General features: G+C 43.6%; 1 protein-coding gene across 1 annotated transcript; it reads left to right on the forward strand.

Annotated features, from left to right (window-relative positions):
* The first annotated feature begins 12277 nt into the window (after positions 1-12277).
* On the forward strand, positions 12278-94756 carry RCOR1 (REST corepressor 1). The gene is made up of 12 exons (XM_054400295.1): positions 12278-12464; positions 12574-12633; positions 57307-57390; positions 75069-75121; positions 79131-79292; positions 81915-82033; positions 85505-85583; positions 89289-89483; positions 90462-90539; positions 91239-91296; positions 91837-92066; positions 94609-94756. The coding sequence occupies exons 1-12, from the start codon at positions 12278-12280 to the stop codon at positions 94648-94650; spliced, it is 1347 nt and encodes a 448-aa protein (XP_054256270.1). The 3' UTR covers positions 94651-94756.
* Positions 94757-144179: the final 49423 nt, after the last annotated feature.

The following is a 144179-nucleotide window of genomic DNA, read 5'->3' on the forward strand; positions in this document are numbered from 1 at the left end:
TTTCACACTACCTGCTGCAAGTACATTGCACAAAATGAGGGCAAGATCTATTATTTCCAGGTTTGATTATTTGACCCTTTTGTTTTTGCAGTTGCTGAGCTTTGCTACTTTGAGATTTATTAAATAGCTTATTAGTGACAGAAGCAACAACAATACCATCTGTGTGTGTAATTTAAAGCAAACAATTTTGGCTGTTAATTTGGCCTTCAAGGCCTGAAGTAAACAACTGCATTTCTAGGGAATGCTGCTAAGGAAAGAAAAGTCTGTCAGGTGTTACTTTTGTTTTTTTAAATGATGAGACAAAATGTGTCTAAAATCTCTAAGCCCTAAGTTGTTATGGGGAAATAAGAGCTCTGCTAATTAGATGATAACATACGACTTTATTAGTAAATTCTTGCATTGGTCTGGCATGGCTTAGGCTTGCTGATGAGACAGATGACTCTCTTCTTTTGAGAATTTCCAATATTCCAGTTATTTAATCTAATTGCTGTAGATCTCCAATGTGTATTTTTGTATCAGTGTTGTGCATTGATTATGACCTGGTTCAGGGTATTTATCTGTGCTAATTTTCAAGAGCTTACACCAAAAAAAAAAAAAAAAGGTCTTTTTATGGTGTGCAAGTTTGTCACCATTTCAGACCTTGTTTTCTGTCGGTCACCAGGAGAGGTGAGGTGGGTAGGTCTGTGTACTTGAGCTCATCCTGAATTAACAACATGCCAGCATGTGGGCAGGGAGAAGAGTAAGGGGGAAGAAGCTGGATAAAGCCATTAGGGCAGCTGACAGGAACTGACCTAACTCCTGACTCCTGACTAGGGGCTGTTTCTATGGGGAGAGACAACATCTCCTCCTGTGTCTGCTTGCCTGGCTGCATGGATGGTTAAACTGCCTGTGCGCTGCTGATGGCTGGAGCTTATAGCCTGATGGTTTAATGTAAACTAAAATCACTGCTGATCCACCTTGAAACATGGGCTGTAGGCAGAGCACTCAAGGATGTGGCAAGAGCTGGCATTGGGAGCTGGGGAGATGGCAGGAGAGTTCTGTCAAGGGGCACCAGACCATCTTACAGGGCTATGGTCTAGCCCAGATTGAAATTACTGATGTATTTAAATCAGACCTAGCATTTTGCAACACCATCTCTGCCTGTGGTTCCCTATGCAGGGCTCACATACATCTGTATATCATACAGCTCTTTCACAGCCTGCAGTACTTTTAACATGTGACATACATGTTTATCTCAATGCGAGATAGACAACAAGTAACACAGTGCATTAATGAGGGCACAATCAGCTTGCATAACCTTGAACCACCAAGTGCACACAGTGCTGTATGAATGAAAAGTTAACTGCAGATGACAGCTCATTTCTTTTTGTTCTTCTGTCCAGAATATTCTGCCAATACACACATTATAAATAACATGTTCTTGTGATGGGAACTGGAGAGATGGGGGCTGGGGTGCATTTCAGAAGTAACTGTTCCTTCCTTGACAAGGAGTGATTCCATGACATTCAGGGTTTCAGCCTTAACACCATCTATTACCTTGGTTGCTGGCATCAGCTGTTTATCCCCAGGATGTCCACTGCTGGTAGCCATGACCACAGCCCAGTTCTGCTTTCTGAATTGGAAAGTTGAATGTGAAGCAGATTAACTGAAAAAAAAAAAACTACAGAAAAAGGCAAGTGGCATTTTTTGATGTGCCTGGGATGCCTGTGCTCATCTGACTCACAGTTCATGCCTCATGGAGAAGTGTCATTCATAATTTGTGTAAATGCTCACTTGCTCACCCACCCACAGCCATGCTGTATGCTGCTTTTCCATGTAAAACACTCAGCCAGCAATAAAGCCCAGTTAGCATCATGCTATCCCCATGCTTTCACAGGGATTATGCCACGTCAGTGTTCTTTTTGTGGGCAATATATTTGCTTGCTGTAAGGAGCCATCTAGTGAGGGTTTACTGTACAAGAAATCAAAGTAACTGTTTCTTTTCTGTTTCCAGGCAATATTGAAAGAAAAAGTGCCATTTTTTTTTCTTTTTCCTGCCTTCCACATGCTCTTGATGAACTTGAGCCACAGCTAAATCAAGCAGTTTCAGCAGGTGAGGCTGTGGGAGACTGAATGCTTATTCCTCTGGCCATCCCTTTACAAAAGACAGAGAGCACACACACCCTCACTCAGCTCTACTCTTCGGTACCAACACAGAGTAAGGAAGAGTCCCAAAGGACCTGCACTATGCCCTGGCAAGAGTGAAAGCAAAGGGAATGGGTGGAGAACACAGGGAGGGACCATGCTAAGCAGAAGTGAAAGGCCTTAAAGTGAGTCCTGGTTTAGTGTATGAGGAATGGAAGAGCAGAGCCAGTTGATGAAGTGCCCCTTGTCAGGAAGGCAGCAATGGCATAGCTGGAAACTGAATTCAATTTACAGAAGGCTAAGCCAGAGCCTCAGTCATTAGATAAGGAGAGTAGCATTTGAATGGTGGGCACTTTGGGACTGGTTTTCTTTTTTTTCTTGCTCTTCTTTAAAGGATGATGAACTTCAGCACATGAAAATATGAGAGTATAATTGAGAATGTCCATGCACCACAGAAATGAGAAGTTCCTGCTCCAGGAGCAAATCCACGTTGTTATGAATTCTACCAATTGCAGAAGGTACTGAACACACCAAGTTAAATATTAAGCACTCAGTTAAGGAAATTACTTGCAGCAGGAGATGCTGCAGGAAATGCAGCTTTTCTACAGTTTAGAAGTAAGATTTTGTGTACTGGCCTGAATCTATACCCAGTGAGTGTGGCTGGGTGGAGGGAGGGGGTGCAGGGGCAGTATCATTCATTTTGCGTCTACTGAAACAGTTTCTGGGCTAAATCCGAGTGGTCACAGGCACTGAAGTTTCTGCCTGGATGTGCCTGGGGTGCTCCTCAGCAGGCAATATGCTGAGTTGCCATTGTGACATTCCTTGTAGAACCTCCTGCAGTCCCTTCAAGCCTCTTGAAGAGGGGGAGTTTGCAAGCAAGCAGCTGCTCATCACTTTGAGCAGCCTTATGCTGTGCTGGTACTAGGGTACTCCTCCCCATCTCCTGCCTGCCTACTTCCAGGCAGCTTTTCCATCCCTTGATAGCCCAGCTTCTGTGCTCTCCCGCATTGTCCTTGGCTCACTTCCCCTAAGCAAAACTGGGCAGCCCTTGATGGTAGAGCGTTGAGTGTCAGCTTCTCTGTAGGGTTGAAAAAAATGGCTGGCACACTGGAGAGAGGGAGAAACTCTGAGACATTTGACACTGTAATACACAATAAACAGGACAGTAATTTTTCATAGTTATGCTGCATATCAGGATAGGGAAAGTAATCCAATTTTTATAAACAATCTTTTATTCTACAAAACCCAGACACTCTCTCATGCACAAGAAAATGATCTGAAGTATGAATGCCTGTCATTTTACAGTAGCTATTCATTCCTTTTTAAATTTATTTGAAAACACAAACAATGACATATTTATTTCTTTTACAATGAGTAAATCCTTATTTTTAGTCAGTGGGAAGTATTTGACTACATTAATGATTAATAGGTTTAATGCAATAGCTGCAACTGAAATTTAAAAAGCAAACAAGCCAAACAGAACAGAATAGATTTGTTATAATGATTTCATTAGAGATTTTTAAAAGTTTGCTTTATACTTGCAGATTGTTGTCAGAAAGAATTGGCTGGATTCAGCTAAAATGGTCTGTTCTTTGTCTGTGGTCACCATAGCTACCATTTCAATCTGTTAACATATGTGGTATTATTTTGTTCCTTTCTCTTAAACTCTCTTCACAGATGCTGTCAAGATTTTCCTTTGTACATATCTAATAGGTTCATGCCAGGTTTGTCTCCATGCCTTTTCAGAGAGCCTCTATGATGAGGACCAGGTGGTTAGGCACTCAGTGCATCAACTGAGATAGAAGGAGAAGCTGGGGTGGGGATGTCTCCTACTCCACTGTGGTGAGAGATCTCTGAGAAATACTTTGGGAAGATATTGCCAGAGGCGTATCTTTTTTTTTTTTTTTTTTCCTTCCTGGAGAGTCAGTTATTCCCTGGATATGCTGTTTTCTCTGTTGCTAAATGTGAAGCTCATTGAGATGGCTCGATTTTCTTTCCAATGGTGAAGCAGGCAGGTAAATATATTGATATCAGTATGTATATGGTACAGTTTATAGTGGGGAAGCCCATAGAGAAATCAGATAGTCTGGAACACTTTTCTTTCATAACAAAGCTCTCAAAGAGAGAGAGTTAAGGTGAGCCCGTCTCTCTCTCTCCCTTTTTTTTTTTTTTTAATATAATAGCATAAAAGCAGAGCTCTGTGAGTCTGATTTTCAGAGCTGCTGAGCATCCTGCTCTCTGACTTGTTTTAACTGGAGGTGTAAGCGTTCAGCATTTCTGGCAGCCAGAGCCCCTCTACTAAGGCCTGCAGAGAGTAGCTGGAGAAAGTGTGAGAAACATTATTGTAATGAGGGGCTAATTCTACCTCTTCTTCCTGCCTCTCAGCACAGATGAAAGAGTGCCTGCAAGTCATGTTATGTGCACAGAGAAAGGGAATTCTGATTTACTGGCTCTGGTTCTCCAGGGGCAGGGACGCTCTTGTAGCACAACTCACTGTAAGTCATATCTGCATTTCCCGTATAAGGCCCATTTTTAAGGACTCCTCATTTGGCTATAAAAATTCACTTAGCACACATGAATAGAAACCAAATTGTCAAGATAGACCATAACTGCTATGAAAGGGCCATTAGTTCCTGTTGTATGAAAAATCCATGTTTTAAAAAAAGACAGTATTGTTCAGATTTGCACAACAGGCTGTAACTGTTCCTTCTAAGTCATTACAGCCTGTATAGAAATAATAATTTCCAAAATCACTATTGATACCAGAGGCACAGAAACAGCAGGAGGCAGGTGTCTGTGCTTGATATTCATCCAGAGCCTTCCGGTGCCTCTGAGCAGGTTTGGATCAATGTAAATTCTAGATTTACATGGAAGTAACTCAGAAGAGGAAGACCACAGTATAGAGGTTTGGTCTGATGACTGAGGGTTTGGTACAAGGTTCCCAGTGTCCTTGGATGAATCCCAGCTGTGTGGTGGCTACAAGTGGGTATCATCGTTATCCATGGAGAAACACCACTCATCCCCTAAGCTCAGTAATGGTGGAGAGGGAAGAGGAAACGCATTGGTATTCGATGCTTTTGGTGTTTAATAAGGGAAAAGCCCAGGGCAGATAGGAATATATCCATTTTTTTTAAATTATGATTTTAAGAGATATGAGGTCATGGCATTTTCTAAAATTGTTTCTTTTAGTTGGTGATTAATCTGTCACTTGATGCCAGATTGAGGTTTTGTTGATTTCCCCTCTCCCCCCCCCACCCCCCCGCTTTTACATTCCAGGTTTTCATGTATTGCAGACTTTCTTTAGACAAACAGAAGTGAGGAACTAACTTTGATTTCTCTCTTCTCCATGAGATCATTAGCTTTTGAGATTTTCAGATTTTATTTGGAATGAAAAAAGAGAGTGTGTAAAATAAAAGGTTGGCACTAGAATCCTGATAAGTTGTGCTCTGCCTTAGGGAGTGTGTTCACAGAAACAGTGAGCCTGAGCTTTCTTGTGCTGGTTTTACAGCAAAGGGAATTTCCAGGGATTTCAGCAGAGTGATTCCTGTTTGTTAGAAGGATGCGAGTAAGATGACTTTCTCCACTCCCACATGGTATGGTATGGCTGGTATGCCCATGTGTGTATGGTCATACCAACCTATACATTTTAACTCTCGTACAAAAATTTGATCCTGTAGGATACCTCTGGCCGAATTTCCCTAAGATCATCCTATGTCATGGAAAGAGATTGGTCTGAATGGTGGAGTAAAGGGGGCTGTGTTGGCAGAAAGTCAAATTGAGGATTTTTTTGTTAGGATTTCAGGAGCAAGCAGCTGCCTCTCAGCTGGACCTCTCTTCCCCATTGCTGGGATTACCTCTACAGCAGCAAGGCAAATGAACAGGACTCCTAGGGAGCCAGGAGACTGCTTGGCTGGAGGACTTTTTTGCAGAGTTTCTGTCAGAGCCTGGGACGCTGGTGCACCTCCATGGGAGGTTGCAAGCAGGGGCCTGTGTGCAAGGTGGCAAAGGCAGGACATCTTGGCTGCCTTTTCTGCTCCCACCAGTGGACTGCAGCAACATGAGCCATTGCAAAGCTGCCGCCATGGAGTGTCCTGCATATAGGAGTTGCCCTGCCCTTGATCTGGCTGATGATTCTCATAGTCCAAGAACCTTGCCACCAGCAGTATCCTTCTAAGGTAATGCCATAGCTTCTTCCCTCACTGTCTCACAGATTTATTTAAACACTGACATGCAAGGAATTGTCTTCCTTAAACCCCTGGATCTCTTAAGTGTACAACATCAAATCTTTGTCTCATCATTAAGTTATTGAACTCCTGGTCACCCTGAAAGCAATAGCAGATGTCCCCAACAACTCTATTTCCTGCAACAGACTTTACCATTGTGCACTAGCTACACAGATGGTGATGATGGAGAGAAAGTAGAAGAAAGAAGTTTATAAAAAGAATTTGGTATTTCCCTGTGAGAGGGCACCAGTTACAGAGGAGTTAATAGCAAGAGCCTAGCTCCTGTCTCACCTCTCACTGCTGTCCATTTCCACTTCCTCCTCCTGAGCATTTCTTCAGGACTGATCGGGGTGCAGGGTAGGGGCAGAGAAGGGCTGTCTGCTCTGGGTGCTGCCTGCCAAGGGGTGCACCTGAAGCAGAGCCATGATGGGTAGGGAGATGGGAGACCTGGTAGGGAATAGGGCTCCTCAACAGCCTTACATTTAATTAGCTGAGAGAAGCAGGGAGAAAATGAGAGGGGGGAGTTCTGTAGGAGCAACACAGGATGGTGGGGAAGGCCATAAACTTTACCAGACAAATCCCTGCTAAGGGGATGCTCAGAATAACTACTGGGTGACTGGATGACTCCTGTTCCCATCAGCTTCAAGAGCTGTGAAATAGTTCCTAGCACAGACACTGAAACAAACTCACTGGGATCTCCATTCACACTTTGCTGCGATAGTTGGACTTTCTCTACAACTCTGCCTATGCCATGTGTATTTGTCCCACTGCTTTCCCTGGCATCCCTGGCTTCTGGTTGTGCAAGATTTCAGTTCCATCCTCTCCTTCCTCTCTGGGCCATACAGGAGCCCTGCTCCAAGACAAGATGAGGTTTCTCCTGCTGCTGCAGCTCACCATGCTCACCCTGCAGCTGCCAGCAGCCCTTTCCCTGCTTCCCCTCACTGATCCAACCCCAGCTGCCCCTCTGCACTCTTGTACTCTCACCATGGTCTTCCCTGTGTTTTTTTTCTCTGGCTTCCCACTCACTACAGGATATAAGCCATTCTTTCCAATGGGAAATAAAAGTTTGGATTAAAATTTGTTGTATTATTCCTTTTCTAAATGTATCTTTTGGGCTAAAAAGCTCCAAGGACCAATTTGCAAAGAAGCACTAGAAACTAAGGGACAGATTTTTAAGGTCTTTTAGTTACGTTAAAGTGAAATTAAATGCCCCGTGGGATTTTTTCCGCAGAAGGAAGTGTTTTTGAGATTTGCATATGATGTCTGTATAAGCTTGTAGGCATCAAAATACTTTCACAGATTTGGATTTTGACCATCTAAGTCCCCTTGATACCAAAGAGAGCCAAGCATCAACATCTGTACATTCCTTCCAAAACTGTTGTTGAACTTGGAGTATGAAGTTCTAACGTAAGAGATTATAAACCTGATTTCTGCTCTGCTTTTGCAGGCAGTTTAGCACCAGGAAAAAAAACCCAAGCCATTGTGCTGACTGTATAAACATCTTGTTCAAAGGGTAACATTCTCCTGATTAATAGCCTTTCATTATTAAAAACAGTCTAGAGCATGATTAATTGTCCCTTCTACTACTAGTAACATATATGCATACACATATATATACATTTGTGTAAACACACAGGCACACTTTCATTGTGTCTGTTTTCAAGGAAAATACAATATATAGGAGATGAGAGATGGTTTTTATGGCTTGGGCAAACAGGAAGGGGTTTAGCTCTTGTAACCCTTTGTTGCAAGAATTAGGCAGCCTCGGGGATAAGTAGAGAGCATTGCTATCCTGGTGAAAGGCACAAAACACTCACCTGGGCAGGGAGGAGACAAAGAGGTGGAAGGTACCTTTCTGTTTGTCCAGGGAATGAAAGCTTCTCAGTTGTTGGGCACCCTGGCTATGTTTCTAAATCAAGAATTTTTTTAAAATAAGACAGTCCTGCCTGGTCCAACATGTGTGTGGCTACACCAAACACACAACAGTGACACCATCTTTATAAGGGAATTATGGTTTTTTTCTCCCTTTTCCTCTGATCTTTAATCCAGGTTAACAAGGCCACATATACACCAGTGTCTCTCTTGGTGCTCATAGATGTTTCCTCATCATCTGTCCCACCTTGCAGAACTTAAAGATAATGAAGTTTTAAAAACGTGTTTCTCCAGAGCAAGTGGCATGAGCTGGAGGCATTGAATTTACTGGTCTTTTGGCATTTCAAGTGGCCAAAGGCTGCAAAAAAGTGCATTCACTGTTGCTGCTGAAAAATAAAATACTATTCTGTATTTTGTGTACAGTCTTTATGTACACACTGCAAAGAGTTTTCCTTATGGTCATAAAAAGAATTTTTCAAAGTTTCCTTGAAGAGGAACATCAAAATCTGTGGTGCTGTGTTGGGATACTCTCAAAACTTCAGGCTTTTAGTCTAAGCAGAAAGCAAGCCAAAGCCGCTGTTAAGGAAGCAAAATCAAACATGAAACATTTTCTCAGTGGTTAGGAACAAAATGCTCCATTGCTGTCAGAGATATTATTTTCAGGACTCATGAATTTCTTTAGAAAGGTTTGAAAAAGAAAAGCAGCCCTGCTGGGGATGAAGAGGGTGTTAGCCTGAGACAGCAGCAGGTGCAAACTGGCTCTGACCGTGACAACCCCAAGATTTCCTGCTCTGGGGACAGACACATGCACAGTGCACACACACACATGCAACTCTTGGCACCCAAGGGAGAAGACACCAATCCATTCCTCTTTCTGGCCATTTCTTCACCTTCTGTTGCAATTATGGAGCAGCTTGGCGAGTGGGCAGGACTGACAGAGTGTGTGCTGCTGTCCTAGAGGATGTCTTCAGCACAAGTGGCATCATCGATGGCATCCATCATGGTGCTGCCAAGCAGAGGTGGGGACACAGGGGATGTGCTGCTCCTTCAGGACTGTACTTTTCAGCCCCACTCCCAGGAGGGACAGTTTCAGGGCCACCTTAGGGAAGGCAAATGATTGCAGAGGTTGTAAAAGTCACTTCAACAGTTTAAAAGAGTGAATTGCTGTTACAAATATTTTAGATTATTGACTTACATAATAAGTCAATAATCTGGGGCCTAAGTGGGTAATGGCTATGAAAAGAGGAGAGAGGGCCAGTAAGTGAGGGAAGATGAAAACTAGACCCCAATTTTCGAAGCATATACCTGTGTCTTGGAGTAAGCACATAATGTGGTCTCAGGTTCAAGTTGAATCCTTGGGTGTGCTTCAGTCTAACTCTTGGATGAACTTCTGAGGTGTTTCTTTTCAGCAGTAAAACCTGCAAAGCAGATAGAAAATCCTTTCAATGTCACTTAAGCATATTTTTAAATGGAAAATCAGGTATTCAGGTGTTCCCTTCCTGCCCTTGCATTTCTAGAGCAGAAATACCAGAGTACAGAGAAGAATAATGAACACTCTACTACGCTTGCATCCCTGTCTATCATGAAAATTTGTTCTGAGCTAAAGAACTAATACACTGCACACTGGGAAATATTTGTGGCTGTCAGTGCTGGGGTTGAAAAGCATTGCTAATTGTTCCTCTGATTTAGAACTGGTATTTTTAAAAAATGTGGGATCAAGAATTACCACCATAAAATTCCATTTTGTGAGCTAGAAAAAAGTTGTTTTTGTGTAGTGTAAATAAACTTGTGTGTGTGGTGAATAAATATGCACAGGTACCTGCATATGTACATGAAGGAAACTGATTATGCATGTGTCAGTATACAGATGCAACATATATTCTAAGTACAGAGGAGAAAGTAAATACTGTAAAGAGATCAGTATGCTGAAACTATACCAAGCTTTTCTAAAAAGTCTTTATTTCTCTAATTTTAATGGAGAAAGTGCACAAAAATTAAAGAGGACCCTTTCCAAACTACTAATTTGAAGTGAAAGAATTTTGCTAATCTTAAGTACAGCACAGAAAAGGCACGGGGAGCCCAGGACTGAGACCACAGCTCTCGTGCCGCAGCTCCTTCCCCCGTGCCCTGTGCAAATTCTCTTGGATTAAAATGGCAGAGGGAAGAGGGGAGAGGCTGGGGACAGTTTGTCTGATACGAGATAACCGCTGCTAGACAAATTGCACGGGCTTGTAAAAGAAAAAAAAAAAATCGCTGCTGAAGTTAATTTGAATGAAAATAGAAGACACCTCCTGGAAGCTGCTTTCCATGATTATGTATTGTTTTCCCTCACCCTGCTGCACAGTTCTAGTGGCAAATAAAAACGACCAGTTTGTGTACTTTCGTGGCCGACTAGTGTCAGGACGGGCCTGGACCCCCGTCGCCATTCTGCCCTGAGGCAACTCCTGCCCTGAAGCGAACAGAGATTGCCGACAAGAGGCTGGTGCCACACGGAAAGGACCAGTGGTGCCGCTTCCCCTTTTGTCTCCTGTCTTTGCCCCGGCTTCCTCCCAATTTTCGGGTGCGCTGCTGCCGGAGGCTGGCCGTGGGGCGGAGCGCACACGGTGCCGCTGGCGGTGGGGCAGAACACGCACGGTGCCGCACCGAAACGGGGAAAGTGCACAGGCGAAGCATGATGCCTGCCCCGGCTCCCCAAGCCTGATCTCACGGCGGGAGCCACGTGGGGAGGGTTTCTGTGCCGTGCCAAAGCCTTCGTGGGTTGAAGGGGGTCTTCCGTGTCCCGAGAGTCCCGGACACGCCGTCGAAGCCACTTGGGGAGCCTGGCGCCCCGCCAGGCTAGAGCGGGGCATACCTGGATCTGGGCAAATATGAGGCGTGAGGACGGTTGTTCAGGCTGGGCCCAAAAAGCGGATCTAGACTTCGCAGAAGAGACCCCCAAGGGGAAGCGGGGGTTTAGAAGTTACTTAAGAGGACGTCAGGCGAGAACCATCGCAGTCCGGGGCAACGGCCTCGGCAGCTCTTTATGGCCGTTACAACAGCTCGGCGGCTAGCACCCACCAGCGGCGCCTAGTCCTGCTTTGGGCGGCTGCCTGAGATCTCCGGCCGGGTGGTGCCGCCTTCCCGCTGGCTGCTCCCAATCCCTCAGGGCTCCGCTCCGGGGAACCTCCCCCGGTACCGACGCTATCCCCCATCCCCAGCGCCGCTCCCAGCTGGCCGGGCCGCCCGCCCCCGCTCTCTTTAAGGCACTCCCGGCCACTGGGATTCTCCAGCCCCTCGAAAGACTTCTTCCCCCCTTTCCTCGCTTCACAGCCACTCCTGCCACCAGGGCCGTCCCAGCTGGGTCGCACGCAAAGCAACGACACCAACCTACCCTGGGTAACAGGGCTTTGTATGGAATCCCATTCAAACCACGCGGTAACCTTCCGCCGAGGGAGGGGGGGGTGGGGGGGGGAAGAAGGGAAAGTAGTCCCTCGCCACCCTCCTTAGGGACTGAGTTCACAGCGGGACAACGGACCCCCCTGCTGCGCCCTCAGCGGGCCGGACAGAGCCGAGGACAGCCTCTCCAGCGGAGCGTGCGAACCCGCCTCTCGCCCACTCCGCTCCGGCGGAGCCCTCGGAGGCAAGGTATCGCTGGGCGGAGAGATCGCGGAGCCCTCACACGTACAGCCCGACGATACGCCTCCACCTAACCCAGCAAACGGAAGCGCTGGGCCGCCACGATGGACAGAAAGCTCCGTCCAATAGGCAGGCGGGTTGGCCTCCCAAAATGTAGGTTTAGCCAGTAGGAAAGGGCAGGAACGGGGGGGAGGCGGGGTTGGTCGTAGTCAGCAGTGCAGGTTGAACGGAGTCCCAGCGCAGGGCTGGGATGAGCCTCAAAGTTCAGGGCGATCGTGGTGGGGGATGTAGCAGCGCCGCTACCGCCGCGCACCGGCCCGGCCCGCCCCGGCTCCCGCCTTCTTCGGCGCCTCCCCCAGCCCCCCCCCGCAGTTTTTAAACTCTGATTCCCGACCTCCCCCCTTCCCTTCTTCTCCACACCCCCCCTCCCCTTCCTCCCCTAAATGCCAGCCATGATCGAGAAGGGCCCAGAGGTCTCGGGGAAACGGCGGGGCAGGAACCACAACGCTGCCGGCGCGAATAATAACAACAACGGTGGTAGCAAAAGTTTATCTGCCGCCCCCAACGGCAACAGCAGCGGCAACTCCTGGGAGGAGGGTAGCTCGGGGTCCTCCAGCGATGAGGAGCATGGTGAGGAGCGGGGGGTGGCGGTGTGTGGTGGTAACGGGGAGCGGGCGGGGTGGGGGGTAGGGGCCGGGCGGGCCCACGCGGGTAACGCTTCTCCCTCTGTCTCCCGCAGCTGGCGGCGGTATGAGGGTCGGGCCGCAGTACCAGGCGGTGGTCCCTGATTTCGACCCCGGTAAGTCTTTATCATTATCTCTTTTTTTTTTTTTTTTGAGGGGGGCGCGGGGGGTGGACGACGACGACTCCTCCCCTTCATCATTGCTTTGGACCCCCCGCGGTCAGCGGAACTTGAGGGGCGAAGGTACTTCCCCGTCGTTCTGCTCATTGGGGGAATCAAAAAATACCCCCCAACCCCCAGTTCCAGTCCCAAACACCTAGAGCAAGAACAAGGAGTACGTGTCTCCACCCCCCCTCCCCCCCCACGCTTGATAAAAGAAGTCTCGATGCTTTCCAGAGGGCGCTTTGCAGGCAAGGAGAAATAGGGAAGCTGGCAGGGCTAGAGAAGGCAGGAGATGGCAGTTGGGTGGTTTTTTTTTCTTTCTTTCTTTCTCTCTCGCTTTCTCTTTTTTCCCCTTTTCTTCTAATTTTTTTTTTTTTTAAATTTTTCCGCTCTCTCCAGGACTTGTGTGTCTGTGGGCTTGGTGGTAGGGGTGGATCTAGAACAGACAAAGTTGCATATATATATATGTTTTTAGAAGGTATTTAGACGCGTCTTGAGTCTGGATTTTAATTTTCCTAAGAAGGTGGTCGCTTTCCTCTCTCAAAAAAAAAAAAATCACATCTCAGCTATCCTGCTGCGGTTCTTTGCAAGCTAATTTAAAGTGGTATGGAAGCAAATTTTGAGCAAACAAAGGAATTAGGGCTGTGCTGAAAGGCAGGTGCTGGAAGCACGTTAATACTGAATGTATCTCCGTGTACAGAAAGGTTGTTGACCTCCTTAGTTTGAAGGATAAACAGTTTTCTTTTAAATTTTATTGTCCCTTTGTAAGTGAAGGTTGAAGCTAGTGAAAACCCTCCTTACCTGGAGATTCTAGCATTTGGAGTTGTCCCTTTGCCCAGCCCAAACTTAATTGAATCCTCCGCACCTCTTGCCTCAAAACAAAAAGAATGGTTTTGGAAAGGCACGGCGTCTCCTTGTGGAATAATCCTGAGTTACTACTGTGTGAATTTAGGAAAAAGGTTTCTTGCGAATTGTCCTCAGACTGTGCTCTAGTATGTTTGATACCTTTTTATTACTTACTAAATATGTTTATTCTTAACTGCTAAGGTCGTGGGGGGGATGGGGGAGAGTGGTGGAGGATGAAGAGGATTTTTTTTCTTAAGTTCCATATTGCTTGTATTTAGTTAAAGAATCATTTCCTCCACTCATTCCCCCCTTCATTTTCTTGACGAAACAAGATAGCAAGTCTTGGCGCATGGGAACTCCATTTCTTGGTTGACCAGGAGGAGGAAGGGGCGGGGGTGGGGAGGAGGAGAAAAACTAGAGAGGGAGGGAGAGGGAGCTGTTAGTTAGGCAGCGCTTGACACTGTTTTTTAATCTGTAGGTCAAACCCAACATTTCTATAACATGCAATGTGCATCAAGCTGGCTATTAGCCAGGTATCGAAGCAATACTTGGGCGTTTTGGTTACGCTCTTTGTAATTCATTTCCCTAACATAATACATGGAGGGGAAAAAACACTTTGTGCCCCTTCCTCACTATTATTTGCTCAGTTATACATTGTTCTGGTTTTAACTTCTAGATACACAGTGACCTATACAAAGGTTATTGCTTTCTGTGCAGTGTGGGGTGGAAGAGAGGGGGAAGTGTGTGATGTGGAGAAACATTTTAACTTTTTTTTTTCTTTCTGAGTAATGTGTGCCTTAACACAGCATCAGCATGGTTTGACTGACATGGATTGTGTAATATAGCAAGCTCTTAGTAGAATGGCCTGAAGTAAATGATCAGTCTTCTGATGACCTGGATGGGTGTCAGATTCTCCTTTTCTAGACAGTTTTTTTTTTTTTTCCCTCTTAAAAGTACGCTTTTTAGTTAACAAGTTTGTGGTGAGCTTTTGTCTGCTTGTGTATTAAAGAATTGTTTTCTTGTCCTGCAGAATTACCAAGGAAAAGCTTTGCAATGCAATATTTTCCCTGAATTCTGCGATCTCTTCAGGCACATTGTGTTTATTTGTTGTGCTTTTTTCCCTGTTTAGGAATGAAAACTGTAAAGAAGTCTAGCACATTGCACTAAGATATTTTGGTTGAAACTGAAATTGTCTCCCTGATAATTTTAAAATGAAATCGATGGAATACTGTTATCAGGGCACACAGATGCTGTGTCTGTTTCTCGCTAGAAATTTTAGGGACTGAATTGACAAAAGGATCCTAAGGCTTGAAGGTTGTTTGGTGTTGAGTTGCGGAGGCTTTCACCTTCAGATTAGCTGGCTGGTAAAATGCAGAGGGTTCTTGCTGCTCTGGCTGAATCTGAAGGGAGAATGGACGGACTACGCCTTGTGTGTGCTATTATATTTTTAAACTTAATGTTCAGTTCTAGCTTGGTTTTGGTTGAGGTATATCTGTAACTGCTGATTCTTATATCAGCATTCTTATGTGAGTGTTCCTCTGTCCCCTTGCATAGGGGTAGACAAGGCATTTAATTTTATTTTACTTCTCAGCCACGTCTGAGCTCTAGCAGAGAACAATAAAATCTGGGATGCTTTTCTCAATTTTTCTGAAAACCTTTTCTGTAAGACTATGGGAGACAAGAGAGGTAGAGTCAGACAGTGGTGGGATGTTGGTCTGGGCTTTATGAATTAAATAGCCAGAGAAAGTGAAAAACTACCATATGGTGTAGCCTGAAAGCAAAGAGAGTTGCCCTCTCAATGATTGCTTAGGTTTAGGGAGGGAAGGAGCCTTGACATTCTTTGGTTAGCATGAAGGAGTATAGAGAATGCTTGTCTTTCTTGTTTGAGCAGAGTATGAAGAAAATTAAGGGTTACAATTCTTTGTTTTTGCTTCACCCTTAAAACCAGTAAATCATAGAATCAGTCAGGGTTGGAAAGGACCACAAAGATCATCTAGTTCCAACCCCCCTGCCATGGGCAGGGACACCTCACACTAGATCAGGCTGGCCAGAGCCTCATCCAGCCTGGCCTTAAACACCTCCAGGGATGGGGCCTCAACCACCTCCCTGGACAACCCATTCCAGGCTCTCACCACACTCATGGTGAAGAACTTCCTCACGTCCAGTCTGAATCTCCCCATTTCCAGCTTTTTTCCATTCCCCCTAGTCCTATCACTACCTGATATCCTAAAAAGTCCCTCCCCAGCTTTCTTGTAGGCCCCCTTCAGATACTGGAAGGCCATGATAAGGTCACCTCGGAGCCTTCTTTTCTCCAGACTGAACAGTCCCTTTAGTCTGTCCTCATAGGAGAGGTGCTCCAGCCCTCTGATCATCCTTGTGGCCCTCTCTGGACATGTTCCAGCACCTCCATATCCCTCTTGTAATAGGGGCTCCAGAACTGGACACAGTACTCCAGGTGGGGTCTCACCAGAGCTGAGTAGAGGGGGAGAATCACCTCCCTTGACCTGCTGGCCAAACTTCTCTTGATGCAGCCCAGGATCTGGTTGGCTTTCTGGGCTGCAAGTGCACACAATAAATAGCAAGTTCTCATCCTGAATTAAAATATATTGGTGCAAGTTGTGGTTAAAACTTACTCTGGCAGTGGCTAAGGGTGGGCCTGTTGTGATTCTCTGACTGTAAAAATGCTCATGGCTGGAAGCCTCTGTAGGAGGTGGTCCTTGCAACTCCTTTAGTAAATTTCTTTATAGTGGCAAGACCTATTCCCTGTCCTGGCAGAGCCTGTAGGTTCTTTGCTAAAGTTAACATTAGTATCTTTCTTACCTATCCCAATCTCCCCGTACGTTGGGAAGGCAAGTTCTCTGTGCAACGATCCCACTCCTTTTATTTTCTCAAAAACATACACCTCTATTACTATTGGTGTAGTACTTACACCCGGTTATTATTGATATAAGACACTTTGCAGAAGCAAAGTGTTTATTAAACAAGTCGATTCAAATAGGGAGAAGAAAAAGAAAACTTCTGGGACTGAAAATCCCATGCCAAAACTCACTAGAATCGGTAGAACTTGCACTTGAGCTGTGTTTCACTGTTTGGTCTTGATTTCATAGATGTTATGTGAAAAATTGCTATTGTCTTTCCTATTTCCTCTCTTTATTAGAGCTGAGAGTCAAATATATGCCAGCTGAAAAATTCCATGTGTTAAACAAGGGCTGGTATTGGTAGGTCAGCATTTCTTGTGAGTGCTCAGTCTGAGACATTGAAGGTTTTGAAGAGGGAAAACGATTACAGTTCTTTTAATCCGTACAAATGAAACTCACATGTCCTCTTAATGGAAAAAATCAGTGGAAGGAAACATTGCATATCCTAAAGCTAAATAAAAATCTTTCATTTGGGGAAGCATTGATACTGTACTTGACCATTTGTTGCTTATTAATTTGTGCTATTGGAGCATTGAAAGTAGGAAGAAGAAAATATTAGTGAGCACTTCAACACAGACAGTGAAGGTATAGTCTGTCCTAAATTTTGACATGTATTAAAAGCAGGTGAACTTTAGTTCCTTCTCCCTAGCGCTTCAACTTTAGATTCTCACATTCATTGAGATGCCAGTAAAAATGCAGGCCACATCTTGTGCCTTTGTACATCAGTTGTGTTGGTCATCTTTGGAAAGTAACTTCTGGGCTATTTCCAGTGGAAGCATTTAAGCAAAAGCTTGTTTCACTCAATAGTGTCTTGCAGATATCCAAAGTTGGGATGTGTGTCAGTTTTGAGGTTTCAATCCCATGTTTCTGACACTGGTCTCTTCACAGTTTTCTGGTGCTGTATTGTTACAGTTAAAGTAAAAATGGCCAAAGGAAATACTCTGTAGTGCTTTCACCCCTAGGTGCAGAAGTCTACTGGAAGGCTGTCAGTTCCAGCATGTCACTAATTTTTGAGGAACTTATTCTGTGATCCACAGTTAGCTGTGCTCTGCCTGCTCCTACACAAATGCTTGATATTCCATTGCCTTCTTTCATGGCCAGGAGTGTGTTTCAACATTAACAAAAAATGAAGGGTGTGTGTGTGTGGAAACTCCATAGAAACAAGCCTTTTCAGTGTAGTCAAAAACTCTGTCAGTGTAGTTGTCTAAGAAGGGTTAAAAAAAAACCCAAACTTTGCTGTCTCTGATCTGGAATGCCCCATAGGGAGGGGTGTCCTAGCTGTGTCCTAGAGAAGGAAGCTCCTTCTTCCATCCATCCATCCAACTCTGTTAAATGTGCTCACTCTCGTCTATTTCAGAACAAAAGTGAAATAATAATGGGACAGACACTGGGTGGCTGATTTCCCTACAATAGTTGTATTTCTCTAGTAGTTGAAAAGGCCAGATTTCATTAGGTTCTATCTTAAGCTACTTGGAGGGGTTCTCAGTAGAAACACCTATCAGCCTACTCAATAGGAACTGTAACCCTTGTTAAAGGAGAGGTTGTTAAAAGCTGCCTTAACTTGTCAAGTCCAACTCCCAGCCAGCTTACTCTCTTTCTTTGCAAGTAGTCCTTCTCCTAATAGTCCTAATAGTTTGCAAATAGTCTGAATACCCAATGACTATAAGAGAAAATGGAGTTTAGATGAAAGGAGTCATGAGAAAAAGGGGTGTCAGGGAAGAAGTGTGCTCTTCAGGTGAGACTTTGGGATCTCCATCTGAGCAAGTGGAAAAGTCAAAGCCAAGCTCTTGAAACTGGAAATACTGGTATCCTGGAAAGCTATCTCATCTCCTCAAATGACTGCCTTAAACACAACAGACAGGAACTCCTGTAGTGCAGCAGTCTCTTTGGAAAAGAAGAGAGAATTATGAGGATGTTTGATCTAATTAAAAAACGCAAAACCATAATGTACTAATGCCCAAAGTGTTTGGGCTGACAGAGGCTACCTAGTATCTTGATAAACCAGGCATTTCTTGATCCTTTTGCTGGTGTCTGAGGAGATGTGTTGTCCGCAACAAGACTGTTTTCCCAGTTAAGGGGTGGAAAATTCAGGTATTATGGATTTTCTCTTAAACTTGCTGTTGGGAGAAGAGATTTCCTTCTAGTTGTAGTTTGCTCAGCCTCTTTACTCCCTCATGGGCTATATTTGTCTTGTTCCCCGTTCACGAGTCTGTATGTATGTGCTGTACTGCAGAGCAGATGAGAAGGTAAGGTCCTCAAAAGGTGTTTGTTGTTTGTTTTTTGTTTTTTTTTTTTTTTTTTTTTGGTTGTCTCAACCTGGCAGGCATTTAAGGTACAGTCAAAGGGGTTCTTAAGGTCAGGCTGGTTCTCAGCCCTCGGGAAGGGGGAGATGATTTCTGCCGCCTCCTTACTGTGCTGGCAACTCTGGTGGTGTGTGGGTGAGTCTCAGTCTCATCTTGTTCCATCGCTGGCATGTGCTGCTGGTCCACTCACTGCAGTGGGAGAGGGTGCAGTCCCACTCTCCTACATTAGGAGAGTGAAGCTGACTTGTAGATGCTGACACTTTAGTTTATCCTCTGTTTCATAAATCCACCCTGGAGAGAGAGGAGTAGTGGTCAAGTTGGAGACTTTATTATCCATATCTCTGGCACTTCAGCAGGAGTTCAGCTTGATTTGGTACTGTGTTTGGTACTTTGGTACTTTGTTACCTCTTGGCTGCTCACCCAAGGGAAACCGTTGCTTCTGTGGCTCAGTAGCTGACTTTGACCCAATTCGTTCACTCCTTCTGTGAAAGGGTACAGAGGCTGCTGGTGGTGAGCAATTCTTCTGCCCCACCTGAAGCAGGGCATGGTTTCAGAGCTTTCTTGTTATTCAAATAGTACCAGAGCATCCTTCTCAAACCTTAATGGTGCGATAAACAAACATGTCTTGGTGTAGCCAAAGCCCGTGGCTTCCTTCCCTGCCTGGCACATGCATTGTTTCTGTGTGGAGGTAATAGCTGTCTTGTACTGACAAATGTATTAATGGCTGCTCTGGAATTAATACTAGGTAGAGTGACTGTTTTGTTCTTCATAGATGATTCCTGCTGCTTAATGAGTTGCTCTTAAAACTCTTGTTTTCAGCCCTATTTAGGTCTGTGACTTGACCAAGTGAAGGTTTGAGCTCTCTGTGATTAGTTATTATAATTAGCTTGGAAATCTTTGCCTCTGTGATCAAGGCGCTCTGTATAATGCGGCTTATAGTGGGCTCTGCTCCTGTCACATACCTTGAGTATAAATGGCAATGCGTTGTTTGACATAAATATGTATTTTTTTTAAACTGATGTTGTAACTTTATTGTATATATTTTTTTAGTATGCACCAGGCAGGTAAATCTGAAGTAACTAACTCCTCAAACTTGCGGTTAGTGCACTAGTACCCTCAGATATAACAGTGTCTGATTGTGTGTTGCCCATTCCACGTGTAAGGTGGGATTGAGACTCGGTGACTAGTGGCCAATTGACTCTACACACCAAATCAAACAGAGAACTTCGTGATTGTTAGAGCATGCACCCTTCATGTGAAGTCTGTACCTTTTTCTACACTGGGTGACTGCCTTTTGAGGCTTTAACTCGATGCTATAACAAGGTGAGCAATCTCATGTTCTTAAGTGTTTAAACTTGAACAGTTTGTATTTTAAAGAACTGAATTTCAAAGTGGATTTGTAAACTGAACTTGGTCTTCAAAAATGCCCTTGTAGGGAACGTTGGATGACATGTCTGTCTTTAAACTTGACAAGCTTTTAATTTATAGTTCTGTATGAAAGCTTTGACAACTTTGTGCTTTTCGAAAGTGCAAGAGGATGTGCTCAGCCTTGGTGAAGGCAGTGAAAGTTCCTCCAGTATATTCTAGAACTAAGCTGCTTTTGCACTTTTTTCTCTGTTTTGAAATGCAACAGATTGATGTGACTGCCTTTAAGTATTGTAGGCCAAACTCAATAAATTTGCTTCACTTCTCATGTACAGTTTTAAGACAAGTAAGTTTAATTTGCCTTTACAAGTATCTTCAAAAGCTCAGCTCTATGCAGCAGCTACTCTTTGAACTTCTTTAAAGGAAGTATCAGTAAATGTTGCCTCTCTGGGGGGAGGAGGCTGCACAAGTGTGATAAAATTAAAAAAAATCCCCTCTTGGGAGGAAATTGTAGTCTATGCTTCCCCTTCAGCCCTGTCCTTCTATCATGCAGGTACCTTTAGAGGACATCATATGCCCTCTGGGTGTCACTAGGTATATTCTCTAGAATACTATTCCCTTGTCCCTTTAGGGGCAGAGGGATAAGGTGGTGAGTTTTTTTCTTAAAATTATTTCATCTTCCCTGCCACTTTTCTTATATTTGTGCTTTACATCTGAATGTATTTCCCACACAATAATCTGAGCAAGCAAACAACTTGTTTTTATTATGTAGTTGTCTGAACTTCGCAAGGAAAAATTAAAAAGACAGTTTCAAACCATCACATCTAGTTAGAGGAGTCTAACTATGTGACTGTTACAGTTTTTCAGTTCTTCTCTTGGTAGGTATGTGGTAACCTGTCATGATAGCATGTGTGCATACTTTTTAGATGACTCGATGTGTTAACAGGTTAAGATTTAGTTCATACAGAGACTTTGATTTGAAAACTGTGTATTACACATTAGTGTATGTGACCTGGAATTTTTATCTTTCTAGAGTTTATAACCTTGGTGTGAAGGCACAGCATAACAAGTGTGTAACATGGTTGTGGCTTTTGGGTTCAGAAATCCCTAAGGAATACATAAACCAGGCTTGCATACAGGGGCAAGTGATGCAGCATGCATGCCTGCCTCTCTTGACAGGTTGCTGGAGATGACAGAGAGAGATTCTAGTTCCACAGTGAGATTTGGGTTGGATAAAGGCTAAGAGAAACCTTTTGAATAGGAAATGGCCTCCTGGTTTGAGACTTGATGATGTGAATAGGGGTAGGGGAGGCCTTTTCACTTCCTCTCCAGCCTGTGTTCTTAGGTAGCTGCCCCAAGCAGCTGGTGACATTGGCTGGAGTTGTATATGGTTGTATGCTTAGGTTGCTGACAGCTCTATGAGCATCTAAAAGTGCAGAATTTGTAATCCAAGGTTTTTTTTTTTTGTGCCAAACAGTGCAAATGACCTGTGGATACCAGTGTGCAGGTCTATTCTCCCAACTGAAATCTCCCTGCCCTTAGAGGGGGACTGTACTGGGTGCTTTTGGGGGAAGCAAAGGGCTGTAAAGGCAGGCAGGCATACCAGGTGTAGTGCTTATACATTCTTGATACTGTTTCCTGTCTAGGAATCTTAAAGATGTTTCTCCTGGGACCCTTGTGTTCATTTGTGCAGCTGCCAGGGTACTGTTCACGACAGTAGCCATGGGAACACAAGTAGGATGATACGAGTTTAAAACTCTAACTTGTTGCTAGGCAGACCCAGTTCAATGTGTGGATTAAATAGTCTTAAACAGCAAAAACCTCACCCTGGTCTGATATTCTACCTTATTCATGGGGGAGGACTATTTGGCTCATCCCAAATTCTGGCTATTTGTCTTTAGGCAGGCAGAATGAAACTAGCCCCCAAAGGGTCCCCTGACACCAGGCAACATTGGGGGAAACCCCTCTTGTACATCTGAATAAGGAATACTTGGTGGTTGGGTGAGGGGGAGTTCCAGCAGGTAGGTTTCAACATCACCTTTTCTTAAAAACAAAGTGCTGCAAAGTAAAGCCATGAGCCATCTGATGCACAGCTCATACAGTCCGAAAGTTGTAGCCTGCATTAAAATAGATACTGCTAGAAGTGACATACACTCTAAATAAAGGTCACAGGCTTAAAGTATCGCAAGATTGCTTCTAAACCCTGGCTGTAAAAACTTAAAATTAGGACTAAGGCAAGGTAAATGCCTTTGAAACAGGCTGCTCTTAGCATCTTAGCACAGATGCTGGTGTATGCTGTATGAGCTGTGATACAGACCTTTTAACTTGGGCAGTCTCTTGCTGGTAATGTGCTTTGTCTCAAGCTCATGTTGTGGTATTTCTTGTTAATGAAATAAGAGCAGCTCATTCCCTTACGTTATTTTTGTCATGAATGCCTGACAAAGGCTGTATGGGAAATTATGGGGGCCTGAAGGAAGCTGGAGACCCAGACTTTCAGGGAGTGATGGGCCCTGTGTGCTTCTTGAGGGCTGAGTTCCAGCATGCCTTTGTCTCTGCAGCTGTTGGCTTCCTGTATCACAGCAGTAATTGGTTATGCTCTGGCCACTGGTTTAAATGGATTTTTTAATTTCATAAACGTTTGCTGTGCAGTAACTTTCATTTCTGTTCGAATAACGCCATTTATAGAGATGCTCCCAATTACCACCTGCTCTTTTTCTTTCTCCACAAAGTACAGTCTTACCTAATTTAACCTCCCACAGCAACTGCCTTGAAGTAATTTTCTCTTTGCACCTTGGCTCACTGCTATCCTTTCCCCCTCTGACCACCCTAACAAATCATGGTTGTCCTTGCTTGTTCTTCCAGAAATGCCCTACAATGGTGGACAAAATGTTATTGTAGTCAACTCTTAAAAGAAAAGATTGCTCCCCTTTAATATTCCTCAGCCCTTTTTTCATTTCCTAAGTTGCTATTTGTGGTTCTCCCACCTTCATTACAATTTGTGTACAGCTTCTAGATCCTATCTATCCACCCTCTTACTAACCTAGCCCTGCTTGGATTTCTGTACTCTTTTCTATCCTTGCGAACCTTTTTTCTCCTTACTTTGTCCCTTCATGAGAGATACCTTCTCTGTGCCAGAGCTACATTGTAATTGTTCTCCAGAGTTGCCTCTCAGGCTGGAAGAAAGTGAATGTGATTTTTTTACTGTTATAATTTGTCTCTAAAAGAGGGGAAATGAAAATGTAGCAGAACTCTGCTCCGTGACAACTGATTTTAAAACTTGTGCCTCCCTGGATATGGCATCTGCCTGCTTTTCAAGCATTTAAATAGCAATGATGTTTTTGTCTTTTCGGACTCCTTTCTTAAGGCTTTTATGTGTTGCTGAAGAATTGCCACCCCAGCTTCTCTGGCGGAAGCCTCAAGGTGTGGTCCTGGCTCTTGCAGAAGCAAATGCTCCCCCGTACTTTAGTAGAACACTTATCACTTTGGCCGGTAGTGTCACTCTTCTGAACTGTTGCTGCTGTGAACAAACAGGTGTGTGAGAAAGGTGAGAGGCTTGATCTTTCCTGCAGCCAGGGCTGCCCTGGGGACAGGCTCAGTGCTTGGCTGAAGCCTCCAGCTCATCCCTGCTAGCTGGGTGCTGAGGTTGAGTTGCTGTGAGTAGCTCTGAAGCCTATCCTATGAGTTTAGAAAGGAGGGAATGGAGGTCTCCATTTCTGTTTTGTGAATAAAGCAAATATTGGGGTTGCTAGCTGGCGCATTTGCAAGCAGTAAGTGGTGTTGCAGAGGGGATGGGCAAGTGCTCTGAAGAGCTTTTCCTCTTCTTGCTGTAGACTCGACCTTGGGCTCATCCAGTGTGCCAAGTTGGATGGTGCTGAGGGGAGCTGAAGAGGGTACAGCTGGATCTCATCTGAAGTTCTCATCATCTTTCTTCTCCTGTTAGGCTTTGTGCAAGTACTGAATAACTCGGAGGAGAGGCTTGCTGGTGGGAACTTGTGGCAGAAGGAAGATTTGAGTAATGTGTCCAGTTCTGGGCCCCTCAGTTTAGGAAAGATGTTGAATTGCTGGAGCATGTCAGAGAAGGGCAACGAGGCTGGTGAGAGGCCTTGAGCACAAGCCCTATGAGGAGAGGCTGAGGGAGCTGGGACTGTTTAGCCTGGAGAAGAGGAGGCTCAGGGGTGACCTCATTGCTGTCTACAACTACCTGAAGGGAGGTTGTAGCCAGGAGGGGTTTGGTCTCTTCTCCCAGGCAACCAGCACCAGAACAAGAGGACACAGTCTCAAGCTGCGCCAGGGGAGGTTTAGGCTGGAGGTGAGGAGAAAGTTCTTCACAGAGAGAGTGGTTGGCCATTGGAATGTGCTGCCCAGGGAGGTGGTGGAGTCACCATCCCCGGAGGTGTTCAAGAGGGGATTGGATGTGGCACTTGGTGCCATGGTTTAGATAGTCATGAGGTTTAGGGTGACAGGTTGGACTCAATGATCTGTGAGGTCTCTTCCAACCTTCTTGATTAAAATTAAAAAAAAAAAAAAAATTATTTATTTTCCCCCAGAGCTGTCCTCTGTCTTTCAGCTCAAGATGTGAGTTGCTTGGCAAACTCTTTCCTTGTGTGTGTCCTAGCTCTGAGAAGCTGTTCTGCTTGCTGGGAAACTGCTGCGTTGTGTTCTACCTCCTTCTATATTTGGGGTGAAATTTTAGTCCTCTTGATTTGGTTCTTAAGATGGCTCTCCTTCCGATTTGTATGTGAGTGCATGGGATCAATTTCTTTTGTTTCTTGAGGAATTTCAACTGAAATGGCAAGCTGTCCTTCATGCACAGCTCAGATGCTGTCCATGTGGTGTAAACACAAATCCAGCCATCCCACCCAATAGTCTGAAAATTGGCAAGGATCTAGGGGTTATATCTGTGGATTTGGGTGAAATCATGGAGCCAGAGTTTGTGACTGAGAAGTTACATTAGAAAAATTGATATTTTTTTATTGCACCTATCTTGCTAAAGTTATTTGGAGGATGGGGGAGAAATAAAGACAGGACTCTTAAACCTTTAATAATATTTTTAGAGGTCAAAAAACAAATAAATGACATGTTGGAGGAATTAGACTTGGAAGCAGTTCTTAAGCTCTGAAAATGCTGGGAAGGGAACTGTGTTTATGTCCTTTTACCTCAGCCCTTGCAAAGAGACTCTCTGAGCAGGCACTGGTCTCCTCTTGAAACCGTCTCCATCTCAGTTTGGAGGAATGCTGCCGTGTCTGGTTATCACTTGTTCTGCAGTGGCTGCTGCTTTGCCCAGGGCAATACCTCCTGAACAACAGTGTGTCCTTTTGTTTCAGTTCAAGAGAAGGAAACTACTGGGTGCAGTAGCATTACTTGCAAAATCATTTCAGTGTCTGCTGAGGGGGTGGGAGGAGGTGTGATGGGGTCTTTGAAAGAGGTGGGTAGGAGAAGCCTTTCCAGTGACTATTTATACAGGCACTATATAAAGGCAGCAGATTTAATTCATGCTGCCAGAGCTGGGTCAAAGCTTTGAGCAGGTGCATGCTCAGAGCTTGCTTAAGTTGGATAGATGCCTGCCAAAATGTTTATCAAACAGGAGAATAATAGGAAAGGGTTGTATTTAACCTTTTTTTGATGATTAATTTCAACAATAACTTTAGAAATAAAGTGAGTGGCACTTAAAACCACGGTTTGAAAAACTGGCTTGGTGCTTGCAAACCACAGTGGGAAACACCTGTGCTGCAATATGCCCTGCAGCAGGACGGGATAAAATGGTTGGATGCTGCTCACTTACTGTGTTGTTTGTTGGCTGTTACAGTGGGGTTCTCCTTGTATGTTTGGGTTGCCTTAGCACTCTTAGTGCTACTTGGTTTTTGCTCTTTCAGTAGACACAATTTGGCTTGATATCTGCATTTCACTACTGTTCAAACGATTCTGGGCCTCTGGGCTAGGAAAGAATGAATCTAGTTCGTCTTAGCTCAGTTCTACCCTGTAAAACTGGTATGCAGTTGAGGTACTGAAGCTGTCTTCAGACTATGGAAGACACTACTGCACTAATGTGCTAATTTTATACTCCTACTTGGCAGGTTGCCTTTGTAATCAAAGGACTGGAAATTTTTCAGTTTGAACAAAATGTTCTAAGTAGCTGTTCTCTAGGTGCAAATGGATTTGATATGGGATACTGCCTTCAAAGTAAATCCATCCTTCCATGTCTTTCGGGGCATAATTGTGCTAACCAAAACTCTTTCTTAAGTGGAGTGATAGTTAAGACCTAGGTAAGGCTTAACTGTGGAGTTTGCTTAGTGATGTATCTTGTCAATGTTTATGCATCTAATGGGAGTGAGGAGGGGGATGTTTTCAGAAAGTACCTGGAAGTTTTAGGAATGGCAGTTATAATAAATTACTATTGTGATTTTTTTTTTTTTAAATAACTATTGTACAGACTTACATGGTCAAAATACAAAAGATTGCTGTAAGCAACTTTGCAAGAAATATTCTAGTGAGTTTTACAGTACCTGGCATGCAGGGATTATGCAGTGGGAAGTAAATATCTGCTTCTCATCAATAGTATAAAAGTAATTAGAAACATCTTTTGATGCTCTTGGGATTTTTGCCCTTTGTTTTAGGGAATCAGAATATATGTATCCTGACTTTACTTTTTCCAATGGCAGTGTCTGTGGTAACGGAACAATCACAGAGCAATCGTATTGTTCAAGTGGTTTGAAATGAAATGTTAAAGGCCGTATGTTACTAGAAAACTTTAAACAAACGGCAGAATTTCTTCCAGGCTGTATGAAGCTTGTGTCTTTCTGTTGCTTTTATTTATTTTTTTAAGTGGCTTCCAGTGTTCTTGAATCTGTGTAGAATTTTAAACGCTATTTTTTACTGAGCTTAGAATTTCACCTTTTATAATACCATAATGAGAGCCAACTGCTAAACTTTGTTGCTTTGAGTTTAAGATGAAACAAAGCTTTGTGTACCTTACGTTCAAAGAACAAGGTGAATTGACAACAAGAATATGTTTTATCTTCCATGTTTTGGCAAGACTCTATAGTCTTAGAGGGCAACTGTAAGAGGAAAGAAATCAGTGGAGGCACAAGAATGATGTGAGAAGGACTTGTGAGCTCAGCAGAGCTGGAAGCTAACTGTCTTAGATGGGGGTGGGGATAGGAAGTGAACCAATCAAGAAGGGCTGAAAAGTGACAGTGGGAAAAATCTTAAAAAAAAAAAAAAAATCTCCTGATGTTAGTGTCCTAAAGACACTTGGCTATTCTTTCTGCTGTTTTATCATTTGATAGATTAAACACACAGCTGCCAGTTCAGATAAGCGCAAATCTACCCTTCCCGCACTTTGGAGAATATGGTCTTGAATAGAATTTCTGCAATCAGGAGACAACCAGGATGGTGGGGTGGTGGTGAAAGGGAACCTACATTCATGACACCTTACTAGCCAGAATGCTGCTGCCTCTGAAGGCCTGACACATCCACATTGAGCTGAGCTACTGCTTCTGCCTACAGCAGCTGTCCTTGTCTGTTAGGGGCTTACGTACATGGCTGGATACTGCTTTGGCAACCTGGGCAAATATGCAGCTTGTCTGGTGATGGGAGAGCCAGAGTAGGCCTGTCTTTCCTTTCTCTTCTCCCAGGGAAGGAGCTCTGTGGTTTTCTCTGTTCATGTGCCCTTTCCTATCCCCACAGCTGACCATTCATCTAAAACAATCTTTTGCTGTGATTTTTTTTCTACCTTACAGAAAGGCATTTTTCTCAGAAGCTGTGGACTTACATAGTGGAGATGCAAGTTCTTTGGCACCTGCTATTGTTGTGCTGTCATTCATGATTTCCTGTGATCATCAGCAGAGTGTGATGTCCCCACTGCATTCTGTTTACTTGGCCTCATTCTGCTGGGCTTGGTGAAGCTTGGTCACCATAGAGCTTAATGATTTGCTTGCCATGTCCTGCAATAAAGGTGCTAGGGGGATTGCAAGTGTTTTGGTCATTCTGTCAGTATATTTTACTTTCCTGTTGCTTGTTCTGCCTGTCCTTTGAAGCCACGCAACATCCCTTTGTACTACCTTTGTGGCATGTGGGCCTTGAGTGTGATTACCTTCTGCTGGACTAGCAGGCTGCTGGAAGTGTGAGCAAGCCAAATGAGATGCTTGCTCTGGGGACTATGCCTGGGCCAGATGCAGAAAGGGTCAAGCACTAAGTTATCATGCAGGCTGACTCTTGGCACAATATTCTGCTGAATAAAACTACAAGATGTGGTTTGCAGACTCTGGGGTCTGATCTTCTTAAGTCGTCCTACTTCTGTTCAGGCTTGAGTTTTACTGTATAGGTCTTGTTCCTCTATCTCTGTGTTTTACTCTATGTATGTTCTTGACTAAGTATTTGTTTGGGTTTAAGGGCCCCTTGTGGCTTTCTCTCTTTCTACTTCTAACTTCACTTCTTTTCAGACTCCTTGTTTCATCCCTGAGCTGCACAAAGCACCATATCTCTTTCAGAGGTGTCTGCATTCTTAGCTCTCTGAGGTTGGGTCAGGCCTTGTCTAAGTCAGATCTCCCGGGTCATGCCAATTCCTGCTCATTGTGCCATGGAGTAAAGATCATGGACAGGCCTGGGAATGAAATGAATGGGGGAAGCTCTCAGCACACTCAAAATGGCCCTTCTGTGTAGAAGTTTAGTTGGCAGTGATGTGGTAAAGAACATGCAGGACGCTGGAATTTGACACTAGTCTCTGGAGGGCTCTCCTGGGCATATCTGACTGCTGGAGGTGGTTTGTGAAGCTGGCTCATGGGTTCCTTCCAGGATTTAGGTGTGTGCTGATAAGATGGGCAGTGGCAGGGAAAGAAAAGTAAATTGTTCCCTTCCTTCAGTCATTTTGGACTGTAAGAGTACCAGCCTGTGCTGGGATTGAGGAAAATGAATGATACTGCCTGCAGTGTTTTTACAGCTCTTGGTACTTCTCTTCACATAAAGGAGCTTGAGACATTTGTGTGCCACAAGGCAAGTAGCCACTGTTCCCATTTATAGCAGGACAGGCCTTTCAGTGCACACAGTTAATCCAGGTACTAAGATGAGTAATTAGCACCTCTGTTCTGCCTGTACATTCTCCATAGTCAAGCCTTCAAGTTCTTGTTTCTTACTCTGTTAGCCCAGCTGGGTCACCTGACTTTGCACAGTGGAAGCTGGATTTGGATGAGTGGAAAACCAAGTGGGAGGAGAGCCAGGTTGGTATGCAGATGATATGATGATATTTCTTCCCCTTCCCTTCCATTTTGGGCCAATGGCTTAAAAATTTATTCTGAAAAAGCATCTTCCAATTGATTTTCAAATGGGGAAACAGGCAAAGCTTTTTCTAGTAGGGGAAGATAAGCTTGGCTTAGGTTGATGTTCCCTGCAGCAAAAGAACATGTCAAAGTAAGAGGTGGTGGCAGGGGGAAGACTCTGAAAAGAGCTTGATTTCATTAAGCAAAGTCACCTGAAACCTTGATGTGTGAGAATCATTTCCATTTGGTAGAGATTGTGACAGGTGTTTCACCATAGGATGCTCATTGCTTGACTTTCAGTGTGGCCTTGGGCACAAAGCTGAACCTTTTAGCATTCTCTGTTTTCTTGAAAGCCGCTTGTGTTGCTCAACATGCGGATGAGCATTGAGTGGGCAAGTGTGTGTTGTATCTAGAGATGTTAGAGAAGGACACGGCAGCCTCATCAGATCTACTGCTTAGTGGCAGCGCTGGAAGCTCCCCTGTCTGATTTGGTGAAAGTAAGATGGGGGAAGGTGTTAGTGTGGTCCGTCTTATTAACAGAATTGATGCATCTGAAGTCTGGTCTGACCACAACAGTCTAATTCATGTTCTGAAGGTGAAACAGGAAGAAATTTTCCTTTGTAATCTGTATTCCAAAAGTCAAAAGTGTTTCTGGCTGCAGGGTAACTAAGGTGCATTAACTATTCCACTGTGAATTTCTTGCGGAGACAGTGTGCTTGCTCTAGCTGTACTGGAAAGTAAAGCAGGTGTGGCCAGTGTTTGTCTTGCCTTGGCCATCTGAGGGAGGAGTTTGCATTTCTTTGCTGGGGGGGGAAAAGAAACATGCCCCTAGCAGCGAAGGCAGAAACTAATTTTACGTATTTCCCTCTGAGGCTGCTTGGAAGGAAGAGAAATGTGTATATAAGATAGCAAATAAATGTGTGTTTGGGTTAGACTCTTGTGCCAGACCTGTGCTGCGCCTTATGAGCAGTATTGATGTGTCTCAAAAGTTTGATTCCTTCCCTCTGCCTCTAATGGAGCGATGAGGGACCAGGAGGTTTCCTGGACTGCTCATGGCTGCTCATTTAAGGGTGTATTTCTCTGGGTTACCTTAGCTTTTATTTCATGATGCTGCCTCTCTTGCTTGCTTCATGCAAGAAAGACTGCTCCCAGGAACCACTGGAATATTCTGCTCTGACTGCATTGTCCCTGTTTGTGGAATGTTACTTCTGCGGGTGAAGCCGCAGAACACCCACAGCCCTTGAGCAGAGGGATTTCACTGTGTCAGAAGAAATCCTGTTTCCCCCTTAAAGAGTTTGGAGTGTTTCTTGTCAGTTTCTCTTCCATTCTTTTTTCTGTGACATTTTCACAAGAGGATTTCTGAGAATCTGGAGACCTGTCTCCTGAAAATCTGAGAGGAGAGTGCAGGATGTCAAATGAGGAGTGGAAACTCTTGAGGCAGTGTGTTCTGGAATGCTGCATTCAACGAAGTGCCTTAAGCCCAGAATTTCCCACAATCTTAAGGCCTTACCGACTGTGAAAGATAGAGAAGTGAATGCCAAGTGATGCTAATAGAACCATGTTCATTTCTCCTGGGCTCTTCCCTAGCTGCCTGCCTAAATAAGCACCCTCTGCATCAGTCACACCATTGCCTCATGCCTTTGAGCAAAAGTAATTTTCCTCTCAATGGTGTAAAATGGGAAATGCATTCCAAATCTTCTACTAAGCAATGAGAGGACAGCTGGTCTATGGAGACACCGCAGCATTTGTTAAGGTAGTCAGAGTGCTGAGTGCCTGTTGTACCCATCAAAAGTCCTTAGTGAAGCTGAGGTTCAATCCAGCCTGCTGTGTGCAAGGTGTGTCTGTACAATGTGTGAGTGCTGGTTGTTTGAAAATCTTAATGGAACTTGTGCTCTTGGAAGGGAAAGATAAAAAGCAGGTCCTACATGTGTCTGCTGTGGTCTGTGAAAACCACAGTTTATTGGATGTTGAAATTATCTTCCTAGGTTCAGTTATAACGGAGCCTTAGGACACCCTGAGGGGAATAGGCTCTTGTTACTCTGAGGAGGAGGCATAATTTAAGGAGGCCCCTCTCAGGGTTCAAGGTTCTTTGGTGACCTGCTGTACTGTAAAAAGATGCTACCATGACAGTGGACAAGCAGAAGGTGGTTGAAGACAATGACCATGTATGCCTGGCTGTAGTTTGATATGCGTTATGAGAGATGAGTACTTAGGTGAGCTGAGAAGAGAGTAAGAGTTCAGACTAGCCAGAAGAGTTTCTCCTGGATGTAGCAGCTGAAAAGCTGTTGTCTTAATCAGCACATTGGGGGAATGGCTTGTGGAAAGAAGAATGAAACAAACACTGGCCCAAGCTACTCGCTAGTGTACACCAAAGCATCCTGAGAATGTATTTTTTTGAGATGTATTGCCAGCTATGCAGAGCATTTCGTATCTCAGATAATTGATCTGTGGTCATCATAAGAATTTTTTGCAGCATATGACTATCACACTAATATAAATCCATCCATCCATCTTGGGACAAAAATCCTTGCTATTTATTCTTGGAAACTTGATTTTGAATTGCCAAAGCATGAGGACTCTGGTGAGCTGAGCAGTAGTTTGAAGTGTGTTACGCTTGGTGGAACATGGAACAGGTTGCCTAGGGAGGTGGTTGAGGCCTCTTCCCTGGAGATATTCAAGATAAGGCTTGATGAGGCTCTAGGCAGCCCGGTCTAGTTGAGGATGTCCCTGCTGACTGTGGGGAGATCAGACCAGATGACCTTTGGAGGTCCCTTCTGATCTGGACCATTCTATGATCCTTGGTGCAGTATGTACAAAGGACCCATGATGGAGCCCCTGGATTCAGGAGCAGTTGGTGGAAACCTGGCTGCCTGCTGCTTGTCTTCTCAACTCTGAAATTTCATGCTTTTAAGTGAGTGAAACTTTTCAATAACTGGTCCAGGGGCTTGGAAGAAAGAGGCATGCAGCACCATGTTCTGCTGTAGAGCTGCTTCTAGGGGAGCACTGAGCAATGTTGCTGGTATTTTGAAATCAATACTCGACACCCATCACTTTTAAGTGCACTGATTGGCTTTGATGGAAGGCTTGCAGGGTGGCTCTGTTGCTAGTTTGCAAAGCTCTGGTGTGGCTTTATCAATTACAGCTTTAAAAATAAACTTGGAATTACTGGCTGTGTGCAGGCTTGCAATGATAGGATATGCTGTTGGCTCATCTTTTGAGTCAGAGGTGCGGGTCAGCTGCTGGTAGGTGCTGTGGGGCCAGCAAAACCCACTCTTCTACCAGCAGAACTTGCTGGGGCTCAGTCCAGTGTAACTGTACAATGCACAGCTCTGGCCATATAGCAGGACACATGCAGGGACCAATCTGGGATGGTTTTGTACTTTAGTATGGAGTGAATCCATGAACCAGAGCCCAGCTAGGTCAGTGGAACAAGTCCCTTGGTGTCAGAGGGCTGTAGGCTGGGCCTTCTGTTGATATTTCTCCACTCTTTTTTCCAATTTATGATGCAAAAGAGTTGTGGGTGGGGTTCTTTTTTTCCTTTCCTCTTACTTTTATGTAGCTGATTTTAACCCACAGTATAGTCTTATCCTATCACCAGTGATTCTTCAAAACCGTATATTGACAGGAGACTTTATTAAAGCTTAGCAATATGTTAAAACCTATTTTAGTATTCTAGAAGCTTTTATAATAAGAGCAACCAGATTTCTAGAACTTAAATGTCTTGTCCTCAGTTTAGATGTTCTTTTTAATAGCTGTCTCTAGTTACCTTTTTCAGGCAATTCACCTGTTGTGGAAGCAAGAGTTGCTGTTCTGAACTTTGCCTGCCTATGTCCTCAAGGCTCCTGCAGTGCCTGGTTAGAATAAACTGATAGGGCACACAAGAAAGGGTGGACTTCGGGAAGTAGGGAAGAAGAATTTTATCTGAAACTGCAAAGGCATAGATGACCTCCTTTCTCATGGCTAGTAGCTTGCTTTTCTGTCTAGTTTATTAATATATTCTTTCATTTTCTTGTCTTTGTAATACTGCTAGAAAAGGACAGGCATAGATGCAGTTTCTTCTTCTCTGAGGTGTAACAGTGATAGATCATTAGCTTCTCTAGCTTACCCTCCTTAACTGCTGATTTTGTTTTCCTGGGTTTGCTAGAAGATCTTGCTGGCTGCAAAACAGGAAGTTTGCAGTGCTGTAAATAACTGTGTAGTTCAGTCTGATTTCTTTTATTTTTAAGTTTTTTCTCCATCCTAATATTTTTACCATCCAGAGTTAAAATCTCTTTTTGTTGGCATCAGTTGTCCTGAGCTAGGGCTAGACATCATCTCAGCACATAACCTGTCAATTTTCATTGTGGAGAAACATGGGTTTTGAAGGAGAGGGGGGGTGGTACTGCCATGCCCTTCTGTTGTATTTGGGCAATATTTCCTTCAAAGGTACTATATGAAAACACTGCAGAATGTGAGAGCATCCTTGTACTCAATGGGAAGGTTGCGGTAACTGTAGGAAAAGCGGCTTAGGTCAGCAGCCTCTGAGGAGGAGCACACCTGATAGACACAGGATTTCAATTTCCTGGTGAAGTTCTGCTGCTGATTTAACTCCATTATACCCATATAACCATGGAGCAGACTTGTTCCCCTGCAAGACAGTGGACATAGTAGGTGTGACTACTTTTTCACTGATAACTGCTCAGATTAACTTGCTCTCAATTTCCATATCTGTACAGAGATTTGGGTTATGTAATGACTGTCCCTACTTGTGGTAGCAGCTGTAGGTAGGCTGACTGTACTCTGTAGTAATACACCTGGGTGTAAGAACTTCAGGATTGCCTTTTGATAGCTCATGTATATGGGTACCATTATTTTTTTTTTCTTTTAGTAGGTTGCTTTAAGTAAAGTTAAAGTTGTGTAACAACAACTTTGGCTACAGAGCTGTAGAGTTGTAGGGTTCTGACTTGCTCTTTGTACTAAAATATCATCTTGTCTGAGCTGAGCTAGGGTGTAAATTTAATTTGCAGTAGTTAAGGTTGTATAACCATATGGAGGAATCCCAGTCAGTTCTGAAGAGCTTGCTTTCCCTTTCCTTTCTTCTCCTTCCCAGAGGGGCTTTCTATTTAGAAAGGGATTTTGTGAAACCTTAAACAATATTTGAGACTTTGCTAGGTAGGCAGAACATCTCATATCCTATTAGACAACTCTGAGGCCAAGGACACCTTCCTGTTGTCCTACTGGAGTGAATGGTTTCTGCTCTTGCTTTGCCCCCTTCATTCCAGGAACCATTTTATGGAGATCTCTGGTGTCTAGGTCCTCAGAAAGGCTCGTGTTGCAAGCAAAAGGGACAAAGCTACCAAGACGCTTGCTGGGGTAGCTGGCTTGACACTGGTTTCTGCTCCCATTAACACTGGAGCTGGATGTGCAAGTTACTGTCAGTGCTGGAAAAGGTATGAAATAATTGAAGGTGTGACTGGAAAGCACAGTAGCTTTCCTGTGGAACAATTTTTGGTCTGGTATGGAAGCTGTTCTTCAGCAGGTGTGGTAACTTGCGTGTACTGGTAATACTGGGAGATTTGTTCTTGGAATGTGATGGATGGAAGCTTCCTATGGTCACTGTTGTCTTCAGGAAGTAACTTGAATTGATTTTGTGGTCGTCTCACTTTGAAGTGCAGTGTGGTGAAAATTCCCCCAAATATTTGCATGGCTTACACATGCACAGCAATTCTTTCTACTGTGGAGCCTGGAAGGCTGTCCTGATGATGGCCTTTGGGCTTTCTAGCCCTCTGCATAGATGTCTGCAGAGTGCTCAGTATTGCTGTGAATTGAAGGCAGCAGAAAATAGAGGCACAGAGGTGAAATTACTTGCTTCTACTCCAAGGAACAAAGTGTGGCTTCCCAGTAGCATTCCTGTTCCACATTCAGCCATTTTCTGTGGTAGTCCGAAATGAATCCATTTTTGTATAGCTTTTTCTTCAAAATTGCAGTGCATAACCATTCTAGCAGTTGATCTAAGCTTTTGTTGTAACAGTGCTTAAGAAGGAGAAAACGTGGGGCTTCTGGCTGCAAAGTAGCTTAGCAGGGTAAGGTCTTCATGAATCAGTAATGAAATGCAGAATCCCATTCCAAGGATGAGATCTTTTAGATCTGTGAGAAGACAGTAATTCCCTCAGGTTTTTTATTTGTTTTAATAAATGAGTAAGATGGTTTTATGGGCATCTTGTGAACTTTGGGCTCGAAGACAGAAGGTCAGGCTGACACTTTATAACCAGAAGTAAATGATACCTGAGACCAGTTTGTGGATGACAGCATTGTTTAGAATCATAGAATCAACCAGGTTGGAAGAGGCTTCCAAGATCATCCAGTCCAACTGATCACCCAGCCCTAAGCAATCAACTAGACCATGGCACTAAGTGCCTCATCCAGTCTTCTCTTAAATGTCTCCATCGATGGCGATTCCATGAAGGCCATATAGTTTTCTAGAGCAAAATTCAGTGCATGAAACAACACTTAACCTCTATGGAAAGGGTGTGGATGTGATGTACTAGATGTGAGAACGTGGTAGGGGAAGAGTCATTAGCTCTCAGAATCCACTTTTCCCTCTGAAAGTCATGCATGGAAAAATCAGAAGGGATGTTTTTGAGGTATATTTAGGATTAAAAGTGAAAAGCTCTAAATGGAGATTACTGCAGCACTTCAGTTATTAAGAATGTTTTCTGTCAATAATGAATTTGCTTCATAAAAAAATATCTGTCTATAATAATTGAATTAGTGATAACTTGGGATCATATTCACTTTTTGTTCCTTGCTGTTTCCATGTCACAACGAAGGACACTTTTATGTAGATTGGGATGTACTTGTTTCTTTACTTTTGCATTGTGACACTAGGTCCTTATTTGTGTATCATTTCAGAGCTTTCAGGATATAGAACCTTCTGTTGTAGCTAACAATATTGATACTTTCTATTTCTGACACTTTCTCCCTCCTTTGTCTCATTTTACAGATATGTCAGCTGGCAACAAATACACTTAACCATAGTGTGCTGTGACATTCTAGTCTCCCTTCTGAAGGGTGATAAATGTGACTTGTATTAAAAGGCTGTATTTGGAAGCATACTTGGTAGAATTGTATGTGCTAACTTAATTAGGCATGGCATATTTCTCATTCCAGGATGAGCAAATGAAGTTCCAAGTTCCTACAGCTTTCTTTAAAAACTTTTGGAGGTAGAAAAAAAGAGAAATAGTTTTTGCTCCTTGTATTTCCCAACTTAAGAGAACATTGCACTGCTGATGCATGAGGTGAACAAGACTGATCATCTTTACGTTAGGATGTGACAGGATAGTGTCTCACCTATGAGAATATGGGACCTTTTACCCCTGTCCTCTGCATGTGTGCCTTGTTCTAGGAGGATTTAGGCAGCTAGGGGAGTTAACTTTGTAATTCACAGGTGTTTTTTTCAGTGGCAGTGCTGAGAATGAGACTGTTGTAGATGGCCTTGAAATCACCTGAACAAAGAAATGGAAGGAACAAGGGGAACTCACTGTGTTTTTTGAACAAGGGCAGAACTAGTAGGGTTGTGTGGTGGTTTCAACTGAGTTTTCTACAGAAGAGCCAAGTAAGCCAGGGAAGAGATTGTTAGTATAGCTAAATGGCAAATCCAGAGATGATGATGGCTGCTTCTTTTAATTTTTATTTCTTTAATTTTTTTAACCCTCATCACAAGGTTTCTAGTGGCCAAAATCGGTGGTTTTGTAGGAAGAGGAGAGGAACAGCTTCTGAAAGCAGAAAAATGTGCTTTCCTAGCAGTCTTGGTAGCATGTCCTTGGCCTATACATTTGAATTGAAACATTTGTTCAGGAAGCTACCAGCATCACAGGGTGACATGGGACATGACCAATCCTAAACTTCGAGTAACAACTGACCATGTAGCACATGTCCATACAGCTTGGGGGGATCTGTATTCTTTGCAGTATTCTTCTGTTAAATGGTGGCTGTAGAAGACGCATGCTTATGTTTTCTTTCTACATACCATAGCCTAGTGTGTTCTCTGTCCCTTTTGTCTCTCCCCTGCTCCTAGAGGGGAAATTCTTTATTGCAGGTAGTGCAGCAGAGCAGAGGCATGATGTCCTTGCCTTTCACAAAGTGTTACTGCAGGGCACCAGCTAAGCCTGCTGGCATGTGACCTTCCATTTTAGGAATCGAGAAGCAACCTAGAAGCTCATTGTGAAAGCTATAGCTTTCCAGGAGTATTACTCAGGAAAAATGAGGTTTGGAAAAAAAGATGTAGTTAGTTTATTCCTGTGGGCCACTGAGTGGGATCTTCAGAAGGGCTTTGCTCTTGATTGGGCTGTGGGAGAAAGAGGTTACATCACCAACCAGTGTCAGATGGAAACAAGTTTTCCAGCTTTGCAGATTTTGCACAGAAAGATCTATCCAAGGGTGGTAAGCCAGATATGTGGAAACTCTGGTACTTTGTTGCTATCTTTCCTAGAAATGGCTGCAGAGTGTTCTTGAACGTAGATAGTATGGCTATTTAAACAAGCAGCAGAGAGGGAGTGCTCTTTTCTTGGTGTATTGCTATAGCCAAAGATGCAAGGATTCTCAAGCAGATAGGGCCCAAGCATTTTACTAAGCATTATTTAGTTACTACTCTTTTTTTCTTATAAAGGAATAGCTTAAATCCCACTCTTCCTGCATCTGTGCTAGTCTTACGTGATTCATCTGCATACTGACTGGGTTGTGTGGGGCATGTTGGGGCAAATATGGCTACAGTTCTAAGATTGATATTAGTGCTGTGTTGCTGGAGGCCATGTGAGTTGATTTACCATGTGGCTTACCAGCCTGGACAAAATGCTTGTTACTGATGATAATCATGAACTTGAGGAGAACACCACCACAAATTTCTTGGGGCTCATCAGAGTTGTTTCTGACTTCCTGCATTGTGGCCAAGGTCTTGCTGGTATTCAGGCCTTGCTGGAACATGAGCTAACATCTGTAGCTTGTGCTGGATATACTAAACAAAATGCCTGGGTGTAAAGATCTGGCATCCAGATGTTGAGAAGCTTCAGCCTATTCCTCCTGAATGACACTTTTTGAAGATGGACGTTTGTTGAGGGCTTCAGAGGGTCCTTCTCTGCTGCTTCTGTGTCTTTTGCAGCAGCATGTGTTGTAACTGTTCCTACAGATATTGCAGGATAGTGGAGAACTGTATGCAGAAGTGTGGGAGGGTGAGCATGAACACTGAAACCCTCATGCAGGACTCTGCAAGTGGAGATGTAGGAAGCATTTACAAGAGTAAGCTTGGCGTCATGTTTGCGTTTGGTGAACTACGGACATCCAGTGCCTTCTGTGGGCATCTCTCAGGTGGAATCTTAGGAACAAGTAGAATAGGATGTTCTTGTTCTTCATAGTAGATGCATGCTTCAGAAATCTGCCATAGGAAAAGAGCTTCAGTCTTGTTTGGGGAAGCTGGTTTACTCTTGAGTTTTTGTTCTTTTTATTTTTGAACTGGAGCTGAATATCTTTTACAGGCTGTGAACTCTTCCTCCTTTGCTGTTGTATAATCAGGCTAGATCTTAGTGAACACAATTATACCAGGAATCACTGCCAGTATCATGAATGTCTGACTGCAAATAGTTTTATCATTAGAAAGCTGGACCAATTGGAGTGTGCCTTAAAAGGAGCTGAAGCTCCCAGCAGTGTCTCTGGCCATGGTAACAAGTCTGGCTTAATGATTGCAAAGCTTTTGTGGAGGAGCTGCGTGCGTGCATGCAAGGAGAAGGAGGTGAGGCTGAGGGATTTTCTGGGGTTGGAGGAGGAGTAGAAGAGGGAAGTCTGTGGAGTCAACTTAGTCCAAATTATTTTGACACATGTTCTTCTACAAGAAGGGCCAGAAAGAGGACTCGGAACTACAGACCTATCAGTCTGACCTTGATGCCAGGCATGGTGATGGAACAGATCATCCTGAGTGTCACTATGCAGCATGTGCAGGGCAGCCAGGTGATCAGGCCCTGTCACCAGGGGTTCATGAAGGGCAGGTCCTGCTTGATGAACCTGATTGCCTTCTACAGCAAGGTGACCCACTTAGTGGATGAGGTAAAGGCTGCGGATGTTGTTTACCTGTATTTCAGTAAAGCATTTGACCCTGTCTCCCACAGCATCCTCCTGGAGAGACTGGCTGCTCATGGCTTGGATGGGTGGATACTCTACTGGACGAAAAAACTCGCTGGATGGCGAGGCCCAAAGAGTGGTGGTGAATGGAGTTAAATTGAGTTGGCAGCTGATCACGAGTGGTATTCCCCAGAGCCCAGTATGGGACCAGTTTTCTTTAATATCTTTACCACTAATCTGGATGAGGGAATTGAGTTGCACCCTCAGTAAGTTTGCAGATGACACTAAATTGTGTGGGAGTGTTGCCCTGCTCAAAGGTTGGAAGGCTCTGCAGAGGGACATAGACAGGCTTGATCAATGGGATGAGGACAATTTATGAGATTTAACAAGAGCAAGTGCTGGATCCTGCACTTGGGTCCCAACAACCCCAGACAATGCTACAGAATTGGGGCAAGTGCCTGGAAACCTGCCCAGTAAAGACTTGGGGAGTTGATTGATGGCTGGTTGACCATGAGCTAGTAGTGTGCTTGGGTGGCCAAGAAGGTCAACAGCATCCTGGCCTATATCAGCAATGGTGTGACCAGCAGGAGTAGGAAAATGATTGTGCCCCTGTACATGGTGCTGGTGAGGTTGTATCTTGAAATTGATGTTCGGTTCTGGGTCCCTCACTACAAGAAGGGAACTGACGTGCTGGAGCATGCCCAGAGAAAGGTAACAAAGCTCTAGTGAGGGGTCTGGAGAACTGCTGGAGGAGCAGCTGAGGGAACTAGAATTCTTTAGTCTGGAAAAGAGGAGGCTGCAGGGAGATCTCACTGCTTTCTACAACTACCTGAAAGGTGGCTGCAGTGATGTGGGTGTTGGTCTCTTCTCTCTAGTAGCAATTTGGATTTGAGTGCTGGCACAGAACAGAAGACTCAAATCTTTCAAACCAGATCGGAGCTCAGCTGCACTAAGAATGGTGGTTATGAGTCCCCATTTCATGATACCTGTCTTGTAGTCTAAAGATAGCACCCTGTGAAAATCCAGACATCAGGAAAATGGTCATCTTTCAGTAAATGCAATGAATTGTGCTGGGAAAGATGCAGAGAAAGTGCAGGCCAGGATTACCTGGCCTTGCAGTTTTCTTTGACTCTCTGCTTTCCACTTTGGTGCCAGTGTGTCTCAGCTTTGCTCTGCTTCAGACTACATACCCACCTCTAAGGCTATTGTGTTAAGATGCTCTGCAGAGACTTCCCCGCCATCTCTTTGAAACCCCAGCAACCTTAGCATGAGTTAGTTTCTCAGTCTCTAATAACTCTGCTCTTCTAAATACTGTCCCTCCCCTGAGGCTCTTTGTCCTCTTTATGTCCCTGTGTATTTTGTCTCCCTTGCTGCCTTGTTCTTGTTGCTGGTTGTTGGTGGTGTATTTTTATGTGTGTGGTTTGGGTTTGGTAGTTTGTTTTTTTTTTTTTTTTTTTTTAAACTTCTCTATAGATTATGTGTTTAAGTCCCATTAAGTGCTTTCTACAAGCTGAGGTGCTGAATTTTGCATTTAAAGTGACCTGGTGGTAGAGCAAGAGGCAGCAGTGGCTCACTGATGCTCAGAAGGTAATAGTGTGGAGACAGTGTTCAAGTGGTAGCAATAGGTGTTGGAGGATCGGGACGTTTCTTAATGCCTCCTTATGTGCCTGGAGTTCAGTGTGGTGCCCTGTGGAGAGCTGCTAGTCACTTTTATGTCGCTGAGTAAAGAAAATGAGTATGGCAGCCACATTTTGATTTTGCCCAGCGCAGTGCAGGGCAGCATCATTGATGTGTGAGGAGGTACAGCTGTATTCCTATCAAACAGCTGTTGGGGGCCAGCCACTGCATTTTTTGTCCCCTATTGTTATTTGCAGGAAGGGAAAACACGAGACCTTTGGGCTCTTAACGCAGGCAGGGATGCTCTGACTGCTTTCACTGTGATGGTTAGTTTTTGGAAGGTAGGCAGCGAAGGTGCCCTAGCAGAATTCTATCTAAAAGGGATTGTTTGTTTATTTTTTAATTGGAGAAAACAGATGAATTTTCAGTCTCAGTAGAGAGGCATTTATGTGTTGAATAGGATCTTGATCCTCAGATTGGAAAGACTAATGGCCCTGAACACAGTAAAATTAAGTTAATTTTGTAGTGTTGTGTGTGAGAAGGACGGTGGTGCAGTGCAAGAGACGTGCTACAGGGCAGGTAACTGCTGTGTGAACTACTTTCCTCTGCCTCGACAGGAAGTGTCTCCTCCTTTCCCTCCCGGAGCAGCACCAAGCCGGGTTCCTCCCTCAGCTCTCCACCAAACCACACTCCTCTTCTTACAGCAGTCTGACCCTTCCATTTATCTAGACTGCCAGGCTGTCATTCGTTTGACTTTGCCTTATCTGCTTAGCCTCACCATCCCCTTTGTGCTTGATTCCTCGTGGCGATGGAATAATAAGGCTTGGTCTCTCCTACCCCCGTCGCTTGGTTGCCGAGGCTTTCCCAGGCCTCTGCCCTCTCCTGCTCCCTCTCGGCTCTTTGTGTGAGTGCTGCTCCTGGCGCTCGCCACGTGGTGGTTGCGTTTCAGAGAGCTTTTAAGGCCTTGTGCCTGCAAACTTTGTCCTCTTTGTTGCACAGGCTGGGAAGGGGTTCGTGCTTTAGACAGGGATAGGTCGTAACGGATTTGCTTTTCCCTGAAGTGTCTAAACAGAGCAGAAAGCCTCATGCTTTTCTGTGCAGTGCCCCAAGCACAGTGGGCGTCTTCCCACTGTTCACCCTTGTGCTTGTGTCCTGGTTGATTTCTTTGTAAATATGCTGTGGTATGCAAATGCTGGTACTGCAGAAGGAGTGTTCATAATTCCAAAGCAGAGGCAGCTCAGGAAAATCCAACATCTTTGCAAGGCTGTGCCCCTGTTTTGTTCCTCTGGGTGGCAAGTGTGCTTGCTGCTGCTTATTGCCGAGAGCCTGTCTCTCCAGGTGTTGGTTTGCTGTTGCTTGGCACATTTGGCTTGAAGTGGGAGTATGGCCAGAACAGCAGTGCAGAATGAGTGCAAAGCAGTGCTTGGTATGTAGCAATGATGAATTGTTCAGTCCCTCTCAGTATACTGCTTTTTTGCTCTGAAATTATTAATGTAGATGCAAGGCAAACTATTTCTGAGACTCTTTTTGAAGACACGAGAAGAGGGATCAAATAACTTGCTTTGGATTGTCTAAAAATTGAACATTAAGACCAAAATTTTAAGATTTGCTCTGATTGTTAGCAACATTTTAAATATAGTCCTTATGTGCCTCTGAGTTTGGCAGAAATGGGGGAAAAAACTAACTTGTGAAATCTGTCAGGGACAAAATGTGATCCAGGAGCTGCCTGTATTTCAAGGGCACGTTAAATCTGACTTTGTTTTTGGGTATGAATATTATCCTTAAGGCACCCTGGTGAGCCAGACCCCATGCAGACAGAAGGAGAGGGACTGTCTGTGCCATGGAAAGCTTGTGAGTTAATGAATACAGCAGTCATCTCCAAGGAGAGCTTGAAGCAGGCTGCCTTTTCAAGATCTGATTTGAAATACTACAAATGTGTTATTTATGGGCTCCTATTTGATTTCAGCTTTTCTGAGAGTGGGTTGATGAGTAAGGATGACCCACAGTTGGGGTTTGACACAGGGCTTGGGAAACCTGGCTCGACTCCTGCAAGCCTGGCACGCTGTGCTTTGCGTGTGTGTGTTGATAAAAGCTCTCATCTCTTGGTAGCGGTGCTGTGAGGATAAGGACCTGGAAGGCTGTCATGTATGGGGGTGAGAGGAGGATATGCAATTGTCAGAGACGTTTGAAAGTCGGATTTGTGTGGGTTAAACTGGGCATGCTCGCAGCCTGTTGATTGCAGTGATGCACATTGGTGCATGACTCAGTGCTGGGTGGGATTTGATATATAAGCTTCTTGTACACTCACGTTGGCCTGAGGACAGGTGACTGCTTCTGGAGATGGCTGTAGTGGGAGAGGAAGCTGTGCCCTTTCTTCAGAGGTTGCAATCTCTGCTGCTCTGCCAGCCAAGACACTCACTTTAAGCTGTGCAAAACCAGCTTCAGGTAGAAGTTTAAATGACTTAAGCACAGAAGTGAGGCCTTTTCTGGGCATGCTGGTAGGGCCTGGTTTTGCTCCTCTTGGATGGCATTGCCTCCAGCAGGACATGCCTTGGTGGTATGTTCCTAGATGTCCAGCCTGTCCATAAAATGCAGCTGACTTTGGAAGATTTGTCTGCCACTGTATATGATGTGATTTTTATCTTATGGCCTTGAAAAGTGGTATTTGACCCACATTTTAAATAATCATAATGTGAGCAATCTTTTACTTGTTGAGAGGTGACTGTGCTTATCTGTTGAAAATTGATTAATTCTACTGTGTAAAATGATTTAGAACTGCAAGAATACAGTAATGTAGAATTTGTCTCTCATCTGACCTCTTGAATAGACTCATCTGGATGAAGACACCAGTGTGTCCTGTTTGCATGCCCTTCACAATATGGTCTTGCCAAGCAGTAATGTATTTTCCCAGCAGCCTTAGTTCATAAACCATTGAACATAGCTGGTAGTTATTTTTTAATTTTTTAATTTTTTTTAAATGAGCTTCAGAGATGTTGGGTGAGGAGGAGGAAGGAAAAGTGCCCACATCCCATACTCTTTGGAGAAAGTCAGGAAGAGATCTAACTAGAACCCTATCTCTTGGTAAGGGTTTTTAAAGCCTGGTGGTAAAAATAAACCTGTTACTTCATTAACCAAGAATCTACTTTTCATATCACCGGCTCTTTCTAGGCACTGGTTACTTCTGATCAGTGTAAGCTATCTCAAAAGGATGCTGTCATGTGAACTTTGGATGGGTGGGAAGGGAAGAGGTGTTGATAAAAATACAAAAAAGAAAGTAATTTCTCTTCTTTGCAAACACTTGATACTGACTTCTTTTCCTCTATTCTTGCTTTGGGGCAGTGGAAACCAGACCAGCTGCCCCTTAATGTGTGGGAAAGATGAGTAAAATGTTGCTTGTTTGGGTTGCCAGTGCTTGTGCAGGCCTGTGAAGGCCAAGTTTGATCTTTGCAGGGGAAACGGGGTTTGCTCTCTGAGTGAGGAGGTTCAGTGCTTTCTAAATGTGGGAGTGTCTTTCCTGAGCAGAGGCACTGGGTGCTTTCCTTACTCCCTTAATGGGTGCTACAGAATGGAAAAGAATTGGCAGCCTTCAACAACATTGTGTTGGTGATCTTAAACAGCATTGCTCTTTAATGAGAAAGGGAATAGGGGGAAGCTGCAAGATCTGAGAAACTGTTGGCTTCTTGCTCCTTGTGTCATGTTTCCTGGGGCAAGAAGCTGTAGGAAGCCAGAGGTGTCCTGGAACTGGAGGTTGGAGAGGACTCACTGCATTTCTCACTTTCCAAATAAAGAAACACTTGTGTATTCTCCATTTCAGATTACACATATTGTTGGTTTTGTTTCTTGCTTTTTATCTTTACTACGTACAGCTGGATTGTCCTTTTGTCACTGTGCAAAAGACTTAATGTAAATGGACGGAGAGAGCAGCAGAGGGGCTGTGGGTATCTGCTGAATGGGGGGAATAGGCAACCTGTTCAGTCTTGTGACAACACAGCTGTAAAAGTGACAGGTGACATTTATGTGCTGAGCAATAATCAAGAAGTGGGTAGTAGGGTGGGGCAGCTCTTAATTGTATGTATATGGTAGTGGTCTCTAGTTCTTGCTGTTCTAGATAAAGATCTTGGGAGTCATACTGTTTTCTTCATCAGCTTAATGGTAATAGTTAAAATGCAAGTGTATTGTCAGATGCTTTCATAACAGCTTATAACAACAAAACAGAACCTCAGTATGCCATATTTTATAAATCCTGTGGTGTACCTTCTTTCTGAACACTGTGTACAGTTCTGGTTGTGCCCCATTTTCATCCCTTCCCCATACATATGTAATTCTCAGACCTGTAAGATAAGTAGATAAAGTACAGGAATTGTTATTTTCCATCTCTGTATGAGGGGGAAGCAGAAAAACCTACCTTGGGTTTTTTTCCAGCAGACTGCCTAGCTTGGAAAACAGATGATAGAGGAGCGTGGTAGAGGGTCTGTAAAACAGAAAGAGACACAGAGGAGATGAACAGGGTACAGTTATTCTCTGCTTCTCATAAGGCAGGAAATGGGGCCACCAAATGAAATGACTGAGTAGCAGCTTCAGAGCTGAGGAGGGAGTGTGTGCATGGGCTTTCTTTGTTCTTCTTCAGACAACAAACATATAATTAAATTGAAGCACTCTGCCACAGGATGTTGTAGATGCCAAAATTACAAATGGGTTCGAAAAGGATTAGACTATTTGATGGACTTTACCCCCCCCCACCCCAATGAAGGGCCATTAAATCCAATGATGCAGATACAAAACCAGGCTCAGGAACTCTCTGCTGGTCGAGGACTCATTATTCCTAAGTGCTGCCTGTGAATAACAGGCAGGACTGGGCCCAATCAGCTCTTCTTGCTAGGTATGAGGGAACATAAGAGATGACCCTGTTGAATGGGTGGGAATACCTAAGGTCTGGCTTTGTAAAGAAATGGGAGACCATATGAATGTGGAACTGTGTGTGTGTAGGAATTAGTTATTGTTAAGGATCAAGGGAGTCAGCAGAATCAAGATCTGTGATGGAAACAGAGATTTTTACCTTATCTCTGCTTCCTCATCAGTAGACTGTTGAGCTTCAAACAGATTTGGTAGTGATCTATTTGTTGGCAGCATGAGACCTGGTGCTATATTATTGCTGTTCGTTTTCTGTATATTAAATTCTATACATGGATTTTACTTGCATTCAAGTAGGTGTGTATGTGTGATTTCTTGGTCACCTAAATGAGAGTGGAAATGAAACAGCTTGGAGGGAAGGAAGAAAATGCTTTCTTGTCAGGGCAGTATTCAGGACAAGGGAAGAGAAACAACAGTAGTTGGCTCACTGTGGTTTGGGTCAGTTTGTAGCTTGGCTCTTAAACCTAACTGTGGGCATGCATTTACCTATTTTTAACAGACGTTAAACTGGTTCACTGCATGGCTTTGTGGAGGTCTTCCATTGTGGTTTTTGCAGGGCTGTGGGTGTGCGGGGGTTCCCAAGGTTGGTGGCAGGATGTGGGGCCTAGCATGGTGGTTGTGTGGGGATAGCCACAGGGTGCGTGGGGCCTGTGAGGCCTCACATACGCTGTTTACTGCTACTGACCGGTAGGGTAGCATGGGTCCAGTCCCAACCCAGTCCTGCTAATGAAGCTTTGATGTTGCTATGGTTCTGAACTGCAGCCTGGGGATGCCAAGGATGCTCTCTGATGTTGAGAGCGGAATTGTTTGGAAAAGGCAGGTGAGCCTCATTGGGCCAATCCAACACATGCACTGCAGGCTTTTGCTTTGTTCTCATTGCCTGTTCTATGGTTGTACACTCACGACAGCTGTGGTATAGTTACTAACCCTTTTCCTTAAAAAACAAAACCAAACCCAAACCAAAATGTGGATGGTATGAATTTTTTTATTCCTCAAATGGCTTGCAAGACATCTGTGGTAAAATCTTAATCAAATGTGTGTGTTCTTAATTTTATACCTCTTTAAACTCTCTTTAAACAAACACCAGCCCTTCCACATTTCATTACAAAACCCTGGCCATGTCTAGACAAAAACCTGTTGTGATTAGCTGAGGTGTGCTTCTCAATACTGTGTGAGGGAGTATATTTCATGCTTCTGATAATGTATTTCCTGCACCTGTATGGGTTGCAGAGCTTGAGTTTGCAGAAGCTCAGATTGGAATTGCATGCATGTAGTGAAAATAATTTTACACACTTAGGTTGAATATTGAAAATCTGTTTGCTTGTTTGTATACTTATTCAAACCTCATCTATGGCTGCACATTGGTGCCACCTGCTTGCAGGAAAGAATGAGTGGACTGTATTATTCAGGGGAGAAAAATCAAGGGAAGGCCTCAAAATCTGTTCTGGCTTTATTGTTTGGTCTGGCCTGGGCTTTGGGTAAAATGTAGGCCACCGCTTTTGCTTTACTGCTAGTTCTTTATCAGTAAAGGCATCTTGGATCTGGTACATTCTTAAAGAGTTTGAAATAAAAGTTAAGAAAAGTAAAGACATGAAGTTCAAACTTAGTATGAATTGAACTTGATTACTTTATAAAGTGAGTGAAGCTATTGCATTCCATGCTTTTTCTCATTTTTCTCTTCCAGTTATTCTAATGGTAATTTCTATCACTACAAAATGACCTTTGTAATCATTACTGGATGATTAATCTTTAACTGGTTATTTTTTTTTAAGCGGTATTTTTCACATTGTTGCAATGCATAGGGTTTTGTAGCACAGTACCTACACAGCTCTTCTGAGGCAATAAGGCCCTTCAGCCTGTTTCCAGTCCTGCTGCTCTGTATAGAAACCCAAATAGCCACCTTTGTTTCCAAAGGCAGATAAAAAAATGCCCTCAGAACGTTATTTGCATATAGATTATAGTGTCAGCTAGGTGTAGCCATGTATAGGTAGACCTAACTGCTGCTTAATTTATAACTTTAATTGAAAAAGATTCCTCAACTTGCAGGATTCCAGTCTAAAATATTCTGCAGCATTTAATGATTCCATAGTGTGTGCAAAGATGTTATGTATCTCTGCAGTCCTCAGAAAACACGAATGAAAGGGGATCACAAACATTATTTGCAGACTCAGGAGAAGTCATTTGGAGAAGGAAGTGGAGATGGGCAGTAAAGTTCTTCAAATGTGTTCAAGTTGCTGCTTGGGACACCAGTGCTAGCACAGGAGAAGGAAGGTGGAAAAAAAATTTTTCTTCTGATGCTCAATTTTGATCAAATTCTCTTGTGCCACATAGGTCTTTTGTTGTTGTATTGCAGCTGTGTGTTTACAGTTAACATTGTAAGCTTGAATAACATCAATAAAGCAGTGAGAGCAAGTTTTTTTAAACTATGGGAGCCAGTGCCTCCCTTACTTTGTTTTGTTTAGCAGTCACCATGACTATTATACGTTTTCTTTTGTATTTATTGCATAGGGTATGGTTGAGAGCAGAAGCACTTGTTCATCTTGCTTCATTAGAAATAACTATGTTTAAACTTGGTCCAAAACTGCTTTAAGCAGCATTCATCAGCTAAGTGGTCCTATGTCAACTCTAGCTCTTCCCAAAACAGTAGAAACATCTGATCACATTTGAGTATTATACCATGCATGTTTGCTATATAATGATGAGGGTGACATATTGAAAAGGTATTTAATTTTAAAACTACAGTATGCAATTTAAAAATGAGTTAGTGTTAGTTGGGGGGGGGGGGTGGGGGGGGGAGGAAATCAGTAAGTGCTGTTAGTAACATCAGAGCCTTGGTAGTTGGAAATCTTGCCATCCTGTACCTTGGGGATTTTAGCTATTGTGTAAACTTTAATAACTTCATGAAATACATTTAGATCTGGAAATATTTTCTTAGCTGTTGTCTTGCAAGAGATCAGTGCCTAAAGAATTCCCTGTACTTCTATGGCAAGTGCTTTTCAAAGTTTGATTTCCCCATGTTTACCTTACAGAGATGATACAGCAATGTTTCTGTATCAAACACCTGATGGTGGAGATGCTTTTTCTGAGTTACTTTTGGTTTTTCTAAGTAAGAGGCACTGGCTAGCCAGCAGTTTCCTTTTCTTTGTGGTGTGTGTTGCTGGGCTCTTGCATAGTCATGTGTTAGTGTGTTTAGCTTTGAAATTCAGAGGGCTTCAATAACTCTGAAATGCCTTGCACAAACAGCAACAGCAAGAACTGCCATCAGAGACTACTGAAAAGGTTATGGAGGAGGAGTAATGCTGGAGGCCCAACTTGGACAGGGTGGAGCTGGGAAGTACTGTGTCTTAACATCTGTAATAGGCGAGGATCTTCTCTCAGAGGGTCAGCACAGCTGCCTAAAGCAAAACATAAAGCTGGGACATGCAGTCTCCTTGGGGAGAGCTGCAAGATGGAGCAGCTCCCTCAAGTGCAAGAACTCAAGTGGCAGCTGGCACTGGTGCTTTGCACAGTAGCAAAATAGGAAAAGAGTGATTGGCGGCTCTTGGAGAGGCCTCAGCTCTCACTGAGTTGATTCTGGCACATTTCTTCTGCAATTTGGAGAAGAAAAATAAAATGGGCTGTATCAGGCTGGAACTGTACAGTGCTGGTTTCTGCTTGCTGGTGGGCTCTGTCTTTATGCTTGCTCTTCATGTACGCTGTTATTCCACCAGTGGTCCTTAGGACAGCCTAAAATGGTGGTGTGATTGAGGGAGATGTCCTGCCTGTCCATTCTTCCTCATTTGTCTTTCTTGTAGAAAACTAGGAACTGGTATGAGTTAAAGCTAACAGCTTTTTTTTTTTTTTTTAATTACATTTTTTTTAAAGCTCAGGTAGATCCCCTGCTTTGGTTTGTCAAATAAGTGCTGGTGGAATGGGAAACTCTCTTTTGTAGTGGTACTGCTGAACCATCACATTGAAGTAAAGCTCTGTGGAGTGAAGGCAGAAAGTCCCCTGTCCACATAGGCCTCCTACTCCCTGTGCACCTCTTCAGCTGTTGGTCTCATCTTGCAGCCATCTGATTTGATTTAATCACTGAAGAAAATGCTGCTTGCTTTCTATTTTGTCAGGTTACTTTTTGCATATGTGCTTGGCTTGGAGGTATAAATGTCAGAGTCAACTCTTGGTGGTAGGCAGAGGCAGGGAGCACATGTCAGGAAAGTAGAGAAAAGCTGGCTGAGCAGGACCTTCTCTTCCTTCAGAAGTGGTGAGGTGTCAAATAGATTCAAATGATGAAGTGCGAGCTTCATCCTTTGGCCTTCTGAATCTACTTTCCAGAAGCTCCGAGCTCATCTCCCCAAAAAGAGATTCAGGTAGGATGAACTGAGTGGTATTACTGTCAGACACATCTTTCCCTCTGTACTGATGCCAGTGCTTCCATGGCTAACTTGAAATTTAGGAGGGGTCAAAGGGATGGGAAAGGTACTCTTACCTGTAGAGGGAACTTCATGTGTGCTGCAGTAGCCTTTGATAGCTTCTGTTGGGAAACATGTCCATTTCCCTTTTGCTGTCAGGTGTCCTGACTTGGCAGTACTCTGGTAGAGGTGAAGAGAGAAGCAGGCTTGTTGCCTTTAGTCCTGCTTTGTTGTCCACCTGCAGCGACTTTGCTGAGCATGGTGGCTGAGGAGCCTGGAGGGCCACATATGTTATGTCTTGCAATGTTCTAGAGAGCGTGAACAAAGATCTGTGGTTTCATGTCAACACAAATGTATTCATGGCGACAAAGTCTGGAGCATGTTCAACACTGAGCTTATTCATACAGTCCTGATGCCAGCACCAGTACAACTTTGGTTTGCCTAAGCGAAACACAGCAAGGCACCAGCAATCCAGGATGTTCCTGGATTGCATAGATGACAACTTCCTCCAAATGGTAGAGGAAGCAACAAGGAAAGGTGCTATTCTGGACCTTGTTCTCACCAACAGAGAAGGGCTGGTGACCAGTGTGAGGCTCAGGGACAGCCTTGGCTGCAGGGACCATGAGCCGGTTAAATTTAAGATCCTTAGGGCAACCAGGAGGACATATTCTAAGCTTACAGCCCTAGATTTTAGGTGTGCAGACTTGGATTGCTTCAGGGATCTACTGGCCAAAGTATTGTGGGACGAAGCCCTAGAGGGAAGAGGGGCCCAGGACAGCTGGTCAGTATTCAAGGATCACCTCCTGTATGTCCATGAGCAATGTATACCAACAAAGAGAATGCTAGGAGGCCTGCGTGGATGACCAAGTTGCTCCTGGACATGCTGTCACTTAAAAGGAAGCTCTACAAGGAGTGGAAGAAAGGACAGCTAGAATGGGGGTATATAAGGAAGCTGCCCGAGCAGCAAGAGCCCTGGTTAGGAAAGCCAAAGCACAGTTTGAATTGAATCTGTCCAGGGAAGTCAAAGGGAACACCAAGAATTTCTACAGGTATATTAATAGTAAAAAGAAGACTAGGAAGGTATGGGCCCTCAAAAAGGAAACAGGTGAAATGGTCACAAGTGACATGGAGAAGGCTGAGGTTCTCAATGACTTCTTTACCTCAGTCTTCACTGCAAAGGCCTCCAGCCACACTCCTGGAGTCATGGAAGATAATGGCAGGGACTGGAAGGAAGAACTGCCCATCATAAGTGAAGATCAGGTTTGTGATCACCTGAAGAACCTGAAAGTGTTCAAGTCCATGGGACCTGATGGGGTATACCCATGGGTACTGAGAGAACTGGCAGATGAGGTTGCTAAACCCCTCTCTATTATATTCCAAAAGTCCTGGCAGTCTGGGGAAGTGCCCACTGACTGGAAAAGGGGGAACATGACTTCCGTTTTCAAAAAGGGGAAGAAGGAAGAACCAGGGAACTCACAGGCCAGTCAGTCTCACCTCTGTGTCTGGTAAGATCATAGAGCAGATTCTCCTGGAGGCACTGCTAAGACAGAAGAATAGTGAAGAGGTGATTTGGTACAGTCAGCATGGGTTTACCAAGGGCAAATCCTACCTGACAAACCTGGTGGCCTTCTATGAAAAGGTCACAACATTAATCGATGAGGGGCGAGCAATTAATGTCATTTACCTGGACCCAAGCAAAGCCTTCGACACTGTCCCACACCACATCCTGGTCTCCAAATTGGTGACACATGGGTTTGATGGATGGACCACTAGATGGATAAAGTACTGGCTTGATGGCTGTACCCAAAGAGTGGTTGTCAGTGGCTCCATGTCCCAGTGGAGGCCAGTGACAAGTGGAGTCCCTCAGGGATCAGTCCTGGGACCAGTCTTATTTAACATCTTTGTTGGTGACATGGGCAGTGGCATTGACTCCACCCTCAGCAAGTTTGCTGATGACACCAAGCTGAGTGGTGTGGTTGACACAGTGGAGGGAAGGGATGCCATCCAGAGGGACCTTGACAGGCTGGAGAGGTGGGCACAAGCCAGCCTCAAGAGGTTCAACAAGACCCAAGTGCAAGGTCCTGCATCTGGGTCAAGGCAATCCCAAGCACCAATACAGGCTGGGCAGTGACTGGCTGGAGGGCAGCCCTGAGTAGAGGGACTTGGGGGTGCTGGTGGATGAGAAGCTCAACATGAGCTGTCAGTGTGCACTTGCAGCCCAGAAAGCCAACCGGATCCTGGGCTGCATCAGGAGAAGTGTGGCCAGCAGGTCAAGGGAGGTGATTCTCCCCCTCTACTCCGCTCTGGTGAGACCCCACCTGGAGTGCTGCAGCCAGTTCTGGAGCCCCTATTACAAGAGGGATATGGACATGCTGGAACATGTCCAGAGAAGGGCCATGAGGATGATCAGAGGGCTGGAGCGCCTCTCCTATGACGAGAGACAGAGAGTTGGGGCTGTTCAGTCTGGAGAGGAGAAGGCTCCAAGGTGACCTTATTGTAGCCTTCCAGTATCTGAAGGGGGCCTACAAAAAAGCTGGGGAGGGACTTTTTAGGATATCTGGTAGTGACAGGACTAGGGGGAATGGAACAAAGCTGGAAGTGGGGAGATTCAGACTGGGTGTAAGGAAGAAGTTCTTCCCCATGAGAGTGGTGAGAGCCTGGAATGGGTTGTCCAGGGAGGTGGTTGAGGCCCCATCCCTGGAGGTGTTTAAGGCCAGGCTGGATGAGGCTCTGGCCAGCCTGATCTAGTGTGAAGTGTTCCTGCCCATGGCAGGGAGGTAACAGATCAGAGGACTTGTAGGTTTGATTAGGGCTTAGTGTCCTTCAAGTTGTTCCTTGCAGGGATCTTGCAGGTTCCACTTTTCTGCTCTTTCTGTAGAGAGTCTTGGCATATTTAACCCTCTTCTCTGACTTGACTTAAAAACAGCAAGGGAGTGGGAGAGCAGGACTGACATCTTTGTGTATGCAAGTGATAGACACACAGTCTTGGGAGTGAGGCTGTTCCAGGTAGTAACCTTCACAGCAGAGAAAAGACATGCTTTAATGACGCAGTCAAGATACTTGTTTCTTAAATTTGGCCTAATGCCTCTTGGAGTTTGAGCTGACTGCTGCTGCTGGTTGAAACCTTTGTGGTGTTTTTCCGTGTCAGTCTTACAAAAGCTTCCCAAGAGTTAGGGATGAGCCATAACTGCTGTGGATTGGGGTTTCACATCTGGCAGTGTGCTGCTCTTGCATGTGCCAGGCCTGTGCCTTAGCATAGGCAGCTCAGGGAGCCACCAGGGACAAAGAGCCTCAGCCTACAAGCAGATGTGATAGGAACTTCAATGGTGGTGTTGCCTCTCTACTCTGCAAATCAATATATTTTTACCTGCTGTGTGGTCAGCTGCATGCTGGTGGTGTGTTCTCACAGCTCCAGGGTGAAGGGAAAAAAACAAACAAAGAAACAAAAAATCAAAACTCTGACTTTTTTTCAGAATAAATTTGATGTATATAGGTGTTATGCCTTGCCTCATCTCCTCCCTTGCACAGTTGTACTGCTTGGCCTTGTGCAGTAAAACACATCTGTAGAAGAGACCAACTCTAAAATTAACATTTTCTTCACAAAGTGAGTTTTAACCTGGATCAGTTTCCTCCTATGTTTCAGTGTGTAACCCACGGAGTAGGGTATGTTCTGGGGATGAGAGAGGGGTGGGAACTACTGTGGAAAAAACATTGTGGCACTGTGCCTGGTTGAGTCTGTACTTTTCTCCTTGGATAAGTACAATGGAAGCTTGCATCCTTTGAATTCTGACAGTGGAACAAAATTTAGGGGGTGCTGTTTGTAGTAGAAAGTCTTCTAGTTGGGGATGAAGAAGCATCCACAATCCCTCCTGGTCTTAGGACAAATGGAAAAGCCAGCAGTGGGAAAGTTATTATGGAATGCCTGTTCTCAAAGCAACCATGATGGGGAGCTAATGGCTATGGCAGAGGCTTTGCAAATATCTGGTAAGTAAACTAGATGATTTCCTGAAACATCAGGTGATCTTATGCCAGTATACAGCTTCTTAAACACAGGTTGCATTGGCTTAATTGCAGTTGCTTAAACAAGCAAATTCTAAACCAGATCCTAAATTCATCTGTTTGTCTAAAAATAGTAACTTTTGTCCTCCTTGTGATTATTTTTATATGGAATATACAATGGATTAATTTGAATTAGCTTTTTAACATTGTCAGTGAAGCGTAGAGTGTTCAAATTCTTTGTCCTGAAGCAAGGGAAGTAATTCCTCCTTGTTGGTGAGTCTTGCATGTGTGCTTGGAAATATTGAGGCAAGGGATATAATAACCGCTCTTCCCTAAGCCTTCTCTTCTGCTCTGATGGCTGTTGCTGTGAAATAACCATTTCGGAGTGCTTCCAAATTCTGAGCAAGCTCTTAACCTTTTCTTAGCTACATCATGTAGCAAGACTGTGTGCTGCATGTATTCATAATGTGGTCAGCACTGGACTGTGAAGAATGCCTGTCATGTCTGCTTTGGGGGTGGGGGGAGGAGGAAACAGAGAGGTTCTCCTTCCCCTCTGCCCTGCTGAGGCCACATCTGGAATACTGTGTCCAGTTCTGGACCCTTCAGTGCAAGAAGGACAGGGGACTGCTTGAAAGAATCCAGTGCAGAGCCACAAAGATGATTGAGTGGAACATCTCCCTTATGAGGAAAGGCTTGAGGGAGCTGTGTCTCTAAGCTTGGAGAAGAGGAGACTGAGGGGTGGCCCCACTAATGTTTATGAATATACAAAGGGTGAGGATGGAGCCAGTGATACCGAATGATAAGACAAGGAGTGGTGGGTGCAAGCTGGAGCATAGGAACTTCCACGGGAATGTAAGGAAAAGTCAGTGTTCTGTCACCCTCACAGTGAAAAGGAACAGGCTGCCCAGAGAGGTTGTGGAGTCTTCTTCACTGGAGACATTCAAAACCCACCTGGACGTGTTTCTGTATCATCTACTCTAGGCGATCCTGCTCTAGCAGGGGCTTTGAACTAGATGATGTTTTGGGGGTCCCTTCCGATCCCTAACATTCTGTCATTCTGTGAAATGAGGGGGCTGGGACTTGAGAAGAGGCAATAGGGAGACTGTGGTGCTGGAAGGTGAAGAAGCTGGGTGGCAGGCTGATACTGGGAAGGGAGTCTTGGCCTCTGTGGATGCTTGAGGACACTCACTAATCCCCATTCCCCACCTTGCTTTGTGTGTTGGCCTTTAGGTGCTCCTGTGCTTTGCAGAGAAGCATGAGTTTTAACTTGACCCTACTGCATGCCTTGCACTGACCTCTATCTCTCAGGAACAAGAGTTGAGGCTGAACAGATGTGGATTTGGGTGGAGAAGCAGGGTGGGAAAGGTGTTGTGTGCATACTAAAGGTGCTGTATGCAAGTGCAGTGCAACTTGGCTTGTTGTTGCCACCAAGAGGGAGGAAGAAACTGGGCTATGGGAACTGGGTGGAAAAGAGTTCTAAGGACTGAATGAAGCCCAGCATCAGATGCAGGGGGTTCTTCCGGGTGTGAGGCCTGGGAGTGGTGGTGCTGGAAGGAGGTACCCTCTAACCCAAGGCCAACTTTTCAAGAATATTTTTTTGTATGAAGTTGTAATTTTAAATGCAGTTGCCCTTCATGTTCTGTGTATAGACCTGGTCTCCACCCCCATATCTTGCCACCAGAGGTGGCTGTTGTCTCTTCTCTCTCCTGTTTTTCTGCCTAGTATAGAAAGTAATGAATATGCACAGCACACAGTATCTTGTATGTGCAGTTCCTAACCTTACTTTTCAAAAAGCACAACAAACTGTATGAAAGATAATCATAGTGATTGTCATGAAAAAAAATGTTAGTTCAGTGTAAATGTGTTGCTGGCAACTGGTTATTTTTAATGCATGCTATTTGTTAAATGCATGCTAATGTTAAAATTTTTATCTAAAACCTTTTTAGCTGAGCAAATTGAGTGTTCATAGCATCGAAGTGTAGTTTGTGACCTGTTTAACACATGATGAAGTGGTGTTTATATGTCTAATTGCACAATGCAGAGAAAATAGCATTGTGTTGAAGTGTTGCATAAAATGTCAGCATTATGTGACGTTTTGGAGTGGAAGTAGAACTGTAGACACTTATTCATAACAAGACCCGCAAGTTTCTCTTGGCCAAGTAGGTAGTTGAGCTGGCTGTGCATGTGCTGACTCAATGGAGCAAGATTTTCTTTTTTTACCCACCTCCTCTTTTGACTGCTTGTGGCAGGAACTCACTGTTGAAACATACCTTAGCTTGAGGTTTGTCTTTAAAACTTGTGGCTTTGTTTCTTTGCCTGAGACTTTTAGAGCTCTCAAGCCAACCAAGCATTAAGTTGGCTGAAAACAGACTTGCTTTCTGAGTGCCGGTGATTGACCTGGGAAGACTTGTGTCACCGTGGTGGCCATTTCTGCCCTGTATGGGGAAAGGAGTAATAGAAGGACATTTGGGGCAAGGGGAGGAGGTGCTCAAAAGCGAAATTGAGGGGGTTTATGCATGTGTCTACCCTCAAGTGTTAATCTAGCTGCACAGTATAGTCTCATGATCTCAAGTGCTTGGAGCTTGCTGCCTGAGCCTAGCTCCTCCCTTTTTTGTTTGATGATGGCTGGAAGAAAAATAATCAAGTATGCTGGAAGAGAAACATTAATTAAATTTTAATTTACATCTAACGTATGCTTCTTAGTGCTCTGCATGAAAGTGAGTGTGCGGTATCTGTCACGTTATATAGGGGGAGATGCATTGCAGAAACAAGGAAAAGCCTCAGGTCTGAATGGGAAGATGGAGTTTTAACTCCACAGATGGGTTTTATACCTTCATTAAAAGCTACAAATGTGGTGTGATAAGTCATTTTTGTATCTATTTTGCATCTGAAATGACTTTCGCTGTAACTTGGTTTGTGTCTGTTTTCTCTTAAGCCAAACTTGCAAGGCGAAGTCAAGAAAGAGAGAATCTCGGCATGCTGGTCTGGTCACCTAACCAGAATCTGTCTGAAGCAAAATGTAAGTCTCTTCAAATACTTTTATTCCCCTCTTCCTTTACGTATATCACTTAAAGAGTGCAGAATTGCCACTTTTAGTAGAGAGGTTATGTCTATGACCTTTCCATTGTGATATAAAATTAATTTGAAAAAATGAAGGACCTACAAAGCAATCCCTGAGAAGAGCTTCATTCCCCCATGGGCAGCTGCTCAGAGCATCAAATCTGTGAAGGCAGGGAGAGCAGGAGAAATCTGACACACTCTCCCCTGGTATGAATTCCTTAACATACTAATCCACAGGCCTACGAGATCTACTTTTTTACTGCTGGTGCTCTAGAAGATCTCAGAAACAGGGGAGAGAAAACAGAAAAGCATTTTGGGGGTGGAATATATGGCTATTAGTAGTATCTTTCCTGACAAAGACACACAATCTACATCTGGAGCCCACGGAGGTTTAAATGCCAGAACAATTGCAGTGCCTTGGAATTCCACATGAGGGCAATTACCAGCACTCTGTGTATCTGGAAACAAGTCTCAGTGCTGCTGCCAGATGGCAGAACTCGTGTTTGAAAGGTTTGTCTAGCTACAGTTCTCCTTCTGAATAAGTAGGACTCCTTGATTAAAGGGCTGCTGTTTGAACGTGGTAACTAAACCTAAGTGCTTTTGGGGGAGGGAGCCTTTAAAAGGAGCTGGTTTTGACTTTGTGCTCATAGCTGCTTTTTTTTTTTTCCCCTCCCCCCTCTTTTCTGATTCTGGGACCAGGAATAAAAGTCTTGTATTCCTGTTCCTTTGCGGTTGTTTATGGAGGCACTATTAAGCTAATACCTGATTCTCCCCTCGACTCAAGGGTTAAGATGCATCATATATCACAAGGTACTTGTGGGAATGTATTGGCGTTTGAAAATTAAGGCAGCAAAGACTGCACAAACTGGCTCTGTCATGAAAGGGCTGGTCTCTATCCTGGGGCATTTGTTCTACTGAACAAATTACCCCTTGAATAACTAAGGATGATGGTACAGTGATATACAGATAAAAAGGGCTTTTCAAGGATCATGTCTGCCTTCTACCAGTGATATGTTGTCTGCTTCCTGCAGACTTATGAGGAGAGGGATATATTTGGCAATTAACCTACAGCTAGAAAGCTCTCAAAAGGTACAAGAGCGAGAAACTGTTGCTTCCACCATAAGGAATGACTCTTCATGGGTCTGCTCTGTGACACAAGATTTGTTTAGCTGCCTCTCAAATCTGACAGCCTTTTGAATCTCAACTCAGCTTTGAAACATTTAACTCCTGCCTGGTAGAAAACAGGATTCTTGGGAAGGGAAGAGAGAATGAAGGAGGAAAAGGAATGAAGATGTGTGAAATTGAGTAAAATAGTCTAACTGAATATTCTGTGGCAACTGGCACAAAAATACGCAAGGGTATTATAAAACATACAAAGGATATAATATCTGCTAAGATGTCATGAACATAAGAGGAAATTAAAAATGTAGCAGGACACTAAATAAAAACTAGGTGGGACTTGGCTATTGGTACAGTAAAATTGAGGTAAACCATGTGAACGTGAGCAAGAAGAAATTTCTCAAAAGGCTCAAAATTTCAGTAAGAGTATAGACTCATCAGCAATTTTGCCTTCCAAATAAAGACAGGGGAAACAAAAAGTAAATATTTCATATGGTGTTTGGAGAGGAGAAGTATGATGCAAAAAATCTCTCCAGCATTTAATTGATAGAGAGGAATGGAGTTGTGAAATTCAGCATCTCGTAGAAGTAAAAAAAAAAAACAAACCCAAAAGGAACACTGGGAGAGGTGGCCAAAGGCACCTTGGGGTGGCAGGAAGACTCCAGCAGATGAGAAGTGGGTAGCTGTGCAGGGAATGAGAGAGCAGAGTAAGAGGGGGCTGGTTGGTCATTGTTTTGGTTTCTGTCATTTTGAGCTTACACAACTAAAAGGTGTGTGCTACTCTCATCACTATCAGACATTGCTTAAAAATGAAAACCAAATCATGCTGAAGGCTTTTGTTCTTTTTGAGACTAGAAATGGATTGATTTGTAGAAATAAGTTTATAGCTGTAATGTATTCAGCCAGGTGTTAGGCACTGATATGCTACTGCGTGAAGGCCTGATTCAATCCCCCTTCCTTTCAGAAGATGGGAACCTCCTCCAAAACACCAGTGTTCTGTAATGGCTGTAGAGCACTTACTAAATGTATTACAAGCAGAATTCTCTAATCTTTTTTATGGTTTATGAAGAAAGAACATCAGGGGACTGGACAACTCTTCAGCTACTCTGGAGTTCACTGACACATCTTGGCACTGTTGCTAGTGAATCCTAATTCAATGGGGTCCATGGAGATGTGTAAGAGGACCGATGATGATCAACATCTCCGTCACTGATATGGGAATGGATATGGAATTGCTGTGGAGAGAAATTCAGAGTGAGCCATAGATTGACAGGACAGTAAATAAAATTAATGCTACTGACAGCCTTGTAGAGTGGTTTGGGTCTTTCCCTAACATGGACTGATGCCGATGCAATGGGTTCTTAATGACACAACTGCAAGGTTATGAATCTCAGTACTAAAAGTTCTGGACTTACCTTCTGCATCAGGGCTGATAATGGAAAAAAGTGGCTTGGAGAGCAATTTTTGGGAACACAGTGGGAAGGTAATTTGACAAAGTTTCCCATTGTTCTGCTTGACCCAATAGATGATGTGGGTGTAAAGAGGTAGTTGCTGGAATGGTTTATTGCCTCTGCACCCAGTAGCATTCCAGAAAATGAACCTCAGAATAGTGATTTTTTTTTTTTTTTTTTGTGTGTGTTGAAAATCTGAGAAAAGGCTTGATATGGGAGCTACTGAAATGTTTTGGAAAGTGAAGATGCAGCAAACTGCATCTGTTTAGCTTACTGAAAAGAGACTGAAAGGGAACTATTGTCAATTATTTTCTCAAAGAAAAGTTTTGACATAGTAAGACATGCATAATACAAATAAAAGGCTACAAAGTAAGTCCACATGGACTTAGAATGAAATGCCTGAGTTTGTGTGGGGTTTTTTTGTGACTGACTACTAGAGGTTATCCAAGGAAGTGATGGGTTCTCTATTTCTTGATGCTTTTTTTTTTTTGAACCATGGATTTTTGTGATGTGTTGTCCTTGATGGGAGGAATTATTGGCAGCGTGAAATAGCAAGTGAAAGGAGCTGTGGTCTGCATGAGTTTCATTTAGCCCCTTTGGTTATAAGAGCTATGAATCTTAACTAGCACATCCATCCTTTAATATTGCTGATCAGGTTGAAGTGTGGGTGTACAAATCCTTGCGGTCAGCAGCATGTTGGCATTTGTGCCTTGTTACTTTCCTTTGTACTCCAAAGTGTTTTAATCCATCCTATGCCAATTCTTGTGGTGAACTCTTTAAAAGCCATAGGCCTCTTCTCTGTTTCTATGGCTGGGACTCAATGTGAAGATGGAAGTTAATGCAGCACATGTTAGCTGTCAGTTGGAAGTGAACTGGTAGCTCTCAGGAGCAAGATGATTCTGTGCGGTTGGTGAAACTTTGGAAGCGGTCTCTGTTAACGTGACTCTGTGCTACAAAACACTGTGAGCAGATCTATGACAATGCCCAGAGCAACGCATGCTGATGGGTTTGCCAGAGATTGGCCAAACTGGCAGAGGTTGTAAGCTACTGAGATAAATCCTAGAAAGACCTAGTGTGTCAGCCAAGACCTGGTAGATATCTGCATACTGGATGCTCCAGGCTCATACAGTTAGTTAAAGCTTGTTTTGGTCCTATGCACCCTGTATGCTGGAGCAATATTTTAATCATGTTGGAGAAACCTTTCACCTGGGTGCCATGAAATGATGGATATGGTAGAGAAAAATGAAACAAAAGTGTGTTGGCATGTTGACTGCTTTTTTTTAATCCTGTGCCTTGCTAACCATTAATCCTGGGTCCAAACCACTAACTGCCTTGCCCAGATTAATACCAAAGTTGAATGCTGCCAGCATGTTCCATATTTGCTGTCAGACTTCTGCCTTTAGAGGTCACTGGCATAGCAGTTGTCACCATTAGTGAGTAGTTCATAAAGTTAGTCCAAAGATAGAAATTTGTCCTGTCTCTTTTGAATAACAAAGAAAGAATTGCCATTGTGCAGCAACTGAACATTTGGACTTAAAATAGCTGTGTTCCCCTTCTAGCACTGCTCCAAATACCCCATGTGCTGTGGGTGGTGTTGCACCTCTTACAAAGAACTTGCTCTCAAAATGAGACATCTGAGAGGTTCTCTGAGGACTTGGTGCCATGGAGGGCAATTGTTCTAGCTGTGTTGAGATTGTCACAGAGGGTGGGAAAGGAGAGAGGAGGAAGAGTGAGGTCTGGAGCAAGGTGACATTGAGGAGCAGGAACAGCTAGGTGGAAGACTGATGTCTGCTCTGTCTGAATGGCCCATGGGGGAGGAGGGGAGAAATAGTGAAAAATGCATTGTAATGATGCTGTGGAAACCCTGCACAGGATAGAGCTGGGCCAGCATGAAGCTATTAATAAAACAGATACGTCTGTCTCTGTGCCAAGTATACCAATGGCTGGAACCATAAAAAGGATGTTGAGTTGGTTTAGAAACGAGCAAGTACTGGCATGATGCAGCTGCCCAAGAGTGACGGATGGAAACCAGGCAAGAAGATAGGATGTGATGATTGCTTTTATGCATCTGCAGTTCAAAGGTGAACTACAAGATGAGAAAGACTTATTGTTTTGGTAGTGATAAGCTCTGTTTTGAAACTCATTTTTCTGCTCTCTTCCTGACAGAAGGCATATGCCACGAGATGGAAGTTTTGGTGTCTTGGTGAGTGTGTCCAGTGGATTTGCAGTTTATGGAGGCAGATGCTCTCCCTAATACCTGTGGGACAGCAGGTTGTGGATGGTAGCTAGGTCTCCTGGTTTGCAGTGCTGCTTCTCTTTGACCTGATGGTTGATTGGCGTGGCAACCTGGCAACCTCAGATGCTCATCAGTGCCTCCCTCATAATCCCATGGCATCTCTTCCTTTGAGGCTGCAGTGGGCTCCCTGCTTTACATTATGTCTCCCTTGGTGTACTTGGAGAGAATTTAAACAGTCTCCTTCCCCCCATGGAGGGAAGGTAGAAGTGCCCAGAGGACATGGGGACAGCAGAGTGCCAGAATGAGGTGAAGCAGTGAGTGCTTTAGCATCCTCATGATATGCTTGGTCAAGCCCTGTGGCTGGGGGAAAGGGAGAGGGTCCCTGAATGTGCTGCAAAACCTGATCCTGGGAAGACACCAATGTACCAGCTGAGGTGCTGATGGAGGGAGAAGTGCTTGTTGCTATAGTTACTGTATTAACCCTGTTGTGTCTGGATGGGCAAGGTTTAATTAACTGTGGCATACGCTGGGTAACGGTTTGGGAGTGTGAGAGTAGTGATGTTCCACCCTAAGAAGCTATGAGTTGACATTCAAGATCCCGAAAGCCTCTCAGGCAAGTCTGTAAGTGTCCTGGTCATTAGTGTCAACAACCTTCTTTGAGTGAGAGAGAGTTTTGGTAGATGTCTTCTGTTGTGAAGGTGAGGCAAATACTAGAATTTCTGAGGGCAGGTTGTAGATTTAAGTGGCCGGAGTCTGTCTCCAGCTGTAGTTCAAGGGGTAGTCTTTGACTAGAACAGGTTATTATTATTTGTTCATTTCTCTTTTAATGGAGATGTTAAAGAAACTTGGAAATCACCTTTGACTTAATTTCTGACTTAAAATGTCTGCCAGAATAGACAACAGGAAAATGGTTGTCTTCTCAGGTTGCTGAGTGTGTCTGATGATGCTTTGTATGGTGAATCTGTTTTCAGTGTGTAGCTCAGCCGTGGTTGTTTCACGAAGGGCTTCTACCTGGACATCTATTTTCCCCTTCAGCTCATTTTTTTTGGCCTGTGAATTCTGTGCACAGACGACTCCATTGTCATTATCTGTCTGGCTTTCCTTGGGGTATAGGGTACCACAGCAATAAATGTGAGGTGGGAAAATTACAAATGCAAGACCACAGATGAGGAAAAGTGGTCTTAAAATCTCTGTTTTAGAAAATGAAGCCCCTGTTAAACACAAAGGGATTAACATGGAAGGGATTAATGCTTCAGAGGCACCTAGGAACCACCCTCTCCCTGACACACAGGCACCTCTCCCCAGGAAGCAGCAGTGAGGGAAAGAATGTAGCCAAGTACATATTCAGCATCAGCAAATCTGCTTTTTAAATCCTTTCTCTTCATCATACTTGTAAAAAGGATCCTTGGAATAGTTAGAACTGTGGTTTTATTTTTGGTTCCATCTCCCCTCCAGCCCCTGTCATTCTTGTGACCTGGTTTATAACACAACCCCAAGAAAGGTTGTGTTGGTGCTAAGTGAGAGTACAGCTACCTTGGTCAGAGATGGGAAGGTGGGAGCTGCTTAGGTTTTGCACTATAGAGAAAAAAAACCCTATTGTTGAACTCTTCACTGAGCTTGCTTGTTTGTTTTGTGGCTGGCTAAGTGCTGTAGGAGGTTTTTGAAAGGAGTGTATGTATTGTGCTTTTCTCGTTTGGATTTTTTTTCTGTTTATGTCTGAGCTGCCTCTTTTTTTCTTTTTTCTTTTTTTTTTTTTTTTTTTTTTGAGGTGGGTTTTTTTGGTAGTACAAAAAGCATTAGCCTTAAAAAGCAGCTGCCAGGTAGAGACAAGTTACAGGTCTCTGGGGGGGCAGACCTGAGGGGTTATAATTGCCACCTGAAGCTAGGTGCTTACCTTTTGGCACTCAAGTGAAGATATAACAAAACACTCAAAATTATGGTCTTGCTGTTTCTATGTACTCCCTCCCTAGAAATACCAGTTTGTTGGCTGTCCCACTGATGGCAGAAAGGATTAATGGAAAAGCAGAATTGGATCTTTTTAATTTCATACTATGCCAAGAACCTGGCATCTGGGAAGCTGGGATGCAAATACAGTATCTAAAGAACACAACTCCATGCATTCAGAAATGAGACAACTGTTGTTCCATTTAAGATTGTTTAAGTTTAGCTGTAGAAATAATAGATAAGGCCACTTGTCCCAGCAGCTGCAGTTGCTGCATTTCTGCTGCATTTCAGAAAATGCTCAAAAGGTGAAGTGATGCAGGTTTTCATTGTAGCTGAGGCAATTTTCAGTGCTTATGTTGCAAACAGCAAAAAGAAGATACCAGCCTATGGGTGTATCCCATGAGTGCCTCAGTTGCCTCAAATTTAGCTGCAGTTTCCCTGCTGTGCTGGATGCTGTTGCAATACTGTGTGGAAATCTTGGAGCCACTCTTTCATCATTATTGCTGCAGGTTGATATTACCAGATCCTGAATGCCTATTTAAAGCAGCATGACATTTTAACCCTTTCACAGCAGTGGTTTGTATTGGAGCTAGGAGAGCAATTTAGTTTGAAAGGACTAGCATGTGTTTGGAATGGATTTTACCCATGGCATAATGGGTTGTGTGGTGTGCAGTTTGTTTGGATTTATTTTTTATTTTTCCAAACACAAAGCTCAAAAAATGGGGGGGGATGGACCCAAACAAACAAATAGCCCAAACAACCTATAAACAAACACCCTGAAGGAGAGAATGTGGTGGAGAGAATCCAGGGTGTGTTATTGAAGGTAGCTGTGTTATCCTGGAGGAATTTTTGCTGCTGTGCTGAGAGGGGGGGGTGGTGAGGGCAGTCACCAGTTTCTCCATGTGCCTTGTTCTCTTCTGCCACCTGTTTGTTCCTGCTTTTTACTGCAGTGTGAAACGGGCCTCCAAACATGTCAGGATGACCCATTTTGAAGGTTGCCGCTACTGTTGCTGCTGCAGGGACTGAACTAGTACCGGCACTAGGAAGTTTTTTTTCTTTTCCTAAGAGAAGTTTAGAGACAAGATGACTCTTGGATGCGGATGTAATGGAGTGATGATAGCTGTGCTAAGAGCTGCCCTGGCAGCAAGCCTTGATCTGAAATAGGTTTGGGAGCAGCCTTAGCCAGCCTGATAGGCACTTGGAGTTGTAGGACCAGTATGACAAGAACTTGCAAGCTGCAGCTAATTCACACTGCTTGCACCCAGCCCTGGGATGGGCTGAGTGTGTTCAATTCTTGCTGATCTTGTTGGGAATTGCAAGCTTGGAGCATTTCAGAGGACCATGTCATTTTTCTTGACCTCTTGTCTCTTACTGTAGCTGTGATGGAAAATGAAGAAGGATTGGGGAACTAGAGGGTAACTTTTTAAAAATTGTATTTTTTTTTTCCTCCTTTGAACAAGGTTAGTTAGCAAATGCACCAACAAATACATGTTTTTAGGGACGTGATGGGAGTGGTGCACAGGCAGAGAGTAACTCTTTTGGGATATATCTTTGTTGAAGAATGTTTGAGGAGGTTATGGCCATAACAGCTTGCTATATCATATGCTGCTGCAGAGTTTGACCTTTAAAGAGGTGCTGGTGCAGGAGGCAGAGCAGCTAGGCTTTCTCAAGGACGTGTGTCAGAGCTTCCCTGACAGTAATGTTTGCTGAGGCATTATTTGCTCTAATTAGGACCACTCCCGCTAGTTATTTTTCCTGTACTCTTTATTTTTTGCACTCCATGTTAAGTTACATTCTCAATCACGTGCTTCTCCTGCAGATTCATATTAGGGTAGGGTAGTAGTGAATTTTCTATTTTTTGGGGGCGTTTTTCAATACCTTTATCTGTGAGTGTAACACTAATACTTTGGCTTAGAGGTAGCTGTAAAGATTATGTTGTCCAAGGTCTGACTGGCAGCTTGTTGTCTTTCTGCTTGGATTTCTTGGAAGGGTCAAAAACTTTTCTTTGTACTACTTTGGTTTCAGACCTTTAGGAAGTAAACAAGTGCAGGAATGGATTTATTGAGTGTTAGTGTCTCCTGAAGGCTGGTCTGCATACATTAGGGCAGTCTGTGAGAGTTTGTCCATAGATAGCTTCTGATCTCCAATGGAGAAAGGGGTCTTCACCCAAAACTCTTGTATATTGGCCAGTTTCTTATGTTGTTTGGGGCAAGGTACCTGGAATTTTATGAACCACTGCACCTTAACCTGTAGTAGGTACTTGTTTATGCTCTCTTAGTTCATGGCTTGCCTTATGAAGTGATTAAACAGGTGCTTATCAAGCGGCTGAGCTGTTCTTGCAGGAAACAGGAATAGGAGGGGTTGGGCAGGTAACTGGGTGGCAGAGCCACAACTGTTCATGAGAGAACCTGCTCTCTTTAGTTTTTGCAACACTGTGCTTTTGAAGTATGTCTCTGTTATTCTGCTTTCTAACATGCTCACATCCTACTGAAGTGAAAGTGAGGAAGATGGAATCTTTCAAAGCAAGTCTGAGACCTAGTTTTTTCATGCTTAGCACCCAGATGCAGTAGTGCCTTGAGTGGAGTTGTGGCAAAGCTCTTGCCTTCTCAGAAGGGACTAGCACCAAACATCTGAAAACAGGCTTTTAACTGTAGACGTAGAAGGAACAAAAGCATTTCAGTTATACTTCAGAAAATACAACTGAAGGATTCATTCCCCTCCAACTTCAAGTTGCTGTCACTTAGTCCCTGGCATTCTTCATCTCGTTTTGCTGGAAGCAAGCTTTCATGCAACTTGTTCTTGAGTATAGAGGCCATCTGGGTTGCTGAGAGTATTGTGTTACTCATAGCTGGGTTTGGAAATGAGGACACTGGCTGTGAAAAATAACTGAAATAGTAAGGGGTGCTTTTGTGGCCTGACCACTCACCATTCAGGATGAGGGAGTTCTCTTGTTGGAGCTGCTGAGAAGCTGGATTTAACAGCTGGAGGCTTACTTTGCTCTTCGAGCAGCTCCTGGCTCTTGGCACATCTACTGAGAGCAGCTCTTCTGTGTGACTCCAACTCATCTTCCTTTCACCGTGTGCTGGCTTGCCCCATGATTCCTTTCTGCCCAAGTGACATCCTCCAAGGAAGCAGCTAAGGGACAGATTGATCATTTCTTTTGCTTATGTATCCATTATAAGGACAGTCAGCATGACTTCTACTCTTGTCACAGGTTTTATTATTGGTAACAATAATAATGAGCTGTAGTTAACCTAAAGGCTATTTTGTTCCCACACATCCCTCGCATGCACCGTTATACTGCACAAAGACCCTGTGTCATGGGGAAGTAGAGTTACCCATGGTTTTTAGGAAGCCTGGCTCTGATACAGGGTTTTTATGAGCTTGCATTCCTATTACAATGAGAAATATAGCAGTTCTGGTTTTAGAAGGCTTCAGAATATTTTGAAGGGACCTTGTGGAAGGTTTCACTCTTTTCAGAGGTCTGGATATTCCTTGGTGGCTTCTGAAGCTGGTTGGCAGCAGTTTGCTTGAACAAGCGTTATGGTAACCTGTGCTGACTATCTTGCAGACCAAGGATTTCATCATATAAAGCATGCTGTTCCTGGGTAGAGTACCAAAGCTTTGTATCATGCTACTAGTAGTCTGAATCTATGGCCTCCTGTGCTGACTCTGTCATCAGTGTTTGTTAAACTGTATTCTTCTGAATTAGTGAACCTGGCTTTTGGAAAAGATCCACTGTTAGGCATTAGAAAAAAAAATCCGTAAGAAAATCTTAAACTGTGAGGGAGGTTTCTTCTAATCCAGGCTGCCATCTTGTGCATTGAACCATCTGATCAAAGATTTTTTTCTTTAACATTTGATCCCTTACCATAATTGTATGGATAATGTTGCTACTTGCATTGCATGGGCATGTTGCTACCAGTAGTTAAGTATATAATCCATGCCTATAACCTCTCGGAGTTAACTCAAGCCATGGTTTGACAGCAGAATAAATCTGTTTATATGGCTGCTTGGACTGAATTGGGAGCACGGTGCTGAACAAAGAGCTGCTCTGGGATAAACTCACTCTGTTGTTAGGGTATGTGATCTATATGTTTATCCTGTCTGTAACTTCCTGTCCATGTCTTGGAAGGTCATACATGGGAATAAATATTCCCTCCCTGTCAAAAGCTAATGTGCGCTGGTTTTATGTTCTTACATGACCTACAAACCCAGTATCAAGTGCTAAGTACATTTAATACAGTCCAGTACCTGTCCAAGTGATAGCCATGCTCAGATCTAATAAGGTCATAGATTAGGTCCCTAGGTCCTCCATGAATGTTCTTAAAATGGGCATCTACGTGGCCTTTCTGAGGGAGGACAGCAGCAGCAGCAAAAAGCCAAGAGAGCATCATCTGCCTGGCTTTCCTTTATGGAAATCCTGATGAATATATTTCCCTCTACATACGTGCAGTTTGTGGAGCCTTTCCTTGGTAGTGTCAGCTGGGGAATGAGCATATGTTGATAAAAACTTTAAAAGTAATGTGTCAACTATCAAAAGGCTTTCTTGATAAATTTTAAATAGTTTTGACAAGCAACAAAAACTATGTTAGATTGCACTGCAGACAGGTGTACTGAACAACCTTCTTGTTAGTGTAGCAAAAATCGAAAGGCAAGATGACTGAGGTTTTTAGCCATCACTGGAGTTTCATCTTTGGACTTGCCCTTAGCTGTATACTATGCAAAGAGCAGTATTTAAAAAAAAAAAAAAGGTGAGAGGGACATAGGAAATAATTATGTTCCTTTTCTAGCTTGTTAGTGTGCACTGCTTAGGTGAGGACTGATTGCCTTTGAGATAAGAAGCTTTTGGTAGCTATCAGAGCTTTTGAAGGAATAAATCTCCCAGCAATGGATCACTCCATTTCATTTCTTGTTTTATGCTTTCCAAGGCTGTAGTTTCCAGGTTCCGGGTGTGGTTTGTGAGCAGCTGTTTCTGACCAGTGCTGGTTTACCTATCCATGCCTGTTCCTGCTCACCTGCTCATCTCTGCAACTGTGGAGTGTCTGGGCAAGGAATGAGTTCACTTTTGACTGAGACGATCTCATCCCTTGCTGGAACTAGGAGTGCTTGTCTCTTTTCAGTCTTGTGTAACATTTCAGGAAAGTAATTTATATGGTATGCAACCATACAACAAGTGTAAGACTTTGTTTTATGAGTATCATGTTGCTTTGGTAGTGGTCACCTGCTCAGTGCCTTGAGTGAGCAAGTGCAAAGAGAAAGGGGCAGCCTGTGTAGTTAGGGCTGGTGATAGCAGGGTCTGAGACTGCCCTTTCTGGTAGGTGAGACCATCTCAATCCTTTCAACCACCACCTCTCAGTGCTTACATGGCCTCACTGCTGCTTGGGTGAGAGGAGATAACAGCAGGAGTGGTGGTTTCTCAGGTGGAGCAGTTTCCTAGTCCAGTTCCTCAGGGGTCCCAGTAAATGTTTGTGTTCCCAGGTGGCTGGATGCTAGGGGTGCTTAACCTGGCCCTGCTGCCTAAGTAGGCTTCTAATGGATTGGCACCCTCTGGTCCTTTGTATGTGGATGAGAGAGGAGATACAAATCAAATCTGAGTTACAGGGAAGCAAGTAGGTGGGCAGTTGTCCTTTGCTCTTCACTTGTTTTCGTTCTCCCTGTCACAGCTGGCTTTGGTGAGACACTTGTCCAATCTTTGTGCTTTTTGCAGCTTCCTCTCCTGTGCTGGAACCACGAGGTGGCAGGATTGTTCTGCCAATGCTGCAAGGGCGGTGGGACAGCAATGCAGCTGCTCATTATTACAGCCAAAGTGAAACCTGTGCTTAGTTGTTTGTGTACCATCATAATTGTGTTTTGAAACTTAGAAGAATTTCACATGGATGTGTCTAATCCATGGTCCTTATTTTCTTTATATAACATTAATCTGTTCTGGGAATTGACTTTTTTCCTTTCCCCTATTCTCAAGTGAGATGGAGGGGAGTGGGAGATAACACAGCAACATCCTGAATTCCTCACAGGTTCCAGCATTGATCAAACCCTGTGAAGCACGTTACTGAGGCTGTGAAGGCTGCTGCTTTTGTCCTCATTTCACCCTGTTCTGTCAGGGTATTGCATCACATAATATGCAAAGTGTTCAGAGCTCCTGCAGTACCCCAGTAATAGGGGTGAACTGAGGTTGCAGCAACAGCTCTACCTCTGCATTCCTGTTGCTTTCTATAAGCTTTAGCACACTAGTTTCTGCAGCAAACCCTCTGTGGGGTCACTAAGTCGATTAAATGTGATGCAGTGCTGGTAGGGTCGTTAAGAAGCAATTTGAGTAGGGGGTAGAAATCCTCTCAAAAGACCTAATAGGAGAGATAGTTTCATTTGGTCAAATGGTGATGAGCGGAGTCATTGCTTTCAGGCATTTCCCTTTTCAGGGTGGGGCAGAAGAACTCTGAAATTAATGCCTCCCTGTTTTACATCTCTTAATTCACCATTCTAGGATGCAGGATTGAAAATCAGCAATGCAGTTGTTTGTTCTTGTCTCTTCTTCCCTCTGTCAGCCAAGAGGGTTGCCTTCCTTTTGCCTCTAGTGAGGAATTCTTGCAGGCAAGATAATTAGCAGGAGAAAAAGGTGACTGAGAATGATGTCTGGAAACAAGATCACAAAATTCAGGGGGTTGATGACACCATTTTGGTCATAAACTCTGCTCTATAGATGGTAGGAAGAGAAGCATCTTTTTCTGTTTCCTTTCCCACTCCCTTCCATTTCTCTTGTCTCTTTGTTAGTGCTGTACCTACGGTCCTTTGGTCATTTCATTGTAAACCTCAATTCTTGCATTAGTGGGAGGTTTTTTTTTTTTTTTAGTATTTCTGAGCATTCTATTATTCTCTTTGCTGGGGACAGTATGTGGGGCTCTATTCCCTTTGCAGCCCCATCTTTTGTGCTGCTTCTGCCTTCCTGAGCATGACTGGCTCTAAGAAGGGGCTCTTTTGGGCCAGTGTTCACTCCATTTTGAGTATGGGGCTGACAAAGGCATCCTTCTCACCCCTACACAGCTGAAATGCATGGAAGAGAAGAAATACTAGTTTATGATTCTCTTTTTCCATCCCCTCCCCCCATGTGGTTTCTAGTAGCAACAAGAGCCTTCACAGGAGCAATGCCATCTCATGTCACACAACTGCCTCTGTTCAAATGCTGTCTTTTTCTGGCCTGATCTGTGCCAAAGTGTCTTTCCAGCATAGAGAAATGAGTTGAACGGGAGGGGGGAATGCTTTTTGTCTGACATGTTTGGAGAAAAATTATGCCGGTGGAAAGAGCGTGTGGCCCTGTAGTTTATGCTGGGGGAAATGGGATGGGATTACTTTGCTGCTCTTGCTTATTCTCTTCTGGAGTGTGGCTAAGAGCCATGCTGGCATACTGTCTCTTCTGGTATAAGCATGGCTCAGCCCCGGGCTTCTCTGGTTCTGAACTCTGATGTCTAAACAGATTGCTGGGTTACATGCTGTGTGACTGAACGCCACTGAAATGCAGTGGAGCAGAATTTCATGTGCCCACTGCCCTGAGTTTGCTGGATGTACGTGTGGAAGGCACAAATGGAATAGGGCACTTTTCTGGTGTGGCACGTGAAGCATTAAGCTTATGGCGCTTCCAGGCTCCACTAGTATGGGAGACTAAAAGGGTCATATGACTCAGCTGGTGCCATGCTCTTTCATATTTCATAAAGAAAGAGCAATCAGAAGGATTGCTCAAGACACTGTCATACCTCTCAGATGGTGCAAGCATTAAAGCAAGTGAGTCTGCAATTAGCCAAGAAATGACAAGCAGAACGGCCTAGATTGTCAGTGAGCAGGCAAGAGTAGCGTTACAATGGGGTAGTCTTTGTCCTTCCTTCATCCACAGGCACTCTTTTAGTAATATAGGAGCACAGTTACGTGCTCATGGTCAGCTTACTGCCTTTATTGCCTCTTACTTTTCTTCTCTCATCCTTTGCTCTAACAATGAGGGATGACATGGAAGTACCACAGACCTCACCATGACAAGAAAAGCATCCTCCCACCGTTCATAGTGTCCAGTCACTTGTAGTCTGCTGTGTGGCTCTGTGGTGATATTGACTTGATTGAAGAGAAATCCTATTGATACATGGGGACTTTGCTAATGTTCTTGCTTGGTTAGGAGAGGAAATGCTGTAATGATTTTTTTTTTTTGAGGGGGTTTAGGTGCCAGAGAGAGAGGAAGTATTCTCGCTGTATATAGCATCTGGCATAAGAAGAATAAGAGGTAGGAAAGGGGAACAACCCCATCTTTTATTTCGCTGTATTAAAGGATAAGATGCTGAAGTCAAATCAAGAACTATAGATCTGCTGTGTAGACCACAGCAAAGGGGAGCTAGTTAATGCAGCAGTGCTTAGTATTCAAGAGCTTAATTCAGCTGTGGACTTCAGAGAATTCAACTCCTTTCCCTCTGTCTCTCCCTTACACAAAATATACAGTATCACAGTATATCAGAGGTTGGAAGGGAGCTCAAGAGATCATCAGGTCCAACTCCCCTACCAAAGCAGGATCACCTAGGATAGTCCACACAGGAACGCATCCAGGTGGGTTTTGAAAGTCTCCAGAGAAGGAGACTCCACAACCCCACTGGGGAGCCTGTTCCAGGGCTCTGTCACCCTCACTGTAACGAAGTTTCTCCTCATGTTAAGGTGATATCTTCTGTGTTCTAGTTTGAATCCATACAACACTGCATGGGCAATACCTCCCCTAAGGAGTTTAGCTTAAGTACAGGGAAATGCTGCACTTGAGGTTTCCAGGCAGCCTTTGGTTTTGGTCTGGTTTTAAAGACTGGAAGCATCTGAAATAATTTTTCTGTCCACATTCTACTGATGTTCGCTGTCTTCTTTGGCACGTGGAGGGAAGGGATGGTGCGTAGGGAGGAGGCAGTTCCGTTCTTTGTCCACATTTTCTGTGTGTGGTGTCCTGGATTGTATTTCCTGGTTTTGTTTTGGCTTGGGTTCTTTTCCCTTTCTGTGTCAAAGCTGATTTCTGAGGTTCCTACCCTTTGGTAACCCTCAACTGTTCACTGTTCTATTAGACAGTGGAGTGATATCAGTCTAAGAATTTTCTGTTACTGTCCCCATCCCCTGCACTGTCTGTGCAGTTGTTTTATTATGTTTGCCTTGTGCAAGAAGAAATTGCAAGAAAGGATGGTTTTCATCCCATGTTCAATGTGGTCCTTAAACAATTTGCTGACTCAGAGGGACAGATGCATTTGTACTTCAGGAGGTACAAATGGTTGGGGCTGTACCTTTTTCCACAGGGCTAATAAAACTTTTGCTGAGTGCATCCAGAATAGGTTCCAGTAACAGTTTTGTCAGCCCATTGGGAGTCCCTGTTGTGTACAGGTGGGAGCTTGGAAGGGCAAGAACCTCATGGGGCATCCTTGCTAGTGTGGACCTGTGCCTGTGTGTACTACATGCTCTTCTGCCTCAACATGGCAGTATGAATATTCCAATCATGGCACTTAAAGCTCTCTTTTGCGACACCTTTTTTGCACAAATTTAGTAACGACTCGTCTTTCCAAATAAGAGGCCAGTATTGATATCACACGTCATATTGTTTTGTAAGATGCACTAAGTACCTACTAGATTTAACTTTGTATTGATGCCACACTGAAAATAAGAGGCTAGTGCTCTTATACTATGCATTTCTTCGTCTGTCTTCTCTATTTCCCCAATATGTTTTAACTGCTTAGTTTTCTCAGCTGAAGGAAGATTTGAGGCTTTAAGAAATGCCATGTGACAATTCTCATAAAAGCAGAAAACCTGGGAGAAGCACATTGAGAGATGAAGTTGTCAGGCCCAGACTGTGGGAAATGTGGGTTCTTTAGCTGCAGCACACACAGAACTGTTTCCTTCCAGAGGTGCTGTGCATGCACTCTAAGACAGGTCCTCAGCACAGGAATTTGCTTATATTCCTTCCTGTGGGAGGAAAAGTAAGGAGCAATGATTTTTTTGAGTTCATTACTAAATGACTTTAAGTCAAGTCCAAAATTTGAAGTGAATTCTCTCTTACCATGAGTCTTTCGAGATGCTTACATACTAGGGATCCCACAGACAGTCAGTGCTTCCAGCATCTTCCACTCTTAATTGAAGTGGGAGTTTCACCTTCTGGCACATGGGTTTTTACAAAGGCGTTACTACAGTGCATTTAATGATGGCCAAGCACAAGGGCACAGGCTTCAGGGAGCTACTGCTAGTACTGACTTCTCAAATGGGTGCTGTTGCATATAGTGTAAGTTCATACAGAAAGGGACATTTTGCTTTTAGTCTTGTCTATACAAAATGTAACTCCTCAGAGCATCTTCACATTGTTAAGGTTAAAAACTCCTGAGGACTTAATAATGCATAGAGGTGGAGTTCAGTCCAAGATCTAAAACTGCTGAGGAATAAAGGCTGAAAAAATTGCCAAGATATCTGCAGTGGTTATGCAATCTTAGGACTCTGGCAGTATTGGAAGGTATGGATTGTGTCTGGGGACTTTTGTTCTTAAGAAACCAACTGCTTTGGGGGAATAGAAAAAAAAAAAAAAGGAGCTGGAACAGTCATGTCCATAGCTTTGGTGAACAAGTTCTGAAATACTTTATGCCATGTTTCAGAAGTGCTGGAACTGGGTTGGATATCATACATAAGAAAAATACTATGTATTTTGTCTGGTGACTGTTCTTTTTCTCTTGTTTGCTATTTTTCCTGAACTGTTTAAAACAGCAGCCATTCATGAGCAGCCATTCATGTGACGGATGCCATGACCATGACTGAAGTCAGAGCTGCAGGGCTGGGGTTTAGAGTGGAAAGGGTAAGAGGAGACTGTGATATGAAATGCTCTTATGCCTTGTCTTTGTTTTTCAGTGGACGAATATATTGCCATTGCTAAAGAGAAGCATGGATACAATATGGAGCAGGTAAAACTCTTTGAATATTTATTTTTAAACCTTTTCCAGCAGATGTTAGGACATAAATTAAAGTGACTATCTAGAACTGCTTCTTTCCTTCTGTACAGTCTGATTTTTGTTTTTTTTTCTTCTCCTAACTTCTCCTAAACTGGCTGTTCTTAATAGTAACCTGTGCTCTGGGGATATGGAGTTCATCCTTAGTTTTATTTCAAGTCAAAACCAGAAAACCAAACCCATTTTAACTTCTAGCAGAATTTAACCGTGGGTATTATGCTTCCTGTGGTGGCTACAGCTTGAGCATTTTCAGAACCCCTATGTTGTGTTAAAGAGATTGGCTTGTCTTTGGACAGCTGCCTGATTGCATTGCAGTTTCCGGTTGATGGCTCCACCTCTGCCTCATGGATATATTGGAAGTTATTAACGAGCTATTGAACCATCATATGCTTTTCTGAGGCAAACCAGTATCCATGGTTATTTACTCTAAAAATTGTGCTGCAATTCATTTTGCATTGAATAAGTGAGCACCTGAGATACCTGTGCAGTAGCAGTGGATGACTTCTCCAGCTGTCCCTGAGGTTAGCTGGTGCCTTTAGCCTAGGGATGGAAATCCTGTCTGAGGAACAGAGTTCTCCTTTTCTCCACATGGTCTAGGATTGCATACTAATCTTTCCTGGGTTAACTAACATGAATTTCAACACTCATCTGGGCAGATGAGTATGCCTATGCCTGGGAATCTTTTCTGAATTCTGTGGAGTTTTCTTATGTGCTAATACTTGCCTGGAAAGGGAAGGCAGGGAGTCTAATAACATAGTGTACTGGCAAATTATGTACTGTCTCTACAGAAGGATGCTATGGAAACTTTATGAAACTGTTCAGGGAAAGGCCAAGAGCATAGAGACCAATGATTTAGGTGGGCAGGTTTTCTATTTAAATTGCTGTCATCTTTGAGTCAGACTTTCAGTAGTTGATACTCATGCTCAAAAAGACAGGAATAAGAGCATTGAAGTTGAGAGACCCAGCAAAATTTCCAGCAAAATCAGGAATGATCAGACTTGATAATTGCAGTTTCCAAGGGCAGAAGCCAGCAATAGAAAGAAGATGAAAGCACTGAAAGGCTGCAAACTTAAATGAAAATAAGGGTGGTAGCTCACTTCAGTTGAGATGGATATATCTTAGTATTGGATATTGTGGGTAATATTTGCCCAAACTAGGTGGTCATAGGGTAATAAAAATGGGTTTATTTAATTTAATGTTAAAGTGTTGTCTGGAGACTGTAGACTGGTCAAAATGAAGCTTGTGATTTAAAAAAAAAAAGAATAACCAGCATTGAATTCCTGTGTTTTGAAAGACTTAGATTTGTCTGACAGAGATTTGCATTCATTTTAACATTGGAAGTGCAGACCTCCCACTCATTCCTGTCTTTCAACTTGATTTTTTTCCCCTTGTCTGTATACAGAAGTAGAAGTTACAGAACTTACCCTACAAGGATGTAAAGTGGCTGAGCAACTTGTAAAAATGTCTCCTTCCTTCTGAAGATTTTCTTACTCCTTCCCTAACACTCTTGCCTAGTACTCTGGTGTTAAACATGTTTCCCAGGTCCTTCAGGATTTCCTAGACAGCTCAGCTAGGCACATCCAGAAAATAACTGGAGAGGATCTATCTTGTATCGCTCTGGAAGACACGTACTCATTTTGTATTATAGGACAAGTGTCAAGGCTTTCAAATCAAGATGATTAGTTGTGTCACCACAGGATACTCTCTTTTCAGCAGATACCATCAGAGGTGCTGTTGGCTGGGTAACTGTGGATAAGCTGATATGAACTCCCTGGAAGCCAGGCAGAGCTTGGTTTACATTTGGCCCTTGTTTCTGGTCTTTCGTGACCAAGGCATTCCTTTCCCATGTGTACATCTGCCCAGCAGCCAGTCTCTTGGGAACTCTGTGCAGGTAGCTTAGCTGACCATCTTCACAGAAATTCCCATTCTTCTGTCTGTGCCCCCTGCCCAAAGCCTACCTTTGCAGATTGAGACGTACCAGCTTGTTGGAGGGAATGGTAAGCTGCCTGTCAGGGTGGCTGGGGCATGTGCTGGCACTCCTCTGCCAAGCAGCTTTCCTGTCCAGCTGGCTGCATATGCGCTGCACGTGGCTACTATAATTGTCCTTTCTGTCCCCTTGCCTGTGGCCGAGTGCACTGTTGTTGCCTCTGCTGCTGTCTTATGATGGTTGGAGGCTTGGGGCTGTGCTGGTAGGATTTCCTGCAGCCTCACCAGCTCTAAGACAAGGAAAGGGCAGGCTCTGGCAAGCGGATGAACTCCAGCAGGGCAAGCCCACTTCAGCTACTCTTGCAAATGGCTGTAGGTGGTTGTGCTGAACTATAGCAGTCACAGGCTTTTGAGAGCAGTACAGTGAGTCTGGCTGTGAGCTGCACTCTTCTGCCAACCTATGTCAGACACCCTGAAGGCTGGAATAGCTGTGTACTCACCTGTGTACGAATGCAGAGCTTTCCTAGGACAGCACAGGGTGGAGGAGGGGACACTGTTCTCCTGTTAAACAAGCCTATAAGGAAAATGTATTTTGTATACTTCAGCCCTTGCTATCACCTTTGGTGGTGTTTAACACTACCCTGATCTCCCAAAATGTCTCCCTCATTTTTTCCCTTGCTTTCTCACAGGGGGTATTTAATATATCTTGTACTTGAAAAGAATGGCTGGGGAGAGAAAACTCAGTCTATTGCAGCTGCAAAATAGTTTATTTCACCCTGTGCCTGCCAGGGTGGATGGAGATAAGTGTCTGTGTGGTTCCTATGACATCTTGAGTGACAGTGCTGCAGTCAAGACTGCTTCCTGTTCTGTATGGCGACAAAAGGGAGGAGAAGGGGTGGCTGGGCAGTGTTGAGAGGCTAGTAGGGTCAGGGCAAGATCTTGTGCAGCACTAGTATTTATGTACACACTCTGCAAAGTATTAGTGGAGTGAGATCCCATAAAGGAACTGCATTTTGCATAGCAAAGCATAATGGGGAAACCCCAGGATTTGGAGGGATTTTGTAGCTCTGAGCAGCCAGAGCAAAAAAAAAAAAAACTACTAGATGGGGGTCACTGTGGCTGTGAAACCCAAGCTGAGTTTGCATATGACAAGCAGGTTACTGTGGTGTTTTACTCAGCATGTTAGGAATTGTTTTCTCTTCACAGTCATTGCCAAAGCCTGGTTTCTAGTTCTGCAGAGTCAGGCCTTCCCAAAATGACTTGCATGTCGCTGGCATGCCAGATGTAGTGATGTGTTATAACACACGGGGGCTGTGCACTCCTGAGGGAGAGGTGGCTGCAAGCGTCTCAGATATAACAGGAGGAGAAGGTTGGCAGGTAGTTAAGTACAGTGTCTGCACTTTGGAACCCAGAACCAGAGTGAAACAAAGCATCTCTCGAGGGAACAAAAGAGCAGTCCCCATAATAAGTGAGATTTGTTCCTCCTATTGGCCAGGACATCAGCAGCAAGTCTAAGTTGTATATGTTCTCTGCCTTCTTCCAGTTCTTCCCTTGTACCCTCCCCCTTTTCACTATTCCCCTCAGAGCCCCCTAAACAACTATAACCCTTCCTGTCAACTAAACTGTCCTTCTAATTGCACAGGAAATGAAGGGAGTTGAGCACTAGCAAAAAGTTCCCATTAGCCCAGCCTGGTTTTAGGTAGCCTTCCCAAGTGTTTGCTTAGCTTTCCTGTATATACCATGATCAGTAAAGCCAGAATAAGTTCTTAAATTTTCTTTTCCCCTTTCTGTTGCTCCTGTCTTATTACGTTACTACCTGTGTGGTTTGGATAAACATCTCGCTGGCCTTCACAATTAATGGGGTGGAGATCAGATTCTGAGTTTCTTGCATACAGAGAAGTGTCTGATGTAGCTGAGAATTAAAATTGTCTAGCATGTTGCCTGAGAAAAATGTGTTAGCCCTCCCTGCTCCCTTTGCATGCATATAATAATGTGGTTCTGATTACAATTGTCCCCTTGGTGTCATTGTTGTTTCTAGGCCCTTGGAATGCTGTTTTGGCACAAGCATAACATTGAGAAGTCTTTGGCAGATCTGCCAAACTTTACTCCATTCCCAGATGAGTGGACAGTGGAAGACAAGGTCTTGTTTGAACAGGCCTTCAGTTTCCATGGGAAAACCTTCCACAGGATCCAGCAGATGGTAAGTGGTGTCACAGGAATGGAAAAGCACAACAGGCAGTTGTGCCATCATCTTCAGTCCTCATTGTGCTGGGCTCCTGTCTAATGATCTTGGGAGAGAACAGGCCAAAGGGGAAGTTAGTGGAAAAACATTGCCATGAATGGGAAGAAACCACATTGTTTCCAGAGTCTCTGTAGAAATGTTTTCCTGGTTGGGGATAAACTTTGACTGTGCAGGTTTTTTTGGTTGGAAATTACAGTATTCAGTCCTCAGCATGCTACAGTAGTGTTTGTCTCAGCTGGAGATCAGGTATGGTCTGTACACAACATGCCCACCCACACAGAGAGTAAAGATCATCTGTGTGCAAAGATAATTTCCTTTTTTACAGCCTGATTTCTAGGAATTAATTTAATTGACTATGAAGTCTGTGCTTAATCTGATTTGGGACTGTCAGTGGATGCTGTGGTGTGGAGGTTTATACATCATTGCAAGCATTCAGTCCTTGACTTTTGGCTGGTAGTGGTATTTTTTAAAACTGTGATTGAGGACTTCAAGGATAGGCTTCTGCCTGAAAAGGAACTGCTTGGGTGTGTACAATTTTTCAACAGAGGGGGATGATGGGATGTAAAAAAAAAATTTTTAATTGTATCTTGAGAGTTTCTTCAAGTGGTTCATCACCTGGGTGGGAATCAGGCTTTGTTCTTTGTTCTTCTCCAGTAAAGTGCTTCTCAAGTGTTCCAGCAGAACCTGATTATGTTGGTTGTGACCCTTTGAAGTTAGCATAGGCTGCTGCAGTCTGTTCAGCCTCTTCAAAGCACACATGAAGGTCTGTGTTACTGATCCTGCTGAAAAGCAAAAGGTGACTTGCCTCTGGAGTATGAAGGAGAACTGCCAGCTCCCTTTTCAAAAGGGTGTCAGGAAGAGGCTTGTTCTCCTCCTATCCTTAGTGAAGCTCCTTCACTAGTGTTTGTTTTCAAATGGTCTTGGAGTCCTAGGGTGCCCTACTTCCTTGGGTCAGATAATGAAGCTTGCACATACTGTGGACAGCTGAATACAGTCTCAAGAGTTGTGGACTCCTAAAGGATGAAGCTGTTTTCTTTATTCCTCTGTTCTTACATAGGGAGAAACAAAAGGAGGAGGGGAATGCCCTAGGGGGGAAAAAGAGAACATAGATCTTGTCCTGTTGCTTCTTTTAATACCAAATCACAAAATTCTCATATTTGCTTTGTGTAGAATCATGACTCTGTCCCTGAGTGAAGCACATTCCAATACAGGAACACCAAACTTGTGCACAGTTTCCTAGGTTGTTTTTTTTTTTTTTTTACTGTTACTCCTAGGAAAGCCATCCTGCATCAAAGGAATTAAATGGCATGACGCTTTCTGTTTAACGAGACAGGAATCAATGGTTCAGGAGCACATTAGTTGTTAGTTTATACATGCTGCCCTATTAGCAATGATGCCACATAGAACTGAGGGGGAGGAAAAAAGTCATCAAAGCTAGAAAATTAAAAGTGAGCAGCAACATTTACCAGAGCTGGTTCTGATATTTTGGCACTCTTAGTACATGTTTGTGGCCAAGTGGATGTTTGTCAGGAACAGCATTGTCCCTGTGTTAGTTTTTTGGAATTCTTTAGTTCCAGCGTACCAGCCTGCTGCATGGATATTGGCAACACAACATTGACAGTAGCACCTGTGGCTTGCCAACACAGATGGATTTATGCCTGTGTGCAGCTGTGGGCTGGGGTGATAGTTCTGGTGTGATCCGTTATTAGAATCTAAAGTCAACCTGCAGTCTGAGAACCAGGCTTATCTCAAATGGAGACTTAAGCCGCTCTGTCTGAAAGAGAAAGATCTGGTTCTTGCTCACATTTTGCTTTTCCTCCCTGTTTGTCCTGCCCTCCAAGCTGAATCAGGCACTTACCTAAAGCATGTTTTATTCAGCAAGAAAGAATGGACTTTTACCTTGTAGAAGTCCTGTGTAAGAACATCCATGCAGACCTCAGAAGTAGAGAATTAAGATTAATGCAATTTTGTGCTTTTGGAAGGCAGATTTTTTGTTCATAGCTACAGGGCAATGACATTAGTGTAAGAGGACAAGAAGAGAAAGATAAAAGTCTGAAACCTGTGCTTTCCTGTGTCATTAGTTCCCTACACAGTAACATTTCACCTTTTGAAAACATCTTTGTTGAGACCTTTGAACAGACTTCATTGTTGGAATGGTGTGAATAAACCTTTATAACCAAACATCAATGATGTGCTTGGGATATAGCCTCCAATTCAGCAGTTCCTGAAGTTGCTTACACATGCCTGTGTTGGCTTTTAAAATTCTCAGTCTGAAGGCCCTATTTTGGATTTGTTCTTGTTATGTTCCTCTATTCTGAAGGGAACCAGCTACCTGGCTGGTGAATGGAGGCTTGCTGAGATACTCTTTAGAGATTCAGATGTCCGTAAATAGTAGGCACTAACCTGAAACACTCCTTCATAGATCTTTTTGGAAAGGCAGCAGAACTGCCTTGCTTGAGCCAGTGAGAGAAGCTACATAGAGTGATCAGGTGTTCCTTGACAAAACCAGACCACTTGTATGTGAACTCCTGGGGATACTTTACATATAAACATATAAAAGGATACATGTTTAATTTGCAGCTTCCTGACAAATCAATAGCCAGCCTGGTGAAATTTTACTACTCCTGGAAGAAGACAAGGACTAAAACTAGCGTGATGGACCGTCATGCTCGTAAACAAAAAAGGGAACGTGAGGAAAGGTAGGTTTACAAGAAGAAAGGCTGTGTATTGACACACACTGACTCCTTTAGGCTATCTCAGCAATTCCTGTTAGAAGCTAGATGTAGGATTTTCTCAAAAATGTTTCTGGGTACTACACCTTCTTTCACAACCCCTCTTCCCTGCTGTGCATGTATTGCTTTGCTTAAAGCAGGAAGGAATCTGTCAGCAATGAGGTGAGCTCCCTTTGTCAACACTGCAATTTCTGATTGCCCTCTACTGCAGTGGCCTCTATCCCATTACCTTAGAAGCTTTTTCTCTGATACTGCTTGAGGGTGGAGAAAATGAAATTGAAACTGTTTACAAGTTGATTGACACTGTTGTCAGCAGAGTCAGAACAGTTGATAAGCAGGACAGTAAAAGGAAGTAATGAAAGAGCTAGAAATCTGCCTTTATTTCCTCTGTGTGATGATCAATATAATGAGGACCTGTACCTCAGAGGGTATAGGCTCCAAAGCAGCACCCCTCAGCCCTGCCTTGTACATACACAGCCTCTTCCCCCACCTTTTATGTAAAAACCTGTTATAGTATAAGGTTATTGGGGCAAGTTCTGTTCCCTGAGAGAGATGGACTTGAGGCTTTGGTTTTGAGTGACTGAGAAGAGGGTAGCACAAAGGAACTTAGGATGAATTCTCTGGCAGAGGTGTCCCAAAGAGGGCTGGGTGCATTAGGGTTTGGGTGAGGATGGTGGTGTTCCAAAGGCCACTGAGCTTCAGCAGATGAACTGGACTCCTGCTTGTGTAGTTTTGTCTGCAAGTTCACCCTCCTAGATACCTGTGCAAAACCCTTGAGGATTTAGTCAGCCAGTGGCCTTGTGTGTATTGCTAAGAGATATTTGTATGCTTAAGTCTGCCACAGGACTTTGCCTAGTTTTGGAGCTGATGAGGCCTCAGAAATTAGGTGCCCTCAGGCGTGTGTGGGGGTGGGGAAAAAAAAATCCCTCTGAACACCAGCAGCTCCATCTGCTTGATGCAGGTGCCTTCTCAGCCTGTTCCAAAAGGCAGTTAATGTCTTTGCTGGCTTTGGAAGACTCCTAATGTAATTAGGCAAAATTCTACAAAAGCTTTTTCCCTCAAAGGACTTCCTGCTCTAGCACTTCCCAGGGAGGTACTTGCCAGCTCCAAAGTGTATGAGTGAGCCCTGTTTTGGAATAGAGAAGAAACGTGTTTGCAGGGTTGAGCTGTTCTACAGCAATGACTCATTCAACCTCTCCCATCTCTCCACTAGATCAACAGTGCTTGTTTAACAGGCAGGGCCAGGGAGAATACTAACAGGCAACCTGTCCAGTAACAGCCAAATTGCCCAGTTTTTCATTGGCTTTTTCTCACTTGAGACTTTTTTTCCATTCTATTCTTTTCACTTGTTTGCAAAGACTATTTTGATTTTTCTCCTCCCTGTCCTGCGTCTTGTTTTTTAATAGCTTGTTACTTTGTTTTTTTTTTCCCTACTGATTTATGAGGGAATAAAAAAATCTCTTAAAAGGAGTATGTTTTTGTCTTGTCTGATGTAGTTTAGGATCTTTTGATACTACCTCTCTATTTTTGTTCTGTGTTTGTAAATGAAATTACTCCAATCTGGAAATACAACTCTCTGATACCTATGCCTGTTTGCTGGGAAAAGCAGCACCTCAGACTACCTGGTGATTGGGAAAGAACTGCATGGGCTGCCAAGTGTTGTAATTTTGTAACTTGGGAGGCAGACAGGTAGATCGGAAATGCAAGCTAAGTACCAGGCCTTCAGCTTGATATTTGATTTTTCCTTCTTCCCCTCCATTATAAAACCCTTTACAACTCTGAAGGATTTGTCAGTGCAGACAGGCAGAGCATGGATGCAATGATGGGTGAATTTGGGGTGCCTGGATTTTGAGATTGTACTATGCCACAAGGTGTTGGCAAAACTACAAAAGTGTTCTTCAGTTAATAGTTACCAGTGCTTAAAACTGTGGAAATGAGTGAGTGGGTTTTGATCTAGTTCATGTCTAGGGAACTTGCTGGAACAGAAGAGCAAACTGTGAGTACAGTGAAGCCTGTTAGAGTTTGGCCTTTGCAGAAAAGCTGAAATATGAGCCTAGGAGAAAGCTACATCTCCAAATGAGCTTCCCTGAGTTAAGAGAAGAGGCAATCTGACGTATCTCACTCAAATACTGCTATATGTCTTCTGTGGCTAGGCAGGGAAATCCCCCAACTCCTCAGACTGTCACTAAAATAGCTCCCAGTGCATTTGGGACCAGGTTTTCGGTAGCTGTTCTTAGTTGTGTGCAAAGGGCTTTGTATATGCAGCTCTGGGAGGGGGTGCTTGTAAGTATTCTCTGGTATAGTCATTACACTGACTAAATACCTTGTGAATCAGCTTGTGAGCCAGGCAGCTTGAGAGAGAGTAGGAATGGGTTGTACAAGTGACTGCTCTTGTAGTGGTAGTGTCAGCTCAAGCTACCCAGCAGTATGTTCCTTCTTGGCCTGTGTCTGCACAGCACATTGCTGCAGCAGGGAGACAGCCAAGCTTCAGTGCTGGTACTGCAGCCATGCCCTTAGTACCCACTGTGGCTGCTGTCCTATGTTGCTGTGTGAGCACCCCTTGGCTGACTCCAGCACCCCACTAGCATGACACAGCTTCTGTTGGGGTTTCTCTGCACAGCCCTGCTGTGCATGGCTGCTGTGACATGCCTGCACCATCCAAAGCTGCAAAAAATTCTAAATGGTGAAAATACATTTGATTAATATCTGATTAAAATTACAGTCAAGCCAAACTGGCTGGGTGTGCCAAGGTCACTTTCAGTATGGCCTGAACTTCATGCTTATCCTGTAACTGATAACCTTTCTCTTTTCCAGGGGAGAATGAAATGTGAGGCTGTCATTGAAATAAACAAAACTCAAACCAACCAAAACAAACAAGCAAAACCACAACACCCTCCCACAACAAACAAAAAACCTTACAACAAACAAAACCAACAGCTCAAACACTTCTTTTTAAATGTTTGTTCTTGAGGGAATTCATCTTGTGCATGTCTCTTTTGCTAAATGTTAGAGTTGTAGGAAAACTGTGGCTTAGCTACTTGCTGTAATTCTAAGTCTTTGTTTCTGTCTTGTTTTGTATAAAGTTAAAATGCTCAGTGTCCCACATGCTTTAAATGATAACTTGCATATTCAATTTCATCTGTCTTGCATTCATCTGAGGAGGCTTATTTTACCTAAACACAGTACTGAGAAGTCCTCCTTTACAAGGTGTGGTCCCTGGTATTTTTATAATTAAGGCTTTCTTGACGTAAAACAACAAAAACCCCCAACAAATAAAAACGTCCACCCCAGACCACTAAAACAACCAAATACCTTGGGAATAAAAATAAGTAAATCTGTTGCACGTGCTGTTGCATCCATGCATTTCTTTTAGCATGATATTTATAGAAAAAGAGAGCCTCATGAACTAATACAGCACTGCTTGCTTTTGTCTTCCAGTGAGGATGAAATGGAGGAGGCGAATGGAAATAATCCTATTGATATTGAAGTTGAACAAAACAAGGAGAGCAAAAAAGAGGTATAATTTTTTTCTTACTACTGTGCAAATGGAAGTGTTTACTTGGCTTCTACATGAAGTAGTTAGTGACATTTTCTTTATTTGTGTTGTATAGTTGTCATGCAAGAAAAGAAGAATTGTGTTCAGAATTATTCTTAGGTCAAGACAAGTATAGAAAAATAAGTTATGAATGTAGCTGGGAAAATTAAAAACTTTACCATCCCATGACAATGTACTATGGGAATGTTTCTAGTCTTTTTCATTCTCTCTTTGGCTGTGTTTGCTTGAACTACCTTCAGTGATGATATATAAATCAACTGCGTAGAAGTGGAATAGTAACATTTATGTCCCCACTGAGATGGCTTGGCGGAAGGGAAGTATATCATTTAGTCTTTTTGGAGTCCTGGATAAAAATAGCCACAAATATAACAGTCATTATTTAACACCTAGTCTGTGCTGCTTAACAGGAAGGTGCATATTTTAATGTGTATAACCTGCTAGTTATATATTACTAAATAAAAATAGTGTTGCTGTTCAGCAGGAGCGTGGGTTGTCTGTGTGAGTGAGTGCTACAGGAAGACATTAACCCTAAGGCCCTCTTTCCTTGAAGTAACTCCCCTTCCTGCTTTATTGTAGCCCAATTTCTTTCCCACAGTTACTCTTTCAGTTTTCTTTTTTTTACAACTATTTTTAAAAGGGTATATGTAAGGAAAAAACACTAGAAATGATTAAAACGTGACTGTACACAGGCAAGACCAGAGTCCTAGATCAGATGTTTTCTGAGTTACTATCAGTGAGATTAATTCATGTAATAAGATATTTTGAGTGGAATAAATGAAAAATCACAGCATTCTAGACTGTTCTTCACCTATGCCACAGTGCTCTTGACTTTCCAGCAAAGCCTAGGCTGTTTTTTCCACCAAAGGAACCAGCATCCCTGATAAATTCCTAGGAGCCAAGTAGACGTGAAGCCACTCATATTCACCCTTACAAGAAGCCAAGTTCTCAAAAGCCTGACAAGCAGCCAAACCGGAAGGGCTCTCAGTTGTCTAAGTTACAGCTGCATACTGAAGCTCTCTAGTGTGTCTTGTAAATATTTAATACTATTGTTCCCATTGTTTTAATAAATTTTCAATTTTAGATTTCCTCATAAGCTCTTTGAAAGCTTACATCTGTGAGAGAGCTCACTTCAATCCTCTTTATTATTACTTCCACTACTTAATTAGTGCAGGCCATGGCACTCTAACTGATCTGAAAGATATCACCAGAACTCATGGAGCTATACAGTCTGGCTGTACAATGGCAGGTAGCCTTGCAGAGGTTCTTCTGGACAGGTATTGTACTGGTGGGTAAAATGAAGGTCCCAACCTGCATAGCCTGTTCAGAGTTCATTTAATTTGATTTTGCAGTACCTGGGTTGGGAGCTAATTGAAAATGCTGGAGAGAGATCAGGTATCCAGGAGGGGGACTTGTTCTTTCTTAGCAATTAAGTTTCCTTTAATAATGTGGTCAGATGTGCAGGGGTGGTGAGGTACCATTAGCTTACTGTTATTACTGTAAAGAACTTCCCTGTCCCAGCATCACAGAGGTGGTATCTCCAGCTTTGAGCCAAGTCAGTTACTGTATGACTTGCTGAGTAATACTGGGATTTCTTAAGAGTGTCTGAAATCTCTTATATGTTGTTTTATTTGGGGGGGGGGGGGGGAAGGGGGTACAGTGCAACTAACTTGATAGTGACTCTGTAATACTGAGGTCATGAACTAGAAGCTGCTTTCTCTACATCTTCCCTGTTCCTGGAAATGTCTCCTTTTTTTTTTTTTTTATGCCATGAAATGTGAGGAAGGGAACCTTGTTTGCATTATGAGTTTTTCAAGACTGAAGTGCCCTGGGTAGCAGTAGCAATATATAAACAGAGAAGCACCACAAAATAGCTATATTTTAATTCTCTTTGGTTTTCATTAATTGATTTAATTCTACAAAGATGTGTGTGTGGGGCCAGGAAAAAAAAAGAGTTTCCAAGATAAGATAGAGATTCAAATTTTCAGAGTCCTGCACAACATCATTGGGGCTTAGAGGCATTTGGAGCTGTCAAAAAGTGTTCTGCTGGAGCTCTGGTTTTTGGTCCGCAACACAAAGGAGCTTTACATTCTTTTAACTGTGTAAAACAATTTGAAACTGTTTTAATTTTTTCGTAATGTTGAGGCTTTTGGGATATTTGCAGTGCAGGCATTATATATTGGTCAACCTACAGCCTGAATCTGTTGTGCATGATCCTATGAAATTCCGTATGTAGATGAAGTGTGAATAATTCTGAAATGTCTATCCATGATCAATAATTTACCTGGCTCAGTTATCAAAGTGCTTTCTTTGGAAGTGGAGGGCAGAGCTTACCTCACTTATTTGTAGCTAGACCAGTCTGGTTTCTCCTGTTTCCCACTCTATTCTGCAAAAAGAAGTAAGGTATCCATCCTGTAACAGCAACAGTTACCTCTTGCTCCTGGGCTTGCCTTAGGCATTATCTCTCATGGAGTCCTTTTGTGCTAAAGAAAACAGGTGATTGTCAATGTTACTGTTCCTGTGTGGCTCTGGCCTTGAGCCCATGAAAAGGGTACAAGCTTTTATCTGCCAGCAGTTGTGCTGGGATCTTCCAGTGTTTAGGAAGAAGAGCCTCATACTTATGTGGGGCTTTGTGCTCAGCCTCCTGTAGGTCGGAATGCAAGCATTTTAGTGCTCACTAATGAGCAAATGCTACAAACTGTAGAAACTATGTGTGGCTGCAAATTGGAAGGAAAACAATAGTGTGAAGTGAAGCCAATGTGTTCAAAGCTGGCATTGATCAAGCAGAGAATTTCAGATGTGCAGCCTCCCCTCTCTGCTTATTCTCTCCCCACCACCCATGTTCTTGGCCAGGCTTCAGCCTACTAGGTAATAAATCTTGGGTATGAGTTGCTTGTTGGAAACAACTTCTGGAAGAAATGGTTTTGGTATTGGAGAATCAGATGTGCTTTTGAAGAATCTGTAATATAGTGTCCTGGTTAATGTAACTGTTAGAGGTTGATTTAGACAGAAGGCATAAAAATAATCAGTGGGCGTGAGAGACTCCCTTTTCTAGAAGAGATTTAAATTGTGTTTGTGTGCAAAACTGCATCAGTTTAATGGAATGGTTGATATGCCAGTGCTATGCAAGGAAAGTTGGCTTCCAAGAAACTGTAACAATCTAAAAGTTATTGTACTTCTTTATCCTGAGCCTTTAAATTTGGGTTATCCATTCTGTTGGACATGTCGAAAAACAAGTCTCTGTAAACTCTCCTAGTTGTGTTCTTCCTCTGTCTTCAAATGCCACTTTGTTTTCTTCTGGTGTTCAGTTGAACTGGCATGTTCAGGCCTGATGATGAAAACAAGAAAAGAGGTTTGGGAGCATTTGAAAATAATTAGAATGTTAACTGCTGGGAAACTGGTCATCTGTCTCCCAACATGAGACCAGGCTGAGAAGATCAGCAGTATCTCTTTTAAACATTGAAAGCTGCCTAGAATAAAGGGGATATTTGTGTAAGATAGTGTTTGTGTGATGTGCCACTAAAAGCAAAAACGTCTCCATGTGCAAGCTGCCTTTTTCATTCTTTAAACTTTGAGGATGGCTAAAAGTCACAGAATCCCAGAATGCCTTGACTTGGAAGGGACCTTTAAAGTTCATCTAGTTTTGTAAAAATGACTGTTGTTTGCTAGGTGCCCCCCACTGAAACTGTTCCTCAGGTGAAGAAGGAGAAGCACAGTACACAGGCCAAGAACAGAGCAAAGAGGAAACCTCCCAAAGGAATGTTCCTTTCCCAAGAAGATGTGGAGGCTGTTTCTGCCAATGCAACAGCTGCTACCACTGTACTCAGACAACTGGACATGGAACTAGTCTCAATCAAACGGCAGGTATGGATGGGATAGATCAAGAATAACTGCAGTTTTTGGCAATAGTGCTTGTCACAGTCTGCAAACTTTGCTGGAGTTTGTAGCTTGACAGTGATGATGCACATCATTATGTGGCTTAATTGACAAGCTGTAGCCTTTTGCAATACACTAGCACAGCCCTGTTTTTACATCTCCTGTGTTTTAGATCTATGGGCAAGCATATTTTATACTTAAATTTAAGCAGGAAAAACCCATAACACTGGCTTGAAAGAACATTTATTGGTGCTTAGCATTTCTTGTATTTCAGAGTTCTTTGTTTTAACTGTGAACTTCCCTCAGATAACATTGGTTTTAGCAAAGTGTAATTTCCTGTGGTACTTTTGGACTGGGCAGGTATGTTTGAGTTGGTTATTGTCGGTGTGAGGGGGATTTCAGCTCTTGCACTGTTACATTCAGACATCCTACAAACCTTCCTATACATACCTTTTGCTTTTCTGATGGGTCTGCATTTCAGACAAATGTTTTTTAAATATTTGTTAGTAGAGACAGGTTTACTACATGAGTGAGTTTTCTAGATATGATAATTTTCACTGTTTTTAAAGCAGAGATCTGGCTCAAGGTCTTTATTAAACTTAGTAGAATACGTATTTTGGCCTAGAGCCTTTTTCTCACTCTCTGGGAGAAGAAAAGTGCTCTGGCAATCTTTGATTCATTACTTGCTGTGAACAGGGCCTTTTTTTCTTATGTCAGGCTTTATAGACCCCTGGGTGTTGGGGCAGTTCTTGTTCTAAATAACTTGCAGATACATACAGGATAGAATAAATTAAATGGGTTCTCTTAATGTGCTAGCTGTTCCTGTATTCCTTTATTCTTTTGGGAAAAAAAGATTGTGGGGAAAACTGGAATGCTGAGCTGTGGGATTCCTACTGGGGCTGCTGGAAGATTTGTCCCAATATGTTTTTTTAATCCTTCTTAAAGAGATGAAACTTTGTTTTTTAGATTCAGAATATCAAGCAGACCAACAGTGCACTCAAAGAAAAGCTTGAAGGTGGTATAGAACAATACAGACTTCCAGAGGTAGGATCATTTTCTGACCTTTGTTTATTGTGGAGCGAAATGCTAATTTGTGTTTACGTAATAGGGCTATTCCTCTTCCCAGTAAGCCAGGACCAAAGTCACGTTAGTTGTCAGTGTGAATCCAGATCGTTACCACGTTCAGTGTTTTTGTGTAATGGAAATCAAAGATGTGGAATGAGAAGAAACCGCAATGTTAAACATATGAAAGTGGCTTCTAAGAGAAGTATGGGGTATTCCAGAGACACCCTGTTTTATCAGTGTCTTTGTGAGAGGGGTAGTTGCTTTGTTCTGAGAAATGAAAGAGATGTTAATGGCCTATCATTCTCTTAACGCTTGGTGCTTTTGCTGCTTTCCTTCCAACTCTGGCACCTCACGCTGGAAATAACTTGACCAAGGTTACCTAGGGTGTCTGTGATAAAACCAAGTAGGTGCTTTGGAAGAGTGTGGCTCTTGGTTATCTGCTCAGACCATTCTCCATCTCTTTGTATTGTCATGGCTTACAGGCACAGTATATGTCACAGTTAAGAGAATGAATGCCATGTGCAGTTCTTTGTTGAAAATATTGTTGGCACTAAAAGGAATTATACAGTTCGGCTAGTAGTTAATTGCTTGTGTTTTTGTGAGGTTTTTATGAGCTCAGATACAAGTGAAAAAAGTTGTTGCTTATGTAATTAGGTAACTTCATTTTCTTTTCTGTAGGTCGTTCAGAAATTTAATGCACGTTGGACCACGGATGAGCAGCTTCTTGCTGTGCAAGGTATGGTACTACAAGTCTATCTGTACTTCAGATGGTGATAATGAAAACTGCTGTATGTCAGAGCAGTGTTTCCCTTCAGTGACTAATGAAGAATTTTGTCATTGCTGTGTATTAAAGCACAAAGAACTGAATTGAACAAGGAGGCAATATCCCCCTTCCCCTCCCTGGGCAGTATAAACTGCATCATACAAACATTTGCAAAAAGTCTCTGCTTGTCTGAGCTTTCAGACAGTGAAACTCTGCTGGACTCACAGCTATGCTCTTTTCCTGTACAACATCTCAAGTAGTACACCCAGATTTACCCAGGTCTTTTAGATATGGCTCTGCCTATCTCTGCTACACTTTACTATTTTCTTCCTCTCCAAGGCTAGTCTTATTGCGTCTCTTGCCATTTTAGACTTTTTTTCCTTTCCCCTTGATTAACCTGTCAAGGTTTCAAGCTTTTCTGGGAAGTTCAGCTTCAGATCATTGTGCTGTAACTTGAGCCTGATTTGTAGTCTTGTGGAAATAACACACTGGTTTTGTTTTTGTTGCTTTTAGCAATCAGGAAATATGGCCGAGACTTTCAGGCAATCTCTGATGTGATTGGAAACAAATCTGTGGTGCAAGTGAAAAACTTTTTTGTAAATTATCGACGTCGTTTCAACATAGATGAAGTTCTACAGGAGTGGGAGGCAGAGCATGGCAAAGAGGAGACAAATGGAACCAATAGTCAGAAGCCCATAAAATCCCCTGATAACTCCACTAAAATGTCTGAAGAGGAAGATGAGGTAAATCCAATTTAGAAGTCACGTAAAATTCCCAATCTGAGCTCAGTTCAGATAGATGTGTGTGTATGTATATGCACGCTCTTTGCAAAAGCCATTTTTTGACAATCTTCAATCTGAGCATATTTCACTTCCTCTGGATGTGCAGATTCCAGTACTGATTTTGGGAACTGGGAATTCCAGACACATGTGAAAGTGGAAAGAGAACAGTTAATTTGCAGCCCTCTGACAGTATCTGTATCTCATCAGCACATGGACGTTTTGCCACTTGATGCCGAAACCCTGTATGTCGTTATCTCACTTGGATGTTTTCCCTGCACTCAGTTCTACAGGCTGTTCTAGGTTTGGCTTTGTGGGACCATACAGTCTTCTGAAGCAAAGCTCAGTCTTTCATTTTTGATGATGGAGTTGTTTCACTTGAGGGAAGGGAAGAAAGCTATAAACAAGGCGAGTGTGTGAAACTGCTCCCTCTGGAATTGCCTAGAGACAAAGTTTCATTGATTTTTACAGCAGTTTCTGTGAAGACAGACATTCTAGAAACAGCTTCTCCTTGATGGAGCTTCACAGAGAACACTTCTCCAAAGACAACGTGTGGTTGAAATTAACTTAAGACCGTAGAGTGTTTAAATATGAAAGTTACTTACAAAAGAGTAATATTAACGCAGTCTTGCAACAGAAAACCCCACTAGAGGCTTGCATGTTAAAAATGTCTGATCTAGGGCTCCCTTTGGCCTAATTTTATAAGATAGCTTGGCACAAAAGCCCTGTCTTCTAAATGTAAGCACAGTCAACAGCATAAGGCAAATTTTGGTCTTGCATGGACTGTATATTTTGTTGTCCAGATTATGGTTGACTCACGCTGCCATTTAGGCATTCAGAGAGCAGAATTTCATTGCTTCACAAATCCTAATAATGGGTTAATCAAAAAATGGTTGTATTGGAACTAAACCCAAAGGTATGACAGATGAACAAAACCAAACTGAAAAAACCTGCCTTTTCAGAAGAGTGTGAGCAAACTTGTCCCATTCTTCCAGAACTGAGAAGTGGAGCAGGGAAGCAACGGTGCTAATATGTAGCTGCCAGTTTGAAAGACATGGCTTGTGTCACTGCTTTTTCCTGTGACCAGTGGAGTTGTATGTGTTAGCAGTGCAGAGCTTTTCTTCTCTGAGCCCTCTGAAATTCCTCCTGCCTTCAAATGCACCCTTGATGCTTGATCTCACTTGAGATAGAAAATGTGTTAGCTTGCAGCAGGAATTGGAGCATGCTGATGTGATCAAGTGTGTGGCCATTGGAGCAATGAGGATCCCTGAGAAGTTAGAGGAGGAGGAGGAAGAATTGGAAGCATGACAGCAAGGTCTGGTGAAATGGCTGGTGGAGCAGCAGTTACGAACCCCACACTAGTGATGAAAAATGCCCAGGCTGGAGCTGAGCAAGTGCTGAGTGGTGGGATGGGGACCAGAACAACAGGCTGGTGAGAACAGTTGTAAAGCATAGAGAAGAACCAGACGTTGTGGGAGTCAGGCAGTCCAAGGTGCCCTGCAGTGGACTAAGGGCAGAGAACCTGCCTGCACCAGACAGACACAAGCAGGAGCCAGGCACTGTGGCAGTGAGTTGCCAGCTGTGACATACCACATATGCCTTACACTAGCACTACGTGGTTTGTGGTTCTAGATCAAGCCTATCCTGCACAGTGGGAACTGATGTGTCACAGCTGGGAGGAGTAAGGTGCTGGCAGCATAGAGAAGATTTCAACTACAAAGACTGCAGCCTTTTATAAAAACATACATGGAAGGGGCACAGGAATATTGTACAGTGGACGTCTAATGGCTATCATGTTCTCTGAGCACACCAGACACTGCTTCTCAGGCTGGGTGCAAATGTGCTCCTGCCTTCAGAGCTGACAAGCACAGTGCTGACTGCCTGTCTGAGCAGTTCTGGGGCGATATGAAATTGGGGTTATCACATAGGCATTTGAGCTAAGAGGAGAGTTCTGGTCCCTCCTGAACTGTGCAGTGTTATGCAGCTGATGCCTGCTCCTGAGAGCACTTGCACAGGTGCTTGGTCAAGTCAGGTGGACTCAGCAGTAGCCAGGAAAAGACTGCTGGCCCAACAGTGACATTCCTGAGTCCCTTGGGTGCTTTCTCCTCTGGCATGCCTTGTCTACTTGGCTGCCAGCCTAGTAAAAGCTTCGTCAGCCCTCTGGCTGCTCTGGGCTTTCCCCATGAGTGTGTTTTCATAGCAAGTGGCTGCAGTTTTGTTTGTTTGTTTTTTTCTTTCTTTCTGTATTTTTGAAGGGAAGAAGGTTAGACTAATGATAATAAAGTAAACCTCAACTCCAGTCTTAATTCTTGTACATTTGCACTCCCAATAAATCCTGATCAGAATAGGGCAAGCTGCTGCTATTCCTCCCATGTGCCAGGGTTATCTGTCATGCTGCTTCCAGTACCATGGATCTGGGGTGAAGTTTGGAAATACAAGAAAGCCTGTGTATATTAATTTTAAAACTAAATGTGTCCTTTTTCTCCCTCCTCCCCCTTCCCTCCAGGCTACTTCTGTTCTTGATGTCAGATATGCATCTGCTTCGTGAGAAGGTGCTGTAGCCTAGAACAATTTGTGTTGACTACTGTGTTATCCAGGATATCAGGTATTAGCAAACCTCAGACAGCCATCTGCATCATATCTGTGGACAAGCAGCTATTACCAAAAAAAAGGCAAACGCTTCCAGTCCTGTGCTACATCTGCCTTAATCTCCCCTCATTCCTCCATACTGCCTCCACTTTCTTTCAAAGCACCCAGGTAGCTCAGCTTTCCATTTCATCAACGTCCTGCTTAAACATTGGGATTTCTAGAACCAGTAACACCCGTCTGTAAATTTTGACCAACCTGGAAAACAAGGAGCTCCTTAGCAGCCCCACAGTAACTACACGTTAGGAGTTCTCACAGTACTCAGTTGATAGGGTGTAAGCACATATTGCTGCATGGCCCCGTGGTCTCTGCTTCCTGTGTATTCTTACAGTGACACTATTGTTAGTGAGCTTTCTATAAAGGGGCAGCATGTGCACGTGCCAGTGGTGTCAGGTCTGTTCTGAAATGACAGGGCATGGTAACAAACAATCTTCAATAATGCAAAATGACAGAAAACGTTATTTCTAAGGTTCGGTCAGCCCAAGGCTGTGGATATAACTCATTACACTTCTGGTTTGTGCAATTATTTCCACTGTATCTGTATGTTCTTGCTTCATAGAGAGCTCCCTAATCGAGCATTTTAGTCCTGTATGTTTTAATGGCTTTTATTTAGTGCAAAACGGAATACGTAACTGTTTGATACGCTATTTAACCCCTGGCATTCAGCATTTGCATTGTAACTTGTTAAATGAGTGCTACACAACTTTCTTTTTCCTGATCCTCTGCGGGATTAAGTCAAAACAACTTTCTCTGGTGCCTCTCCTTTTGGAATATGTGCCTTTTTACATTTGGCTCCCATAGATCGCTTCCTGTCCCAGTGTCTCATTCCTCTTCAGAGCGCTGTTTGCCAAAGACATCAAACTACTTCTTCCGCTGGAATTCTGGTTGAGGGTTGGAGCATGAAATTCAACCTTCCAGGAGTTTTTGGTCTCTTGAAAGTTTACTGGAGAAGAACTGGGTTAATTTCATTGGCCATTGTAACCCTTCTGAAGCATACATTGCTTTCATGTTCTGAACCAAAATATGCAATTTAAAATCTAAGAGGTGCTTTTCCAAATACTTGGTGCATGCAACATTCAAATCCCCAGCCCTCTTATCAGATGACCTGGCTGTGGCCTCTCTAGCTGGCAAGAATTGGAGCTGTTCTTGGAAGTCCTGCATGGGGACTTTGCACTTTGAACGAGGTAGTTGCTGACTGCCGAGCAGTGTTCAGAGAAGCTAGAAGCAGCAGTATTATTTCTTGTCCAGTGGAAAGCTGCAAAATAACACTAGTCACAAAGCATTTAAAAATGGTTAATGATGTTGGGAGAAACCATCAGGTGCCCTTCTTTGCCTTTCTTCCTCTACAGAGCTTTCAGGCCAAGCTGGCACACAGCAATGTGTGGCAGCAGTATTTTAACACAGAAATGACCTAGTTCATGTCCTAGCCTGCATCTGAGATGCCGCAGCTCAGAATACAGCCCTGAACTCAGTGCTGATGTTAGAGCTGCTGGGCAGTGCCAGGTTCTGGGCTGTGCCAGGTTCTGTTCTCTGTACCTAAACGAGGTAGAATTATTCCACCCAGGAGACAGAGTCAGCCCTCACTGCAGCTCCTGCAGTGTAGAAAGAAAGTCAGGAGAGGTAGCCTCACGTACCACTGAGGTGGTCTCCTCCTTGGGCCTTGTGTGAGAAAAGCAATTAGACATCAGAAATGGAGCAACAACATACAGACAAAGGAGCAGATAGGCATTACTTAGGGCAAGCTAGTGTGTGAAGCCTAAAAAGGGCGTTTCAGCCACTTTGTAGCTGTTTCTTAGCAATTTCATTCTGGTAGCTCCAGAGACGTCCTTTGAGGTCATGGGAGGATGGAAGGGAGCTATTTTCTATCCTCTGTGTTGGAAACTTGTAATCCCAAGTTTGTGGCAGTGTCTCTACAGCTGCTGATGTGAACTGGCAACTCTGATGGTGGCCCTGCAGATGTTCCTGTAGTCCTGTGCCAGTTGGAGTTGGGAGACTGTTGTGGGAAAGGACACTAGTTGTTAGCCAGTGTGAGTAAGGATTAAAGACCGGGCAAATAGCACTGTGAATTCAGCTGTCGGTTCAGGTGTAAGGCAATGCTGCTCATTAGAAATACTCCAGTATTAAACCTCCTGCTGGTACCAATGCGTGGAGACAGGTCCTCACCAGTGTGAGGGTTGTGTGAGCTTGCATCCCATCCCAGCTGGTGAAGCTTGCTCATCAGGAGAGGCTTCTGCTGGCGAGTTGTTACTTGTGAGGACTTCTCATCGGTTTTTGCCCTCAAATCTGTCCATCTTATGATCAGAAAAGTTGTGTTTTGGCTTCATCCCCAAGGGGTAGGGGGAAATATGTATAATTTGTGATATTAGGAAGAAAAAAGTTGTTAAATTACTTTTCAGTTGACTGCTATCTTATTGTAGTTGATACATACAATATAATAGCACTGTACTTTAAACATTTAGTTTTTTACATTCTCTTTAACTATGTTTTTAAATGCAATAAAATCATTTTAGCTTTTGAAAGTTTAAATGCTTTGGTCTTGTTTAAGTGATGATCCTCTTTTTCTCTTTTTAAATGGGTCAAGCATTAGATACATCAACTGGTTGCATTCTGATTAGAAGGGTCCACAAAGATAACTGCGTAAGATAGAATAGTCTCACTTAAATTTTGTTTCTTTAACTATCAATGTGAATGTTACAATTATATATATTTTGTGGAAAATGGGAAATTATTTCTCCTAAGTTATTGTGCAAAATATGGTATCCTTAAAGAAAATGATAGTTTAAGTTTTAGTTCTAGAAATCTTAAAGGTATAAAAGTGTATTGCATATACATAAATTTCATTTGTTCTATTTAATTTTATGTAGCTGTGTAAAGTGCTAGGTAACTTCTTTTTTTGCTTGTCCATTAAAACAACCTTGCTACTTGAATATTTGTGTTAACTGGTTGGAAACAGTGATCAATTTTTGTAATCTTATAACCAAGGGGAAAAAATGTATGCCTCAGTTGTGCTTAACAGTATAGCAACAATGTACAATCAGATGCTTAAGGTCGTAGTAGCCATAACTGGTAGTGCAACCACAATGGTTGTGTCTTGATATATTTAATACCAATGGGGATAATGAATTCTTAATATATTTTTACAAGTTTGCAACCAGAAGGACCCCATAAATATCCACTAGAACACTTTTTTAATAGTTAATGTGAGAGTGAAACTCTTATACTCTGAAAGCAGCGTCCTGCAAACATTTTTCTTTCCTGTACAAATCTGATACACTATGTATTAAAATATGCTCATTGTCACTTTAAAATTTCAGTTTTTATTCCCAAAATCGCTAATATGCTGTTGGTATTCTTGCACACCAAATATGAGCCAAACAGTGCATTACACTAACCTGATCACTGAATTTGTGAACATAAATCTCCAAGTCAATGAAGCTCAAAAATACTGTAGGAAATTTTACTGATAATGTGTTTCTTTTCAAACCTGTAATCAAATTGTGCACAGCCCATTCAGGGATGAGTGGTCTGATGTTTAGGCTTTACAATAAAAGAGAAATTATATTTTATTAGCTCCAGCTTGTCTTCAGCAAGTCAAAAATCTAGTGATCTTGTGCAATGCCCCTAAAGCAAATACTTTCTGCCACTCCCTGGATTAATGCAGCTTTTCCTGTCGATCGTAAAGCACAATTGCAGTGAAAGTTACAGTTCAGAAGATGGAAGGTCAGTATAGTCTATGCATGTTGTATAATAATGAGTGTTTACATTCATATTCTCCTAAAATTAAAATTTATACTGGAGTGTATAGTATTCCATTATGTAGATTTTATCAATTTTGTTAACTGCTTATAGATTGCTTAAAAGAAGTTTTTTCAAGATTTTAAAAGATGTATAAGGTTAAGTTTGCAAATATAATGGAAATGCTGTATAGCTTTTGAAGTGATAAAATACTCGTTGGGATTTTAAAGAAAGTACGTTGTAATAATGCTGTTGTAAGTAATATTTTAAATGTCTTTTTTGCCTGTTTTCTATTATTCAGCACACTTACTGTGATGAACGTTCATAGCATTATGGAATTGCTTAGCCACTGAAAAGTAACATTTTGGTTTTGAATTATTTTACTGTATGAGGAATTATAGTGGGATAAATTCCTTTGTGAAATTCTATATAATTCATTTTTCTATGATTTCCAATGTTTGCTGACATCAAATAAAATTTTTTTTCAAGCCATTGATGTAATAAAATACATAGTAAAATGTTATTCATGTAAACTGTGGTTCTCAAATGTAATTTGTCCACTACCTTTCAGATTCTGGTCAGGAAAACTGACCAGGGTCTGCCCCTTTCTCTTTTGGTTCATGCGTGTAGGTGTCATTGGAGCACAGTTAACTGCTGTAGAATCTCTGTCTCTTGGGAAGCTGAGCAGCCTTTAATGTGGAGCTACCACCTGGAGCTGCCTCGTGCAATTCATGCCAGTGGCCCTGGAGAGAACACTGCTCCTTTTTTGATGGTGTGCCATATTCCTGACCCTGGCCATCCAGCTGCACACTGCAGTCCTGCTGGCATGGGCACCACCTTCAGCCAACAGTTATGTTTGGGAAGCAATGGGACTGGGACACTGGCTGGTCTTGAGGGGGTAGAACCAAAGACTAGCTTGTAGGGTTCAGGTGAAGACTGACAGTGTCATCAGCATTGTAATGAGGAACTGGAGAATAAACTGCTGTCTGCTGTCTACAAGGGGCTAGCACTTGGCTGTACCAGTTAACAAGGTCATCATCTTTGTCCTGCAAGGGAAAGAAATGTATTTACAGCATAATGGAAAATACAACTTGTACCCTTGAAATGTAGCACTGCGTAGATGTTGCTATCACAGAGGCTCAAAATGACTTAAGTTTTGCACTGATGTTGAGCCTTGGGATTCTCAGGAAGGTTGTGTTTTCTGTCCTCACATGCTGGATGCTACCGAGCACTAAACACAAAAGCATGGACAATGTGTTGCCAGAAAACTTTGGGAGAAACTCTTGTCTTGTTGCATTCAGCAGGCCGGGCACCAGCAGTACCTTGTGAGTCTGGGTGTTAACACAGGACATATGACAAGGAGTTTTCTGTGTTGCTCACGTGTGTTAAAGATGGAAGTAATACTGCAGTGGTTTCCAGTGCTGTAGTGTACGGAGGGCAGGAATTAGTCTTGCCTTTCTGTATTGGAAAGGGAAGGCAGGGATAGAGAGTCTTGGGGCTTTGGATGCACAGGAAGCATTTTTAAGTGTTGAGGGTGTTTGCTTGCTGGAAAATATCTTTGTAATTTTCCTGATGATGGAGAATATGGTACCAGTAAGGTAGTGATCTACTTTCATAGCAGAACTGTTTAACTCAAAGATCTTTCAGCCCTTAACCTTCAATATATGCCATGTGCCCCCTAACAAAAAAAAAACAAAAAGAAGTAACTTCTTCCCCTTTCAGTCAGGCAACATAAGCAGGTGAGGAAGCTGGGACTTACTCTGCCCCAACACACACACCTGAGGAATCTTCTGGGGAGTCCGGAAGCAGAGGTAAAGTGGTGGTAATGATACTGCTTTTAAAAACACCAGTGTTAGATTTCTGCCTAGTAATGATATTTGTAAATGGGAGTGCAGTGTTGAATTACTGCTGAATGGAGTTTAAATGCTGTTTTTATTGTTTCTGAAGGCCTGTTTCCTATATAAACAAATTTGGTATCTGATAATTTACAGCCTTGAAATCTTAATGCATTGGCACTCCAGCAACTACTGTGGTTTAGACTTTAAGGTGTGACCTGAATTAAGCTTTGGCCCTTAACAAAGAATGGGAATATGTGCATGTGGGGAAACTGTGGTTTCCAGAGCGCTTGTATGTGTTTTCCCAGCCTTTCCCATCTCTGCAAGCCATGGAGTAGGAACCACTCAGCAGCACAGAGCAGTTCTCCCTTAGGATGGGAGCCACCTTGCAGGATTTGATATGAGGTGGAGTTTAGGCTCAAAGGGAAGAGTTCAATGTTGGTGCTGTTTGTGGGCAGAGATCTTAGTCCGATTCCCAAGTATCCACTTTATAAAATACTAGTGTAAACATGGATTTTATTTCATGAACCAGCTTCCAGTCTGAAAGATAGTGTGATGTTTGAGACCCTATTATCTTATTCCTCTGAATTGTGCTCTGGCTTACCCACCCAAATCATCTTCCATCTAATTAGAGGAAATGTAATTTCTAGTCTTGCTTTTAGTAAAGAGCAAACAAAATGTGCAAGTGTGTGTGTAAAAACAACAAACAAGCACCCAACCAGACAAAGAACAGCCCCCCCAAAGCTCAGGAAAGGGTTTGCTGGCAATGTTGGAGGCATGGTTTGTCTTTGCTGCCCAACTGCTAGGGAGAGAGTTGCTGTAAAATATTAAGGGAACTAGGTTCAGAAGTCATCAAGAAGGGAAATCTTGAGGGCAGTAGCATACAGGAGGTCTGAACTTTTAGCAAAGATGGAGAAATCACCTCGAAGTTTCCCCTGCTGCAAGGGGAGAAGTTTGCATGGAAGTAGACTGCAAGTCCAGCCTACCAAGGGCAGCAAAGGGTAGGGCCTTTAAAGATGGGGAAAAGCGGTGAACAGCCAAGGAGTTTACAATGGGGAGATGGGGAAATGAGAGTAAGAAAACAAACATGTCATGCTGAATTCAGTTTGTTCCCAGTCAGAGATGATGATGAGGGAGAGGTTGAGATATTTGTTCTGATTCTGGACAGACAGTTTTCATTAAGGTAGTTTGGAACAGGAGAAAGTGTGTGAAATAATACAAATAAAATGTGCACATGTGAGCTGAGATGAGCTTTTCCCCATCTGCATACTTCAAGGGAGCAGATACAATTTGTCTGACACCTAGCATATGAAACTGCCTTAGCAAGACCTGAATAAGCTTTTGAAAGGGAAGATGACATGTGGCTGACAAAACAGTAGTGATTTCTGGGAGAAAAAGATGAATAGGAGATCTAGGTAGCTGCAGACTTCTTGATACTGCTTTTGTGTATTCACAGTTTAGAATAAGTCATGATGGAAAAGAGAATTAGGTGAATTAATAAAATAGAAGAATGGGTGCCTTGGGAATGCCAGAGAAAAACTCATGCCTGACTAGTCAGTCACAAGGTACAGAATTCATCAGTGGATATGGATGTCACTGCCTGAGCTCCCTGTCCAGAATCCCGTAGAGAGAAAGAGGCTTTTATAGGGTATAATTAATGTAATCCTAAATTAGACCCTAAATTGATCTAATGTATTACATCCTGAAAGGGCTTATTTCTCTCCTTATTATAGATTATAGGCAGAGCCTGGCACTCTCAGAGGTGGAAGTTGGGCATTAACCATGTTAGTGCCATGACTGCCTGGGCTTAATCCTGGGAGGAGACAAGGATTTTGACCCCTCGCTGTGGCACTGGGCATTATATTTCCAGCTAGATGAAGAAATGTTGATGCCATCATACCAATGCTTTGAAAAGTCCCTCTGCAGTATTGTGTACAATCCTGGATTCCCTGTAGGAAAGACAGGCTTGAAATACTCAGTTTATTTTGCTTCCAGTAGCTACTGGATGTTGACTTCTCAAACTGCAGCATGGCATGTCCTGTAGACTTGTCTCCATCATTGATAACTGAATTGCTTGTCCTGCTTTCCTGTGGAAAGGGTCCCTACTTCTGTCTTATGCTCTTTCCTCGTGAATGAGGATTAAATCTGTGTCCTGCCACAAGATACAGCAGGAAATCCTGGATGTTGTTGGGAAGTTCAGGAAGACCCTCCTCCTGAGAGTCCCAAATTTTCATTGCTTGTTAAAAAATGCCTCTAATAACAGAACTAGCTCCACTGTGACTTGGTACCTTTTAAATACTCTAGAAATGTACCTGGAGGGGAGGACCTAATTTCTGTTCTTTCAGGTGCTGTGTCCCACCTCTCTTGAAGAGGCTGCCCAGGTAAGAAGTGTCATCATAGAATCAGTCAGGGTTGGAAGGGACCACAAGGATCATCTAGTTCCAACCCCCCTGCCATGGGGGGTTTGTCATTTGCAAATATAAAACATGTTATTTATATATATTTTCTATCAATTTTAGCCTTTCAGTGCAACTTCAGGGACAGCTTTTCTGATACCAAAAGTAGTTTTACAGTAGCTTTGCCCCTGCTAACTGCAGGCGCGTTGGACAAAATAGAGGGTCCCTTCCAACCCAATACAATGTGTGAATCTCTGATCTGTATGTTGTGCTGTTAATGTTCTTCCTTAAAAACAATAAATAGTAAGCAAGTACTGAAAAAACAAAACCAAATCCAAAAGCAGTTAATTGGATATTCTTTAAGCTAATTCCCTTTTGCTGCATGGCTGATTCTCTCCTTGCACAATCAAGTCTCACTGGTACAACTATTCTGAGAAGATAACTTTTAAGCTTAATCAAACTGTCTTTTAAAATTGTTTGTATAAAGATTCCAGTTTCTGCAGTTAATCATGCACAGGAGGCCCTGGGTTCAGTGCCATGCCCTGCTCAGGAAGCAAACAGTACCCTGTGTCTGTGCTCCATCACAAGCAGCTTCTCACTTTGACTTTCAGTGTGTGACCCAGAACCACAGTGGAAATTAGCAGCAGAAAAATGAGGGAATTCTGCTGTGCACACAAGGCAGATGACTAGTTGCAAACAATGGCTTTAGCCCATGGCATAGATGCATAACTTCTCTTCTTCCTGCTTTTGTTTTTATGCATGGTTAGCAGTGAGCCCTGGGATCTGCCTACAGCTCCAGATGTGTGATTCAGAATGCAGTGTCAAGCAAAAAGAGCATCTTCACTGCCCTCAAGTATGTGCTGCCTAGGGCCTCCAGAATGTGAAATACGCAAGGTCATCTTCTGCCAGCCTGTCTCTCTAGCTACAGAGGAAATCTCTGACAATAAAAGGAGAGACAATTTGATATTTGTACACATGCATACATAAAAATTACTCATGACTTCTAACTTCAGATTTTTCCAAGATATTTTTGTGTTAACACTTCAAACTGCAAGTCCCTGACAAGTGGATACCCTGGCTAAAGGCATTAAATAAACAGTAGAGAGCTTCATCCAAGCTTTGTTAGGTGCTTTTATGTTGTTTGTTGTCAAGCGTTGGAGCAGGTGGATAGTAAATAACCTTATAATGTTAGAGCAAATGTAGTTTTAAATGATTACCTGCCAGTCTCACATTAGTGTCTGGGGCCAAGCAGAAACCTGACAAGAAAAGATATGCCTTACTAATGAGAGAACCCATCGGCACACTGTGAGAAGCAGCAAGATTCCAGCACAGCTGTATCGACTCGAGAGAGCATCTAGCACCTCTGAATATCTTCCTTGCTGATCCATGAACCTATTTTGAGGACTTGGAAGAGAGAATTGTTACACTCAATATACTCTTTGGTTTTTATTTTGCCCACTGGAGATGGTCCTTTCATAGATCATACCAGCTGATCTCAAGAATTTCATTAGCAATGCGTGTTAACAACAGGGCACTGTCTTAAAACCTGGATGTGGTCTTGGTTTTTATTGTACAATGTTTTGCTTTTAACTGTAATTGTAGCAGTCATGTTCTTCTCATAGGCTGTGTGTTATGGTGTTTCCAGGTGATGCCAAGACAAGAAGACTCTTATTGTGAAAGGCAAAACATTTATTGCCTATGTAACGAAGCAAAGCACTAAGCACAAGCAAAAGCAAAGCAAGAGCTTAAGGATAAGCCAAAGCCTCCTACTCTGTTACATAGTCAACTTACTTTTCTAATACAGAGCTGTCACATCCCAATTGGCTATCCTTTCACTGACATGAGTCCAAGCAAAGCATACAATAGGTTAATACTGACAAACAAGCCTCTCAACATATCCAGTCAACTTCTGCCTAGTCTTTCTCTTCAGTTACAAGGTGTTTACATTCTTTCCAACTAAAAGACAAAACATAGCCTTCTCAAAAGTTGCTCAAAGGTTTGCTATCTTCCTACATTTAACTGGTATGAAAAGAAAAAGTAATCTGTAAAATGAAGCAAAGATGGTTTATATAATTTTTGTTGCTGTTCTTGCAGTTGAAGGTTGCCAAAAGGCAGTGAAGTCATCTCTTGTAAAGGTGATTAGTAACTGTATCGTGTTTCTACAGCCTTCTGGGACAGAGAGGTCATAGAGCTGTATAAATGAAAGCTGAGTAATCGAGATGGTTTTCACTGTTTTTACTTTCTACTGTTTAATGTTTGCTTAATGCCCTGTGAACACTTAGGAGAATACATCTTTGTTTAAAAATTCAGAACCTAAGTGCTTCAAACTGCTGGTCATAGCTGTACTGAGAGTTGCTGATGTGCCTGTGGAGGAGGACAACTATCATTTCTGCCAAAACTAAGTCAACATTATCTCACCTGTGAGCTCAAGGTAGAGAGTAGTAATGTCAGTGTGAGAAAGAAGGTGTCTCCTAACCCTTGCGATGCATGGCTATCAAAGGCTCCAGTATGCGATTTTAGGTAGTGCAAAGTGTTGTGCAAGAGATTCATGGTAGATATTGTCTAATAGCAATGGGTTGGTCTTGACTTATGTAAAACAATCCCTGTGAAAAGTCAATGCTGATGGTAGGGGGGCTGACTTGAGTTGCTGTATGTGGTTGTAAGTGTGGTCCTGTTGGAGGAGTGTTGTAGAGACTGAGGTCGTGTTTGAGTAGCAGACTGGAGGGATTGGTCCTTGCTTGGATGCAAGAAGCTTCTAGAGAGAGATCTCATTGTGGACTTGCTTTCTGAAGTTCTCTATTAGAAGAGTATTGCCCTTGATGTTGGTTTGCTCCTTGGCAATGATAGTATTTATAGCAAGTTTTCCTGAAAACTCCTAACCAGGGGTAATCAAAGCACAGAAGAAAATCAGAGAGCACAAGAAGAACATCTTGATGTGGTACATATCAACAAGATTGCTGGGCTGTGCTCCAGCTGCAGACTGTTGTGGGCATCTACAGATCAACAAAAAGGCACCTTAAACCTATGCTGGGAGTAGTGGAAGCTCCATAGCAGCCTTTAGGGGAGTTGGGGCTTGGAACTTCTGCTTAAGCTATTCTTGAGTAATGGATGAACACTTCAGCCTGTTTTCCATGCAGGGTTTGACTGCATATCACAAGATACATTTTTCCATGACAACCTTTTGTAGCAAGTTGTTTTCCTGGAGTAGCTGGAGCTTTGGAGAACACTGTCAGAATTTCTTCAGCATGTGACTATTTTGATTGTAAATAAGTTGTTTTGTAGGCAGACCCCAAGGGCCACTTGCCTGGGTGGCTCTAACTCAGTTTGGTTTGTTTTTTGTGTACTAATTATTCTTCTCAGATTCAGTTTGTGATTTCTGTTCAGCTGTTGAGGTGTCTCAGTCGTGAAGACAAAGTAACGTGTCACTTAAGTACGTGAAAACTGTGTCCTGAAGTGTTTGATTAATGCTTACAGAAGCTTTTGGAGGCCATGTGTTTGTGGCTGGAAGCTGGGCAGAGCATGTGTGATGCTGTCTTAAATATTGCCTGCAGCAGAAGCTGGGGAGTAAACTGCAGACCCTAGAGGAGGAGGGGGTATGGATGTGTCCTCTCATTTCTATTCATTCTCATTTTCTCTTCATTCTTTCCTAACATCCTTATAAGAAGATCTTTCGTGTGGGAAGCTTGGTGTAAATCCATTCAAAGGTACTGAAATCTATCGCTAAAAACCCCACCACTTCAATGGTGAAGCTAGTGGCAGGAAATGGTGAGGGGCTGGAAGGAAGTGGTGCAGGTACTTGAGGGATGGAAAGGAGGCATGAAGTGTAGGCTATGCTGTAAGTGCAGAGAACAGCTCAGAGCCCTGAGCTAACAGGATTTATTTCTGTAGGAAATGGATTCTGGCCAGGGAGGGTAGACAGGTGGGTGCTTCAGTCCAGGCTGTGTGGCAGGGCTAGAAATTCTCTCTTGACAAAGTCCTGGTAATAAGGCAGCAAAGGGAATGAATCATTAGCAGAGCTGAGTGACAGATGTTCTGCATTCTTTATTGCTGTGAAACTTTGAGTTTAGTTGTTTTTCTACACAAACTGTTTCTTAACAGCCTGTCTTCAAGGCAGGAGTGCCAAGTGGCACCCCCAGCCTATGCTTTGCCAGAGTCAGTAAAGCTGTGAGAAGGAGAGGATGGGGAAGTGTCCCAGTGGCTCTGAAAAGTGATTAATTTTGTCAGATGACAACCCAAGCAATACCTAGTCCAAAGGATTTGGAACTGCTTGAATAAGTTCTGAATCACAAATTATTTATTTGGGGATTTTCTCTGAAGTCTAGAGTATAATTTGAGGGGGGGACACAAGCAGTGCTGGAATGCATAAAGAACCCATTTGCCTAGTGAGAAATGAGCAGGTGGGATGAATTCTTGTAGGGTTTGAAGGTGGCCAGAAAGACCACAGCCATGTTTTGGATTACCCCATCACTCAGACTTTAATAGCCCTAAACCATCTCAGAACCTGTTCAATGACCATTGCACTGAGATCCTGCTCAGATGCCCAGGCTGGCCATATTTGCAGCAATTCCATGGTTTCTTGGGGACTTCTCTAGGTCTTCTGGTGTTTTTTGTCTCACATTCCCATCTCTCCAGGAGTGGGTTTTAAACCAGCAGCTGCCTTCTGATGTACTGTGGTAGTTCTCATGTGTTGAATGTAGCTCGATCTCCCCAGCTCTGCCAGGAGCAGAGGGTTCCACAAAGCAAGTCCACATTTACTCAGGTTGGCCAGGACAGCAATGGGAGCAGATGGTGCATGTGGAGCATGTGTTCAGCATGTGGTGATGGAGTGAAGACTGGCCCTCCGAGTCCAGCACCGCTGGTATTTAGCCCAATGGTCTCGTCCAGCCTCCTGGACCATGCCAAGTGGTGCTGTTTTTTTCTGAGAGGTGATCTCTCAAGAGGACAAGCTGTCTATACAGGCAATTGTGGGAGCTTGCCCCAATTGTCCCTTTCCTCTCCCACGTTCTTCAGCAGTTCCCATAGTGTAAAGAATGCCAATTTATTCGTAATGACTTCTGCTTGGTGTGACTGTTTCCATGGCTTTTATCATATCTCTGTGCCTCCAGAACATGAGCTCTGTCACACCTGTAATTTATTCTCAAGCTGTAACATAGCTCTTGGAAAGATGCCTAGGTTTGACTTCAAGCAACAATGAATTCACAAGGTCCCTAGGCAAGTTGCTTCAATTGACAGTTACCTTTGGTGCTTTAATTTGCCCAGCATCTCCCCCCCTGCCCCCCCCCCCCATTTTTTTCCCCATCTACTTGGAATGTCTCATTGCATCTCCTTCTGCTAGGTTAATGATTATTATCAAAAGCATCTTCTCAACCTGGTACTTGTAGTTAAGGAGACAGCTTCATTATAGTCTTAGTTTGGATAAGTTGAGGGGTAAGAGTTTTCTGCCATTCCCCTGAAAAAGCAGACCTTACAGAACTGAAATGCCTTCCATTCAAACCCCATGGTGTTTGGCACTGGTACCACATGTAGGTGAATCTCACTTCCCCTCTGTCTCCTGACATAAATTGTTTGACAGGCACATTATCAAATGGTTCCTGGTTTATAGTTGCATTGAAGATGCTCTGGAGGCAGGGAACCTCTTTAACCTGATCCTATTTTAGGGTTTCTGTTTTACAAAAGGTAATTTCCTCTCTTTGTGTCTGTCCTTTTGCATCAGCCACAACTTGAATGGGAGCTAAATGTACATGTGTAGCTGCGTTGCCTGTTTGAGGAACCTGGCAAGAGCTCATCTTCCAGCATGGTGGAGGATGCTGAGCACAGAAAGTGATTAAATGTTTGTCTAGCAAGCAGAGCAGTGTGTTTAGCTGCCTGGAGGAAAAGCAAGCTTGTGGGACTTGAGCTAAGCTCATTCATTTTCTGATCCCTGAACTAATCTAACTGAAAAAATTAAATACAAAATGAGAGCAATTCTGCAGTGTCTGCAACTCTGTTTCGAATTTGTAAACACCAGGCAAGAGGTCCCAGGTGTCACGCCCTTGAGATAAAAAAGTGTGGTTCCTATGGAGGCTAAGGGAGTACCCAAACCTTAAGGCGAAAGCAGGCAGGGAGCTGGATTCAGGCTCCTCTGGGAACGGCAGCTCCAGTCCCCATATCCCTTCCTGAGGGTACCGAGGGGCACTGCGGGCCAGTTGTGCCACCTCTCTCCCGCAGCGAGGAGCTTTCTAGATGTCGCCTTTAAATAAGAACCACTGCTAATGGCTTTGTGTTCCCTGCAGTGCTCTTCCTTCCTCTGCTGTGTCGGGAGAGATGGGAAAATGGCTTGCTGCCAGCCAGAGCAGCAGCGCACCCAAGAGCCTCATTAGCATGCTGGGCAGGTCAACTTTTGCATTTAATTTATCTTCCTCCTCCTCCCCTGTTTATCTCTGGTACCCACCTGTTTTGAGTTCAATAAAAAAAAAAAAAAGAGAGATGAGGTTTTTCATATCCTGGAAGAGGGATCGTGGACCCCTAGTCAGGGGCCCCATAAGCAAATATTGAGCATAGCTGGAAATTAATAAGGAGCCCCTGGGCAGACTTGTTAGCCAGGAAATCCCAGCCCCACAGGGGGCCTAGTGTCATGTTAAGGACACTGTCAGTAACTGGTAACCTACAACACCAAAATAAACACATTGCTAAATTGCTCATAAATCTTGCTCTGACCGTGGGGTCTGTTTGATTCCAGCTCCAGCCAAGTGCCATTGGTTGAAATGGGAAAAGTGCTGCAGGATGCTCACTTGCACTTGGGAGTGGCTGATGGTTCTGGGTTGGGCCTTCCTGAAGGTGACCTTACCCCTACAGGAGATGGCATTCAAGCCTCCTGTCTGCCTGGAGGGGATTGCTGTGCACCTAAGATGAGAGCATCTCTCGCGTCTGAAATAATGGGAAATTTCTAGGGTCTGTGGAAAAGGCCAAAGGAAGGATAAACACAACTGCTGAAATTGCTTCCCACTAATGCAGTGCCAGCAGTGGTTGGTCAGGAGGAATGATGATGGAGATACACAGTTGTGACCAAGCGGGATTTATCGTAGGCAGCCTGCTGCTGTCTGTCAGCAACAGAGAAATATTATGTTTTGCTCTGGGAAAGGAATTTGCAAAGCCTGGTACAAAATGAGTAATAAGGGTAAACCAATTGGAGATTCACTGCGCTTGTTCTGGGAACAGCAGAGCGAGCAGCACAGCACTTAGTTCAGTTGGTGGTGTTAGATAAAAAGCTGTATTTCATAGGAAGGCATTTCCTGGTATTTACTTTACTTTTAGAAATACTATTGCTTTTGTAATCATGCTTATTTTTGGTGTTGCAACAGGATTACTGGAAAGAGAAATAACAGTGTAGATGCTGGATTTCCTTTTGATCACTGTCCTCATGTTTCCCCAGGCCTTGGGGGTAATTAGGACCAAAGACCTGCCCAGTTTACTGTAGCCTGTAGGGCTAGGTGTTCCTCACCTCTATCGCTGCCATATTGAGATCCTCCTGCATGTGGTTTTGAGCTGTCCCTTTGGGGACATGCCCCTCCTATTGTGTGAGCCTATAGGCCTTTACTTTCTGTAGGGAAAGCTTGGATTCACTTCTTTCCCAAGCTTATCTCTTAGCCTTCAGGATGTCATTTCTCTCTATGGCTCCCAAAACAATCCTGGAGGAAGTGTTGGAGGCCCCTTCTAGACACGCTGCTTTTGGAGCTGTGTAACCAGCAGGTGCTTGTGGGAACACAGGAATCTTTCTCCAAACAAGGCAACCTCTCCAAGTGCTGTATTTTAAGTGCCTTTCTATTGTCTTGCAAAAGTTGAGCCTTCCACTTTGGTTCTCCAGGAGCTGCTGTCAGCCCCTAGGTTGGCATCCTGTCCCACCACCCCTTGGCTTCAGTCACCAGCAGTACAGAAGAGATTTAAATGGCACGGAGAAGATGCTCTTCCTTCTCCATGCTTGTGGGAGATGGATTAACATGGTTGTTGCTTTTTTTTCCCCTTACAGAGAACTGTAATTAAATGTCCCTTTCCTTAATGTCTCCTATGGTAATTTGAGAGAACTTATTAAAGGCTCAGTGACTGCTGCTGCTGCACAGTGCTGTCGCCACCTGTGCAGCACCCTGAGCAAGGTCAGGGGTCTGCTGTGTGAGATGCTGCAGTGACACACAGTATGATGTGACTCTTGCTTTAATGACCCCCTTATCAGTAGGGAGCTGGGATCTGTGAACTCCCAAAGGAGGCCTTTTTAAAACATTTTATTTTAATATATTTTTTTAGAGATGTTCTCTGACAATGAGAAATGAGAAGAATACCATGTTTATTTGTAATTGCTGTTAAAGAGCAAAATATTATACATGCCTTTATCAATCCATGCTCAGGCATGCTGATGTGATGGTCCCAAAGAGAAGAAGCTTTGTTCAGTGAAATGGTGTTGCTCAACAGGAAATTTCCTATATGAAAAGCTTCCCAAGTAAGGGGCAGCAGCATGGAGATGAAGTATCAACATAACGATTCAGCTGTGGAAGGAAAATTTATTACAGCTCTCAGGAGAGTATGAAAAGAAATCCAGCATGTTTTAACATGCATACATTGCTAGGATTTCCACCACCCAGTCAGACTTCCTCCCCTTTGAAGAAATAAAAAATTGCAGTGAATTAAAAATCAAACTGTCCCATGTGTATGACTTCAAGTGACTGGGCTGGGTTTTTTAATGTTTACTTCGTGCTCTTACACTAATTGAAATGCTGGTTATATCGAATGAGTCTTTACAAATGCCCTGGCCTCACTGTATCCCAGCAATGTCACAGGAAAAGAACATTTAATTACAGTCTGCTTGAGGGGGAAAAAAATCAAGATTAAATTAATACTAATGTCTGTTTGAAAAATATAATGAATGATAGACTAGGTGAGGAAGCATGAACAATTGTCTGCAGCTTTGCAGGATACCGCTTTTGCAAACTCATGGGAAAATTAAAACTCATTAACATCTCGAGTACTTTGCAGAGGAGTTTTAGCAGAAGTTGCAGCTATTTGTCTGCCCTGCTGGAAGTGCCCTGGGTGGCTTGCCCTCTGCTGCAGGCTCTGGGTCATGCCTTGCGGGGATTGATTAACGGAGTCTGACTTTGTGGAGATCTGAGACTTTTATGATTACGTTCTTCGTGCTTATACGCTCTTTCTGCTGAGCTCCGCGCCATCAGCACGCGGCTGGTAGGGTAAAGCCTTCAGTTCACACAGTCTACTGCAAGCAGTGATTGGTCTCCTGCTACTTCGCACAGTTCTCTTTTGTTTTAGCTGCTGGAAATTAACCAGTGTTCTGTTTCCCACTGGAAATCCCCTCACACAGCATTTGTACTTATCTCAAAGAAATAACTTTGTTTCTTCCAAGCTGAGCTCCCCTAGGCCAAGGAACTCATCGACTCCCACAGTGCCTGCCCTCGGCTTGGTTAGCTGGGGCCTTCTGGCTGACAGAGCTCCTGGTCAGGCCAAAGGTAGATTGACTGCTGTGGTGGTGTCCTCTGCAGGGAAGCAGCAGCTTAGTGGAGCTACTGAGAAGGTGAGTGCTGGGCTGCAAGTCAGCAGCTTGGGACAGCATCGGCAGGTTGGTGCGGGAAGAGGGATGCAGGGGCTTCTAAACCCTGGTGAAAGGTGCAGGTTATGTGTGGCTCCAAGCTATTAGGGACAAAAATTTGTTCCCTTCACAAGCACAGAAGCAATATAATGTACTGGAACAGCCAATCCAGAGCACCTGTCAGCCTCTGGATGAGTTTATACAGGAGCTGATGTGTAGCCAAAGTGGAAGGAGTTTTACTGCCATTAGCAGATGTTGGTGGCTGCCACTCTAAAATGAGCTCAGCTGTAAAACAGCTTTTCTACCTCTGCAAAATTGTTCTTTCTCTACTTTTCACTGCACTCAGAACAGCATCATATTCTTCTCCATCCTCCCCTCCCTCCCTCACCCTCTCTTGTCTCTTTGCCCAAGGCTAAAATCTCCCAATTTCTAAACATGAATGTCCAGTCAAGCTTGCAGCACACTCTGTAGGTTGCAGAGCTCTGGATGCAGAGGAGCTGCTAGTGATCTGCACCTCTGGCAGTGACTGCTCAGCCCCTCAGCAGCACTGGCCTCTGTGGGACCAGCCCACTCCCCTGAGGGAGCTTGATCATGGAGGTATGGCCACAGCATTGGGTGGAGATGTCCTTGTCTTGGCAACAGCTTCTTCACACACAGTATGTGTGGGTGGTGGTGGTTGTGAGGTGGACAGTTGCCTGACTTGGGTGATGACTTCAATGCATCTTGGTGTAAGGGACAAATGAAAAAAATATTCCTGCTAGCTGAAGAAAGTCTGCTTGTCTCTGGCTGCAGATACTTACTGTTCCCAAAACTACTCTGACTGGGGTGGTCTGAGACGCTGGCTCTCATACAGGCCTGGTCCACTCTACTGATCACTTTGGAGACATGATGAGGGTGGAATTGCCCTTTAGCACCCAGAGTAACACCTTATTGTATGTTTGGCTGCTGGCTAGAACTGTAGGCATTGCTTGCCATGAGGTAGTTAAGCTGGAGTTTCCAAACTGAGCCAAATGCCTTTGGGCTCAGTGGAGTTTCTTCACAATATTTTCATTTTTGATTCCTAAAATACTTAAACTAGTGCCATGGTTTAGTTGATTAGATAGGGTTGGGTGATTGGTTGGACTTGATGATCTTGGAGGTCTCTTCCAACTTGCTTCATTCTGTGACTTCTGTGACTCAGGATGTGGTTTATTATTTGTTGTTTCCATAGTTGTTATGCTGTGACTGGCAGATAGACTTTTAGACAGGAGAATACATGGTTACTGGTTTGTAATCTCTAATAATACTATTTTTGGATTCTAAGAACAATGATCCAAAATCAATATATATTTTCCCAGCATGAACAAGCCTGTGCCAGCCTTAGCCTATGAATCCAGCATCCTTCAGTACGGTCAGAAACATTTAGCTTAGGGATTATTTTAATTCTGTCACTTTTTCATTTTACTTGATATTTCACTTTCTGCATTGTCTTCAACTACTACTGGGAACTGGGCTTTTATTCTTTGTTGGGGTTTTTTTGTTTGGTTGCTTTTTTTTCACTGCTTTAGTTCTGCTTTTCTTAATTATTTTTATCCTCTAGTTTCCATTCTACAACATGAATTTTCATTCAGTGAGGTAAGATAAATCCCACTCTGTTTTCAGATGATGGTGACCAACCAGCTTATGTAGATACCTGTGTTGTAAAGCCTCCCTTTTTATCTGATGAAGAAAAATGCCTACTTCTGGGATACAATTTGTCTACTCGTGAGATAGGTCTCTAAACTAGCTGAGATGAACTGCATCCTAGAGATGTTTGTTCTCTTACCTTAACCCAGGAGGGACTCTGGACAGGCAGTGCAGAGGCAGGTTTTCATACTGAACATCCTGAAAGCTAGGGGAGATGAACTCAAATGTTGAAGCTTAAGATGTTTTCAGCCCTGGAATAGGAACTTGTTATTTGAAACTCTCTTCAGCATTTTGTTTTCCTCTGACATCCAGCTTGCTTCTGTCTGATAGAAACTATTTTCTTACCATGATAGCTGAGTTCAGCAGTGAGCACAACTGCATTTTCTTTTCAACCCTTTTAGTGAAACTTTATCAATTCACTCACAGAAGCGTTCAGCTTGTGAGGACCTTCATGCTCATACTGGAGTTTCACTCACTGAGATCCTTGGCTTCTCGAGAAATCCCCAAGAGTGATTCGCTTCCTTGTTTTTGTACTGAAGCCATCTGCTCCCTGTAGGGATGGACTTCTGGGGTTCCTTTCAGACTATGTTTCTGTGGGTCCTCACCATCTTCTTGTAAATGCAGTAGCGTTGCAGAAGCCCACGCATACTTCCATGTTGGATGGAAACCCCTTTGTGCAAATACGCAAAGCTTTGCAAATCTTTTCTCAGGCCTTGCAATTCTGGCTCTGTATCTCCAGTCCCTGGAGCTGGTATTTTCTCATTCAGTTCACCATGGTTTTCTGACCAGGTTTGCAGTTTAAGAATCCTTACTGGGCCTTTTTACCAGGCTTCTTTCCACCTTTGTGTCTCTGACAGCTCTTACAATCTGGCCTTGAAACAGGCATTTTGCTAGGCTGTGGGTTTGATGTAAATCTCCCATCTTGACCTCAGAAACTTCTGTCTTTATATGAAAGTGTTATCCCTCCTTTTTTTTTTTTTTTTCTGTAAGACTGTTGTGGAGTTCTATTTGTTTTTAGTGTTGCCTAATAATCAGCTCTTCCCACTTAGCTGGAGACTATTAAGCAAGGCTAATCATTTTGACTGTGAAAAATTATATTTGTTTTAGAGCCATGCTTTGATTGTCTTCCTTTTGAGCATGTCCTCATAAAAACAAAATCTTGCATGAGCCTTTTTTTTGATTATATTTCTGGTGCTAGACACCTTCCTGTGACTGATTTTTCCAAATACTTGCAGGCAACAGACAAGTGTTATAATCCATTATTTAATTTCATAGCTCGTTTCTCCTTTATCCCTGTCAGTTTTATCCACTTGGTGCCCTGTATTCTCAAAGCTCCATTTGCCAGTGCTTAACTTTCCTGAGATAAAAGCAAGAGATTACTTTTTTAAAGGAAAAGTGGTGATTTTAGAAAGCCCCTTCACCTCGTTCTTGCCTAGAGCATGAAGCTTTGCAGCTGTAATACATCATTGTTGCAAATCCTGCCTGCAAATCTAGTGTGGCTTTCCTGTGTCTGGTCTGTAGCATGGGACAAGCAATGGCAACACTGTGCCTAGGAAAGAAAATAAGCCTATGGCATCCTCAGATATTCAGGTACTTGAGAGGACCAGAAGATTGCTCTTGACTCAAGAACATCAGACTTGATTCTGTGTTTCCAGAACTATGGGCACACTGTTTTGGCAAACCCGTTCTTACTTGGCCTACCAAAACCAACTTACCCTGCAATAAACAACATACCTCGCAATGCTGGTATTTGGTTTACCTCCTAGACAATTTCTGTGAGCTGCTCTGATGGGAATACAATGACTTAAGCCTGCAGCTGGATCCTCTGGTATGCAAAGTGTGGAAATGACAAATTAAGCTTTCAGAAACAGGCACAGTGTAATTCCAAAGCTGCTACAGAGCATTCTGTGTACATGCTGTTCCCCTGCCTGATCGCCCATTGTGGGTTATGATGCTTTTTCTTCCCCTCTCCTATTGTGTGCAATGAAAAAATGGATTATTCTGGGCATTTGAACAGATAGTTGCAGCCCTCCTAATTCCTGGGAAAGAGATACTGTCATATTTATTAGTCTGTCAATAAGGATGCCTGGAGATGAATAAAAGGAGGTCTGAAAAATAAGCATGGAAAACAAACAAACATATATATGATATATATCCCTCACAAACTAGCAGATCAGAAGCAAAATGGTGTGTCCGTGGTTTAGAAATGGGCTGCTACAGTGAAAGCAAGGGGAGCATTATCTCCCTAAACCCTCACAAAAATTGCAAATCAACATTTTCTGAGCTAGCCACTATAAAAGAGGCAGCTCTGCATTCCATCTCTAAATTAATTCACATAAAAGCAAAAGAACCCAACCAATCCCAACCCACACATGCCAAAACCCTGACAAATATCCAGCCAGCTCCATTTCATGTTGCAGTGGAGATCATTGGTATTTTTTTCTGTGGAATGAGTTCATGACAGACTGGTATCTTGATGTTTTTTCACAGAATCACAGAATTAACCAGGTTGGAAAAGACCTTTGAAATCATCCCATCCAGCCTATCACCCAACACCATCTAATCAACTAAACCATGGCACTAAGTGCCTCATCCAGTCTTATTTTGAACTCTTCCAGGGATGGTGACTCCACCACCTCCCTGGGCAGCCCATTCCAATGGCTAATCACTCTTTTTGTGAAGAATTTCTTCCTAACATCCAGCCCAAACCTCCCCTGGTGCAGCCTGAGACTGTGTCCTCTCTTTCTGTCACTGGTTGCCTGGGAGAAGAGACTGACGCCCACCTGTTTACAACCTCCCTTTAGGCAGCTGTAGATGGCAATAAGGTCTCCCCTGAGCCTTCTCTTTTCCTGGCTAAACAACTCCAGCTCCCTCAGCTTCTCCTCATAGGGATTGTGCTCCAGACCCCTCACCAGCTTTGTTGCCTTTCTCTGGAAACATCAAGGAACTCAACATCTTTCTGAAACTGAGGGGCCTAGAACTGGATACAGTACTCAAGGTGTGGCCTAACCAGTGCTGAGTACAGGGGCAGAATGACTTCCCCATTCCTGCTGGCCACACCATTCCTGATACAGGCCAGGATGCTGTTGGCCTTCTTGGCCACCTGGGCACACTGCTGTCTCATGTTCAGCCTACTGTCAGTCAGTATCCCCAGGTGCCTTTCTGCCTGGCTGCTCTCCAGACACTCTGTCCCCAGCCTGTAGCACTGTGTTGTGGCCAATGTGTAAAACTTGGCACTTAGATGTGTTAAATCTTGGGCTAGAAATGTCCTGCAGCTCCTTTTTTCCCTTCTCCAGGAGTGAAGAGGAGTGCTTCCCCTTGTTTCCGTGATTAATTGTTTCACATCCCAGAAAACAGAAGAGAAGGTGGCAGGTAAGGGGAAAACAGTAATTTCTTGTGATGCTGAAGACAAGGTCATGGATGCCTCAGCAGCCAAGCGTTTCCTCACGTTTGTTAGCAACAAATCTGAACTCATTGGTGGCTGCGTGTTGGATTAATGATGAGCCTCATAGAGCAGTAGCAACACGGGTAATGGGAGAGCTTTCTGGTGAGGATTTAATGAACAAATTTCTTACAATAAACTGAAAAATATCTGCTCAATGTTACATGGTGAAACACTAGGAATGAAAGATATAGGCACTTCCAACCAGATTGCTGTGAATGCCATTTGATTTTGAGCAAATACTGGAGGCAGAGCAGGTGATGTTGACAGGAGATGCTGTTTTGGGAGGGGAAAGCTTCAGCACTAGACACAGCTGGAGAGAGGGACACACTGTGCTCATGTGCACCCATGAGGGACTTACTGCTTTGGCATCAAAGCTCAGGCATCCACAGTGCTCTGCTCCAGCAATCCAGCCAAAGGCTGTCCTATGCTGCCATGGGCATCTGCCTGCAGTTTCCAAACCTAACCTCACCCAGACAGTCCATAACCTCTGAGACTGGTAGGCAAAAAGCAGAGGAAACAAATGGAAGTGTCGATATTAGGGCCCAGTTTTGGTGGGGGAGCTGATGCTCCTTTCCTGAGGAAAAAAATACAGCTTAGTTCAGTGCTGGGGGCTGCAAATGACAGAGGCTGGAGCCAGCTGGCTTTGGTGGTAGCCAAGGGAGGGTTCATGACCAAGGAGAGAGGAGGGGAAAAAAAACAGCAGAAGAAGGTAAAGCAGGAAAGAAGTAAGAAAAGGAAAAAAAGACAGAACAGAGAGCAAAGCAGAAGGAAGATCCTCTCTCTTGCCTCTCTGCTGGTCCCTCTGGTGCAAATCTTCCCTCTGGCTGCATGGCTGCCCTGCATGGCTGGGCTTGTGCCACAGGCGCCAGGGTAGACATGACTGCCAGGCTGTCTTTGCTTGGCAGTGACAGTTGAGTGCAGTCGGACACTTGAGCACACAGCGTTTTAGAGTGGTGACGCAGACAATGAGAACATCACATGAGTTTGGGGTGATTTTTTGAGTCAAATTGCAGCCCCAGCCTTGGAGACTTTGGGGCTGGCAAGTAGCCATCTCCTGTTGAAAATGTGGTGCTCAAAAGAGTATCTCAGGCCCCAAAAAGCACAGAGCTCCAAATCTAGCTCAGTAAATGGATCTCACACTTGGAATTTGAACATCCTAAATTGAGGCAGATAACCCATCACTGCTATCTGGAATGCCAGCCGGCTGACCAGAGGTATTAGCCTCCACCCTACCTGCTAGTCCTTTGCAAAGGAAGCCCCAGGCAGGCTGTGAAAAACAAGCCCAGCCAAAAGGCTTTCAACTGTGACTCGTGATGTAGTATTGGTAACTGTTGTGAACAAGAGTGACTTCATGACCTGGATGGAGTGGTGCTTGCTTCATGAGGGAGAGTGGTGCACAGTGGTCCACAAGTCCCAAGCACATCAGCGTTAGCCAGAGGCAGCTAAGTCTTTGTTACTACCTCCTGGACAGCTGGCAGTCTGCAAAAGTCTCTTGCCAAACAATGATCTACAGCTTATTGCAATGCATACAGCAGACAGTGCTATTGGCTGGATTTGGCCTTCCCAGGGAATGCAAAATAGGCATTTTAAAGGAACTTCTCCTTTTGTTCATCCAGCACATCCTTTGCGTACAGAGAATAGGTGTACTACTTCTGCCTATAAAACAGGTAGAGTTCTACAAGTACAGATACAGCAGGAGTACCTACTCTAGTGAAGGAGTACAGAACTGGGTCTCTAGCTTGTTTTATAAGAGCATAGTGTCTGTTTTACACCACAAAGATAACTGTGCAAATAGCAAATGCCACTATTGCACCTGCAGTGGCACATAAGTTTTTCTTTGCTTATTTGGCTTCTCCAGGCATTGCCTGCAGTGGAAGAGAATGAAGACAGTAGGTAGGAAAGGAAAATCAAATTTTCATGATCTATGAGTCTGAAATGCTTAACACGGATGCTGGGTTCCCCCCTCACTGTATTGATACATCATTTTTGCTAAGCCACTGTCCGTTTTTGTGCATCCGTAGAGTCTCTGTAACTTTGGGAGGGCTCTTTCCTTCTGCATGTGTAACAGAAGTTTTAAGTGATTTTAAGTGAGGCAGCCTGTCAGTGGGATGCTAAAGCAGTGCTCAAGCTGACTACATTTCATTTGGGTGTCTTTCGCTTCTCGGTTCTGGACCACCAGCCAACTGTGACGCTGGTTCCAGATAAGCAGCTAGAGACAACACTTCCCCTGCCCTGGTGCTGCAGCTCTCAGAGCAGATGGTCCCAGTAAATGCATTTAACAACTGCCCGTGTTAGGGTGCAATGATCCAAGGCACTCACTCTTTGGGCTGGTTAGAAATCCCTTGTCTGCCGTTACTGTCTGCAGCCCTGGAAGTGATTGTGTACGTTTTTAACCTGGGTGGCTCTGTTGCTGCACAATGTGAGTTGCCATATAGCTCACAAGTAGGAATCAACCCAAGCAGCCTAATTCATAGGCATAATTAGCTGAGGTCGTTAAAGTTTCCTTGGTTTTAAGGTTACTATGGTGTGGGCTCTTAGAGAGAAGTTTCAATTCTGTTCTACCTAACCAGGCAACACTCAGTTTTGTTCATCATGAGGTTGAGAGGGTAATTTAGTTTTCTTTCACGTAACCTTTACCTTCTCATTTTTAGTGATAGTAATGGGAATGAAAAATAGCATAGCAAAGGTGGCAGATCTGTGTTCTGCTGAGATTTGGGTAGTGCTGGCAGTTGGTAAAGGGATGAGATGCCAAGAGAGGCAAGGGTAGAGGGCTTTTTTAGATGACAGAGGCAAGGTTGAGAAGGCCATGGAGTAGTAGGACAGAGCTGGGAAGTGCCCAGGCAGGAGGAGGTTGCAAAGGAGGGATGACTTTTTCTAGTGGTCACCATGTGATATTTAGAAAGCAAAGGATTGTGTCGGTGTGAGCTGAAATTCCACCCCCCACCGACAATAACCAGGCTAGCCCAGTCTGGAAGCAAATGAAAAGCTGTATTTACAAGCAGAGTCTAAAATCTACAATGAAATGCAATGAATATGTACAAATATACAAAATTCACAACATTCACAAATATATACAATCAACAGAAAAACACAACCGATCTCCCTTTGCTTCCCCCCAAGGGGACCTTCCCAAAGGGGCCTCTCTCTCCCAGGAGCTTCCCCCCAGACCCCCCTGGACAGAGAAGCAGAGTTAGTTAAGCAGAAAGTTGTTAACTTAGCTGCCAAGGTCAGTGTGTTATCTTCAGCCAGAAGAGAAGAAGAAACAGCAGCCAGACAGCCCAGCAACTGCCCCCACTGCCGAACGCAGAATGTGCAGAATGCCTACTTTGTTTTGGGTAATAGTTCTTAAACATTTCTATCTATCCAATGGAAGTGTTTAGAACAATCGTTATTTTGCTTTCTTACACCCAATAGTGACTTATTTACAATCTTTCACTTTCTCTGTTCTGAACTTTGCAAGGAAAAATTAAAAAGACAGTTTCAAACCATCACAAGGATGTATTGAAGCAGCTCCCAGGCCAAAAAGGAGGCAGATAAAAAGCTGCCTGAGGACAGAAAAACAGCCATCCCACTTCCCTATTTTTGATGAAGGGGAACAATATGTGTGCTGAAGCCCTGCAGGCTGGAAGGCAGCATGTTATGTTTAAGACCAGAGGTAACTTCATTAAAGCTGTTATATTTAGCCTGTCCCATAAAGACTCTTATTTCTATGGAATATTACATAGAAACTGTTACTATGTACAACACACTAGAAAAATACCATTTCAGTCTTACAGAGCTCACAATCTGCCTCTGGAAATTAACTTTACTGACAAAGGTAAAATGGCAAAAGGAAGAATATTTGAATCTGTGAATTATCAATACATGGATGGTATTAATGGGGACTAAGTCTAGCTAGGAGACTAGATCACCTGTGCTGACATGATCATACCTCTGAGGTGGTGAAGGTTTCCACGGAGCTGGCCTGGGTGCCCTGCAAAGGGTACCAATTCTATACAGAAAAGAACAAGACCTGGGGTAAGGGTGAAGGTAACCAGCTCTGCTCCAGCTTTGATATATTCAAATGTTGACTGAGATTATATCCTAGCCTGCACAGATGTTAGTAGTGGCCAAACACAGGAACAGGGCACCCAGAGAAGATATAGTGTCTCCATCCATGGAGATAGACAAAGTCTGGCTGAGCAACCTGCTATGGTTGGCTCTGCCCTGGGGAGGAGGTGGACAGATGGTCCCTGCCAGCCTCATCCATCCTGGTAGCATGAATTATCCAGGCCCATTGCTCCTCTTGCTCCTTCCTCCTGCCTGGGGACACAACTAAGTGCATTGTTGCCCAGTTGTGAAGGTGGAGGACACCCTGAGCCCGCCCAAACATTAGGGACAGTGGTAACAGGCTGGCCCAGGGTGTGCTGAGAGGTCAGAGGGTTAATTGTGTGCCTTTGAAACTGGCACTGTAACTCATCTTTCAGCTCTCTGCTCCCCAGGGAAGGTGTGCAGCTGCCACTTCCCCTAAAGCCCTAGCTTTGCACCCTGGGGATGCCCCATTGCCCACTCCCACCTGCCCAGCCCCCATCCATATTTCAGGCCCTCTCACCCTGGTGATGGTCTGGAAATGCTAAAGGAACCTGAGGAACAAGCTCCAGGCTTGGGCTGAGGCAGAGCAGGCTCACAGTGATCTGTCCTGCAGGAGATGTGCATCCTTGAGGAGGTACTGAAGCAGCCAGACAGCCATCTATGGATGCAAAATCTGTGTTCTGGGACAGACAGAAGAGTCTGATGGAGTGAGCTGATCTCTGGGCTCTTCCCAGAGTTTCCTGGGAGAAACCACAAGCCCTTTGGAGGCCTCCTGCCTCCAGCTGGAGCCTTTTGCAGGGTCTATGTCTAGGGTTCAGGTAGTTGCTTTCCAATGCTCTCTGGTGCTTTTGGACCATGAGATACCTCCAGGATTCATCTACCAGGGGCTCAGCAAATGCTGCATGGCGACACACCTTGCCAGGGAGAAGGCTGTGAGTGGTTTGCTTTTAAAAAGCAAGCAAACATCACCTGGAGTAGTGCCAGACAGCTGTGAGCCAAAGCAGTGCCCTGGTCTGCATGCTGGAGGAAGGTTGGGTGGGTTGGCACTCTTCCTCATGTCCTGTGGGAGCTGTGCCAGTGTCCCACCAGGCTCTGTGCAGAGGGGATGCAGGCTGCCCTGGTGTCTCTGAGGGGGGGCTTTTGGGAAGCCTTCGGCATTGATAGGTTGAAGGCGACAGATGTAAGACTGAGAGTGACTGGGAACAGGGAACCATGCTTTAGCTAGGTAAAAGTTGCTCCCATTGCTGACTGAAGCAGGAACATGCTTGAAGGTGGCATTGCTGCCCTTTTGGCAGCACGTTGCTGCTCACGTGGCAGTGGGTGGGGTAGAGCCATTAAAGGTGTCAAAAGGAAAACTGCAAGGGAATTATTAACCTTGCCTACAAATACTCAGTTAAATCGTCATAAACTGCATGGAATGGTAGCAAGATGCTTCAAATAAACACTTGTTCACTCAACTACTGAGCACCGAGTTAATGCAGCCTGCTCTCACAAGCCTCCCTCTCTCCCCACACAGATGGAAGTGAAAGGTACACAAAAACCCCTTCTGGGTTGAGATGAAGAGTTTTACTGGAAATGATACAACGCACAATTACTTTAGCCTATTTGCAGAAAAGTGCAGCAAAATGCAGAAGCAGCAGCAGAAGTCAGTGACCATCCTGCTGGCCTGCCCCACAACAGGCCCAGTAGAAAAGACCAACACCCCAAACCTGGAAACCAAAAGCAGCAATTGCAATAGGAAGCTTCCCATGTTACAATCTGAACTTCAAGCCCCATGATACTTTGCTCCAGGCAGCACTTTAATTTTGAAGCTGGCCTGACAGCAGCAGATTCAACTCGCCCCATGACCCTCCTAAATCACAGTTAACATAGAAATATTCTACCTCGATAAGCCAGAGCTGCATTTCAGAGCAATATTACTAGAATGTGGCCCAGCTGCTTTTTAGCCCTTGTCCAAAACAAAGAGCAGGTGTTTTCAGGCTGAGTGAGAAGGAGCATCTGCCTGGTTGTGTGTCCCCAGAAGAGTGTGAATATTGGAAGGAAAATTCCTTCACTAGAAGCACACCTATAAGAGAGGTAGTTTTAGATTTTGCTAGCTGAAAAGAAGGGGATTGCACTTTGTTGTCCATCTGGGCTGTCCTGGTAGTGTGACCCCTAATGAAAAGTGAGACGGGAAGAAAGCCCAGTATGCAGAGGCTCAGGGGTTTATTTCTTGTGGAAGTGGAGCCACACACCCAGCAGCAGAGCAGCAACACATTAAGCTGTCACTAGTGATATGTGTATCCAGTAGTAGATGCCAGGGATTTCGTAGCTGGGAGCCTCAAGTCTCAATAATGGATTTTGTTACCCTTCTCAAAAGTCTGTCTCTTTTCAAGGCTCCCATAAAATCAGTCAAAATTTGGTCATTAGTACACAAAACATGCTACAGCCCAGCACAATTCTCTGCTTAATATTTTGAGTTTTCTGCCTCCTTGCTGTAGACTGTGGTCCCCTACCTAGTAATTAGAAGGTGGATCTTCAAAGCATGGACATTAAACAGAAGCTGCTTCACATTCAGTTTCCTACTGTATATTTATCCTGTCTACAACTAGATTTGTGCAGTAAACAGGAAACTGAGAAGCACCTTTTCTGAGAGGAACCTTCTTCAATTGATTTCCAGCAAGGATTTGAATGCCCCCAGATTTGAGGTCTTAATTTGTGTTGACACTTGGTTAGCTGGCATCTTCAGGCTTTGAATGGAGAAGCACCTCATCCTGAAAATGATTGCTTTAATTTAATTCTCACACTAAAGGTAAAGGATATTAGAAACCAAAGTCTTAATGGATCACCATGAAATATGGAATAGCAGCTACACATTATATTTGTTATTGTCTCTTTTTTCTGTAAATCAATATAATTGAATTTCTCCTAGCTTCTCCAGTATTGCATAGAGCCACATACAATCACAGGGGACACTGCACAAAGATGAATAAGAACACCACCATGTTAAATGAGCAAAGTGCCCAATAACCTCTCTGAAAGATTTGTTCTGCAGCACACTTACATTCTCCTGTGCCAACCTGCCTCTGTCCTAGGGGGCAAGACTCCTTTCCCTGCAGCAGCAGGGAATTTCTGCAATATTTAGAAGTAGCACATGGACTTCTCACTGCCAGGATTGTCCCACTTTTACAAGTGGACTCTGATAAAGAGGCTTTTCAGTGACAGTGAATTGATTCCCAACTGAAGCTTGTCTCTGCCTCAGTTTTCACAGCTGTGTGACTTTGTCAGTTACGTGCCTCGTCACTTGACTTGATTAATTTATTTTCCTTTTTTTCTAAATTGGAAACAAACAAACAAACAAAACAAACCCACAACCAACCCAACCCAAAAAATAAAAACCAACCCAAAAAACTAAGGCCCTTTCTGTTGTTCCTGCTATGTGGCTGGTAATCTACCTGCCCCTTTCCCTGCTCCCCAAAGCATTGCCTGTGTGATAACACTCACAATGCTTCTCTGTACCTGTCAGAGAGCTTATTTGAAAGGTGGCTGCAAGCCCACTTTACAGAGAGGGAAGCTGAGGCACAGAGCAAGACATCTTGTACAGAATCGTTGGGAGGTGAAGGCGATGTTGAGCTGTAGGTCTGTGTTGTCAACTCTGTCACTTCTTTCTCAGATGCCTTTTAGCCACATTAATGCTGGCTGGAGGTGGGGGAGGTACAGAGGCTTATGGTGAGCATGGCTCCTCCAGGCTGCTGAAAGCCCTTGGTGAAGGAGCAGGCTGTCTATCCCATGGACAAGCCAACTTTTGTGCTTATCTGCATGTGTTTGTAATTGCATAAAAGCTCCTGAAGGGACTCCAGAAGAGAGCAAACAGCATCTTGCATGCTTGGAATTCCCCAAACGAGGTCCAAAGCTATGAGCTAAAACACTAGTCTTTCACTTTCCTCCCTGTCTTCACAGCAGGACTGCTGATCCTTGCCTGTTGCTGCTGATCCTTGCCTTTTGCTGCTGCTCCCGCCCATGAAGGCTGCCAGCAGCCAGCTCACTTATTCCTATCAGGAAGAATCCCTAGCTCCCCTGAAGAGCAGCACTTAGAGACCAAACCAGCTTTCCATCCTGAGCTAGTCTTTACTGAGGTGCAGGGCAAATCTATTCAGATTTGGAGCACTGGTCCACTCTTGAGCACTGTAAACAGTTCTAAACTGCCGTGACATAGAGCCTGTAGCTGCCCCTCATCTTTAATCACAGCAATGACAGAGGTGAGACCTTAGCACTTGGGAAACAAGGTCTGGGGTGGGGTTCCCAGGGCCCCTGGCTGTGGGGTTGGCTGTGGTGGGCAGGGTGGGGGGCTGTACTGCAGGAAGGTGGTTGGTCCAGGTGGGACAGGGGAGGTAAAGCTCAGCTTTGCAGATCATCCATGGAGAATCCGGCCCTGTGTTTCACTGGGTTGCAGTCATGCTAGCTTTTTTGTAGCAGTTAACCACATCTGAGCAAACCTCCTGCATGTGTGGCCTGTGACACCGTTGCCTCCAGATATTGTGGTGGATTCAATCAGGCACATCCTCCAGCTGGAAGGGATTAGTGCCTGTGGAGAGGGCTTCCCAGGGACCTGATCCCCACCCAGTGCAGAAGGGTTGGGCATGCCCAGGGCAAAGGCATAGACTCTTCTCCTGGCTCTTTGCAAAGCATGCTGGTCCACTTATCAGTTGTTATCCTCTTCCCCCATCACCAAGAAACCCCCTAAAAATCCCAAACCACCATAAAAATGTGTTGGCAGAATAGGAGCGAGTCATGCAGTGATTATTTGGAAAACAAGATCTTGTTTTCAAAATAGGTTAGTGATGGGTTTGGTGCTGGGGAGTCTGCCTTCTCCACACCACTCCACCCCCCCTTTAGAAAAACTTCACAGGCAGGTCTGCAGTCCAGCAGGGTAACTTCCTAAAAAATAAATAAGAGTAGCTAATAATAACAGTGTCGCTGCTCCTACTACTAATAGCGTGCATCTGGCTGGCAATGTCTGCACTTTTATGAGCCTGCTCTGAATGAGAGGAGATGGGGAATGAGGAGGTCAAAAGCCCAATTAACTGGGCTCCACCTTGGCCAGGGCAGTGGTGTATCTTGATGGAAACTTAATGGCAAGGTTAAACGGCTGCCCCATCTGGATTCTAATGCAGCCCACACCACCCTGAATAGGAGCTAATTTGACAAATGTAAGGCTTTTTCCTCATATTGCAGAAGCCAGGCTCTGGTCTCTCCCTGCAGAGCTGTGCTGGCTGGAGGTGCAATGAGATGCAGTAGGTGCTTGAATCACATTGAAAAAAATGCCTTGGATATACCCTAGGCAGCTTTTGCTACCTAGGCTTATTTGGGATAAGGGGAGCAGAGGAGAGGTTGAGTACATGGATCTAGCAGAAATTCACTCCTGCAGATGGCCAGTGCCTGCATCCAGGCCACTTTGCCTGAGTATATTCTGGTCTAGTTACCCTAGTAAAATCCCACCAGCACAGCTCCAGCCCCTACCCAAAATGTTCTTGGTTATGCCAGCAGCATTTTATTCTGCAGCAATCTGACTGGTCTGAGCACAAGCGCTGCTCAGGGGGATTGATGCCGTGTCTTGCCATGAAGGATTTTAGCGGCAGTTCCTGGGGATGCAGGGCAGAGCAGGGCTGGTGGTGGGGGCCGGGGGATTGCAGTCACATGCTGCTACTGAAGGGCTGGAGGAGAATTAGTAATATTTGCTGCAGGATTCCCACACCCTTGCAGCAGAGACTGGCACTGCATCTCGGGGGCCTCTGATTCAGCTCTTTCTTTCCTTGGTTTCAGCTGCCAGCACTACATTTTTATCCGATACTATGGACTATAAAGTGATTTTCCTAAAAGCCACTATTCAGAGCAATTACTCCCCACCCAATGCTATTATTTAATGAAATCAATACACAGTGTTGTTACATGTTACGTTGTTTGTAAGGTATAAGCTTTAAGCTAAAAATTGGATCAACGTTATTCAAAGCCTTTTCAATCTGTTGTGCCTGCCAACTTATATGTTGATTGTGGCATTTTGTCCAAAGAGCATCAACTTGCTAAATCGTAGGAAGAAATTTAGGTAGGTTAACAAGGAGAGTCTGTCATCAGGATTTACCTGTGTGTCAGCAGAAATGTGGCTGCATACACTTTGTTTTTCCTATCTGTTGCTCAGTTTGCTTGCCGTTCATGCGTAGCTACGGCACAGCCTCCTTCCAGGCGCTGTCAGACTGCACAGTGCGCTGCTGGCTAAAACGAAAGCCAAGGTGCGAGCCTGCAGAGGCACCAGGAGCTGCTTTTGGGCTGTGCCAAAGCATCACGATCAAAGCTCTAATGCTGTCAGTGTGCCCTCACCCAGGGAAACACACCTGGATGACTGCAGTAAGGCTGGACCTCAGCTGCTGCTAAAAGAGCCCTTCCCCCTTAGCTTCCCCTTTTTTGAGCTCTTTTTTTTTTTAAACTGTAATTATGCGGTTGCATTAGCATAGAGTTCAGTATTGAACTTCTCTTCTTTTTTTCCATAGGCAGAATGTGAGAGGGCAAATGAGCTTTTCTGAATAGCACTATTTATGAGACCACCCCAACTGCCCCATGAAGTTCACTGCTCGTTAAGGGGAACAGGCTGCAGCTATGCTTTGGGCTCTTGGCTTCTTTCAGCAGTGCTCCTCAGATCAAATGGCAGCACGGCAGCTCTCATCCTTGGCACAGCATCGTCTTTTGCACAAAGATCATTCAAAGCATTTTCCTTGGAAACAAAAGCTTTTTAGGTAGCGAGGATTTGCTGTCAGGTTACGGGCTCAATGAGGTGGTAAGTGACTGAGTGAATGAATTGACTTGCAGCATACATCCGCTTCTCCCGCAGGTCCTTTCGGCGTGTTTACACGAAACATTTCGGCTTTATCCACACGAGGAGATAGCAGTACATCCCTTTCCCTCCCGGGCAGACCTGAAACTGTGTGTGGGGTGGTGGGAGAAAGTGGAGCTGGAGAAGGGGTACGGAGGATGCGGATGCTAGCACAGATGCAGTGGTACAAGCTTCTGTTTTGCCAGCTTTATGTTGGTCAGAGCGGTGACTTTCTACCCTTCTCTTGCCAAAAAAATAGCTGTGCAGGCAAATGTTCCAGTGCTGATGCAGTTCTATCACTTGAAAAGGATTTTGCTGGCATTATCAAGAGCCAGTCTGAGATATTCCCAGCTAAGGATGTTGCAATAAACTGCATTTTTTAAAGGGTGTTTGCTGGGAGATGTGACCTGTCGCTGGGGATGGTAGGGACGATCAGAAAGAAAATATATCCTTTTAAAAACATGAATCAACCACCTGCAATTTTATGTGCATTCCTGATTTAAATAACCCAAACAAACAAAAAACCCCAACCAACCCAAACCCCCAAACAAATACCCCCAAAACCCCACAACAACAACAAAACCCAACCAAACAACACCCCATTCCACCCACCACCACCCCCAAAACAAAACAAAACCACAAAAAAACCCCCAAAAATGTGAGGGTTTGGGGTGCTCCCCTGCATGCTTTTTGAACCTCTGCAGTTACTTGTGAGAGCCAGAAAAGTGCAAACAGAAGAGAAGGAGTAGCTTGATCTTAATCAGAACAGCTCTACCACAGAGACTAGGTGGTTTGTCAGATTTGCTCCAGGAGGTCCCATGGTGGTGGTTTCCAGCTTGATTGTCTCTATCTGGCCACCCCAGTCTTTGCTGGATGTTACTGATTGTGTAGCAGTGAATGTGAGTGCCTATCTCAGTTGTGAGCAGTCCCCCTGGCATTAGTGGGCCAGGAGGAAAAAAGTAGTAATGGTTACTTGTCCACTTAGAAGTGTCCCATTTGAGATTTGTGACACATGTTTTGCTGTCAGCATGCAGGAATTGAGCACTACTCACAGCAAGAAGGCCTAGGCAGTACACATCCTGGTGCCCTGCCATTAGTTCCTTCAGAGGGATGAGGACCTGCAGCAGGAAAGTGGGATGTGACTTGTGCTAAATGGTTTCTATGAAAGTAAAAATATGTGCTCATGTTATCACTCTGTCCTCCTATGATTTTGATTTCATTTGACCAAATCAGACAAATTTTTGGGGACCTCAGAATTACTAATCTCCTTCAGTTCCATGAATATGTAGACTTATTATCATTCCTAGGACAAGAAAGAAGCAGCAACTCATCCTTCTCTAGTTAGCTGGGAAGAAACAATACCTTACCTTTAAGGTATTGTTTGTGGAAAACAATATTTATTTTGCTGTGCACAGTATTGCTTGTTTATTTGACTGATTGCATTTGTCTGTTTTACTGTGTGAAGATCCCAAGTAGGGCTCCATTTTGCTAAGACTCAGGGTTTGCTTAAAGCCTGCAGGCAGGACAGTCTCTCCAACATTTGTGCTGGACCTTGTCATGGTGAGAGGTGACTGGTAAACAGTGGAGCAGCTGCTCTTCAGACATCCCTCATGGACAAGTCTTTCAAGAGAGCTCCCTGCTGCAGCCTGAAGATGCTTACCAGTGTTCATTGCCTGCAGTATGAATAATCAGGTGGCAGAAGATCAAGATGTACCTGGCACTCATCAGGGTTGATTTGACTGCCTATGCCAGAACCCAATGAGTTTCAGAGAGACCCTTGCCTGCACCTCAACTTGCCAGTTTGTTTGGTGAGTAAGTCCTTTAAGAGGAACGATAACAGTAATCTGGATATCCCTGTGGAAGGAGCCTAATGAAGACAAATTTGGATGATGATAGGTTTGGTAGAGATGGGGGTGATGACAGACTGTACTTTCCTTTTTGCATTTCAGGGGGATGGGTGTCAGAGCTTGAGACACAGTTCATTCCAAGGTAGTGAGATACCTCAGGTTTGTGCTCCAAGTCTGAGTTTATGTGCTGCTGCTGCAAACCAGAGTTGGCACTGGCACAGTTTCACTGGTGCTGATGGTGCTCAGCAGGTATTTCAGGGCTGTGATACCAGAATGAGGCATGGCAGCATGAACTGGTCTCACAGACACATGTACTTCTGTCTCAGAGTGGATGTGCCTCTGAGGGTTCCAGGGCTGGCACAAGTGTTTCAGGATCAACTGGTTACTAAATCACAGGAGCTAAGACTGGGAAGGGACTTTTGAAATCCATCTGCCTACCATCAGTGATACCAACAGTGCTATCACTAGCAGCAGTGGTGATAGTCATTCCTTCATCACCAGATGATCACAGGATGTTTCAAGCCCCTGCTGTAATGAAAAAAAAAAAAACTGTGCTAAATTCTCTGGATCCTGAACTCTATGGACTTCAGATCCTATTTCTGATCTGTTTCAGCCATCAGTGTATATAACACCTAGGAGCTGCTCCTGCTTGGAGCAAAGTCTGATCTCCATGAACTGAAAGAGTCCAGAGCATGTATGTGCTACATGGGTGGAGCATAACCATATTTACCTGAGTGCACTTCTGCAGACTCTGAAGATACAACTTGTTTTTCTCCTTGTTTCAGGATATAGATGAAGAAGAGAGAGGTAAATCCCATGTCCTGGATCCTGGAGGGATTGTCTAGCAGGTAAGAAATGGATGAGGTACTCACATAGGACCACCACCCCATAACTCCTGGCAACAGAGAGAAAGTGAAAGAGAGTTAGGGAGCTCTTCCTCATGGTCTCAGGGAACCAAAGAGAAGGGCTCACCATGAAGATGCTGGTATGGGCCCTTACCCCAGCCACAGGGCTTCGCTCAAGCAAAAATGATGAAATTCTGGTTTTAAATGGTGAAATTATGAAAACAAAAAGCCAAAAGGTATTTCTTACATAAGAACTTTAAAGTAAGAAAACTCCTCTCTATTAATCAAATCCAGAGACATGCCCCAAGATGAGGGAGTTACAACAGAAACTATTTTCCTTCAGTAACATTCATGGCAAGATTCACTTTTCTACAGTGTAACGTCTCAGTATACAGAACGTTGGCACAAATGACATATCTCAGACATAAATCTTGCAGTTAGAATCTCTTTGAAAGTCATCCTTGGTGTTTTTGTGCCAGGGGTTTTCAATTTTTTTTGTGTTCCTTCCTGCTCTCCTTACAAGAAGTAGAAAAAGCCCTGGTTCATTGGTAAATGGAGGTGCATGTGCCTTCATTAAGTGAGAAAACCCCATTATATACAGATAAAGAATGCTCTGATGCCCAGTGCAAACTGGTAGGCTTTGCTATGCTTTTCAAAACATTTAATTAAAATGTCTTTATTTTTTATAGTGTGTTCGCTGGAAAAATTTGAGGATATGCTCTATATAATCAGTTTTGCTATTACTTTCATTTAAAGTCAGCTATTTTTGTTTCCCTTGTAGTTCCCAGCTGCTCTTTTCTAGAGTAAGAAGGAAGTTCTAAAGGAAACTGCAGTCATATATCTAGAAAAGCATTAAGTGCAAAGACAAAGGTCAGTTAGCACTTGAAGTTGTCTGTATTTTCTAACACTTTCCCAACATCAAGCTGAAAATATCCCTTGAAATTCACAAACATCTTAAAATAAAAATAAAAAAGCATAGCCCAAAGATTTTCTTGCCTCTGCTCAGACTCAGGTAAGAAGTTGCCTATTTGCACTATTCATGCTAACTATTTTCCATGGAACAAAACTCACACAAAACAATGTTGGGAATTTTTTTTCCCCTTGGGTTGGATTTTGTGGTCAGCATTGTGTTTTTCTCTACAGCACATTTTTCCATTTGTTTTCATGTTCCTTCATAAATCCTGCTAAAAACCACTTGAATTTGGAAGGATAACTTAGGACAAAACGCTGCTTACTTTAATGGTATTTTATATGGTACAATTAATATGCACAGGACACAGTCCTGTGTCTCAAAAAGTGTTTGTTGTATTATCTCACTCAGATAATTATGTAGGCACTGGTGAACATTGCTTTGGAACAGTCAATAGCGTAAGGTGAAAACCTTAATTATCTTTGATTTCACACATTTGGGAATGCTGATAGAAAACTCAAGTAGCAATGCCAAGAGAAGTGCTATATGTGTGTGTTTAGCCCTAAGGAGCCCCCTCAGTTCAGGTCCATGAAGTGGTTATGTGACCAGTCATTCATCAGATGGCATTGGTTGGCATATTTCTGTACAGAAAAACGTTGGGATTGGTGTAGCTATGAGATAACTTTGTGACAAGGGCTCTTATCTTATATCTGATGTTGCTTTTTGTGTATGCTGCAAGGCTGCAGACCCTCAAGGACTGAGGTGTAAAGAAGCCACAAAGCCAAGAGACACAATTGTATATCCCTATTAGCCACCAGGAAAAGGGCAGGAAAAGGGATGAACTCCTGGTCTCTCTGAAGTTGGTAGGAGTTTTCTCATCAACTTCAATGCGTTTTACTCTCAGTGGTCGGTTCTTTGGTTCCAAAAGCCACATTTTTATCTCCTGAGCAAAAAGAGAGTTCCTGCAGCAGTCAGTATTAATAAGTCCCTTCAAGCCAGTCAGCAGGGAGAAACTTCACTTCATTTGTACACATGAAGCTGGTGTAATGCAGGGATGCCAAAAAGCAGCCATGGCCGGCACCTACAGACAGGCTTAAAAAGTCAATTCTTATTGACTTCTGAGCAGCAGCTCTGTATTGACTTCCAAAGTGTTTTCCCTGCATGAGAACAGTGGAGTTTAGCCTGGAAAATGTTGGAGATAGCTAAAGGAAAGTGCAGTTATAGTTGCTGGTTATAGATGAGGAGTGTCTGTCAGGATCTCCCTTCCTTTCCTCTCCAGCCCAGAAGAGTTGCATGGATTGAAAAGCAACCAGCATGTGGAGTATGACACAGGTTTAAATGTCATCTTTTAAAGGTGGCTGTTTGTAACACTTCATGGAGAGATGCCACAAGATCTGTTTGGTTTTGTTTGTGGTTTAGGGTTTTTGTTTGTTTGTTTTTTGTTTAAACAATTGAGTCTGGTGACTTTTCAAGGAAATTAAAACCAGATTTTTTTTTCCCCTGCATTATTGAGTGATAACTAAACTAATGTTTTTGGCTGCTACCGAGTCAAAGGATGGCAGAAGTTCCTGTGCTTGCCAGCAAAGCTTCCCCTGTGCTGTGTCTGAATTGGAAGACAGAGTTCCATATGGTCCTATATATCTGCATATAGCTATGTATCTTTCTCCTGTGTGTGCATACTTATATACAGACAGGAGTTTGTAAAAACAAAAAAGAAAGAAAACACTTATCAGATTAGATCCCAAAGGGATCAAAAAGTGATTCAGAAGTGTCATCTCAATAGACTGTATTTTGTAAGAGTGTGGAAAGGCTGAAGGGTGAGATTAAGTTATCAGAATATCAATAACAGGCTGTATGAGCATCATGGCAAATGTCTGACAAGTAGATTGAATTTTGTGCTGGGTTCGTGGTTTGGTGAAGGACTTTTGCTGGTGCTGTGATGAAAACCTACCCCTTGGCCCATATTTTGTCTGTGGGACAGAAAGATATCTAAGAGCATTTCTGTCAGTAGGGGTGAATTCTGACCTGAGAATAGGGGAATTTTTTCTAGGGCATGATGTACGAGGGAAGGGGAGATTAGTTTACTACTTTTGTGTACTCTGGCTCTTTTACGTATACTAATTAAAGTGGTTTGATGGTTGTTTGGGGATAGTATTAAGATCATCTATTAGTCAGACTTCAAGTTAATTAATTAGCCAACCTGCTCACACTGGAAGGGGCTAGTGTATGATTATGAGTCACCCACTTGGGTAACTGATATTTGTTTATTTTTAGGCAGACTACGAGGCACCCAGACACTATGGCAATGGGTCCCAGATCAGTACTTTAAATATATGAAATATACTGGTGGTTTGGACCTTGCAGATGAGAGGAGTGTCTGCTTGCTCACAACCTCTCCCTTTGTAGATGATGAGGTCAGGCTCATCACATGAAGATAAATTCCTTATCCTAAGTATAGTTAAGACTCATTCCTGAAATATATAGAAAGCATTATTTTGGGATAGATCTGTATGTGCCTTTGCAGCTCTCGATTTGCCCCATATCCCTAAGTGACAAACTTGGTCTTACCTGTGTAAGACTACAAATACATATGGCACAATTAATAGCTTCAAATTTTGTTTTGTTCCTTTGTCCTTTATTCTTGAGGCATGGTGCTGCTGAGTCTGTGAAAGTATGAGAGGCTGGCAAAAGCCAGGTACACAAAGCACGGTGGGATTTGGGAACAGAGGTGGAGGTCTTTGGGGCTATTGAAACAAGCTGCTTTTCTTTGCAGGTGGTCACATTATATAATCCCTTTAAAGAACGTATCAAGCTCAGTTTCATACTGAATCAAGCTCCTGCCCTTTGTTGCCTTTCTTGTTTCCACCTTAAATGCATTTGTGGCCCGCTAAGACCCATTTGTTCTTGTGCCAGTGCTGACTTTGCTTCAGTAGGTTTTGGGATAGGGCACGTCCATATTTGTTTCATTAGCAACACCAAGGACCAGGCACAACTTTACAGTGGTGGATGAGAATTTCTGGTGCTAGTAGCTCAGGTCAGTGCTCAACCTTTGACAGGCGCCAAATGTCATCCATGACAGCTCTTCAACTCCATTTCAGTGAAACCATGATGCTTGGGGTCCTTAGCTGACCCCTTCTTACTTGTTTATCTCTACAGGGTCTTTCCTGGAACTGCCATGGTGCATCTCCCATGAGTGACCTCATGGCTCACAGAGGAACCAGTGTCCATGTGGCTTTCCAGCTCAGTCATGAACCTCTGCTGTGGGCAGCAGCAGAGAAGAAGGTGGGACAGTTTCCATTGCTTGTTATTTGCTTGTTGTTTTGGGGAAAGCATGAGTTAGGGGGCCATAAATATAATTGATACCCCTGCAGAAGTGACTTTGGGTCATGGAGGGTGATAGGAGGAGAGACACCCATAGTGAAATGCAGTCCTGGTAGCTTGTTATTGTTGGATACCTTGAGTCCCACATATTCATCAGTTTATGTGAGATATGGAGCATTATTTAAACTGAGTGAATAACCATTTATTCATTCTTACTCTATGGCTAGGTGCACATTAAAAATATGCTGGGAATAAGATAGCTTTCTGGAAAAGTGGCATTTTGGTAAGAATTGCATTAGGCAAAGAGTTGGCAAGTTGGCAATTCAGAATTCCCCTTTTGTGGATTTATGTCTTAATATTGAAATTTTAACATTGTTTTTGTTTAGTGTATTTTGTGTAAGCAGTCACTTAATTTGAAATGACTTTATTTCATTATTACGAAGTGATTTCCATATTTTCTGGTACTTGTTTTACAATTGTAAATACATGAGCACAGTCTTTCCTTTGGTTTCATTGTCTTAAAATGGGATCTTTGAAGACTTATTTTTTAAATTGTTTTGCTGTATACATTTCATGTTTGGTCACTTCCACAATGAAATTTAACAAGCTTTCCTTCTAATAGTTTCCAGTGCAATAGTACTGCAGCATGAGTCCTGTGATTTTGGTAATTGCAGCAAGGAGAGATGATTTTTAAATGAATTATTTCTGTTATGGTTATAATAGGCTTTGGAAAACAATTTTTGACAATTATGGTGCAATTAAAGACAGACCCTGAGTTTAGACTCTGAGGCAACTTTTCATAGCAGTTTCATCCCAGTTGTTGGTGGTAGGGGAATGACATTAAGAGGATTTAGTACTGGGTGATCAAAAAGGGATTTTCTGCAAGACATGGAGGCCTGGCAGTGGCAGTGTGGTGGGGGATTTCTGCATGCCTTCTGGCTCATGGCTCAGGCCAATGGCACAGATCTCATGTTACTACAAACATTCAGTTAAATCACTGGTGTATTTAATAAACAATTTAAAAATATCAGATGTAGCAAAACAAACATGGAGATGACATAGTCGGTTTTGTTTTTAGAAGTGGTGGAGAACAGAACATCCTTTTCTTGGAAACGCTGCACCTCCAAGAGGAAAGCTGCTCCCTTGCAGCATGTCTCAGCTTCTTCAGATATTGTTTGCAAAGTCTCAGGCAACACTGGACCATAGAAACCCATGTGTCATATGTTTGTAGGATTATGGGCCCCCCCATCTCTCCCAGGGATATTTGTTCTATCTGTCGTGTAATTAAAAATCAGTTTTTCACTTCTTGCATACAAAAGCTAGAAAGATTTGGTAAGAGCCTAAGAAATAACTAATTTGGATAGAGAAAAAGAAATGCTTTTACTGACTTAAAAGCACCTGTCCATTTTGAAAAGCAGATGCAAAAATTATGCTTGGATTTGTCTGAAAATCTGCTATTTTAAGCTGCTGACCAGGAGGTAGATAGCTGACACACTTTCCACTTAGCTGCAGGGAAGGTTTGGGTGTCTGATGTGTAAGAAAGGAAGACCAACATCCCACTTCAGGTCTCAGGTTATCACAGAACTGACAGGGTCGGAAGGGACCTCAAGGATCATCATTCAGCCCCTGCCATTATCTTCTGTGATTCTGGGGGTGTGGCTGGAGCCCGTGCCAGTGAAGATTGAGGTAAAGAAGTTGTTGAGAATCTTGGTCTTCTCCACGTCACTTGTCACCAGTTCTCCCTAGTCTTCCTTTTGCCATTGATGTACCTATAGAAACATTTGCTATTCCCCTTATGTTGATGCTTGAGTAGTTTGAAAACATACTAATGACTCTTTATTTAATAAAGGAATGGACTGAACCTCACTCCAACAGCTCAAACATCCTGAATACAGCACAGTATGAAATAATTTCTCCAAAGTAACCTTTCAAAGTAAAGCTACAGGTGAGTGAGTCCTCTTTTGTGTCAGTGCCCTAAGATACCTGAAGGTCTCAAAGAATTGCTTGATTTTTGTCCTCTTTGGGCTAATAGGTGCATTTCTGAGTGGACATGGAGGCTATCATGCAAGTTGCTCTGCTGTCCACATTTCATGCTCATCTACTGGGTCTTGAGGAGCTACTGTGCTGCTCTCTGTCCCCATTTGTTGGTGTGCTGATAGAAATGCTGGTGCAAAGTGAGAAGCTTACAAGTGAGACCCTGAGGGTTCATTTAGCACACAGCACAAATACAGCAACTTTGGAAAGCTGCTCTAAATTGCATGGGTGCTGTATTCCCAATGGATGTTGTAGTGGCAAAGAAATTACAGGATGCCTCACTACATTTGGTTTTGCTCCTTATCTTCTGTCTGCAGCATAAGCTGCCCCAGCAGCTCTCCTTAAGGTACAGATTTTCTTTGCTTTTCATTCCTCTCACCCTGACTGAGCCACTAAATATCTTGCAGTCTGGGAGAGGCCTGAGGTTCTTTCACCTGTAGGGTAGAGCTGATCTTCCTGAACAGGCTAGATAACCAGACGGATCAGATAACTTCTCAAGGGACCTTCTATCCCTTTCTTCTGTTTTCACACTCAGGGAGCTCCTCTGTTTTGAGTTGAATTAGATCCCCCCAATAACTTATTTTTCAGAAATCTGCCCCAGGGAGCAAATCTCACCACTCTCAGAACTTGGAAGTAAAAATGGAATTGCATTTACAAAAGAAATTAAATATAACAGTATAAAAAGCAATAAACACATGCAGGGCATATTTACATACATACATATATATATATATGTATATATACATACAGTGTAACAACAGCACAGGAGTCTCCTGCACCTTTGATTCAGCTCTTTGTCCCCTCTTGGGGAGAAAGGGCCCCAAGAAAGCTATTACAACCACACATGCTAGCCTCAGCCACCACCACCCTCCCTGGCCCCCCCGTACCTTTAGGGAAGCAAATATAGAGAAGTCCAAGGTCAGAAGGAGGATAGTACAGCCTGAAGCCAAAGTGCAGCAGCAAAGAGAACAAACTAACTCTGCTGCAAGATATAAGATTATCAATACACCAATGGAATTATATTAACCTATGGTTACCATTTTGCATCCAACACTTACCTTATTTATCTTATATTCAAATGTCTCTGGAATTTTCCTATTCACAACTGGTATCTAAGCTAGGGAACAGCTCAAACCACTACGTCCTCCAAGTGCTGGGAACAGGACAACAGGCTGCCTGAGCAGTCAGAAGCAAAGAGACTTCCATGGAAGGACAAAAAATTACCTGAGGGCTAAAACAAACTAGTGTCGTTCTGTGGCTTTTTGTAGTTAAATTCCCAGTATCACATGAGTGATTTCCAGGGGCTTAAGAAGAATCTAGAGAGACCAAGTACACTTTAGTCTCAAGATAACACTCATTTAATTCTTAGTCTCTATTTAAAAATTGCATTAAAAGTCTATTAAGATTAGGTTCTACTCCAGTAATGATTTATTTTTGTCAAAAACTAGTGGTTTCGTTCTTAGGCCAGTGTGCTCTTTGGCTACTTGTGTTCCTCAGCTTTAATGGTCCTTCAGTTCCTGAGGTTTCTCTTGAAACAATGCCATGGTCATATTAAAAAAAAAAAAAAAAAAAAGTCCTGGAGTTTAAGATGTTAGTCTTCATGCAGGTCTGTCACTGTGTGATCATAGAATCATAGAATTGTTCTGGTTGTAAAAGATCTCTAAGGTCATCAAGTCCAATCACTGACCTTGAACCACAATGGCCATTAAACCATGTCCCAAAGTGCCATGTCTACATTGTTTTTGAATATGAATCCCCCACCTCCCTAGATAACCTATTGCAATGCCTGACCACTGTTGCAGCAGAGGAGGCTTTCTCAGGAGACTCTTTAGTTCACTGTACTTCAGGGTCAGTGTTCTAACAACTTATTTTTCTTCTCATTTGTACTCCTATAGTAAATATTTCTGCTAGCATGGCTCAGATGGGACTGAAATTAACATCTGGGACTCTCAGTCTGTCACACTGTGACAGAATGAACAAAATGCCACAAACATACACACCAGGCATAGCCACAGGAGCTTTCTTGGGTGCCTCTATGCCACTGCATAGAGAGAGCAGACAGACAGCAAAGAACAGGTCTGCACATGAGTAAGGGGAAAAAACACAATCTTGAAAATCCTTCCCTGTAGCTAAAACCTTACCCAAAGAAGCACCATGGTTTTCAAGATGAAAATGTACTGGATACCTGAAGCTTGTGTTCATGAGTGAGGCACTCCAGCCCTAAAGCCAAAAGTGGGATGTTAAGATCATGTCCATGAATCTCCCCACAAGGATGGCAGATGACAGGATCCAGTTGACCTCAGAAGTATGAGCAGCTGTGCTCTCTTGCAAAACAAGGTGAGCAGACTCTTTGACTTTACAATATCTCTCCTGTCCCTCCTTGTGCTGGGCAAAGGCTCTGCTCTTGTACAGCCACATCAGCCTTGTGAGCAGCACCATGCATCAGACCCTCTCCAGGGTCTGGGAGAGATGGGGCTGGTTTCTCTCCTGTGTTAATGCTTGGACTACTCTGCTGTGGGACACAGCAGGGAGCTGCACTGCAGAGGGACTGCTGCTGTTATGCTGGCAGAGGGGGGGGTCGGGGGGTCTGCCTGCTTTCTGTCTGGGGTAGCTAGAAGTAGCAGCCTTCTTTTTTTTCCTCAGGTCCTGCAACCCCTGGCTTGGTGTTCCAGAGCAAGATGTCTGTTCATGCACCAAGCATATGGTGCTCTTTTCTCCACTTACGGGGCAGAATAGCGGCCAGAGATGGCTGTGGTGCCAGCCAGAACAATAACTCTGTGTGCTTCCTGCCTGAGCCTCTGGAAAACACTGAAGGAAGATAGGTGTGGTGTCCTCCCTTCCCAGCATTGGCCATGGGGGCTGTGCCGCAGCCCAGCCTGGCACAAGGACAGCTTGTCCTACAAGAGGTGACCACTCTCTGGGAGCTTGCATGCTGCAGTGGATTAGAGTGTGACGGCTGAATCAGCTTCCCAGCAGCGCTGTGCCCACCCTCCCCAGCATCCCTACAACAGGAATGGGAGCTGAGAATGTGCAGGAGCTCCTGAATTGCAGCACTTGTGACAGTCCACTACATTAAATTAAAGCAGGACTGATTTTGATTGATTAAAGCAGGGTCAGAATGTGGGAATAAACACCTTGAGGGTATTTGGGGTTACACAAGATTGAGCTAAGTCCTTCACACAAGGTTGGGTTTGTGTTTTTTTTTTGTTTTGTTTTGTTTTGTTTTTAAAGTAAAGTAATGAAAGTATTAAAAAGATGTGGAATTGACTGGAGCAAAAGGCCTATTGTCACAGGCTCAGGGTTCTGTTAAAGTCATATGACAAACTAGAAGGATAAAATAATGAGTGAGTGGGGTTTCTGCCCACACAGGGTCTACAGCAGGCACTAGGTGAGCAGGACAGATTGCTGGGCAAGCTGTTAACCATCAGAGCTGCCCAGCCCAAGCTCACTTGAATCCTAGAAACTAGTAAGTTACTAAGACAGGTGTCTTCTACTTGATCTCAAAAAAATTGTGTAGTGAGGGAAATTGAAGGAAAGGATCTGGCTGAAATCTTCATTTCCACTCGGTTGGGCTTCTATGTCTTTTTTTTTTTCTTTTCTTTTCTTTCTTCCCTCTCCCTGTTTCTTCTTTTCTCCTCTGCTTGTGGTCCTGTTTCAAAGTCTGGATTAGGCAGCCAACATTGCATTTCGTTAGAGTACTGTGAGGGTGTTGAAAGGCTGCACAGTGCCCTGAACAGATGAATGCTGGTACAAATCATCTCGGAGGAAATGATAGGAGCGTTTGCTGTGCCCTTTCTTTCACAATGAGATGGAGAGGAAGACTCAGCACCACAACAGCCACTGTGTTTTCTGTCTCTGCAGCAGCTCTTCCCTCTCACTCTCCATTTGTGTGCTGTCTTTTATTCCCTCTGGAGGAACAAAAGAAAACAACATCTGCTCATGCCCATTTAAAATAACCTTTTCCCTTTTTACTAAAATGGACAGTTGTTGTCACCTCCAGTACCTTACAAGAGCCAGCCAAAGAGTGGCTTTCACTGATAGGAGGTAATTCTGTAAGTGGCAAAAATAATGAAGCCTGTTTCTCTGCAGATCTATGTTCCTATCATATAAAGGGCAGTATTGACTTGTAAGTTAATTATACTCAAATCTGCTGTTATCTCTGCATAAAGCATAAAGCACACTGTGCTCTGTGACTTCCATGTTCTTCAGCTACTCTGCCTCCCTCACCTCCCTATGGCTGCTCTGCCGCCTTTAGCTGGTTGGCTTTCGTCCTCCTCTCCATCTTCCCTGCACATTACAGCTTCTGTGTTTTTGTGCTGCTTCAAGTTTCTCTTGAGATTGTCTTGTCATTTCCTCCTCCTTCTTAACCCATCCCTTTCCCTGATGTGACTGTTATTGTCTTTGCAGGGCTGTGCAAGCTGTCATTGTAACTGTAAATAAATGGAGGGCAGTGGTAAGGCAGTAATAGCTCTCAGTGCATAGGGAGCACCAGGAGAAGGTGGTACCTCACCCCACTCCCCCACAGCTGGTGATCTCTCAATGTCTCTCACATGTCCATTAACCACAACAGAGCCTCCAGAAGTACCTGTGTGGGAACCACCAATGGTCCTTCTCCACTGACCATGATCCAGCTAGGGAGTCTCTTCTCCCTGCTGTCTGCCATTGCACTGCACGGACTGCAGCTCTTTCATGCAGCTCTAGACAGCACAGGGTTCAGTCCAGCACATGGTATGGGGCTGTAATAGTAGCTGTAATGCTGGCACTAGGGCCCGTGCAGCACAGAAACTAAAGGTAGAAGAACTGAGCTACAGCTATTCCTCCCCGGTACTCAGTCAGCCCTGTGCACTGTACAGTGCACCTCCTCAGTGGCTGCTATCTCGTATTATACATTTTTAATTGATTAATTTTTCATCCTTACCCTAAGGTCATATGTTCATGGCAGTAATTGTCAGCAGCCCACGTTCATTTCATGTAAAGCTATATTTAGACATTTCCCGGATGACATATCCCTAATGCACAATATCCTTTTATGGCTCGTGTTAAATCAGTCTTTAGACGTTTAGACAAGGATTTGGTTAGTCCTTGTCTGGACAATAAGCCACACTGCTCAGGAGAAGCTTGCTGGCACCACCAGTGTGGCTGTTTCCTGGTTTGTTCACACTTTTTCTGGCATTGCATTAGCCTGTCCCTGTACTGCCTGCCCCTGCACGTTATCTGGGTGTGTCTGGGAGAGCTCCTCTGTGTGGCCTTTGCCACAGTGGCACCACAGTGGCTGTTGCATACAGTGTGAGTCAAGGCACTATGAGTATCCAACAAGGCAGAATGCTTCCCCTTTCTTTTCCCTTATGACATTCGCTCTTGTTTTAAAGCCAAGTGATATTCAAGAAATTGGGCAACAGGAGCAAGATCAGCTGAGGTTAACCTGGGGAGGTCCAAACCATTCTCTCTGCTTCCTGGTCACAGGGTTTTATAAATCCCATAGGAATTTAATTAACTCTGAAGAACTTTACTTTCTGTATTAAAATCTCTTGAGATTGGCTAATAGGGGAAAGAAGATTGGGGCAGGAAAAGATGTGCATTGCCAAGCTGATCTCATAAACCTTATTTCTATAGAAAATTGGGATAAAAGCTAATGGAAAAGGAATAAAGAGTGTTAAAACTAAGAGATTTACTGGATCCTTTGCATATCCAATGCTTTTAATATTTTCTCTCCTTTTCAATATGTTAAGGAAGATACACAGGGCTGATGTGCTCTCTCTGAATCAGCCTGAAGCCTCGGACTTCATTTACCGAGTTAAAGTTGAGTTAGCACCTCTGAGTCTTGGGCTGTGTCTTGCATCAGAAACAACACAGCTTATTATCATCCCTGAACTCTGCTTCCATCAGTTGCTGTCCTAGCTGGTGCTAAGTGACACATGGAGGAAAACAGGGTCTCTTTCAGAATATGTGAAAAGACAGCTTTGACATAAGATGAAATCAATAAGAGGAAGATGGATGAGCATTCATTACATGTATTTACTGAGGAGACTGTTTTAAGAGAAGGGAAAGTTTACCTTAGGACATTTGTCCCCCTCCCTGTTGTTGTACAGCTGCTTGTCAGTCAGCTCTTTGGCTGCCGCAGCCAGAAGCATGTGTTTCAAGGTGAACTGTTGCTTAGTTCAGTTTGCCTTAAAATGTTGCTTGGCAAACTGAGGTAGTTCAGGAGATGATTGATGAGCAATGTGACAAGCACGCAGCAGGGATAGGCTGGGATGACTTCAGCCACAGTCCAGAGCTGATCCTATCATTTAAAGGGCAGGACTGGGCTGAAATGAAAAGGGATGCTAAGGGAGAAAGGATGAGTTAAAGGCAAGAGAGAGAGCGTTTCAAAGGCTAGGAGAGAGGCTGTGGTATGGTAGTCACCATAGTGATGATAAGGGAGAAAGGCAGAAGACAGGGCAAAAGCAAAGTCAGTCAATAGTAAAAGCATTCAAGGTTCAAAAGGCAGCTTGCCAGCTTTGTGCATGTCTAAGGGTCCTGAAGACTGGGCAGGTGCCAGCTGGCATCCATGCCTTTCTGCTGCTATTGGGTTTATTTTGCTAAAGGTACATATAAAGTTATTACTTGGACCATCATGCAAGTGGCAACAATGTTTTAGCTACAGGATACAGTCTTTTGATACAAGTGACTCTCGGTAAGGCTTGACTAACTTTGGTAAATTTCATACGGGAAAATATTCCTCGTGGCTCCATTCCTGTCTTTTACTTGCACCATTGAATTGTTAGTGCATTTACTTACTGTGAAGGGAGGGTTGCCCTACTGATGGGACAGTCAGAACACAGCTACACACTAGCCACAGCAGGATCTGCAGATTTGTGGTAGCCCCCTTGGTCCCCCAGTGCATGGGGATGGCAAGGTAAGATCAGAGGGGCAGCC

This window comes from Indicator indicator, chromosome 4 (genome assembly GCF_027791375.1).
Source record: "Indicator indicator isolate 239-I01 chromosome 4, UM_Iind_1.1, whole genome shotgun sequence".
NCBI lineage: Eukaryota > Metazoa > Chordata > Aves > Piciformes > Indicatoridae > Indicator > Indicator indicator.

Excerpts from the sequence above, each read along its gene's own strand:
- RCOR1 (XM_054400295.1), top strand. The coding sequence starts at position 12,278 with ATGCCAGCCATGATCGAGAAGGGCCCAGAGGTCTCGGGGAAACGGCGG. Across the intron at positions 57,391-75,068 it reads GAATCTGTCTGAAGCAAAAT|TGGACGAATATATTGCCATT; the intron begins GTAAGTCTCTTC and ends TTTGTTTTTCAG. Across the intron at positions 91,297-91,836 it reads GCAGCTTCTTGCTGTGCAAG|CAATCAGGAAATATGGCCGA; the intron begins GTATGGTACTAC and ends TGTTGCTTTTAG.